At 40.3% G+C, this 144,179-nt stretch overlaps 1 protein-coding gene across 1 annotated transcript; it reads right to left on the reverse strand.

Moving 5' to 3' along the window:
• Window positions 1-11,555: 11,555 nt before the first annotated feature.
• On the reverse strand, window positions 11,556-112,684 carry GABRB2 (gamma-aminobutyric acid type A receptor subunit beta2). Its single transcript, XM_088661742.1, has 11 exons — window positions 112,423-112,684; window positions 112,195-112,286; window positions 111,098-111,165; window positions 78,876-79,096; window positions 65,296-65,378; window positions 34,995-35,132; window positions 32,796-32,948; window positions 29,907-30,151; window positions 23,243-23,353; window positions 17,365-17,415; window positions 11,556-13,234 (listed from the first exon to the last, which is right to left on the reverse strand). Exons 1-11 carry the CDS (start codon window positions 112,497-112,499, stop codon window positions 12,887-12,889), a joined length of 1,587 nt encoding a protein of 528 aa, XP_088517868.1. The 5' UTR covers window positions 112,500-112,684; the 3' UTR covers window positions 11,556-12,886.
• Between the last annotated feature and the right edge of the window lie 31,495 nt (window positions 112,685-144,179).

A 144,179-nucleotide genomic window follows, 5' to 3' on the forward strand; every position in this document is an offset into this window, starting at 1 on the left:
ATTGCTAAATACCCTAGGACTGGATAATTTGAGCACATCATACCAGTATTTCATTGCCTTCACAAGCAGGACCTGAGTGGAACTCCCCCACCTGTGATTTTCTGCAGCTGGTATTCAGAGGCATGCATAATGCTTCTGACATTAGATTCAAAGCACCGTTTATAAAGTGTGTGCTCTACCACTGAGTTTATAGCTCTTAATTATTCTTGCTACATGTTCTGGAGTATTCCACTTTCGGAGCAAAAATATTTTCCATGCTACAAGACACAAATTGTCCTAACAAATTAGTCTCAGGGAGAGGATTACCAAATTGTATAACCATTTCCCCACCACCTCACCAGATTCAATGGTGCTTGAAAACTCCTCTAACCTTTTCAGATTCCACACTTAACATGCAAACACTCCAGATCTTCACAAAAGTCAGCTTAAGGAAACCATTTATTATTTATGAACCTTCAGGTCATGCATGAACTTTCTTGATGTCCAATGGATCTTTTTTGGAGATTTCTTGGTTGTTGTCATATTAAAATTTATTTGGTCTTTCTTAGCGTGTGAGGGAGAGTAAAGATTCAAACATAATTAGGATTCTTTTTTTGAAAAGGAAAATCTTCTTTAAAATCTGTCGCCTCCTCTTCCAGCAGACTCTTGACATTTTCCCTAATGTCCTTCACAATGGTGATATTTACATTGTATGTTTTAGAGATGCATTTGGTTATTCATTCTCAGTCCATGTTTTGAGGTTAGAAACTATACTAAATGCAGTCTGTAACCAAATGCAGAGCGTCACAAATAGAACATTCAGGCCTGGGTGACTGTACAAGAAAACTGAGAGAAGATTTGGGGTTTAATATAAAGTTTGGAGCATGGGAAAAACTATGGAGAGAGCACCTGAAATTTACAGTGTCTTATACATTGAAAGAAAATTATATGAAAATGATGTACTGCTGGTACGTAACCCCCAGTAAATTAGTGAAAATGTACAGGACAAGCTCCAATGTTTGTTGGAGATGTAAGGAGGAGGAGGGCACCATTTGCCATAAGTGGTGGAACTGTAAAGTGATAAAGGAATTCTGGGAAATGATATACAATGAGTTGAAGAAAATGTTTAAAATAATCTTTGTTAAAAAACCCGAAACCCTTTTTTGTTATGAATTGTAGGTGCAGAGATACGGAAGGAACTGAAAAGTCTGTTTATGTACACTACAACAGCTGCAAGGGTGCTACTTGCCCAGAGCTGAAAGGTGCTGAGATACCTATGAGGACAGACTGGCAGATGAAATTATTGGATTATGCAGAGATGGCAAGATTAACTGGGAAAATCAGAAATCAGAAGGATCAAAACTGCAACAGAGAATGAGACAAATATAGATTGTATTTGAAAGACTACTGCAAACACTTGAATTCTTGAACAGGCCAAACCCTACGCCAAAGGATAAAATCAAATATATAATATTATATATATATATATATATATATATATATATATATATATATATGGAGAGAGAGAGAGAAAAGAAAACTGAGAGAAGAAATCCAGTACTGAAGCATCCATTGAGGAATCATTCCGGGGCAAGTTAAGGGTCAGCCAATTGGTATTTCCTCCCCAATAACACTATAATTTAACATGGAATTTCATCCTGTCTTCTAATAACAATATTCAACAGCTTCATGTGCAGCTGGTTTTGAACACCTCAACATTTGGAGGTACTTTAAAGCTTCTAAAGTTCAGATAAATGGATCTTCTAAGTAGGAGTCTAAAAACACGTGGACTTTTTTCTTCTGCATTGGCAAATAGACAATGACAGTGGAACAGGTGATTGCAGCGCAGGGGGAGAGGACTCTGGTAGTGATAATCATCAATTTGGTGCCATGACTGCGGAGAGCTGCAATGGTCCTTGAGAGGAATCAGAATACTTTTTTTCTGAGTTAAGATGCTAAACAAACAAACAAATCCATTACTTTGAAATAATATCATATTGCACAGCATTACAGAAGCAAGGCATCTTCGTTTTACTGTCTGTTTTTATCACCCATTGTGCCACTGTTAAAAAGCAATAGTTTTATAAGCTGTAGGAGCCAATCTGCTGTTGTCTGTCTGTATATTCCTGAAAACTTTACATGGTCTGACAGAGAAAATTGCCCTTTGCATTCACTGTTGGCAGAGGAAACAAGCTGAAAGTATGTCCAGTTCTTATAAAACACTGACAACTGCACAATACACCAAGCAATAAAAAGAATAGATTTTCTATCCTCTGCTTAAAGTGGTAGGAAAAAAGGGAGCTGGAAGAAAAGCGAAAACTTTTTTAAGGGCCATGGAAGCATCAGAGTTAAACTGGGTCACTCTGCAATGCAACGGAGATTTTTTACTTTCTATAAATTTAGTAGCTTTCTTTGGCATTAGGTGCATGCCAGCAGCATTTTCCTGTTATCTCAAGTTCAGAGCAGGTCCATTGAGGTACTAGGAAATTCACTTTGAGCCAGGTATCATAAATTGTAGTAGTCAGAATAGGAACTGTTGTCCATTATAAAAGACATGTTGGTTGATGTTGCACCTAGAGTAATACTGGGGAAATGTTAACCGAATCTGAAATCGGACGGATGCAAGTAGTTTTCCTGCTTGTTTTTCAAATGCATGACTGAGCACTCTCTCCTTAGCTGCATGTTAAAAAAACAAAACAAAACAAAGCTTGCGAATGCAAGGGATTCAAGCATCTTTTTCCTGGAAGGCTAATGAATATTAAGTTCTCTTTCAGGAGCTTCACAGATATGTATTTCCACTGTAAAATCAGGGATTTGTGTGCAGTTAGGAACAAACTTTCCCAAGAGATGTGTCGCTGCCTCTGAAAACAGGAGCCTCAGTCACATTCCTGCCTTCTCTCTTCCCTGTTAACGAGACCTCACCATACTGTGTGCTTTGCCACCCTGCTTCACTTCCTTGGTTGTTACTTGGGGCTGTCCCACATGTTTTTTACTAGCTGTTGTAGAGGGGAGGAGGAGTTGATTTGGGGTTGCTGCTGTGAAATTCATGCCATACATTTAAAGCGCACAGCTTCCCCCATAGAGTCCTGGGAACTGTATTTCCCCCCTCACAGAGCTACAATTTCTAGCATAGGTGCCAACTCCCTGCAGCCCTGGAGCACCCACAAAATTCCCCATGAAGAGGCTGGGCACCCACAAATTTTGGTGCTTGGGCCATACACGCTGCATGGTACCCATGGCCCCGGGCACCCAAGTCATGGGGCCCAAGCTGGTACTCCTGATTCCTAGCATAGTTCCCAGGATTCATGTGGCGAAGTCACAGGCTTTTAATGTGCATTAGATGCGTTTTTAATATATGGTATGGATCTGTATGCTGGCGGCTGCCTGTTTCACCTAGCATTTAGTTCCGCTCTGATGAGAGCTCCAGGAATTGCACCTGGAGAGATCTGATCTGATAATTAAATTCAGACTGCTTACCTCATCTGTCCTGTGCATCAGCTGGTGACTAGATACACAAACGCATGTTTTGACACGACCATACTGCAGCTATTTTGCAGCCTCTGCTTTTAAGTGTGTGCTCCTTTTCATATTGTTTCCTCATTCCCCTTCAGACCCCATCCGATAGCAAAATGGGAATGTGGTGAATGTGCCAGCGTGGTGTACTAGTTTAGGTGTTGGACTAGGACCTGGGAGACCAGGGTTCAAATCCCTGTTCAGGCATGGAGCTCACTGTGTGGCCTTGGGCAGTTCCCTTCTCTCTCTTAGCCTAGCCTACTACACAAGCCTGTGGTGATGATAAAGTGAGAGCAAGAACCATAGATATCATCTTGAGTTCCTTGGAGGAGAGGTGGGATATAAATGCTAAAATAAATTATTATCATTATTAGTATTATTATTAACCCAAATGACTATTAACTCACCAAAAATCTGGAAAAAAATACAGCAATCCTGTTCCAAAGCAGATCGTAACACGAATTTTCATGTGCAAGCTCACTGCTGAATTTTCTTTCTCAAAGGCAAGGTTCAGGTTGGTTTCTATGCTATTTAAAACGCCACAATTTTCCTCTTTGACTGAAACTGTATTTCTTCAGAGCTTCCCATTCAGAATTGTTTCAGAGTCAAGTAGAAGCTCTTTATCTCATGATATCTTGTTTGCAATTCAGCAGGATGCTGGCTTAATTGCAGAAAGTGATGGTGGCTGAATTTACAGCTCACCAGATGGGTTGTGTCAGTTGTTAAAAGCGCAAGATCCCCACCCATCCATGGGAATGTTGTCACAGCTCTCCTACGCTGGATTGGTATTAGTTAAGACCGCTGCTTTGTTTAGCAGTGAATGAAGTTAACTTTTGCAGATGCCAAATGTGTAACAATATGGAGGACGACATAGGTTGTGTGGTTTCAGCTCCCTTAGGAAAGCTGGAATTTATATGAAGGTACCCTGTTTCTCATATTTTAAGACATACCCATAAAATAAGCCATAGCAGGATTTTTAAGCATTCAAGGAATATAAGCCATACCCCGAAAATAAGACATAGTGATAGGCGCAGCAGCAATGCCGGCCGCGGCAGGAGGAGGAGGAAAAAATTAAGACATCCCTCGAAAATAAGCCATAGTGTGTTTTTTTGAGGAAAAAATAAATATAAGACATGTCTTATAATATGAGAAACACGGTACTTGGAAAAATCTGCAACACTGAGGCAAGGTGCAAAACAAAGGTTAAAGGAATAGCCTGTATTTCCAGTACAATTTGCAGAAGGTGGCTTCTTGTAACGGACAAGCCAGTTTATACCTGGTGCTGGACTTGCCACACTAGACACCCTCTTCCCTTTTAAAATGTGTTGTTTTTATTTTGATTATGTATTTTGTGGTTTTGTATTCTGATTTTATTCTGTGAACCACCTTGAGACCTGTGGGTGTAGGGTGGTATATAAATCCAATAAATAAATAAAATAATATAATAGAAAAATAAAAATTAAATCATGTGCACAAGTGGAAGCATGGAATTTGAAAACATAGCACTGTAGGAAGCCCTGCATGACCATTTGTGGGAAGACCATTTGCCTTCCACTCATGGTTTTTTCTGTTAACTCCCTGAGCTTTTTCTGCATTGTTTTTCTTCTCCTGCTTTCTAGATTTAATGCTCGCGTTTTCTTTGTTAGCATGAAAGTCAAAACCTGCTCAGATATTGCAAATGGGCTATAAGTTAATATGGTATTTAACCTTTTAAATGTGCTTATCCTTCTCTCTCTCTCTCTCTTTTGTCTACCACTAAGTCATTTCACAGTTGAGTTGCAGTAGTCAGCAAATGAACTCATTCACAATATCCACCTGGATATCACTGAAATAAAACCAGCTATGAATACCAACCAGCTATTTCTTCTTCTGCTTTCGTAAAACCTTCTATATTGGGGTGGTGCACAGGGATGTAAGATTTAGGCTGGGTTCTCTGCATGGCATTGTGACTCTTGTCTATTTCCCAACCACTCCCCATGCTTGTCGAGACAGTAAGCTCTTCTGTGCAATGCCTTCTTTCATTGTAAGTGCTCTCATATTTGCACAGATGACATTACGTAAATATTATACACAAAAGTGTACATAAAAATCCACCTCTCGGATCCCCACTTTTGTATGCTAACAGTGCAATCCTACACATTTCTGTTCAGAAGTAAGTCTTGCTGAGTGCAATAGGACTTAACTTTCAAGTAGGTATAGCTTTGCAGCCTGAAAAACTAAAACCAAAGCAGGGCTGTGCATTAGAAGGTGGCTTAGTGTCCAGGGGCTCTCATTGAATTCTATGCAGCAAAACAAATAGGCTGTAAATGGCAACAATATTGAGAGATAAATTGGGTTCATTGGGTACAAATTTAGCTCACAGTCCAATAAAATTATTGGGAACACATCCTTTAATTTTTTTAGTCCTTTAATTTTGCTTCCAGGGCGTTTTGAGATGCATTTTCAAAAAACATGGAAGGTGCTGCGCCGAACAGCCAGAAACTATTTTTTAAAAAAGAAAAGAAAATTAATGCAGCCCTTGGATCACCTTGCAAAATTGGAGGTAGTTGACCAGTGTTCTGGAAAGGTTTTATTGCAGAAGTCTAATCCATCCTCATCCATGCACTGGTGTGGACGGTGCAAACCAGGGATACTGGCTCCAAATTGTGGTGCAGACATAATTCTCTCCCACTGTTCATGGCCCCTTTTTTGCATAGAGAAGGAGAAATGAACTTGCTTGGAAAAAGTATGGTATTGTTCCCACTGATAATAGTATAAGGTCAGTGGCAAAGAAAGCAAGAGAGATTGAGAGTGAATCAAATACTGTAATGAAATCCAAGCTTCAATTGTGCCCCAATTTAAGCTGTAATAAATTCACGAATTGGAGACTATCCTCAAGGTTGCATATAGAGGAAATCCAGCAAGAGAAATGTATGCAATTTGGCCTTTTACATACAGTATAGTCATATTGCCACCACAGGGGAGATTACTTTTATTGTAAACCACCTTGGAAGTAAATTAAAAAATTAAAAAACTGTCTAGTAGCACCTTAGAGACCAACTAAGTTTGTTCTGGGTATAAGCTTTCGTGTGCATGCACACTTCTTCAGATACAAAGTTGATCTATTCTATTCTATCTGAAGAAGTGCGCATGCACATGAAAGTTTATATCCAGAATAAACTTAGTTGGTCTCTAATTTTTTGGATTTAATTTTTTTTAATCTCAACCGTGTCAGACCAACACTGCTACCTACCTGCACCTTGGAAATATTTTATATTGAAAGGCGAGGTATGAGTCAATAATAAAAGCAAATATTCTTTTACATTTTCTTTATTTATATTTTTTAGTTTAAGAATTACACACTAGCCAACATTATTATATATTTACATGCTGAAACTGGCTGTAGTAAGTTTAGATTCAAGAAAATATCTCTTATGTGCTACTCAATTTACAATCATCATTTGACTACCTCCATGATCCCAGAGGTTAGCAGTCCTTTTGAGAAAAACATGAAAATCTGATGCAATGATATCCACTAGTATTTTGCATTTTCTAGCCATTGGAAAATGTGCATTATGTGCATATTAGAAAGGCTACAAGGTCATTAGTAAGGCTGATGATTACTACATTATGAAGTAAATAGTACTAAGTAAAAAAAGAGAGAGAGATAAAGAAGAACGGTGCAAAGACAGTACTAACAGAACCATTTAAACACCCATGCAAATTAAAATGTGAAAACTCAAAACATAGTCAACTTGATAGAATTTTTGGATGTTTTAAATGCCCGTGTTAACTAACTCAAACTGTACAATGAACCTTATATATATTTTCGGGTGAAATTTTCTATAAATGGCATTAACAATGAAAACATATAAAATGCTGATAAACTTGAATTAGATAACTTTTAGAGATGTTTGAAGCAGTAAGAAAATAATTTAAACTAACTCCCCAACTAATATTGAACTGTAGCTAAGGTTGCCACCATTTCAAAATAATAGTAATAACAAATTCATCGTCAGAGCACTTATAGAAATAATTTGAAACATAAGGTATGCGTTGTATATAACCTGCAAAGATAATGAATTCCTATGTATCAATGGATAGAGATGCTATCTGTATAAGCTAAAATACGGTAGTGATTAATTAACATTCCATTTATTCCTCAAAAATTCAGACAAATGTGCATTTTGTTAAACTTTACCTTTGGTGTTAAGCAGTGTCTTGATAGTGTTCCCTTTAAATAAATTTCTAAAATAAGGATTCTTTGGTATGGGGGGGCTGGAGTAGGGCTAGGTTGGTAAGGAAGAGACTACTATACACTGACAAATATGTCTTTCTGAAGACATTTACCTTCATGAAACAATGTCTAGAGGCCTGACCTTCATTTATACTCAAGGGGAATGACGCAATGAGCATGTGGGGTTCTGAGCATGTGGAACTCTAAATGTGCACGACTCTGCTTTGGTGTTTGGTAAGGAGGCACCAGGCCCATGGTAAACTCATTGGTAGGGGACAACCACACAGGCACCAAGCCCACGTACTATAGCATGCACTGTCAATTTGCATTGCACATTGTGCAGACCGCTCGCCTTTTAATTCTCCCATAACTGGAAACATGAGCTTTGTCATGATGGCAAAAAGCCACTATGTTCTAAATGGTAGAGAATTTTTAAAGGAGGTCAGGTCTACTCTCTCTACCCATAGGTATGCTCAGTCAACTACATGACCTCATGTTGCCTGGGGTCTACTTTATAGCATGCTGCACCAGCCCTGTTCTCTCAAGAGCATAGCTTTAGTGCAAGTGAACATCAAAGCACGTCTTTCTGTTGTTGTGTCTACAAAATTCCGCTACGGATCTCCAATCTTAGAAGGAGCACTGCGCCAGCAGTTACTGCCCAGTCTCTTTAGGGTTGGAGAAAGCTGAAATATCAATCACTCTGTATGTGCAGGTATTTACGAGATGCTAATGCAAATAGGGCATGCGCACATGTACATCAGAGCGACTGGATGGGGTGTTAACTGAAAACTCTCCGTCGCTTGATTTCTCTCCTCATTGTGTCAATGATCCAGTTAATGGTCTGTGCATTGACTATTATAAAGTTGCACTCCCCACAGATTTGGGTGTTAAAATTCTTTTCTGGAATCCAAGTCTTATGCAAAAGGGTGTTTAAATTATTCTGCTAGAGAACTGCAAATATTGTACTTGGTTTTTTTTTATAAAAAAAATCACTGAACAATTACTGTTTCTATTGACTGCTCATTTACAGCTTATTTAAATATTTACATGATTTTAGGACACTAACCTAAACCATAAATAGAATCAGCTTTTTGCCTTACATTAAGTACAAATTAGAAGTTAAAAATGTTAAGAAATCTGATAATATTTACACATGTTCGGTTTTAATTATGATTGCTCACTTTGTATGTTCTATGTACAGATAGCAAAATGTGATGACCACTACTTTAAAAGTATTGTACCCTGGCCTTCCTTTTTTTCCATATAAATATGTCATATTTTTTCCTTCCTTCTAGGTATTAGGACTTTTTTTTTTTGAAAGTTACTAGTGGACAATGTTTTCATTTTAAAAAAAGAGAAGAAACAGGCAAGCAATGTGAGAGCTAGTCTACTTTGAGATGCTAGGAGGTACAGTACTATCATAATGTCAAACTGTGAAATGCTTCGTAAGAATTATATGCATTGATCTGCTGATATAGAAATGCCCAGTTACCCTGTATAGTAAGATTTTAATTACATTAATAATTTGCTTTCTCAAAAAAAATATTCACATATCATTTGAATATAGAAAGAAAACTGTTATATTAGCTTATTCCTTTAAAACACCTATGTAAGAGTCTAGCCCAAATCCAGACAACCACAAGAGCTACAGGAGGGAGGATGCCTGCCTGCATATCAAACAGAAAGAAAGAAAGAAAGAAAGAAAGAAAGAAAGAAAGAAAGAAAGAAAGAAAGAAAAAGATAGGGCTCAGCAGCACCGTCTTAGTCTCAGCCCGGATCATCCACCAGGAAGGCAAGAGCAGGCAGTGCTTGCTTTTGACTCAGTGAGCCCTCTTCTCCTTTCCCCATAACTGACTGGCAGTATAAGCATCTCTCCCCCTTCCGTACAGATCATCTCTTAAGTGGGGGACAAGAGCATCAAGACAGAGTCCGTGTGGCCTTTTGCTTACTCCTCATTCCTGTTTCCTTCTCACTGTGCGGATGTGATATAACGGGAGAAACCACAACCCCACAACTCTGCTGGGGTTACAAACAGTTTGAAAGATCTTGGAATTTCACCTCCCCGCCCCCCAAATTCCTTCCGGCAACCTTCCTGCACCTCAATAAAGCAGATCTGTGGGCAGAAAACCCATTTCCATGTGGGTCACTCTCACTGGATTAGGGATGCCTATGTGCATATATCACGTATATTACACGCGCACACAGAGAGGAATATATATACACATATTGGCATACATGTCTATATATCCGTTGTTTGCTTGGATAATGTTTAGTGTTTTGTTTCCTTTGCTTAAATTAACTTTGCTAACTATTAAATTGGAACACAGTTTCAGGTTTGCTTCTTTTTTAAAAACAACAAGAACATTATTTCAGTTGCACTGTTAATGTACATATTACCTTAACTTAAATGGGATTTGTTCCCCAGATATATCTATACTGTATATCTATCTATATATGCACTTGCTCTCATGTTCTCTATGCATTGTGCTTTTGTATCTGGCAGATTCTAAGTCCCATCCCACCCCCGTATTAGAATATAAAAATTCTCAGATGTTTCCTTCAGTGCTATTATTCAAGACTTTTGTTTCCCCCTGGGGATGATAACAGAAAATGTTCAGAATGACATTGCTTGGTTCTTTCTTCCCAGTCATTAAAACTGCAATAATATAGAAACATAACATTCCTTAGGCAAACACAAATATGCTGCATGATTCTTTTAGTTTGGAAAATGCATATTAGACTTACTAGCAGTCATATACAGAACTTATTTACAGAGCATTGATTGCAAAGATATTGTTAAAACTGTGCCGTATTATATAGTGATTTTGCCATAAATTTCACAAAGATGAAGAGAAAACACCTTAATTGCTGGCTAGTATGCATCCTGAAACCTGAAAAGATGGAGTGATTATTATGTGGAAATATAGACCAAACAAAACTGTGAGAGAGTATATTTTAGTTCAATTCAAAGGTAACCACGTATTTAAGTTTGCTTTATGCAACGGTATCATGGCCCCCCACTTTTTAAAAGCTCAATCTAGTCTGTACACCTGTACACAGTATTTTAGAATTAATTAGTTCAGAAACATGGTAGCCTGTCTATTCCTGGAAGCATCTTTTCCTTAATAACAAAAAGGACCTCATGGAGGCGATTGTTTACTTTCTTTGTTATCCCCGTGGGTAGAATTTCATCCTCTCATTGGCAAGGTCAGATAATATTATGGCTTGTACTATAAACTTCCAGATATCTTAAAGTGCAGTACTAGGAGCTGATTTTGTAGTTTTTATTATAGCTGACCTGTTGAACCAATGTGAGAAAAAAAGGGTATTTTCTTTGAAGGCCTATAAATCCCGTGCATTAATTACAAGGCCAATATTTTTCACACTCCTTAAACTTCATTTCTAATAATAATAATAATAATAATAATAATAATAATAATAGGCGTTTGTACAAAGAGAATGAAAATCAGAATAAACCATGAATACAGCATAGCTCAGCTGTCACAAAAGATGTCCTAAGCAAGGGTTGTTTAAAACATGGCCAGTCCAGTTGTGGATGACATCAAAAGGCAGATGATGCCTGGACTTGTGAAGTGCACTCAGCCCCAATGCACATGGAAAAACATGAGTCACGTGATCAGTATTTTTTACAAATACACCGTGATGTTCAAAATTCTCAACAATCAGGTATGAACACTGGGTGCTCAGGTACCCCAATTTTAAAATTCTTTACAGAGGAATCGCTCAAACACTCATAGTGCTACTAAAAAGTCATGTGGAGAAGATACACCAATAAATAAATAAATAAACTCTGCAGAACTGACTGGAAGATTCAACAATACTTAGTGGATTTAACTTTTTGCTTTTATTTTGTCCCATATAATATATGGGACCATATACTAGTATGAATTACTTGCGGAAAAACGGGGACATTTCTATAGTTCATGATTTTGAGAAAAATAATTCAGCCTCTTCCACCAGAAGACGCTCGAAAATCCAGCTATTTAAAATAAATATTTTCCCCCAGTACTCCCTTTAAGTATTGCTTCTAAAAAAAGAAACACTTCTCAAACTGAATGCAATGGAACTGGGTGAGGAAAACAACCCAACTCTTATAAGTTTATAAGCTGTCTTTCTTTTAAAATATATATTGTCTAAACAGCGGACATGATTCTATTCCCTCTATTTGATGTGGAAATGAGATACAAATCAAAGCAGCATCTGAGAATCCATAAGAGAGGTTTATACTAACAAGCAAACTGACACCAATAATTTGTACAGTCTTTACCTGTCCCTTACATTTGAAAACATTTGCCACTGTTTTCTCTCTCCCACAGGGAAGGACAGAGCACCGAGAGAAAGCCACCTATGAAGTCACTTGCTGGCCCACTTACATTTGGCACTTTACACGTAGAATGCTTCTAGACATTATGCTTAATGGCACACTGTAGCACATAGTTGGGAATCTCTCAAACTCTAAGGGTCATTTTCACACAGCATGGTAACCACTGTGCTGCATTAACTCTTTGCGATTTATCTTTCAAGTGAAATGCTTTCAAGTTTCATGCAAACTCCTCACTCACTCACCCAAAACTTCCCTTCTCTACATCAGTAACATCATCTATTTGGGAAACCTCTGATACTCATCCGCATGGTATGACGGTAGGCACTACTTAATTTCAAGTTCATGCATTTGACAGGTAACGCAGGAAGATGGTTTGGATTGCAACTATAACACTTCTCTCCATCCAGGTAATGTTGTGTATGTTCCAGATGTGAAGAGAGGCATGAGAGAGTATCTCATGAAATACATTGCTCTTTGAACTCAGACCTATTTTCTTGCTTCCTCTTTCTGTGCTTAAACTTATGAGTGCTAAAAGGAGGGTGGAAACAACAGAATGAGGAAGTTTCAAATTCTGCCTCCAAATATCAAATGCTATTATATATTTAAAGGTCATGTTGTATACATTTGTACTGTAACTTAAATATTCCACAATTTTGCAAAGAAAACCCAAACGTTACAAAAAAGATTATAGAGTGGGCCAGCAACTAAGGTGTTTTAAAATAACTTTTTTGTCCTGAATAGGTTTTTTTGTTTCCCCTAAGTCCCACATTTGGCTGTACAACCGATTTTGAAGAGAAATCCAGTTCTTGATAGCTGTGTGGCTTTATTTTGTTTTAGTTCACATAGTAAAGCCAATAGACAATATTGAAGAAGGAGAAAACAACAGGGAAGAATATGCGTGACCATCGATCTATGGCATTTACATCAGTCAAGTCAGGGATGTTAATTTTCAACTGAGAAGCACGTCTCCTTAGCCGGCTTTTCTTTTGTGCCACGTGCCGTTCCAGCGCATTGCGGCCAAAGCTGTGTCTTGGTAAGCCAGCCTTCCGGTACTGAATACTTGAGGTATCATAGGCCAGCATAGTGCTTCTGGGGTCCCCAAGGCCTATAACAGCTTCAGAGGCAGCCATCTCATTTTTTATTTCAAGCGTGCTCAACAAAATGTTTTCATGTGGATCCATCTGGAAAACACAAGAGGTTGTCTTAGAGTGTGTAACAAAATGTCAGACTCAGCCAATCATCAAGCAGGCGAGACCCAAGAAGTCCAACTCAATGTTGGGCTACGGAAGTATGCAACTTAAAGCGGCATACATACATTTACTTGTGGGTCCTGTATTTTGAAAGCACAGGCAAATACATTGTATGGCACTGTTTGTAGCCACATGTTTGTCTGGCAGATATCTCAGAAACTTGCGGCACTGCCACTATGCGTTTGCATGAAGTGCTGCACTTTGCTGGCCCAAAAGTTCTGTTCTGACAAGACTTCTCAGCATTTACAATTAGAATGAGCTCAAAAGAATGACGCAGCAATGAGATACACCAGGTATACACTTCATCACAGGCCTTCTGGCTGGATACAGTGTTAAATCCGTTGGGACAATTTTGGAACTCTCATATCACTCCAGTTCAAAATGCATATTTTGATATAAAGATTAGATTCTGTGATCAGAAAGAAAGCTGATGAGCTGTTTTACACCTGCGCTAGGACCTCTTTCAAGCTGCAATGCCCAGGAAAAGGGTGTTCAGTTCATCATGGAACATCTCATCAGAACAGAAGGCTGGCCACGGCATTAGGCTGTACTTCAGAGGCAAGTCTAACCAGGCATTCATTTCAGAGTATAATCACATTAAATCTCAACACTGGTTTTGGAGTGTTATTAGTAACTTTTTAAAAAGTGAGATTATATAGTATACTGTAATAAAAAATGTTAATGCCATGTTGTTTCTGGCATTAACTGTACAAAAGGAAAGTGACAAGAGCTCTCTGTTACTCTGAGGATAGCCTTTCACTATCTGTAATTTTTTCCTCAGAAAAGTTGCCACTTTGCTTGACAGGAGATAAGTACCAATCCTTAATTTTAATAGCTGTTATAAACCATATAAATTTAAATTGATGCTGAATATTATGTTGACACATTTTATAGCAATTCAGTAAATTCTTTACATTTCCATTTGAAAATATTTTGAACCTGCGGGTAAAGGGCAGAACATAAATCGTGTGTGTGTGTGTGTGTGTGTGTGTGTGTGTGTAAAATCTCTGCAAGTTTTCTTGAGATCTGAATAGATAAAGTGATGTGTTTTATTGGGCTGACTTCCAATGGTGGACAGATTCCATTTTCATTACATGAACATATGTATAAATAGCTCAGAATAAACTGCATTTTTAAACTCTTTCACTCTAGCAATTCCTTACATGATTGTGAACTCAAATGTGTCTACAGGATTCTCGCCCCATTTCCCAGGTCCTCACTCACTTTCATTTTGGCAATAGTTCCACTTCAAAAGTGCAGGGCCACTGTTAATTTCTACTGCTAGAGGGCTTGGAGAATTTAAATTCTCGTTTGACGGTATGTATGAATGATTTTTTTCTATGGGGAATATCTATGGCAAGGGTTTCCTCAAACTTTGTTTCTTATAAAATCGTCCCTTCATTTTTTATTCTTCCAAGCATAAGCTAAGGTAAAATGAAGGCAGCTAGATAAGTTTAGGTGGGATATAATACACACAAACAATGATATTCTGAAACTGCTAAAGAGAGACACACATTTAAAGTAGTCTTCCATGACTGTCACTTGCTAGATCAGGAGCTGTGGATGGGCATAAATCAAATGCGCATCCGAGTTTGGATGCTGTATGTCAACACCGCTTTACTTTCAATGTCCATTTATTGATAAGAAATAAATAAATAATATTGCCAGCACGTAAATTTTTATTCACATGCATTTAGGGAGGAGGCTATACTTTCAACCCCCCCCCCCACTGTTGCCTGTTCTTCCTGCAATAATTGTCTGTGCTGCATGCTGTTTGCTGCAGAAAAATTCACACAGCTACTTGAGTATACAGGTTATGTGTGATAGGCACACTACAGGTGAGTACGTGCTCACACATTTGCATTTGTCTGGTAACAACTACAGACAACAGGGACAATATGGATGTACACATGAGCAATGAGTGGTTTGAACACTGCAGCCAAAGCTTTACATCTATATAGAAGGTTTATAGATTATCAGTGAGGATTTATTATTATTATTATTATTATTATTATTATTATTATTATTATTATTATTATTAGATTTAACTGATTTAACTCATTAAACATTTATCATGATGTTATATTGAAAAGTTGTTTTAAATCAAGTATTCTGAAGTAAGCTGAGTACGCTAAATTTGAAGTTGTGCTGCTAAACCCATGTGGGACTTCGCTTCTTAATTTATCAACATTTAGGTTTCAACAGAACAAGGTGTAATTTAGTCAAAGTGATCCAATTTTGCTTTCCTATCAAAATCATCAGTTGGGTATTGTTTGAAACCCCACATAATTTCATTCTGAATACTGTAATTGAAAATCTGTTCTACTGTCACAAAATATGCCTGTTGCATAAGATATGTCTGATCTGGAAGACATTTACGGTGTAGCCTGTAACAAAAGTAACTTAATTCTGATCAGAATGCCTGGAGTAGGTTCTCTACCACTTTCCATCGAAACAAACAGCACATTATTTCTGCAGTCCCATAACAAACATTGTATAAGCATAGCCATTTCATTTTACAAGACATTATTACTACTCCGTCATTGAATTTTGAAGTCAGCCAGCCAATCCCAAACAGGAGTAAACAAGCAGGGGTGAATATTCCGCCCCCACCCTCCAGTGAATGATTGCATATTTCAACATGTATTTCGTGGCATCAAGCTTTATTAAAGAATTCACCATTTCGCAAACAGTAAATTCTTTATAAAGTTTTTAAAAAGATCATTTTAAAGTGAAGGAAGTTAGTCTTGTGACACAAAAACTGCGAAACAAATACGGCATTTTCAATTACATCCAAGGTTAAAGAACAGGAGCACTGGTTAATCTGAACAGCTATACTGGGGGTGGTGGGTAAGTTGGATGGGGTGAGTCACACAAGCAGGGTAGCAAAGCTATTTTAAAGTTTCATTTTCCATTTCCAGTCAGAGTCCAGACCTCAGAAGTTAAGCCAGTCTTCAGCCTTCTACACACTTCAGGTAAAATGGAACTGTCCACTTGGCCAGAGATAAATTTGCTTGAATGTAAAATAGGGGTTGGTGTATTCTGACAAGGTAACTTTACAGAATATTGAGGGTATGAAACACCGAGGGAAAAAAAGTGCCTGGTAATAAATATAAATCAAATTCTCAAATGGCCAGCTTTGGAGTCTTCTATGGCTGCTGCGGAGATGCCATTAACAGTTGCTGCAATGTGAATAACTTGTCACACACCCAAAGAATTTAGGAGAAAAACAGCATATAAGCAATTTAGTATTACTCTTTTTTTTTTGTCAGATATTTTTCTGCTGTTATCAGACACTTGCCTGATAACACCACAGTTTGAGAAGGCTGGAGGTCTCTATACCTTTTCCAAAGAGACATTGGAAATTACTACATAGCTGTAAATTAGTAATGGATGAACCTCCCAATTGATTTATTGTATAGCAGTTAGAAAGTGATTGCACATGTCTTCAGCTTTTCCTTGTTGGAAATTGGTCTACCTTTCATTTCCGAAACAGGGAAATGCACAAGGTTACAATAAAGGATAAAAGGATGAAAAGCAAATTGACCTGATTTTTGGATCTGAAGTGAATTTTTAGGAAGGCAACTGAGAGCACCATTGCAGGTTCACCCATCCCTAATGAAAATGTATGCTTATAACTATATAGAAGCTTACAATACAACAGTGAAACACATTAATTCTGCAGGGCGCCTTTTATCCAGATGGATCCCAAAGCGCTTTACAGATTTTTAGAAAGCGACATCACTTCACCAACAAGTGCAATTACCTCTCAGGCGAAATGGGTTTGGCTATCTAACATCGCCAAACAACGCACTGTATTTTAGTACAGGAAATGAAGAATGCTGTAGCCAATTAAAACTATGCAGTGGGTGGGTGAGTGGTGGGAATGGTTCAGAAGGTAGAAGACAACTTAGAATACAACCAAAACTTGGACAGGATCCTGGCATTAAGATGCCAGTTCTTGCAAAAAGTGCCGTGGGATCTTTAATTGACCACTAATGGTCCAAGATCTCACTAGTAAGTCTCTAAGGATAGAATCATTAGAAAACAATAAAATATACCTTTGTTGAATACATTTCTGGACAATGATATGTGCCAATTATTCTTCTGTCCTGTAAGTTAATAAAATCAAGACCGGTTTCCATAGAGAAAAGGCAGCTGTTAGCTTTCATTAAAAATTAATGTACTATAGGCTATTATCATAAACGATGCACTTTAATTAAAAGCACAGGGCAATCTGAGCCAACAATCAGCAAAAGTATATCCTTGGTTTAGAGGTGCTGTTGTTGTCTTGGCCCTGACATTGTAGACAACACAAATTTGTAATGGAAATGTACAGCCCCCGCACACACAAAAACCTGGTCATTTTTGACCAAGAAAGGAACAATGACATGTAAACATTAGTCAGGAGAGAGGGGAAAAACATGTGGATTTGAAAGGTGGTGGGGGAAGGAAGTCTGGATGCTGATGTGGTTCTTCAGCCACATAACGGGATTCTTGATAGGGCAAGACAGACTTTATGTATAAAAAAATAATAATCCACGGGGCAGGGAAAATAGGTAAACATGTGAAAGCGGGACAAGTAACAAAAATAGAAGATGAATGGTGCAAAATATTTATTTGAACATAATAATCATGGAGGTATCAAACAATCACTTTAAATGATAACATGATTAAGTGATGAAAATAGAATTCGCTGTTGGGCCTAAAATCAGCTTGCAAAATGTAGACCACAGAGCATGGCACATTGCAGACCCTCACAGCTCAAATAGCAGATAGACCTACATGGCAGGTGATTCCCAATATCTAGAAACTCCAAAATGATGGCTCTCTATAGGTGTTGACTCTTTAATACCAGCAGCACACTACGTAATCTAACAAATTATTTAGGTATAAAATAATTATACCTATATAATAAAGTGACAGTTTTAATTTAGTGGTTACATTGGTAGCTTTCTTGCTTTTTTAAAAAAACAGCTTTATTCTTGAGGTACTTCTGTAGTGCACATTTATTATTTACTATCAAACATGCATCAAACTGACACAGTAAAGCATTTCAGCCCTTCAGTTCCATTGCCTGCAAGCAACTCACTTTTAAAACATGGAAAAACAAAGCTGTCAATACGGTCATACTTTTTATTATTATCTATGATTCTGAAATCAAATGGAACAAAGAAAATAATGTGTGAGAGAACTAATGCAACATTGTCAAAATTGGCCCAATTATTGGGTGGATTGTCTTATCCATTCAGCATTTCACCCCTAACAAAGCCCTTCAGTAAAAGATCTGACTGATCATTTCAAATCAGCATGTCTTCCTTACTGTCCTCTGCTCTACTCTTCTTTTCCATGTCTGCCCTTCCCCTTTCTCAATTTAATTAAGACTACTCCTTCTGTCAAAACCTTCTGCTTTCTTTTCCATGCTACCTTCTCAATTCATTTTCTTTACCTGTGCTTTATAGTCTTATTCTAAACCTACTGCACTAGGCCGTTTAGCCTGTGATTTGCCTGTGCTCGACATGGATTGCTCAGTCAATGGCAGTCAAGAGAACCTTAGGATCAAAGCAGTTCAGTCAAGGGCAGCAAACGACTCTTTAGTTTGCTTTCCTTGTTGTTCTACAACAGCCAGTCCTTCCAGCTACTCTACAGCTATCACAACAATATAGATTATTGGGCCTCTCATCTTGTGCCCTTGCCTCATTTTAAGATTAATTAATTTTCTGAGAAATTGTTTCATAGTTGATGTACAATTTACTATATAATTTTAACAACATCTGAAATAAAACTGACTGAAATTAGATCTGCATTCACAAATGTGCACCAATAGCTAAAGGTAAAGGGACCCCTGACCATTTGGTCCAGTCATGACCGACTCATCTCGCATTATTGGCCGAGGGAGCTGGCATACAGCTTCCAGGTCATGTGGCCAGCATGACAAAGCTGCTTCTGGCGAACCAGAGCAGCACACGGAAACACCGTTTACCTTCCCGCTGTAGTGGTACCTATTCATATACTTGCACTTTGACATGCTTTCAAACTGCTAGGTGGGCAGGCGCTGGGACTGAGCAACGGGAGCTCACCCCATCGTGGGGATTCGAACTGCCAACCTTCTGATCGGCAAGCCCTAGGCTCTGTGGTTTAACCCACAGCGCCACCTGCACACCCAATAGATGTGTGTAATTGAAACCCACTATTTGCCCAAATGATACCACTGCTTTTGTTGAAGCATTATGCAGTTGTACTTTTCTATACTGTCTGAACTGCTACATTTAAACAATCTATTTGTGATAGCTGTATCGGAATGTATTCTCTATAAAAAGATCTTGAACAACAGCAACAACAAAAAAGTAGTTTCTGAGAATTTTTCTGTCATGGCGAGAGCTAATTATTTAGCTCTCTGAAAGAATTGGAAGGCAGGCTTTCAGATTATGTAAGATAACTGATGTATCTTAAACTAGCAGAAGCTGGATACACACTGTCCTTGTGCAAATTAAAGATGGCATTCTGAGATTGCTGCTATGGACAGAGAGCTTTACACAGCTGACTTGACCTTTTTTCTGATGTCACCAGGAATAGCACTACAGACTGTATGGAGAAGCTACCTTGTGACCTTTTCTGTAAGAGGCCACAGGCAAAGTCTGCTGCCACCACTGCCTCACATTCCCTTCAAAGCAAATTCTTACATAATGCTAATGGAGAGATGGAAAACAATGGCGTGTTCACTGCTGGTTTATAGAAAATTCTTACACAACAGCAATGCATAGTTATAAGTAGTTGCTTTTGGGCACTTTCTTTAAGAAAAATACAAATTCAATGTGGAAAATATGGATCAAAGTAGTCATTTATTGAAGACTGCTTTAATTTTGGCAACTCTCTAAACCTGCAAAGTATGCAGTATTGATTTTGACCACATTCTAAACCAGAGCTGGCTAACCGATAGCCCTGCAGATATTGTTGGACAACAATGGCCATTATCCCTGACGGTTGGCCATGTTTGTTGAAGCTGATAGGAGCTGGAGTCTAACAGCATCTGGAGGGTTACAGGTTCTCCATCCCTGTTTTGAACTGTAGCTGAACCATAAATATTTACATGGTGGAAAGTCATGTATACTTAAGCATATCAAAGCTTCACGGTATCCTAAACAGTAGGAATAACTCAAGATAAAGGCAAACACTTAGCAGGATTCAACTAATGAGTGCTGCAGCAGGAACTCTGTGCAAGGACTTCCTCTAGCACAATGGGGTCCCCCCCCTCCAAATGGAATTGGTTCTGGAGGGGTTTACTTTCCCAATACTCAATTTTTAAAGGCACTGGGATGTCAAAGGAAATGGAATTTCCTTTACGAATTCCCCATCCCTGTCATTCAGTTTGCCACCTGCCACTGATATAGCACCATCATACAAATACATCTGCACTTGTTGCACATTTTCATTGACATATTTGTGGAAACTGTAATGAGTAGACCAGCTCTAGGCTACAATTATTTCAAATTCATTTGAATTTTTTGTTGTCATCGTGGGAGTGCAAAAGGGATGCAAACTTTATAGGTAGCTGGAGATTTAGTACTGAGCAGAAGTGGTTCTATCTCCTTTGTTGGCAGGAAATAGGTAGCCTTTATACTGCAATTCTCTTTCTACTTTCTCGTGGACCTATGAACTACTGAATAACACTGACAGCTGAAATGGGAGGCAAGAGCAACACACAAAAAAGTCTCCCACCATGTTCTTCAATCCTACCTTCACTAGTAAACTAAAACACAGTGCTGGCTAAAACCCCTCAGGCTTGCTCTTTCTTAATTATGCCCCTCTCCCACCTCTTATTCTGGTTAGAGAAATTTAACAAAATGACCTGGAACTGGTTGCCGGAGATGGAGACACTTTTCAAACAACATAGAAATACAAAAGGAGAACACATAATACTAAATAAAAACAGAAACAAACTGATAACCCGCCCCCCACCCCACAAAAACATTTAAAAGGACATATACAGTGGTACCTCGGTTTACGAACTTAATCCGTTCTGGAACTTTCTTAAACTGAAACTGTTCTGAAACCAAGGCGTGCTTTCCCTAATGAGGCCTCCCGCTGCCGGTGCCCTTCCACCATTTGGATTCCGTTCTTAGACTGAGGTAAAGTTCGCAAACCGGGAGACTACTTCTGGTTTTGTGGAGTTCGTAAACCGAATTGTTCGTAAAGAGGACTGTTCTTAAACTGAGGTACCACTGTAATGTTAATCATCCAAAGGCCTGGTTAAAGAGAAACTGGCACCTAGCACCTAAAGATATGTAATGAAGGCACCAGGTCAGCCTTAGTTGGTTGTTTCTTGGTGTTGGTCAAGGAACAGGCTTCCAAGTTTCCAAGCATGCTGTCCGTAGATATGTGACATAATACAGAGACTACTGAGCCAAAGTTTATCCTTATATGCAGAGTACTCTTAAACCACAGCCAACATGTCCACATAATATACCTCATCTAAAAGTGCAGATGCTGGCCACATCAATTCAGACTACATTTTGAAGAGAGGTTTGCCTCATAGAATCAATAATGGAAGTTTTATTAACATATATTGAAATGATTTCATTGTCAAAGGAAGTGATTTCTATATGAATGTTTCTACAAAATAGCAGATCCTATTTGTGTATTATTGGACAATGGTATTAAAAGTTTAGGCAAAAAAAAGAAGAGTTTATAAGTGAATAGACTAGAAAAACAAATAAATCTCAGGCAGTAAACTAAAAAAGAAGTTTGCTAGTAGCAAAGGCCGTCGAACTTTTTCAACTTTGGCAACCAGAAAGATCATGTGCAAATCTGTACAATTCTGTAAAAGAATTGAATGCTGGCGCAGAATTCTAGGCTCCCTTCTTCTACTAAATACTGCTTAGTAAAACTCCTTCATTCTCACGTAAATACTGTTGCTTACTAGGCTGTTATAAATTACTACTGCTGTTATTATTGTAGCATCTTCATACAAGATTATAAGAGCATGCAAGGTGCATCAAACAGGTTAGAGCAGTAGCAAGAGAGAAGAGATCCCCAAAGAGGAAACAAGGGAAGCTCAGAATGTTAAATCTCAGATAGGCATAAGTCCCAAAGAAGCTATCCAGAAAAAAATGGCAATGGTAAGAAGTTATTGATAAATGATTTACATACTCTGCATGGAAAATGAAGAGAAAAAATATTGCTCACTGAAGGAAACAGAGTTGCACAATACCTGGAACAAAGCAAATCCAAGATGGTATGATATCCAAGCAGTGTGATAGCAGTTTTATGGATTAAGATTTCAAGTTGGCTTTAAGTGTGAATGTGTCTTTTTTTTTTTAGCTAATAAGCCACAAATGGAAGAACAAAGGTCAACCTCAGAATATTGGGAAATAGATTACACAAAACAAGTAACTGCTTACACACACATATATACACACATACACAGAGAGTCTCATACAAATCAAAGACAAACTGAAACACATCCCAAAAGAAACTTTTCAACTTTCAGGCACTCCTCAATGAATCTGTGAAAAACTAATGAAGGCGCAAATAATCTAGAAGGAGCCACAGTTCCCACTAAAATTAGGAATAAGTTAAAATCGTGACTCCATACTAGAACCTTAGCAGTCAACTCCGTAATAATAAAACAAATGGAGTATGTGGTATATTCACAAAGGGCTAGATCAACATGGTTTTAAGCTAAACCCACTGAATTAATTCATAAATTGTCATTGCAACACAGATTATTTATATAAAAATTCTTTTGTTGCTTTTCTACTATAAAAGAATTCAAAGTGACTTACAATGTAATGGATGATGAGAAAACAGTGGATATTTTATCTGGGTTTTAGTAAAGCATTTCATACAGCACTATACAATATCTTATGGTTAGAAAGCCAACATAAGATGTCTTGGACAATTAGTACAATCAAATGGATCAAAAACTGGCTATCTAACCGTATTAAGAGAGTAATCGTAACTGGCAGTCCATCTAGATGGGGAGAGATTTCCAGTGGGATCCAGGGATCGCAATTCGGTCCCATTTTGTTTTATATCTTTATAAAAGATCTGGAAGACAAAGTAGAGAATATGCTAAATAAGTCTTTTGGCTTCTACTAATTAGGGAATGGTGAGCAGAGCTAGAACTAACATAGTAGTTGCAAAATAACTCTAAATACTTCTTTGAAATTGGATGATAGATTTACAGACCATATTCTAAATTAAATGTGAGACAGAAGATAACAGAACACAGGGAGCTTCACAGAAGAAAACAATAGTAGGCTTTGCTAGTCATGCCTTTGTCAAATATCCAAAATGATTTAAGCCTTTTGGACTCAAATGCATCATATATATCTTAAAAAGCCAAAGACATTGTCACATGGAATGGCAGAAGAGGAAACGATCTCACGTGGAGGTAAATTAAAAGAGCTAAGAGGATAGAGAGCTTGATGAAAGTAAAGAGAATAAGGAATAACATGACAGTCAACTGCAGGAGATTCAGTCAGAAGTAGAGGTGTAAGTGCAATTAAAGCCATTAAAACCATTTGATCTGACAAAACAAGCATTATGGTAGTCACTATCTTCCCAGGCTGAATGTGCAGTGTCAGCACTGAACAAATTAGACATTTAGAACATAACAAAAAAGGAATTCATGAAAAATCAATGGAAGAGGGGCTTCAATGGAGCTGAAGCAGCTTTGGACCAAGATTTAATGTGTAAAATATAATATAATTGATCTATGAATGCATGCTTTCTTGGTAAATGGCTGTGAAATCACCACATGGGCAAACCCTTATGTTTCTTTTGCTAGCAAAACTGAATTAAAGGAAGAATTGAGATGCAGAGTCGAATACATAGACACAAAGCTCACATACTTATAGCATGGATACCCAAAAAAGAAAAAAAAAGGAGATACTTGGTAAAAACAGAATGTGAATATGAAACAGAACAAACAGATTTCACAGTGTATTTGATTCATGGGCAAACCTTTGAGCCCTAAACTCCACCCTGGAATGCTAAAAACCTGACAATGGCACTTGGGTAAACATCAAGCAGCTGCATTCAGGACAATAGACAAAAGGTAGAAAGGTGCATGTCTGAGGGTTGTCAATTACTAGGACAGGAGCAACAGGACACAATCTATTAGATTTTGCTCCTGTGCTGGCAATCATTATGTTGAGTAGATTGCTTTCTGTTTTTTGTCCAGAGCTGGAACTTTAGGGACTGACTGTGGTTATAAAAATTAAATAACAAAAATATTTTGGAGACACTGTTGAGAGGATCCACAGCATCAATTCAGATAGGCTTATCTGGAATGACATTAGGCCAAAACTTGACTGACTTAGCAATCTATTCTGTGTCGCGCTAAGGGCTTCTTGTCTGCCTGTGCATTTTAAAGGGCTTATGTTTGTATTTGGTCTGCTTTTTTTTAGCAATTGTCTTTTAGATTTTATCAGTTTAATGGGTTATAATTTACTTCTGGTATTTTTTTGGTGTTATTGTTACACAGCACCCTGGGTTTCATTGGTATGGAAGGTGAATTAGAAACACTAACAATAAAGTAATCAATAAAACCTGAGACTGATACCCTTCTTTATAATTTTTAAGAGCTCGAGAACACCCCTTTGGCATGCACAGTTCATTTCCTCTCCTATTTGATTTCCTCTTCCTTTTCCTTTGTCCATAGCTCCCATGCCAACCATGGTTACACTTGAAATTGATATTTGAAACCATAAATCAGGCATTCCAGCTGCACCCCCATCCTTATCGTTGTTGCCCTATTTGTGATGGCAGTGGTGAAGTCTCCTGTACTCATGGAGGCTTCTGAGCATTTTGAAAACCAACAAAACGAGGGTTCCAAAACATGAAGGAACCTCCACAGATACAGGTCTCCCTGACCTGTGGCAGACAGCCACTGAGGAACATTTAGAGCAGTGTTTCTCAACCAGTGTGCCTCCAGATGTTTTGGGACTACAACTCCCATCATTCCTGACCACTGGTCTTGCTAGGTAGGGATGATGGGAGTTGTAGTCCCAAAACATCTGGAGGCACACTGGTTGGGAAACACTGATTTAGAGGACGATGAGGAGGAGGATGAACAGGCAGAACTAGTATTGCTTGTGGACATTGCTCCCTCCTCACATGTTGACCTAAGCCTTAGTGCTGTTTACAGTACTGAAAAGAGAAGGGTTGGGAAAATTCAAGCCAGATGGAGGAGATAGATTAGGTGGGCCCTTCAGGATTTCGGGAAATTTTTACTTGCACAAAGCTACACACAAAGGATGTTGAAAGAATAAATGAAGCTATGCTGCTGTTGTTTCCAAGAAGGGTTTTCTGAAGAGTGAGAATTGTGACCTCTTAAAAAATAAGCAATGTTGCAGGTTACCTTTTATGAAACATCAGACAACTATAGTAGCACCACAAAACCTGATACAGTGGTGCCTCGCTAGATGAATTTAATTCGTTCCATGGGTCTTTTCTTATAACGAAAAATTCGTCTAGCGAATCCCATAGGAATACATTGAATTTTTTTTTGCCCATAGGAACGCATTAATTGAATTTCAATGCATTCCTATGGGAAACCGCGATTTGCTAGATGAATTTTTTGTAAAATGAATTTGTCTAGTGAGGCAACCTCCGCTAGAAAAAACCTTTCGTTGAGCGGAAATTTCGTTAAGCAGGGCATTGGTTAAGCGAGGCACCACTGTCCTTTGATTTTAAAAAAAATCACAGCAGTTTTGTCGTGCCCACTGGAGGAAAACTTGGTTGAGCCTAAAATCTTGGAGATAAAGTTCTGAACCCCTTTTCCTTTGGCACCTGAAACTTCACACTGACTTCCATGGGCCTCTGGAAGCAGTGACAAGAAGGCATCGATGTTAAAAGATCCTTAGTGGATCCCAGTTTGCCTGCAGGCTCAATTCAAAATATTGGTCTTGGTCATTAAAGCCCTAAGCCTTATACCTGGATATTTCAAAGTTCCACCTTTTACAATGGTAACTAAACAACTGGTCCAGATCTTCCCTAGAAGCCCTCCTCTGAGTGCCCCTGCAAGGGGCCAATGAAGAGATGGCCTTCTCTGTCACAGCACTCAAATTGTGGAACTACTGCCCTACGTATGCTCATTTCGCACCGTCCATGTTTCATTTTGTGTCCCGGGTGGTCTGTTCTGTGCTCATGAACCTTGACAGCCCTATTCTCTTTTTATACACCATCTCCTGTTATTATTTATTCATGCTTCTATCTTCATTGGATATCTTGTTGTACTATAATTCACCCCAAGTCTAATTTACAAAAGGTAGAAATATATTAAATAAGCAAGTAAGTAGTATCCATTAGCCACAGTCTAAAAGGAGACCCCTAGGCACAGAGAAAGGAACCATATATGGAAATGGAGTTCCCCTCCCTCTTCTCTGGAAAGCTGATACATATAGAGTATCATTGAGAAAACCTTCGTATAGATCAAGCCTTTGCATGAAAATGTAATATTTGAAATGGTTCTATGGGTGAATGGCTTCCACATTTCCCCAAATAAAACTTGAAATTATAATTTTGGCAGCAAATATTTAATATCCAAAAATTAATCATTTTTTGCCAATCATTTTTATTGATTTTCCAATTTTAACCCAATTACACAAATTAATTCCAAATTAATACAATTTTGTTTAAGAGGTTTCCCACACTCCGTTCTTGATGCGTCCTTATGATCTAATATTACTGCATTTCATATTCTTATTTACTTCTAGCACAATCCATATTACAAATTATCACATAGTCAACACCTGCACTCTTGATTATTTCTATTCATTTTATTATATTATTTAACTTTTAAAAAACTTCAAGTGAGGAACACTTAGCTTTTCTTTTCTTTTTCAAGCTGCATGCGCCAAAAATAAATTCTTAACCCACCTTTTATTCACTGGTTTCCTTTGCAAGCACCCCCCTTCAGGCATTCTTGGCATGTTTTATTATTTGAAATGTTGAAAAAAAGATTTTAAACACAGACATGTACATGCCAATACAGTTTTTGTGTGTGTATGTGTTATATAAACTGTTTTTGAGCACCACTATGAAAAGATAATATAAGGCTACTGTGATGGTTGTTTCCTGTTTTTATGCAGTGTACCTATGTTTATTTGCAACTAAAAGTCAAGCAAAATTACCATAGTACCATTATTGTAACAAGCTGCAGGTAGGGAACAGGGAAATGAAGAGTTGTATCCACAAAGTACCTCCCACCCACAATAATTTCTGCTTGCATAACAGACCCCTCCCTTCCTCTTCTCTCCCTGTGCTCCTCTTTCCCAATCTGCTTGGGAGAGTTGAGGGAAATCCCAAAACAGATTTGGAAGCATGCACTGGGAGAGAAGAGGGAGGGGATATTCCACTCCATGAGGGGAAGTCTTTGCATAAAGGGGAAAAAAACAACAGCTAGAAACAAACCAAAACGTCTAGCCCAGAACTGTGTGAATCCAACAGTTATTATCTTTTTCTCCCTCAGTTTTCACATTTGAGAAAATACGACATGGAATTTGGATTTTTTAAAAAAATGTATATATACACAATTTCCCATGAAATATTTCAAGTTTTCCATTTATACAATTTTATAAATAAATCCATGCCATATTTGCTGAAATGATGCTTTTGCTGACATAAAAATGTAAGTATACATATATTTATTCTGTATTTTCTGTCAAGTTTATACCCCCTTTTGGATCTCTTATAGAGTATCACACAACTTTCAAGCACGTCGTAGTTTAGCCATCATTTTGGATTGTTCCTCTGAGGAACAGCTGGAAAACTCATGAATTTTTTAAAGTCTTCAAACCTTGTGCCTGACAGATGACAGCAAAGCCTAGAGTGAATACAATCCATCTTGTAAATCAAGCTTCAGAAAGAGGAAAATGCCACTGAGTGACAGTGTCTCTAAAGCCCAAGGCATTCAAGGGCTTTCCAGATGATTTTGGGTTTTTGTTTTGTTTTTGCATAATAAATAAGTGTACAGCTGTGAATTGGTTGCTCAGGCAGTGGAATTTGCTACCAAGGAGTGTGGTGGAGTCTCCTTCTTTGGAGGTCTTTAAGCAAAGGCTTGACAGGCATATGTCAAGAATGTTTTGATGGTGTTTCCTGCTTGGCAGGGGGTGGGACTGGATGGCCCTTGTAGGGCCGTCTCAAGCATGTCAGGTGCCCTGGCGCCATGGTGCGGAGATCGCTCTGGCGTCCCTGCGCCACCCAACCTACCCCTAGAGCCGGCCCTGGGCCCTTGTGGTCTCTTTCAACTCTATGATTTCATGATTCTATGATTCAATGATCCAGGCATTTATGGATCTTCTTCCAATGTAGGAATATTGCATTTTTTACCACTGCACAACACCATGTTAAATGGGAAAAAGTTATTTCCTCCAGCTGCTACGCTCTTGTGTTAGATTTTAACAAGCTAGAGAATTCATGCTATGTAGAACCATGAGGGTCTGTTTAGAAGAATGATCAGCGACACTTTCTAGAAAGAATTTGCAAGACCAGTTATTATAAGCTTGTGACACTTTTGATGTGTTTAATGCTTTTAGTAGTGCTGTGCATCTTATTAGACTGTTTTACTATTAAAATGCCATTTTATTGTGGCATTTATTAAATGTTTATTACTATTGTATTTTACCGACAACTGCCCACTATACAAAACAACAACAGCAAATAAATATTTGCTGGGGGTGAGGGTGGGATGCAAGCACATTAAAATTTCAAACAGAAAAAAGTGAATACTAAAAAAGTTGTCTAAACATTAATGCCCCCACCATCTCATGAAACTTTTGCATTGCTTTGATTTTTTTTTTAAAAAAGGTATCACAGACATGGACTATTTGTTTATTTTGGGTGGATATAAAATCTTTTCTAAAGATCCACTAATGGATGTGGAGAAGTCTGTTTTAGCAGATTTCCCTTCTCCTCTTCAGCCCCTGGAAAATATGTTCAGGGGGTGGGGTGTGTGTATGTGTGTGTGTGTGTGTGTGTGTGTGTGTGTGTGTGTGTGTGTAGAACAGTGTGGAAAGTGTCGTGGGCAACTGTAAAGGTAGCAGGCAAAAACTGCCCCTTCTGTGAGCAAAGGCCTCCTCTAGATCATATACCCTTCTATAAAAGCACTTCTTCAGTCTATCTACTGCATCCCTGTATGTCTTTGAACATTGTGTGTTTATGTCCAGAGCACAGACACACAAACCCTAATTTATTTTTTCCATGGCATATGGGATATCTTATTCCTTCCATCATGCTACATCTTCATCCATTATGTAAAGTTGGAAGTATCATATTATGAACATTGGCTTGGGGCATAGCTGCCAAGTTATCCCTTTTTTAAAGGGATTTTCCCTTATGCTGAATAGGCTTCCTCGCGAGAAAAGGGAAAACTTGGCAGCTATGGCTTGGGGTTAGGTTCAAGCTTATTTAGTAAGACTATAAAGTGTTTTGTTTTGCTTTTTTGCTTTGCTTAGTGTTTTTTTTATAAAAAAAATCATCTGGAAAGGCTGTATGGTGAAAGCCAAGATGGCCCATAAAAAAGCTCTGTTTGAAAGAAAATGAATTGTCTAATGCTGTAACTGTAAGAGGCTAATCATGTTCCATTGGAACTTACCTTATTGACATCCATTCGTAATTTCTCATTGTTAGCACTGGCAGCTTTTTCGGCTGCTTTCTTCTGGCGTTGTGGTCCCCTGCCAAAGAAGATGTAGTTGACTAATGCATACTCCAGTAGGGCCATGAACACGAAGACAAAGCATCCCATCAGATACATGTCAATGGCTTTCACGTAGGGGATTTTGGGCAGAGTTTCTCGGAGATGAGTGTTGATGGTTGTCATTGTCAGCACCGTGGTGATTCCTGGGGGGAAGCATGAAAAAAATTCAAAATAGTATGTGTGTATAGATATAGATATTGGGGGGGGGAGTTCACTCTAGAGAAGCACTAGAAGAAATATTTTCCATATTTGGTGATGCTTATTAATGAACAAAAAAAACACATTGAATTTTATGAATTCTCAAAGTCAACACCATGGAAATATTTCCATCTGTGTATCACACAGGACATAAAGTGCACCTTTTTCTTCAGTGTCCTGGTTTTACTTAATATTTTCTTACATGTTGTCTTCTGGTTTGAATTCTCAGAAAAATCCTTCTTGAAGACCTTGGGTATATGTTAGCTTGAATCAAGGGAACAGTAGAGAATGCATTCAACCTTCTTTAGGTAATGTTTCTTCTTAAGAAACTTGAAGAGGCTTAAGTTTAAATTTGCATTAGAGTTGGATCCTTACCTGGGATGCAAGGTTCAGCAAACTCAAAAGGCTTGCTAATGTAAACTAATTTTAAAAGAAAAAAATTCCTTCAGTAGCACCTTAAAGACCAACTAAGTTTTTATTTTGGTATGAGCTTTCGTGTGCATGCACACTTCTTCAGATACGAACACGAAAGCTCATACCAAAATAAAAACTTAGTTGGTCTTTAAGGTGCTACTGAAGGAATTTTTTTATTTTACTTCGATCCAGACCAACACGGCTACCTACCTGTAATTTTAAAAGGCCAGCTATATTAGTTTGTAGCAGCAAAGCAACATTTGTTGTAGCTGCTCATTTATTGGATTACTGAGCCAGGAGGTTAAAAAGATTTGTTTGCACTATCAGTTTTGTTGGAATGGCAAAGCAAAAACTCTTTGAACCTCTGATTTGTGTATAACTGTTGGGTGAATGAATCACAAGTTGAAAGAAAACAAACAAACAAACAAACCATGGCAAGGCCAGTGTCTCATGAGCTGTTCCTATTCTGCCTTCGGACACAATCTAGAGTCATCATTCACAGGCCCACATAAAAGCAAAGTGACTTGTCAAATTTTCTGTCAGGGACAAGAGGGTTTGAACTAGGAATTGTGGGGTCTAGGTCTGGGACCTAAGCTGAACTGTAGACTGTGCATGTTCTCAGGCTTCAGAGCTTTCCTCAGGCACAAAAGGACTGTGCAGCATCAAGCCCTGTGACCTGTGAAGCCTGATACAAATACTAGAAGCCATGGCTTTTACTGCTGTATGGTCAGAGATGTAGAACTTATTTGCAACTCTTCAAGCCCAGACCTGGGGTTGGGTACAGTTCCACTCAGCTCTGGACAGCCTTGGCAAATCTCAAGACAAGTCAACAAGGGCATGTGACTGAAGGCGGTGGAATTCCTTGTCTGTATTGCCTGGAGTTGTTACCCCAATGTAGTGAGAGGCAATAATACGGTGTAAAGAAGTCCATGGTAACAGGTATTATCAGGATTAAGCTTGGTAAACTATTTTACTTATGGAATTTGAAATGCCCATTAAGAGAAGAAGCCATACTCCTGTAAAGTAGAATCCTGTTTCAACCTTACCCAAATTTTACCTAAGAAGACAATACTACATGTTGAGATAGGAGTGTAGTAAAAGATACAAAGTGACACCATTGGTTCATTAGCTTGATACTTCTCTATAACAATGGGCATACATAGAGGCTTTCCAGAGTTCAGGCAGGATCTTTCCCAGCCCTGTGAAACAAGAACCTAGAGACTGAACCTAGAGTCTTCTGCATGCAAAATATGATTTCTGTCCAGCTTTGAACTCTCCCCATGGTCTGAGGAATTACCAGCAAGGTAAGACTATTTTCTAATTTTTAGATTAAATATAATGCAAGAAAAGTAGCTAAGGTTTCAAACTCTATGGTCCCTGAAAAGGTGACCCAAGCCATACAGTTTTTTGGATCTCCCTCTCTCAGAGGAAGACCTGAATTTGTAAGCCTCTCTGTGAGGCAATGGAGATGTCTGCAGCTAGTGCTCCTCCAACCAAATTAGAAAGGGGTGGAAAAAACCTGTGCCCCACACTTTCCACATGAACTGGCAGGGCGTGGGTTCTTCTAATTTTATTTGTCCCCCTTTCCCACCTCATATAGGTTTGCTCCACTAAGTAAACAGTGCTGATATAAATTGCAATGATTTTAAGCTAATTCGGAGAAGAAATTGTTTTAGCTGGGTTATGATGACTCAAATTCTGAATCTTAAATGTAAGCTTAATAGGCAGTAGTACACAACAATGCTGAACACCAGCACAAAACATCACACTCCGTCTGGCTGAGCTGAAGCACTTGTATTTACTTCGATTTACTCACTTTAAAATTATCTCTAAACATTTCATCCAAACTGGTTCAAAAGAAAGCTTTTCAGTGCTTAAATATAGGTAAACCTGACCAGCCTCCAAAATTAGTACAGGAAGCACATTCAACGGGCAAGAGCCAAGGTAACATTAGTGCAAGAAGAGCAGGCTAGCTTTGTGGTGTGATGGGTATCACAAGTGGAAGTAGTGTAACAGCACAAAAAGTAAATGATAAAGTTAAGCTGTGCAACAATTCCACCATTCTAAGCCACCCATTGGATTGGGCTGTTATGTCATGTCAGGGATGGAGCTTCTGTTTTGGATGGCTGAAACAACAAGATAGCACTCTGTATAAGATGAGCAAAAAGTGCTTACCTAAAGCCACTCTGGCAGCTGAAGCATCATAATTGATCCAGAATGAAACCCAGGAGAGAATAGTGATCAGAATGGAAGGCATATAGGTCTGAAGTATGAAGTAGCCAATGTTTCTCTTGAGTTTGAAACTGAGCGACAGCCTTGGATAGGAACCTAGAAGAGAATTTATGTTTAGAAGGTCAAGTTTCAGTTCTGTAGCCCTGCAAACAAATTGTTAACATTTGCAACCCGCAGGCTTTTTTTGTAATTCAACACCCATAAGGCAAAAATAAAATTTCTTATTAAACGAACAAAATGCCAGTTTCTTTAATCTGTGCCTAAACAAAGATGCCTAAGGTTCACTGCCCCTTTGCTAACAGGTGTGCATACTCCGAAACAATAAAGCTGTGCAGTAGCTCAGCACCCACTACTGCATTTTGACCTTTGCATGTTCTACCTTGCTATGGTCACTTTGAAATCACTTGAAGTGCTGGGCTCAGAAACTGGTTCATACACTTATAGCTACAAAATTCAGGTAAGCAGAGTTGTATTCATGCAATACTAGCTGTCATATCAATCAAACATAACAAGTTGTCATGTTGGGTATTTATGGCATGATTCTGCTCCTTCATCATTATCTTCCTGGCAGGTGATGCCAGAACATGAAAAAACTCAAAATAGCCCCTGTGTCTCCAAATAAACAAACAGAGGAAAAGACCGGGCTGGGAAAAGGGAAATGAAAGGGGATGAGAAGTAAAAACACCAGAAATGGAGCAATATTTAAAACTGTTTAGGCTCTGAGGTTTGCTGAGGCCTCCCACACAAACCACCTGTGAGAGGAGCAAAATTCTGATCATTATACTTTCAAACCACTGATCTCTGCTCCCAAGAAAAATCCAACTGGGACAACTGTCCTGCACAAATCCATGAAATGCAAAAGTGGTATCTGCAATCAGACTTGATTAGCAGTCTGGAAAGTTACATCTTGTTCTGTTGAGGATTAATTAAAAATAAAAACAAAAACCAGCCCCACTGAACTAGGATTGGAGGTGCACATCCTGTTTCACTATCTGAGGAGAAACGGGAATGTACTGCCCCCACTGAAGCCTTGCTTATCGGGGTTGCACAATGGCTTCCGGCAAGATCTAGCAAGAGTTGTATGAAATCCTGCTGGAAGCTGCTACTGCTTCTCCTCACTTCCATAGTGGTGGTGGCAGGGGCGCCACCCCATGGGATTCCACCATCCAAGGCAGCTGCCTCAGTCCACCTCATGGGCAGGTTGGCCCTGAAAAGGGTAGTAGTAGTAGTAGTAGTAATAATAATAATAATAATAATAATTTATTATTTGTACCCCCCCCCCCCCAATCTGGCTAGGTTTCCCTAGCCACTCTGGGCGGCTTCCAACAAAGATTAAAAATACATTAAAATGTCACACATTAAAAACTTCCCTAAACAGGGCTGCCTTCAGATGTCTTCTAAATGTCAGGTAGTTGTTTATCTCTTTGACATCTGATGGGAGGGCGTTCCACAGGGTGGGCGCCACCACCGAGAAGGCCCTCTGCCTGGTTCCCTGTAGCTTTGCTTCTCGCAGTGAGAGAACTGCCAGAAGGCCCTCGGCAAATTATTATTCCATGGGGTGTCATCTGGCATAAGAAAAGGGCCTCCATATATTTTAATAATGAAAGTGTATGGCAGGCATAGGCAAACTCGGCCCTCCAGATGTTTTGGGACTACAACTCCCATCATCCCTGGCAACTGGTCCTGCTGGCTAGGGATGATGGGAGTTGTAGTCCCAAAACATCTGGAGGGCCGAGTTTGCCTATGCCTGGTGTAGGCAGCTTTGAGAGTGGCTGCAGAAAACAGAAAATAGTTTAAGGTTGATACCCCTTAAAAAAACCAACCCCCCCACATTGGCTAAATACAAAAGTCTTTATTATATGTACACCATAGTCCTATGCATGTTTGTTTATGTCCTGTGTTCAATGGGACTAAATTCTAGGAAGGCAGTCAGTCAGTCATAGGACAGCAGGTTTAGTGCACCTGACACAGCACAGTGATTTTAATAAAGAATAAATTGTATTGGTTTGCCTATTCAGTGCTCATTTGTTTCTTCTTTATATTATCCATGCAGTTAGTCATTATGTACTATCCAAAACAATGGATGGAATTCCTTTCAGCAAGCAGATAGATGCATTTTCTTTGTGGCATCCCTTCACAAACCTGTCGAGAAAACAACTCTCTTGGTGATAAGTTCATAGTCCACAATGGAGAATTGTGGCAGTTCAATCTTTCGCACTCCTGTAACTGCATTATCACCCCCACGCCAGTAAAATTCAATATCATCTGTTGTGTAGCCATCTGTAAATAAAAAAAGGAGGAAAGCTTTAGGACATGGTATACTTGCAGTATCACATCTGCTGCAATAATAATCTAGCCATTTTACTTCGGTTTATTCTTATTTGAGATAAATATTTACAAAGTTCAAATTCACTGAGCACTTCTGCTATGCATACCGGTATTCTGTACATTTCAACTGGCCAACCCAAGGTGGTCATTTTATATCAATTTACCTGAACTTTAGGGACTCAGTAAGCCTGGAGCAGGAACTGTCCTCTGTAAAGCACCACACACACTGATGCTGCTTAATAATTTTATTTATTTGATTAACAATTACATTTACTGTATATCCCAACTTCTAAGGAGCTCAGGGTGGCATACATGGTTCTCCCCCACCCTCACAACAACCTTGTGAGGTAGGTCAGGCTGAGAGATGTTGACTGGTCCAAGGTCACCAACTGAGCTTCACAGCTAAGCAAGGCTTTGAACTCAGTTCTCTAAGGTCCTAACCTGACATTTTACACCACACAATACATACACAATTTTGGCAACTGGTCCACAGTTCATATAATTGGTCAAACCATTATTTCCCTCTCCCCCAGCTGCACGATCCCTGTTGAATTGGCAGGTTTGTGCTGCAGGTTTGTCAGCCATAATGTAAAAACAAAAAACATTATTATTATTATTATTATTATTATTATTATTATTATTATTATTATTATTATTATTTAAAAAAACCCTTAAAAGTTAAAACTCCTTTTTTCAAACAAGTATCACATTTCTGCCAATGTGCTTAGAAAGAATGTCAGGGAGTAATCATGGAAAGTGAGGAAGATTTATGGCGGGGCTGCAAATGAGCTATTTCCTCTCATTCCTCTGAGGCTGGCTTGCTTCTTCAAGCCTGCCTTTCCAGTACTTACAGCATGTGCTAAGGCTAAGCAGACTTTTCTGAGTCAGAGCTCAAGACTGCTGGGTGTGTGACTACCAGGAACACCACACCAGCTCAACGATCATGCTAAACTGCCTCTCACCATTACTGGACTGCATCCCTCTGCAGACAAAGTGCTGGAATGTGCAGCTTGTTGATTACACCAGCAAAGAAACTGCGGGACTGATGCAGGAAATGACAAGCGGCAATTGAGAGAAAAATCAAAGGCTTGGCAGAGGAGTATCAACGTGATCCTCCAGTTTTAGATATACAGATCTGACTCCAATTCCTCTTATCTGATTCATGAGTTCTATAGCCTGCAGATCCAACAGGGGTCTATTTAGCTATTTAGGGATGCTATTTAGCTAAAAATGAAGAATTCAAATTAGTTATGCTCAAATGCAGTTTAAGTTCCACTGCAATCCCATGAATAAACTTGGGAAATAATCAAAGGCATATTGATTTCTCAGAAATAGACTCTTCAGATTCATAGTAAGCAAGCAAATAAAACAGACTAGAGACAGAGCCCCCCTTCTTCCCCCCACTGCACTCCCAAAATCTGCCCTGAAGGTTCCACCAACCCTGCCCCCCATAGATTTTGAAAATGTGTGGGGAGATGCAGGGAAGAGGAGGGCAGGGGGAGGAAATGAAGGCGAATTCTTGTTGTGTGAGTGGAATCTCGCACACAGATAGCTTTGGATACAGTGCTAATAACTATTTACAGGCCCTTCTGAGTCATTTACAGCACAATCCTTTCCATGTCTGCTCAGAGGTAAACCCCACTGAATCCAGTAAACTTAATCTCTGGTGAACGGGTAAAGAACTGCAACCTTAATTGCTTTTACTTCTTCCCTCATTGCTACCACAGACTTAATTCTATACCGAAGCCTGAGAAATATTTCATAGTTCAAAAATTTATGTTTTCATGCTCTTAAGGAGCTATTAGCATCTCTGGAAACATTTTTCATTTTTCAAAAAAAGAGAGAGTTATTTTGTTAGCATGAAATATGGAGCTTAAATCAAGGGCAAACATGATGATGTCCTTGAACTTTATTTCCACTATTGTTCCTTGTTGCCTGCAGCATTCACTCTTTGCTTTCGCTGGAAAAAGCGGACACCAACATGTTGTTTCCTACTGAGTTAACCATATGATTGCTTCTAAAAGGCAGCTGGAAGCACTGATTAGTGACCTCATCCTTTCATTCTGTTTCCATCAAAGGTGAGCACAGACCACATGTATAATATTTCTTTATGTTTCCTGTTTAAAATCTCCAAACAATTTTTGTTAGCATCCTGCAGAGCTCCTTGACTATATCTCTAATACAGTGGTACCTTGGTTTACAACCACAATTGGTTCCAGAAGTCTGTACTTAAACTGAAGCGTACTTAACGTGAAACGAACTTTCCCATTGAAAGTAATGGGCAGTGAATTCATCTGTTCCAGATGGGTCCGCAGTGTTCGTAAACAGAGGCGTTCACAAATGGAGGCGGTTGTAAACCGAGGTATGACTGTATATATTTGTGTAACATTGTCATCATGGTGTCATCATGGGGAGAGGAAGAAAGGTGATTTGTTGAGGAAGCAGAGGTGATGTGTGAGGCAGAGCACAAGAGGAAGGAAGAAGGCAGGGGCTTCAAAACACACCACAGGCATCAACATGCTGCTAAAAGGAAGGTGAAAACAAGGTGCATTGAAATTCCAACTTCAAGACTTCAAAGCATGATGTCAGTTGTTGAATTTGCACTGCAAGGCAGATCCTGGTAAGGATCTGGCCCACAGAACCAAAACAGTTCCCCACTTCTGGCCTAAGGTGGGGAGGAGGAAAGTGCGAGAGGTGCAAGTGGGAGCAGGGGGGTTTGCAAGAGGAGAAAGCATGGGCACAAGTGCTGTAAGTTATAGAAGAACATACAGAAAAAATGCATCAAATACAAATATAATCCTAAATACATTCAGTGAAAATGGATTCAATCTGAGGAAATGTTTGAATGAAGATTGAGTTGGAAATTCAATGTCCAATTTATTTCATTAGGCCATACATAAACACATCCACACAACTACAGTAGTTTTATCAAGGCATCAGTTTTCTCTTATCAATAATGAACTGGATTTCCCCATTGCTACCCAACAGAGGTCTGAATAAGAACTGTTTCAATACATAGGCTGCAGAATTTTCATCTGAACAAAATTCAGTGAATGAATCATTCATTTCTTAAGGATTAACTGGGTCATTATATTTAATCCTTCCCTAAACTGGTGGACATGTGTTCCGCTTGACTGTAACATTTTCACTGGATTTGTGTCACATTATGTTTACTTGCTTCTTAAAAGACTGAAAAACTAATGTGCTGTAGAAAACCAACTCTATTGCATTTTAAGATCCATTACCTGATTTTTCTGTACTTTAAGATACACAAATATATATACTGTTTTAATGTACTTGCTGAGAACAGTAAGGAAGCATCACCACCACCAGGGACAAGTACCTAACTCCTAGTGCGTGTGTGATCCAATTGTATGAAGGAGATAAATACAAGAGTTCTAGCCTAAAATTAGACACAGCCCAATAATTGGTGATGGTGTCATGATTAGACCTCTGATTCTTCCAATATTTCTTGGAACATGCGGATTCCCAAATTCCAATATATCCCTGAGAAAGCATCTACAAAGGATATTTAATAAGACTTATTTCTGAAACATTCACATCTCAGGGCAGCACTTACAGTCACGAGAAATTGACACTAAATTTATTTAGGAATGTTTTGTCACAGGACCAGGCCCTCTGTGAGAGAAGGACACCCTCAAATTCTCTCTAATGTTAATCTGGGTTAGATTTAGGTATGTCTTTACTAGGCTCTGCTCTTTTGCAGTATCATTGTACCTATGAATATAAGTCCCTCAGCTGTGGCAATCTGGTAAATGTGGCCTGCACCACATGGAAAATATAATCTCTGAGAAACAATAAAAAAGCATACACTTGTAAACCAAAAATGGTCAAAATTTGCAAAATTAATTCAATACAGTGGTACCTCGGGTTACGACCATGATCCGTTCCGGGATGCAGTTCGTAACCCAAAATGGTCGTAACCTGAAGCACCATTTTGTGCATGCACAAAGCGCGGTTTTCGCATGCGCAGACCGCACGCGCCGCTTCTCTGCATGCGCAGACCACTCACGCGGCAAAAATACTTCCAGGTTTATGGAGTTTGTAACCCGAATTGGTCATAACCCGAGGGGTTCGTAACCCGAGGTACGACTATATACTGAATAACAGATTTTGATGCGAAAACTCAAAATTTAGAAACATTGTTTCTGTTCAAGCGCTTAAGAAATCATTAGTATGGAAAGGTGGGGTTGGAAACCCTTAATTTTTGTGATGTAGACCCTTTCCCCTGACTGCTACAGTTCTTAGCAAGGTGGAATGGGATCATGGCTTAGTTACAATTGGCAAGAGTCATGTGGTGGGATTTCTGGATTTCTTTAAGGGCACCCTAACCATTTCACCATAATCCACCCCACCCCCAAACCCCCAGTTTAACAAATTGGATTAGACCAGGCATAGGCAAACTCGGCCCTCCAGATGTCTTGGGACTTCAACTTCCATCATCTCTGACCACTGGTCCTGTTAGCTAGGGATGATGGGAGTTGTAGTCCCAAAACATTTGGAGGGCTAAGTTTGCTTATGCTTGGATTAGAAAAATTAATGGAGGCTATAAGTGGTACTAGTCTTGATAGCCATATGCTGCTTCCAGGATCAGATGCACCCAGCCTTTGAACACAGTTGCTGGTCAATGGGGACTAACAGCAAGAGACTACTATTCCCACATGCCCTTGCTGTGAGCTCCTAATAAGCATCTGGTTAGCCACTGTGAGAAAGGTGTTGGGCTACACTGGCCTTTAATCTTATCCAGCAGGGCTCGTCATGTATTCTTATGATTCGACAAAGTACACATACTTCTGTACTTCCTGGGATTATCTGGTGTTTTGGAACAGAAAGATTTGATATTTATATATTACTTATTTTTCTGAAAGGCTTATCACTGACACCTGAACATTCCCACAAATATACCACAAAAGCTAAATGCCATCACTCAAGTGAAAAATTCACACAAAATCTAAAATGCAGACACCAGTTGTTTGTGAAATGTTACAGAACAGATTGTAGACATACCGAAACCTGCAGCCTGCCATTGCATCTCTCTTTCACTAAAAAGTGAAGAGAATGCAATTTATTGCAAATTCTATGCATCATTCATAAAAGTGCCCCATATTTTCTTGTTTGCTTCAGTTGTAATTGGTTCTTAAAACTGTAGGTTGGGCTGACCAAGCTATTCTTCCTGGGCTTATAGTTTGTTCCCCCTGTTTCACACCTGGACATAATAATTCATTCTTCTGTACAATACTGAATAACCTATGCTATCTGTAACCTATGCTATTTCACAAATCCAAAGAAAACAACATAATCTCCATGACCCAGATCAAGCTACTACAACAAGAGAATTTTAGCAATGTCTGCAGCACCTGCAGCATTCCTCAAAACACAAAACACCATTTGAAATTCCCTTTTCATCGTTCCGATAACACCATTACTTGCTGTAGCAGAGCAACAAAGCTATGTAGTCCCTGATCCAAATGTCTACCCAAGGATGTTTTCCATCCCCGCTCAGTATCAGATGCTAGGGCATACTATGTGAATGCAGAAATGGTCAATCAAAGGTGCTTATTTTCCCATACAAAAGTTCCTCAAGTGCTGTTGTACTCAGTCAAACTTGGACACACTACTTTATAGTCTCTGCAGGTCCTTTAACAATTTTGACTTTTGCCCTGAAGGAAATTGAAATCCAAAATAAGAGATCAAATAAAAAAAACAATTTGGCAACAAAAAAGAGGGTGGGGGAGAGAAGTGGCATTATTTATAAAAGATTATGGTTATGAACAATCTTAGCAGTGCCATTTTTGGCACTGAAAAGACAACAAAAATGTATGTGCCTGGATGTGCCAGGAACCCCAAAATTTTCATTCTAGCTTTCAGTACAAAATTAAAAGATTAATGAAACATAACTAGTGAAATGAGACACAACAATACCTTCTAAGTCAAGCTTTCCGCACAAGCACACTAATATGTAACATCTAACCCTTATCCCCACATTTCACTTGCTTGGCAGGCTAATGTGGTAGTGAATTAGAACCATGAATAGAAGAAGTGAATAACATCTGGCAACTCCAATAATGCTGGCAGTGAAATTGCATTAGTGCTCTACTTTGCTTAATTATTCCACAGTTGTATCACAAATATAAGTTGCAAGGAATAAATCATAATTCCCAAACACAATGCCCACAATGTAAACTTACCAATTTCCTTTGTTGAAAGGGAAATGTACAATGTGCCTATGGGGAATTTCCACTCTGTTCACCAAACACTGTATTCTCACAACTTGGGTTTTGGCACATGTGCCCTAACATGAGTGTGTTTCATTAATCTGCACCAGCTTTGGCTGGTATGCCAATTGTTTCCCTTTCCTGGAGAGAGGTCTGCCTTAGCCACAGAAATCTATGTTCTAGTCATGCCCTGGCCTGGGTACTGTAATCTATGGTATTGTGCTCTCTGTTGGGGCTGCATTTGAACTTTCCTTCAGCTAGTTCAAAATACAGCTGCCAGAGTCTTGACAGCTCGACCATGTAATACCACTTGGGTATGGAAGTTGCCAGTCACGAAATTAAAAGACGCCTGCTTCTTGGGAGAAAAGCAATGACAAACTTAGACAGCATCTTAGAAAGCAGAGACATCACCTTGCCAACAAAGGTCCGTATAGTTAAAGCTATGGTTTTCCCAGTAGTGATGTATGGAAGTGAGAGCTGGACCATAAAGAAGGCTGATCACCGAATAATTGATGATTTGAATTCATGCTGGAGGAGACTCTTGAGAGTCCCATGGACTGCAAGAAGATCAAACTTATCCATTCTTAAGGAAATCAGCCCTGAGTGCTCACTGGAAGGACAGATCATGAAGCTGAGAAGAGAAGACTCCATGGAAAAGACCCTGATGTTGGGAAAGATTGAGGGCACAAGGAGAAGGGGATGACAGAGGACGAGATGGTTGGACAGTGTTCTCGAAGCCACCAACATGAGTCTGAGCAAACTGTGGGAGGCAGTGGAAGAGAGGGGTGCCTGGCGTGCTCTGGTCCATGGGGTCACGAAGAGTCAGACACGACTAAACAACAACAACAATGGAAGTTAGCTCATGTAACACCATCATTACACCAAGTGCACTGTTTGTCAATGCATTCCTAAGTACTAGCTTTAATAATTAAAGCTTTTAACAAATTTGGCTTGATATATATCTGAAGGACTGTCTAAAGCGTCCATATCAAATTGACCATAGGTTAAAATCAACAACAGAGCCCTCCTAGTCTGCCCACCAGTTAGTTCAAGGAGGTCCTTTTCTGTGGTGACCTCACAGCTCTTGAACTTCATAACAACTTATTTCTGGAAGGCTACCACACGACAGTGTTTTCAAAAGCCTTTGAAATCTACCTGTTTCAGGTAGTCTTCACATGACAGATATCTCTGAAGGCTTTTAATGAGCTTATAATTGTACTATGAAATTATGTTTTATTAGGTTGCCATATGAGGGGTACTCAGAAAGGTGGCCTATTCATATTTAAAAATAAAAATAAATTTCCATCCGAGTTACGAGTAATTTTCAGGAGATGTAAACAAACTAATTCATTCTGACATTCCATTTTGACCTTTCGGACATAGTAACCTGTTGTATGGTATCTTTAAGCAGCAACATGAAAGGGCACAAGGATTTCTTACTCACGTTCACAAAACTGTTTTCAATACTATACATGGATTTCTTCCTTTAGCAGCTCATCTAAGTCCCAGCATGACAAGAGACAATAGGGCAACAACTCTAGATCCTGTATGGTACCAGCCTATAAAGACCTGCATTTTGCAAGCAGATTCTTCCAAGAGGTTAACCTACTCTTTCAAATTCTCCCAGTGGTAGCCTCTTAATTATGTCAATATGCATATGAGTGTTATATAATCTTGCCTCCTGGGCTAGAAAAGAAGGATATCTGCATGCAAATATTCATTAAAAAGAAGCCAGCAATAATATCGTAATATCTTCACATACATAAAAGGAACTTGGCCTCAAAGCAAAAGATGACACACTACATTTGTATGCAAAGAACAGCACACAGGCTCATTTATGCCTGGGTATGTGAGTCTTGTACCGACAGCAGAATGTATTAATAATAAAACAATGGAATAAACTAGCACAGGAGGGCTTCAGATTTTAGGGGATGATTGGAGAATACTAAGCCATGATCTAAAGAAACCCGGGACTGTTGGAAACTTGATCATATGCTGCTGGAGCTCAGAGGAAGAATATGTGACTACATGCCTAGTCAAGTAAAAAAGTTTAGCAGAGTGTAGTCTGGGGGTGATCCATATTCTAAAGAGTAATCCACAGTGTGGCACATGTACCTTACAGGGTTTATGGAAAATGATTTTTCTTCCTGCCATATCTCAGGCTTTTCTGTGCATAACATAGCAGAGCATAGAAACTCATGTCTGCATAGGGTTGCTCTTTTCTGGATCAGGATGAAGGACTAATAATAATAATAATAATAATAATAATAATAATAATAATAATAATAATTTTTATTTATACCCTAAAATGAACTAGCCAAAGGATAAGAAGCCTCCTCTCAGGGGAGAGCTCAGAGTTGTGAAACTGCATCACAGCAGTAGGGAATCTCAGGCAAATATGCCCCTCCAGGCCTCTCCATCTAGGGTACTTTCCCTAGGCCATGCTCCCCGCCTCAGGTCACACCCCCTCTTCTGAGGCCTTCCCATGCACCTCACTACCTGTGGTCTGAATCCTCCCTAAGTGCTTTTGCCTGGTGAAATATGTCTGTGAACTGACAATATCTATTTCTTGCCTGGATGGAGAGGTCTCTCTGTGTAGAAATCTCTGGCTTGTACATAGTTGCAGTACAGTCCAGTCACATCTGTTCCCTAACCCACTTTTGCCTCTGCCCTCTTCCTTCAGTGGAAGGTTGCTTATAAGCAAATGCAGCTTTTAGGCTAATATAGTAAAGGTTCTCCAACTCTGCTATTTAATCTAATGAGACTCCATTAAATTTTGTCACCTAAGGTCACAAAAAGAAAGAAAAAGGACACAGCCTTAATTTATTTGAGCAGAAGTTTATCTTCCGGTAATTGTTTAAAACTGCATTCAGCTCAGTCCCAAGTCTTCACCGATTTATCTGTACACTGGAAAAATGCCTGCCAGATTGTGGGAATGTACTGTATAAGAAAAGAAGTCCCCAAATACAATTGGCCTGCAACCTCCCTTCCTGCTCTCAAATGAATTTCACCAGTGTTCCTTTTTGTAGCTCCCTCTTCTCTGTTAAATGCTGTATTTGTTTGCTTGCTTCCTCCATACAGAATTTGGGGCTTCCTTGCCCTCTGCTGCCTACTCCACTTTCCCCCTTTCTAGCTATTTGACCCTTCTCTCTTAGGTCTTCTCCCACCACCCTTGTTGGCCCCACCTTCCCCACAACTCTTTTTTTCCTTCTTCCTAGGACACCGGTTTTGCCTAATACATCTCCTCTGATGCAGTCATTTGGAGGTAGTCATTCACAGATGCTCTGATCTGGACGCAGCATGAGCAGAGATGACTTGGCCACTGTCAGGATAAGTTCCAGTTCTTCTGGCACAAGGATGTTGACTCAAATGTGTTTGAACTCTTGACCACTGCTGATCCCAGTTTATAAGAGCTAGCTGGAGGGGAGTGGCTGAATTTTCCCAGGGGGTGGTGAGACAGTGAAGGCACTGACCCAGAGCCTGGAGGTGCTAATGGCCTGGATGAGGGCCAATAAAATGAATTGTGACAAGATGATACTCTATTGGTGGGTTGTTTTAATGTCAAGGTAATGGGTAGATGCCCTGTTTTGGATTGGTGTGAACTCCCTTGAAGAAGTACCCACAGCACCTGCTTCTTCAAGGGAGTATAACTCCTTGAAGATGCCATGGAGGCTGCAGCTAGTGTAGCATGCTACCTATTTTACATGATCTGCACATGATATGACCAATGGTGCAGGGACCAAATACTTGATGAAGTGCCTCTTCTGGTATGTCCCAGCCTGGCCATGGAGATCAGTAGAGGGTACTACCAAAGCAAGGCTAAGGGATAGCAACTTAGCCCGAGGGCCTTCTCTCTGTGGAATTCTCAGCCTCTGGATGCCTGTCGTCATCAAGTATACTCCAATTCTGTTGGATACTGAAAACATGCCTCTTTACCCAGGCCATTGAATCTTATTGAGGTTGCTCTTTAGGATCAGTGAATTTAACAATCTATGGGAATGTTTTATTGTGTTTGCTGTATAAAGGCTTGAGATTATTTATTATGGTTTTGTATTGTTGTCTACCTGTGTATTTTATATTCTTATTCTGAGCTGCTCAGCAATTTTTAAAAATTAAGATTGATATATAAATGGATTTAATAAATAAATGATCTATATGAACTAAATAATGCTGTCATTTGCTTTCCTTCTCAGACATTATTTTGAGCTTAACAGTGCTCACTTTCTAAAATATATTCTCAGAAGAAATGTTTGAACAGCAGTTTTGAACCAGCAAGAGAGCCTTTGGGGCATAATTTGTGCTGTGAAAATGCCACCTGTCTGTGTATTGAAGGCATTTTCCTTCCAGCTCACTGCCTACCTAGAGCATTTGGACACCCTAGTCAGAACTCTCACTCAGCAAATTAAATTATCCTGTCCCAATAATTCCTGAGCTCTTGGATACTATAATAATAAAGTTCTTTTGCTTGTCATAAGGAACATGTGAGCTTCTGTAAAAAAAAATTACCATAATTGTTTGCACTGCTGTTTTTATATTATACCACTTAAAGGTTATTGTTAACATTACTTTCCAAGTGTGGAATATAAGGTTTACTTTCGAAGTTCCAGTTCCAGAAGTATTTAGATATTTCAAGCTAGAAGACAGACTAAGAAAGGAAAGCTAGTGGGTCAGCTTCTGGATTTGTTTTGCTCAGCATGTACAAAATGAGTGGCAGGCCAGATCAAGGTGCAATGAGGTTCTTAAAATGTGTTTATTTATCGAACTGGAGAACTTGCAGCTGGATGCTTACATAGTAATGTGAAGCAGGGGACCCAGATATTAGAATATTATTCTTTTTGTCCACATAGTATGACTCTGTTTTAGATTTACTTGAGGGTGCCTGTCAAAAACCTGTCATATTTATCCAGCTATGGATCAATATACCTTACTATGATTGCTATTAAATAGGATTGTTATTAATGCCTTGGATTCATAAACCAACTGAAACTTTGTCTTTTAGCCTTTCATGATAAACATATTTGCATTTTTGTCTATCAATTCTGGAGATATATTACACCGTCTCTATGCCATTCATCTCCCGTAATTTCAGAAGAGGAAATTATTCCTGGAAAGAGGAAAAAGCATATTGCTAGCATGACAAATAGCCTTTTTGGCAACTTCTAATTTATTACAAGCCTGCCTTCCACTCTACACAAACAGCATGCATGTGTGCATGCATGCACGCACGCACGCACGCAACGCACATGCACGCACGCACGCACATACAAACATGTTTGGATCATTGTTCAGCAACTGAAACCTAGTGCTGATATGCTTAAGGTTTGGGCTTAGGAGGAACAAATGCTGCACTTTGTCAGAACAAGCCAAGCTCCCACCACAGGACTGGAAGTTGAATGCATTATGATTCCATCAGCTAGGCCTTAGGGAATACTCCATGGACATGGGAAGGTATCTAGACACCCAAGAAAGTATCTCTATACACAGTTAAGATCTTTTACATCCCCTGCCACTGAACTCAGCACTGCCTCCTTTAGTTTCTTCCCACCCTTTTCGGCCTTTCTCTGCAGTGCTAAGACCTTCCTATTTAGAGGTCAGACTTTAATTCCTACTGGTGAAAACTACAGAGTTCTCCCCCATTCCATATCCTGAAGACCATAAAGCACACTTTTCATGCATTTATGTATCTGCTGTAAGTTTCAGTATCTCCAATTTTAAATGCCAGGAGCGGTATCAAATTTCTTCATTTAAGTTCAGTACCCTGGTGATGCAATTTCTGATCTTTGTTGGCTCCAATAAACATTTTTTGTGAACCTATTTCCCCTCCGTTCAATGTTTGACCTTCTATTGCAACGTAGACATTCAGTGCCATATTTTACACTATTTTCTCACCTGCTCATTCCCCATTTCTGGTCTGCCATCCTCCGGTGCCCAAAGCAATAACCCAAGACTATCTAACAGCTCTGCAGGGTTCCATTCAGAGAACTGCCAATCCTTGGCAGAGCAGAGCACGTAAGAAAAATTCTCTTTTTGTTTTCACAAATGTGCATTGAAGAAATATGCTATTGCTCAAGGTCTCATCAGCATTTACTTTCATCTTTCCTCACATTCGTACCAAAAATACAACCTCTTTTTATTATCTTAACAAATTAACAAGGCATGGCAGTTCTGCTGCAATCATGTTATATAAACATCTCCCATGAAGATATATCATTAGATTATATTTTAAGCTCCCATATGTCATCAGAATTCATGCTGAAGCAACCTTACAAAGCAATCTTTATGGCAGATTTCTATGGATTAACCAGGTTCCCCTCCCCTCTCCCAACAATTTTCTCTGACATTTTGTTAAAACTTTAATACTCTAAGCATTGACAGTTGACATCCTTTCTGACACTACTTTTACCAAACATCAGCATATGCTACAAAATAGTAAATGATGCCTTGCAGATTTAGGCCTCTTAGCTCGAAATACACAGAAATGTGTTGGTAACTAATGACACCACCAATTAAATAATTAACTCTATTATGCACTATTCAGTTTTCTGGCTTCTTTCAGAAATCACTTAGAAGATCTTCTAGATCTCTTTGCATTGTGTTGTTCTTGCCACCCGCTGCATAAACTTTACAGTGTGCCATAAACATTACAGCCTTTATTAATAGGCAGCATGTATTTAAATAGCCCCTTATGCTCCTGCTGCTGGTGATATACATGAAACACGGCCTCTGATGTAACTGGAGCTTATGCTGGGAAGGTGAGGGAGTGTAGAAGGGATCTTAATGGCCATTTGCAGACTTACCACCTTTTAGCCTAGAGCTGCCAACGTACATAGATAGGGGCAAATCATAAGCATCACCATTATGGGCCAGGGAAACTGGTAATTAACAGTTGCATCACACAAGCATCTCTGGATTGGTTTCCTATAATACATGTTTCTTATACCGCATATATATATCAATATATCTATATCTATATCTATATCTATATCTATATAATATTTGAAGAAGAAAAATGCTTCTCAGTGCTTTGAGATGGGATAGGCTTTGTTTCGAATGAAATTGGTTCACATTTCTATGGGAGACTGAGGTGCAGAGGGATTTTGTTTAGAGGAAGGAGGGAGATAAGAAAAGGGGGGGAAGGCTTCATTGAATCTGCTTTGAGTTAATTGAATACTAGTGACTGAAACTATCAGCAGATGGAGCTGCTGCCTTACTTAACCCATTTTAAAGAACACACCAAGGAGCAATTTCCACCCATTATAAATAGCAGTTTCAAAGGAGTGATTTTGTCAGGAACCCAACAAAGGAGGAAAGGGTTATATTCCTCCTCCTCACCTTCTGCAATAACCCAAATGCTCAACAGACTCACTCCCCCCCTCAACACAATGGCAATGGGCATTTTTTAAAAACATGCATTTAAAGGCAAATATGAATTTAACATCAGATTTAGTTTGGCTCAAACACTGTGTTTAATAATGAGTGTTCTATGTTTTCACATGCTAGAACAGCCAAAAATACTTTTTCTCTCTCCATAATTCTGCTTTTTCAAATGTAATGTGGTATACATTTTCTTGCTGAGGACCATTAGTCCTAGGCTTCTTGCATGAGAAAGCTCCAGGAAAATTCAATGAAGGGCTGTCGAATTCTGCACAAAAAATACAAGGGGGTAAGCATTACTAGAATCATGGTCTTTTTTATGGAGGCATAGTTTGTATGGTGTGTGGCAGGGTGGTGAATCTCCAAGCCATAGGCCTGGCAAAATTCCTAATTTGGCTCATGAGGCAATTTCCCTCAAACCATGGCCACCTGCCTCAAATCTAATGTCATATGTGCCATGAGGTGTGAATAGGGTTGCCAGACTCAATAGAGGACAGGACTTCTGTGCCTTTAATTGCCCTGCTCTCTTTTGAGTCTGGAAACCTTAAAGAGAAACCAGCAGACCCTTTGCTTGGAAATTAAACAAAGGGTCTGCTGGTTTCTCTTTAAGGTTTCCAGACTCAAAAGAGAGCAGGGCAATTAAAGGCACAGAAGTCCTGTCCTCTATTGAGTCTGGCATCCCTAGGTGTGAACTAGGATAGGACAGTTTCAGTTGCACAGATGATCCCTGCAGAAAGGCGGATTGAACTCACCGCCTATCATCTGATGCGGCAGTGAATCCAACACTGTTGTACAACTGGCCTCCCTATGGGGAACTGGGCCATGCAGCTGATTCTTAAAGAAAGCAGCTCTTGTGCTGGAGTTCCCATGCACCCAACAACCAGCTCCCCCCCCCCGGCTGCCTGTATTGAACCCTACTGGAATATTGTACATATGCCAATAAAGGTTTGAGAGTCCGACATCTCAGCATAGCAAGGAAGGCTGTAACCAGGTGCTCTTGCTTATTCAGTCTGCTGTACAGGTGTTAAGCACTGACTCAGAGCTCCAAGGGTCCTGCTCTGCCTTCTTATGATTCTTTATCTTTAAATCAGACTTGGACTGCACAGCATTTCAGAAAACTCATTCCAAAAGAGGACGGCTCCCAAGTCCTTCACATTGGGGACTGTCATCTGTCAAGCAGTACACATGGCTACCATATTGGGGGTAAGATTATGGGATAGCGTGATCAGAACAAGAGACTGAGGAGCGTGGTTCTTGAGTTCTCAGTTGTTCTTTTTGCAAATCTGGGGGCTGGAGGTGCAGTTAGTCAAGAAGAAGTGTGCTAAGACTCCTGAATTCGATTTTACATATGGGGTATATGGTGTATATCCAGATGTAAGTGAGAGAGGGGAGAGACAGATAATACAAAGCATTATCACTACTTTCACAAATCCATACTTTTTAAATGAAAATATTATGTTCATGTGGAACAAACTGTGCCAGATTTTCAGCCTCAGCTGGAATCTCCCTAGTGAGCTTTACTATACCTTCTGGCTAAAAAAGGCTTCCTAAAAATCAGCCAAATCCCTGAAGGGAAATAAAAGGATTTAAACATAAGCAGCTGCCCTATGTTGCTTGACTTACAAAATTTAAAGAAATGTGTTCTTAAGAATCCATGAACTGAAAGCCTAAGGCAAGCCAATGGTCCATTTCAAGAATGGTCAAGTGGACTCTGAAATAAAATAATAAAGCATTCATCCAGCCCACACCTTCTGGCCATTTAACAGCCCAAAATAAAATTAAGCTGAACCAAAGGAGGAGGAGTATAGCTAATTCTATTCCATGGAGCAAATGTGTCACCGAAATGTTGAATATAAAAGTGAAGACAGATATTCTAAAATGTGGTGAAAATGGCTTCAACGTGCATTTGCTGCATTCTGAGGAATTCTGAGGAACGCATCCAAAGTGATATTTAACTTCCTGGTCTTCCCTGCCTGCTTGCTGCCTCAAATTCTGTATGATGTCTAAGATAGACAACAATTTTCTGCTTACTAATTAGAGTGGTACCTCAGGTTAAGTACTTAATTGGTTCTGGAAGTCCGTACTTAACCTGAAGCGTACTTAACCTGAAGTGAACTTCCCCATTGAAAGTAATGGAAAGTGGATTAATCCGTTCCAGACAGGTCCGCAGAGTACTTAAATTGAAAGTACTCAACCTGAAGCGTACTTAACCCAAGGTATGAGTGTAATTGGTTCTGGAAGTCTGTACTTAACCTGAAGCGTACTTAACCTGAAGCGAACTTTCCCATTGAAAGTAATGAAAAGTGGATTAATCCGTTCCAGACGGGTCCGTGGAGTACTTAAATTGAAAATACTCAACCTGAAGCATACTTAACCGAGGTATGACTGTAAATGTCTCCTGATCAACACTTCTACTAAGGAAATATGACACTAAGGTATAGTGCTTGCAAAATGATCTTACATTGGAGGGACAGGGGAAGAACTAATATTGACTTTAGCACAGAGCATGCTTGTCATCTAGTGGTTATATTGACAGGCTAGAACCTTAGAAACCACAGGTTCAAATTCCCACTTGGCCATTAATTTCACTGATTGAAATTTGGCCAGTAACTGCCTCTCAGCCTAACCTACATAACAGAGTTGTGGGGAAATAAATGAGGAGCGGAGAACCATATACACCACCCTGATCTCCTTGCAGAAAAGGGTGGGATATAAATGCAATACATTAAATAACAAACAAAAACATTATAACAGGGGTCTGACAGGCTTAAAGAGAACCAGAGAGAAGGTAAATCTTGCATGCCTTTTTTGAGCCACAGCAGGACCAACCATGTTTATGATGTAAGAAGACTTAAAAAACCTTTGCCAGACAAAGGGGTGGTGGTGACTTATTGCAAGCAGAGATAAAATATGTTTCATCAAGCTATCTAATGGAGTGTTGATTTGTTGACCGGGAGTCTACTGTTTCCACCTCCTACGTCAACATTACCAGCTACTGGGTTTCATAGAAAACAAACCTAAGTATTTGCTTGAATGCATGATTGTCAACATTCATAATGTAATTTATGGAGAACATATTGCTTGCCACATTGTATTTATAAATCCAGCAATCTGTGTTGATGAGGTTCAGGAAAGAGAGTTCTTCGGAGGAGCTGCATCAGTGGTAACAAATGAGGCATTACATTACCTTCTATCACACTATCAGCATCAACAGCTGAGATTTAAGGGGCTTCTGCAGAGGGTTGGAAACGCTTTTTCAATTATGAAATGGATGCAGACCACTTCTGAAGGAAGCTGCAGATTACCTCTGACAGCACTAGTAGTATAATCCAGTTTAAAGCTATACAAACTATCCATGGAAGTAAAGTCCACCAAACTCAATGGATCTAATTTCAAGTAGACATTGCACTGTAAGGGAGAAACTGGGTTTTGCTTTAAAAAACAACAACAGCCATTCAGGGAGGGGGAAAGAGCATGGTGGGGGAATTAAACTCCCTACAAGTTGCAATCTTGATGGATCCCTGCCCCCTCTGCTATTTTCTCTTGAAGGGAAGTTGCCATTGGATTGCAGAAACTGTAAAATTAAGTAATTGTGTTAGAAACTGACATTATATATATATATATATATATATATATATATATATATATATGCGCATATTTGTAACCACAACCGTGGAAGTTTTTCTTTGTCCTTTGTCTTCCTTGTAAGAGTTTTGATTTTAATATTCATTCAATAGCTTCTAACTTCTGGGCATTGTAGCTATGCCGTGTTCAACTTATACACACCGTTCTTGCAAATAAAACTTTAAAAATGTGGAATTGGCAAGACTTCCCCCTTCAATTCTGCAGCAGTCTTGGCAGACTTTCAAAGCAAAATGAGCAAAACATTTTTTAAAAAAATAAATAATGGAAGCCATTCTTTTTGAAATGATGGTATGTTTTCCTTGCCATATAATCATAGAACTGGAAGAAAGAATATCACTGGGAGCACTAATCAGCTCCTCAAGATTACGGGGATTTGAGTTCTGTCTTCTTCCTCCTATGAATAGGATGAGCAACACTATATCATGCATTACCAGCTGAGGATGGACTGTCTGAATGTGAGGCAATTCTCAAAAAATTAAAATACTATTTTGTTTTTTATTCTTGTCATGTTTCAGGATAAATATTCATTTTGAGATAGCCCAGCCTTTCATCCTCCAAAGGACTAGAAGAAGCAGAGCTGTTAATTCACAACAGCAAAAAAGTTAGCAGTCTTCGCCATAGCAATTTGGAAAGACAGTATGTGCCAAGTTTATATTCCCATGATACTGCACCATATGCATTTTGTAATTTCTGAAAGCTTGTAAAGTTTCCTACTGAAATAGTCGTGTTGCAACTTGCATGCCAATATGCTCTAGCAAACTTGCAATGGCATTTTCTCACATCAGTTACCATAGTTTAGGCTGATAGGAAATGACAACTGCATCCCCTAGCATTGCTAAAAGTTAGATGAAGCCTTGGCTGAATTCTCTTAAATGAACTGCTATTGTTGTCAGACATAAACTAACTCATCACTCCATATTTCATAGATCTAAGGCATGGGAAATGAGAATATTCCTAATGGCAGTATGCAGCTACGTTTTCATGATTCATACAGACTTTGAACATGCTGTATTTGCAATACAAACAAAATACTGATTGAAAAGGACAAAAGTGAGTTTGGATGGCACAATGTGTTCATTCTGTGAAAATGTCATTCCAATCTAATAAATATAAGATTCCATGTGGGTTAGTGTTTCATTATATTAATTTAATATCTTCCATCCAATGAAATATTGCCTTCCTTTACACTATCGGGGTCTCTTAACAATCCAGCACTGAGTTGGCTCATGCAGTGCAAATCTCCCACATGTTTGCCACTGGAGAACGTGAGGCCACAACTGGGAGGTGCTCATAGGCTAGTGCTCCCATCCAGGGGCCAACTAAGCAGTTGCAAAGATCTGCGTGATTCTGTCATCTTACAAATTGCAGTAGATGCATGGACAATGCATGTAGGTGCACTGATTAATAGAGAATACCACCTTTGTAAGAGCCTAATTGTGAAATAATAATTAATAATAATAATAATAATAATAATTTATTTATACCCCGCCCATCTGGCTGGGTTTCCCCAGCCACTCTGGGCGGCTTACAACAGAAAATGAAATAAAATAATCTATTAAACATTAAAAGCCTCCCTAAACAGGGCTGCCTTCAGATGTCTTCTAAAAATCTGGTAGCTGTTTTTTTCTTTGACATCTGCAGACTCCCTAACTAAGTAGCTTCTCTGAGCCTTCCTAACATTCTGCTACCTTCATTGATTTTGACACTCCCATTCCAAGGACCAACCAAAGTGGTGCAGCACATGACACCCCCTCTCCAAATTAATAATAATAATAATAATAATAATAATAATAATAATAATAATAATTTTTTATTTATACCCCGCCCATCTGGCTGGGTTTCCCCAGCCACTCTGGGCAGATTACAGCATATATTAAAAAAAAACATAAGACATAAAAAAATGTCCCAATGCAGGGCTGCCCTCAGATGTCTTCTAAAAGCCAGACAGTTGTTTATTTCCTTGACATCTGATGGGAGGGTGTTCCACAGGGCAGGCACCACTACCAAGAAGGCCCTCTGCCCAAGGGTGGTGTACTTCTTTTTCAATTTGAGGTGCCTCTCCGCTCGCTGACAGTAAAAGAGCAATCATTATAGATCTGTAGCTTCTGGTGTGGTGTGGTGTGCCGCCAAGACCTTGCCACGGCCCTGCCCCACTCCATCTAGCACCATTCAGGAAAGCTGCAGAGATTCTGGTGTTGGGAAAAGCAGCTCTGCACCACCATACAAGGCACTACTGTTATGAACTAAATAATTAGCTGCCCATTCAATGCATCTAGAATCAGCTGCCCTCCCACTCTGTTTGACGGTATAGCCAGTGCTACCCATTCTCCTTCCTAGCTCCTCCACCTAGTTACGGTTCTCAAATGTAGAATGAAAATCCTTTTGATAGGGACCGTAAGGACTAAACTAAGCATGACTGGCAAGATCCACCATTAAGATCTCCCAGCAATGTAATCATAATTAAAAAAATAGTAGCTGTAGCACGCCACCAATCAGATTAGCACTGTGGCACTGGAAATATTGTTTACCTGATAAAATTTATGCCCCTGAGCTGCTATTATCTCCACAGAGCAAGTAGTATTCGGGGGTGGGGGACAATTTTATTCACAAAAACATCACCAGCATTGCAGTCCTAAGGCCATTCTCACCACAGCTGCTTTGTACATTGATTTAACCATCTCCTAACCACGAGTTTTGTCTCCCATGTCATTGAAAAAACAAGATTTTTTTTAAAAATGACTACTGGACTAATAGTATAATAACACTTACATTAGGTTAATCCAAACAATCTGTGATCGGATATTAGAGCCACAATGAGAGATGGTAAGAAAAGAATTATTTCTCTGCTCTTAAAATATATTTTTCTCCTGTTGCCCAAAGTAAGAAATTAGCCCATTTATGCAATTCTACTGGATGACAAAGTTACAGAAGTGGGAATTTGGACTGCAGCAATTTTAAGCTGAGCTGGCAGCACTTTCAACAAAAGAAAATACTATGATTAGCAGATTTCATTATTCCCTACAAAAATAGCTGTTCAGTTCCAGCAGGTTTAAAATCTTGTTGCAGCTGTTATAACAACCGGACATCTTCAAAGCCTGAAATTCATCATTTCCCCATGCCAGGAGGTAGGGGATATTTATAGAGTCATTTACAAAGCTAAATTATTGGTTCAGAAGCAATGTGTAATGAATGAGGCAACTCCGTTTTCCTAAAAGATTTTGCAGAAATACCTAGGGTACTCAGCTTCCCTACTTGTCTAGATGCAAAAAGTGTAACAGGAATGAAAATACCTGTTCTAACCTAACATGAACTTGCATGTTTTCTAGAGGGGAGCATCTTTTATGTTGCTTACTGGCCTGGATCATAAAGAATCACATATTTAGTTAAACAAAATGTCATAGACATATTGAATGCAGTGATAGTGCAGTGTTGCTTGTTGAATATGAGACAATGGAATATGAGACAAAGACCCACAAAAAAAGAATCTTTCAGTGCAACTAAGGACAAAAAGATTGACCAGTATTAGTTCTGAAATGCAGCAGAAACTCCAGGCAGTACTTTATTTTTGGAAAAGAACTGGAGAATGCCTCTACCAGCATGCATTCACTCTGGGATAATCCATTTGCCAATAGTGATGCCAAAAAAAAAATCAAACTCCCGATATATTTATTTTGAAATTTTAAAGTATGGATTTACTAACTCTGCTCCTAAACTGGACATAAAGGACAGCCAATGAGTTACTTAGTTAATCTCAGAATTCCAACGAACACAGCTTACACTCATGAAGATTGATGCAATTCTCCAATATATAAAGTTTGCTGTTTGATATTCTATCCAAGGCACACTAATTACACTTCCTCACTTTTTCTTAAAAGCAGATGTCATTTGCTAGATTTTTAGAGCAGATAATGAACAGCAATGAGCATACAATTAACTCTCTCCACGGTTTCACACAGTGAAAAATGAACAGGACTCCACATGCTTCTGTTCTTCAAAATGCAAACATAGGTATTGTTTTGTAAAATGTCTTATAGAGCAGCAAGATAACACATTATATGTCTACTAGCAATAACAGAAATTTGGTATTCATGAGGGTTGCACAGCAGATCTAAAGTATCACATTTTAACAAGAAATCAATACCCCTACTTTCCTGGGAGCAAGCCCCTTTAACCCTACTGGCACTTTCTTCTGAGTAGGCATGTATAGGATTGCACTCAAAAGTAAGACCCAGTGAGCCTACTGAAACTTATTCCCAGGTAAGTGTTATAAGACTGCAGTTTTGTTTTAAATCAAACAAAACAAAAACATCCCAAAAGACAAGGAAGAATAAAACTGAACAGCAGTAACAAAACTTTTTTCCACTGAAGGATGGCTTTTTGTGCTTCATACTGTACTTTGACCTGGAAGCTGTACGCCGGCTGCCTTGGCCAATAAAGTGAGATGAGCAACGCGACCCCAGAGTCGGACACGACTGGACCTAATGGTCAGGGGTCCCTTTACCTTTACCTTTACTGTACTTTTATTTAGATGTTTCTGATTACTCTGTAAGCCACCTTGAATCCTGGTTTAGGAAAAGGCAGGGATATTATACAATCATGGAATCCTAGAATTGGAAGGGACCCAAAGGTCACTTAGTCCAACCCCCTGCAATGCAGGAATCTCAGTTAAAGCAGCCATAACAGATGGCCATCCAACCTCTGCTTATAAACCTCCAAGGAAGGAGAGTCCACAACCTCTGCAAGGGAGACTGTTCTACTGTTGAACAGCTCTCACTGTCAGAAAGATTTTTCTGTATGTTTAGATGGAATTTCCTTTCTTGTAACTTGAAGCCATGTTAGAGCCCTTAAGATATTTGTAAGTGGCTATCACATCTCCTCTCATTCTCCTCTTTTCCAAGCTAAACATACCCAGCTTCTTCACTGCTCCCCATAAGTCTTGGTTTCCAGACCCTTGACCATCTTGGTTGCCCTCCTCTGCACACGTTCCGGCTTGTCAACATCCTTCTTAAATTGGGGTGCCCAGAATTGGACACAATATTCCAGGTGTGGTTCGACACTATTATTACTATTTAATAATAATAATAATAATAATAATAATAATAATAATAATTTATTATTTGTACCCCTAGCTGAGTCTCCCCAAGCAACTCTGGGCAGCTCCCAATCGAATGTTAAAACATTAAATATTAAAAACTTCCCTAAACAGGGCTGCCTTCAGATGTCTTTTAAAAATAGGATAGCTGCTTATTTCCTTGAACCTGATGGAAGGGTGTTCCACAGGGCGGGTGCCACTACTGAGATTATTATTCTATTCTATTCCAATATTATAATAATAATAATAATAATAATAATAATAATAATAATAATAATAATACAATATTATATTATTATATTATATTATATTATATTATATTATATTATATTATATTATATTATATTATATTATATTATTAGTAGTAGTACTTTAGTACATATATGTAAACACAACATATATGCAGACAATGTTATGTAAGTCAGATATATATAAACCCCATTTAAATAACTCTTCGCAATTAATAAGAATCACAATATGCACGTGTTTTGTACTTTGTGATCTGAATCCTAGTACAAACTGCAGTTTGAGAAGCTACTTTCTGAACATGTTAAAATGCTCACATTGTATACAGTCCTTTCATGCCACTGGACCAAGCTAGAATGCACATCGGAGAAACCACAATTTTTTGAAGACATGCCCCTCCTTCTCTTACAGCCTCCCTCAGTATGGAAATGGCAAACATCCTTAGCAGAACCATGGTCCTTCCTCTATATGCATTCTGAGGTGGTGCAGTCTTATGACAGAAGAATTGCGACAACCACCACACGTTTGAAACACCCCTTATTTAAGCTTGTTCAATACCTTGGAAAGGATAGCCAAGGGGCTGCTTTTACTGAACAAGGATATCTATTTCTAGCAGAACAGGAAGTATTCTTCAACACAAGAAAAGCATTTTAAAAACATTTTTCTGCAGTCCCCTTGAGTGTGCAGAAAGCTGTAAAAAGAAGGGATCTGTCAAGAAAACCTTTAAATGAGATTGCATGTAATCTTATGTGTGGTATAAGAAAATGGGGGGATGGGACCTTAGCCTTTGATTCAAAATCTCTTTCATGTTCAGCTGCTAGAGGAAAAGGTACATCCCAGGGCAACTGCCACTCAGAGAAGTTATCTATGGTATGCACATTTGCTCTCTATGTGCCACAAATTAATTTTACTATTCTCAAATTCATCTTTTCAATGAAAGCTATTTGTTTTATTTGAAAATGTATCTCGTCAAAACTATTTAGTGCACTGTTTATTATCATCATTTCTGTGGTTATTATAAACTGTGAAACAAATTAGACTTTTTGTGTGCATATGTGGCCGTGCATTTGCTTCTTCCTTCACAATTGTGAGCAATCAATTCAGGAAGTTCCCATTTTGTCTAAACCGGGAAATTATGCTTGCCAGCATCAGAAAAAGTCAGGATATTGAACACAAGTTTGAAATTAGTTTTCAAATGTGGCATGTGAACATACAGAGTCTACTTTTAGCTATCCTGACCATCACCCATTGAAAGGCTTGCCCTTCATGTATTTGCCTAATTTTGTTTAAAAGGCCAGCACTAAAATCAGTGTACATATATTGTGTAAATATGTGCTTTTAATCGTTCTGAACATATAATCAGTTTCATTGTATAATTAAGGTCTAGCATTACGACAAAAATAGTTTCTATTTATTCGCTATCTATATGGTTGCTAATCTGATAAGTTTCTGCCATGCTTCCTCCTCCCCTAGTTATCTTGTTCCTAAATTAGCCACCCACCCTAAAAAAGCAAACAAACACTAGTTTAGCCTTTTCTCATAGTGAGATACTATCTGGATGATCAGGGGGTCTCTAGTTGGCCTTTTATGTAACTTCTCCAGTGCTGGGATAACCTTTTTTTAGATGAAGCAACTATAACTGTTTATATTAGCAATGAACAAACTCATAACATTAAGTGCAACTTTCTTATTCCTTTTAGTGAATTCTCCATTATGGTTCCTATCTCTCTTTTTTGTGGGGGGTGGATAGACCTCATCTGCTGACTTTAGGTTTTTTTTTAAACAAAAAATCTAGGTCACCTTTCAGCTATTGCTTGAATTTATTCTGTCCTCGTGCCTCTCCGCTTTGTGCTGTGCTCCATCTCATCTAGCTTTAAGTTTTCATATTTAGCTGCTTTCTCCAGCCCAGTTTGTTCCTTTCTTTCAGATTTCAGCTGCTGTTTTGACTTCCTTACTGAAATCCTGTCAACTGACCCCTTGGATTTTGGATTACTTTTCTGGTAAATAATTATGGGCTCCATCATGATTTGCCTTCCTTTAGAGCAGGGACAAAGAACTTGTAGCCCTCTCAGAGCAAACCATACTGGGGCTGGGAATCAGGGTGTGACTAAAATACATGACTATTTACATTTGTTGTGGGAGCAGATGTGCACCCCTGAAAAATACCCTACTGTACCAGGCGAGGAGATGACAAAACTCAAGACTATGCTGAATAACTTCTAAGGAATGACTAATACCAAGATAAACTAAACCTAAACCCCTGAAAAATAACCTAGCGTAACTGATTTTAAAGATTGTGTTGAGACCATTTTTAGTGTGCTGTGCACCCTAAAGTAAAGCATATAATTTATGGTAGAAAGCAAAAATGACCTAATCCCATGTTTCCAGAAGCTAAAAGTGCTTGAAAATGTTAGAACTGTAGTTGAATTTTGTTGTTGTTGTTATGCTGGTTTTTGTTGTTGCTAAAAATACATTGTTATAGCTTCCGAGAATGATCTGCCATTTTTTTAAAAAAACAAACAGCAACACACCCTTACACCTTATCCAGGCTACTTTGGGAGCAGAGTAACTTTGTGAGCAATAGAAGTTGACAGGAGCCAATGAAGCTGACAGGCTTATAACTGTGTATAAGCTGCATGGTGCATGATGTCTTATTCTTTCATGGCCACCTATGGTTTGATAATATATTTCTTTTTAAACGTGACAGAAAAAGAGGGAGAGAATAAAAATTCTACCACTAGTCCAGTTTCAGCAAATGCACAATACAGGTTTAGTCTGTAAAGTTGTGGGGCTGTGTCATGGAAGTTACTCCTACAAGGGTTAATGCCCTTTGAAATGGATGACAAGTCTGAAATGTAGAACTGCCACGGTCCAGAGCTGTCTGTGTGACACCATATCTTAGTACGAACTAGCAAGGTCACCAACAAGTGAAGGCTACTAGCTTGTGTCAGGGTAGTTTGGAAATTATGGAGAAAGAAAACCACACCATGTGAACACGCCCCTTGCAAAAAGAACTGCAGCACAATTTCCTCAATACGCTTTAAAAAGGGCACCCTGCTGTCTCCTTGCCAAGTCTTTACCACAGAGAGATTAAAGGATGCTGAAGATAAACAAATAATATCTGACCAATTTTCCTTGTGATATGCAGTTCCTACGTTTAAATGGTGGGAAGCATTTTTTTAAGAGAAAAACTTCACTTATCACAGCAGGTATTTCTTGACTGCAAACAATCGTCGTATTCCACAAAAGTAGCATGGGGGGGGGGAATAAAAGAATCCTAGGAAATAGAGAACAAGCAAAAATAAGCAAACCATTTAAAACTTTGTGGTAATTCTGAACAATGCAGTAGTGATAACTCACCCAAAGGGGAATTAAAGTTGAGTATCACAATTCTGAAAATTCAAAATATTCCAGAAAAATCTTATTGGCCTTACAAGAAAACAGAAAGACACACACCAATGTGGGTAAGGGGCTTCTGAAAATATGTGTGTCCCTCATGAAGCAATAACATGGTGGCTGTAAAGAATTAATGGTGCTTTGATTAAGTACTATAATGGGGACAAGAGAAAGATGACTCTGAGACAGAACTCTTCATTAAATAGATCACAGCATTGTGACAAAAGGAAGAAGAAATTGACTGTTATCCTCAAAATCATCATCACACCACTGAAATCAATGGTATGAGTGGAACATGATTAGCTGAATGTTTCCAAAATCAGCTTAAATGATTTTCTGGTTGTATCTGTAAGCTACACACCATAGCTTTTACATATGGATGGTGTCATCTGAAAACCAGTATCCAGCAATTCCCGTGTTTCTTTGTTTTATTTATTTATACATTTAATGAGAGAAACCGGTGTTCTGTGAACTGCAGAAAAACATCTGTTTGCCTCTAGCACAGAGGCTCATTTGTTAACACACAGCTAATATTGGAACACAGGAAAAAAAATGTTGGTGGAAAGGGAAAAGTCTGAATTGAGGGATAATGTAGAAATAGATTTTGTCCACTTAATAAAATAAAAAAGGAGGGAAAGGAGGGAAATGCACTACAATTCTATTTTTCTGGGAGAACATGTCCCAAGGGCTCTGCAGACAGGACTGAGTTATATAATATTGAAAAGAAAAGTGGTGAAGGACATAGGGCAAGAGTGCAGAGAAGACTGGGAGCCTGAGGGCATGGGAACCAGGGATATTAAAACAACAACAACATTCATGTAAGCAGGCTTTCCCTCTTCCACTGTCCTCAACCTACTTATACCCCCTCCCAAAAAATTGTTCCTGTGATAGTACAGAGAGGGAAACTAAGATGGAGGAAGCAGTTGGTGTAAACTGGGTTCCCCTTATGTGAAATGAGGAAGAAAATGAAACCAATATATTTGGCAGGAACTGGTGCAAGGCTGCTGTGGAGGAAAGGAAGAAATGATGGATAAGGGCACCCAGGGACTAGGAAGATTGTAGGAGCCCAAGAATTTGCTCAGCAGCAGAACATGTTGGGGAGGGGAGGCGAGGGGAGTTGCCCTGCAGTTTGGGGATGGACAAGGTAGTGGCAAGGTTGAGGGAGCTCTGGGTTGGTGACAGCACCATCCAGCCGCATCCCAGGAAGTGTTATGTCACTGGGAGGCTGATTTGTTGTTCCCTAACGCGGGTGGTGCTGTGGTCTAAACCACAGAGCCTAGGGCTTGCCAATCAGAAGGTTGGTGGTTGAAATCCCCACAATGGGGCGAGTTCCCGTTGCTCAGTCCCTGCTCCTGCCAATCTAGCAGTTTGAAAGCACGTCAAAGTGCAAGTAGATAAATAGGTACCGCTCCGGCAGGAAGGTAAACAGCATTTCCGTGCACTGCTCTGGTTCGCCAGAAGCGGCTTAGTCATGCTGGTCACATGACCTGGAAACTGTACACTGGCTCCCTCGGCCAATAAAACGAGATGAGCGCCGCAACTCCAGAGTCGTTTGCAACTGAACCTAACGGTCAGGGGTCCCTTTAGCTTTTAACATCAGGATACATGAATCAACAAGAGGCAGGCTAAAGATCCTGGCTTGTTAGGAAGCAGTAAGCCATGCTCTGGGTTTGGATGTATTAGAGACATGCAGAATAAATGATGATGTGCAAATTTCATTTCTATATCTAAGCCAGGAATATGACGGATCTGAAAGTAAGGCCAAATGTGCATAAGCACTCTTGCTTTTCCTTAATTTAAACATTTTCCTATGCTGTGGATTCTGATTCCACCTTCAGATTCCCTTGTTTGTTCTAGTATGCCTATATCGTTATAAGCAACTGGCACCAATTTTTATAAACGGCTTGTTCTACACTTACCCAACCAATCCATTCATCCATATACCTACCCATACACTTCTTTCCAGGTGTAACCCTGGAATAAACTACATGAATAATATCCATCTATACTTTCTCTCTAATTGTAGAATTTACTTAATTTCTTTCTTCTGTATTGTAGTACCATTTTTGTACCTTCAAGTGCCGTTTCAGTTGTTTTTCATATATCCTAAATGTGCTTTGCCGAAAGCATTTTGGGGGCTGCCTTATGACCTAATTCACCTACACAGAAAATATTGCACTCCCTTTACACGCATATATTTAGTACCAAACTAAATGAAATGTAAGGCATTCCATCCTGCTGATACTATATAAAAAAGCACAAAGCTGGCAATATGTCTTATAAATTGTGCTAGTACTTTCTCAGACAGATATAAGTGGAAGGAAAATTTGCCTTCCCATAGTATTTTATGTTGCTGTTACTAATTCTGGGTCATTATTGCTGAACTGGAAACAACCGCAGAATATTGAGAAATCCAGGTCACAGGGAGTAATTCAACATCATGCTATTTTGATCGTTCCACCAGCACCAGCATTTCTGCTTACCAGATGGAACAAGCACCCTCTCCTTCTCCCTGCACACTGGTCTGGGGGAATCTTCTGATCCTCCAAAGTGAATTGGGGGAGGAGACCACAGGGAGAGGAGAGAAGAGGGAATTCTTTGGGTTGGCTTCTGGGCCACAGTTTCCACTAATATAATTCAATGGTTTGGTTTTTCTCTGTTTGCTAACAATGCACCATTGCTAGCTATATACCACACACACACATAATTAATCATACATGTATAATCAATAAGCAAAGGCAGCAATTATTAATTATCCTTAAATATTACAAGTAAAATACTAAAATATGCATTGGGTAGGTTAAACATCAAATTTTGGTTTCATGGCAAGATTCAGCATCATTTTGCCAATTAATAATAATAATAATAATGGAGGGACTCATCAATTCAGTGCCACACGGAACCATGACACCACAGCTCATTAACAAACCACGATGGAGTGCTTCGAATGCAGAAGGAAGGGTTGGAATTGAAGCAATAGTGGATGGGCATAAACTGTCAGCTTTGTATTAAGGCCTAAACAACACCCACCCACCCACCTACCTTTAAGGTCATCCAGCACTAGGGATGCTTGAATCTGTCAATTTCAGCATCTCGCAGTTTCTCATTTGTCCAATCAATAGGTGAGATATAAATGTATATTAGGAGAAAGTAGCATATAATGCTGATGAATTTTTATGATATATATATAAAACGTCATCAGCATTATATGCTATTTCCTCCTAATATACACATTTCTGTACTGTATGCAATTTCACCTTATACAAACATTTGCTTTTGTGATTTTCATTAATATATGTGTTCTTATGCCATTTTGTATGTACTGCATGGCTGCAGAATTGCACGACAAAATTTGGAGAAGTGTGAATTTTGAAGGGTGGCCGTGTTTCACTTTGCTTCTTGTTTCGAAAAGTGCAAATTACGCAAGATTACATTTAAATGCAAACTGAAATGGGATCCATCCCAGTTCCTCTCCAGCACCTTATCCTCCTGCATGAGCGCTTCAACAAACACACCTAATCAACTGAATATGTCAACTAACTTGCTGCACACAATATTTACTTATAAAGTTATCATTAATGTTTTATGTTCTTGCGCAGAAAATTCAGAATTTGCAATATAAACACGGGGGGGGGGGAATCAAATATATGAATCAGTACAAAGAGGCAGGAAATAATAATGAAAGTAAATACACATGATAAAGCAATCACGTTTGCGCTGGGAAGCCTAATTACAGTGGTGCATACACCATCTACTTCAATGACCAGTCTAAACCCTTCATTTAAAAAACCTGAAGCAAATAGCAATCCTGTTCAGCAGCAGAAAAGGATAAAGAATTGATAGTAATCCTCATGCTCCTCGCATGAACTCCAAAAGACATTTGAGTGAGACTTTTAAAGCTGAAAATTGTCCATCAAACACACAAAGTAAGTTCCTCTAATCCTTGTGCCACAAATTACTAATCCATCTGGAGAGCTAAATTTGTTTTGTGTGTTTACAAGGATCTAAATGTCATCAGACACACAGACAACTAGGTTAGTAGCATGTGGGTGCAGGGGGAAACATTAAACGTCTGAATCAGTTTGAGTAAGTAGGATTTTCAAAAAGAAAAAGAAGAAGTACTTACAGCTCTCTATCTCCAGTGTGCAGTTTTGTTCATCCAGGGGGTATCTTCGTAGATCCATCATACATGCAGCTGTTGTTGTAATTCTAGGAAAAAAGCACATACAAAAGCTAGTTTTGTGGATTTTGTTCAGTCTACTTGAAATACAGGCAAGGTCCAAGAAAAGTCAAGAAAACAATCCACATTTGCAATAAAACAGTCTATATTTTAGCCTGATTTTAGAACAAGCTGAATGCCATTTATATTGCCTTATGAGGCATTAGTCTTTTTTAGTCATGATTTCACTTCCCGTAGTCATAAACCAGTGGTGGGTGGGCCATAGGCAAAAAGGTATGAAAAAGAAATAGGTTCCAAATGCATGCACACACCCTTCTATTCTTAATCCAGGTAAACAAAAGGCATCATCACAGTTAAATGACACATTCTAGCCTAGCAAAAGCACTTGGGGAGGGAATGCAGTATGGTAAGTCAGAGGTATGGTGTGGATGAGAAATATTCCCTGCTAAGTGCAGATCATTATAGAACATCACCAGAACTGGCCACCATCCCCCCAAAAAACGGTCACACAACATGTGGTTGTGTGAATCACTCTTTAGGCTTACGAATCTCAGATAAATTAAAAACCCAACAAGCAAGTTTTCTGGAACCAGTTCCTCTCATCTTGGGACAAAGAATGAGGGAGTACATTGAGACAGAGCTTTTGGTACAGCACCATCTCAGAAGAGCATGATGTCTCATGTATCCTGGAGTCTGCTGGAAAGAGGCAGAACTGTCCGTGACTAATATTTCTTGCTAGTTCTGCCAGGGAAAGGGAAAGGAATAGTGAGAGTGAGTAACTCTTCTGTGAAACCCATCATGAAGTTGTGTAGCCCTTCAGCGCTGAAACACCACAGCCAACCAAATCTATACAGAAATTACCTTTTGTAATGGCCTTTTTTCTCTCACAGAAGCCATGGCTCTACCACCTTTTATTTCTTTTCTTTTGCTTAATGACTACAGCTTTGGTCTGAGGTTTTGAATGTTAATAGAAAATTCTAATAATTGTATTTTTCTTCACAAACACAGCATTTCCTTACTCACATCTAATAGGGTGTCGGCATCCCACTTCCACACAAAAGAGTATATAAACTTAGGGCAAACATTCTGAGAACTTGTGCACAAAATATGTAGAGTAAGGTAAGTATTTAAAGTTCCTAGCTTCCTACCCACCACACCCAGCAGAAAACAGGTATGCAATGAGAGGGCAGATTTGAATTCCTCATTAGCAATTTTCAGTATAAAAATATTTTCTGCACCTGATTTCATACTTTTATTAAAACCCTTATCAGAAGTCTCCCATGTGCAATGACTAAGCTCTGGTGACTCTCGTGTCTGAAATAGTTACAAAAGCTGTGCACTTGTAGCTCTGCCCAGTGTTCACTTCTGCTTCTTGGAAGCATGCCTGCTTTGTGACAGTTGGAAAGGCTGGCAGCAGACCCAGTTATAATATATGGAAATCTGAGGACAAAAATGCCTTGTGATTAATTTCTCTCCTGCACGGAGAGATCAGCTTTGAAGAAAAATGGTTATGGCTTTTAGCAACAGTATTTTCTTCTTTTCTTTTAATTTGCTGCCTGTTGTAAAATTCAGGATAATTCTGTTTCCAGGTCCCTTGTGGAAAAAATAAAATAAATTCAAAGCTTCCCTTCTACTTGGGCATTAAGATGAAGTGGGGCATTTCAAGAAACCCTGAATTATAGTGACATAATCCCCACTCCCCAACATGTGAACTTTTCAACAGATTTGGGACTTTAAAGTACTTGGTCTAGCTTGTGGGGTAGAAAAAATACTGCCACAATCTGCTATTCTTCTGCTTTGCTTTGTTTTGCTTCTGGATTTTTTTCAATCGAGGTGAATGAAAGCGCTTGTGCCCATGGATGAAATAAAGCATAAAAGGGATGTTGATATGATGTTTCACACCATATCTCTTGGTTCATGGTTTGAGAAGGGAATTACAGTCTGCAAGTTCAGATGCTGACAGCAATCATCAGAATCTTATTGACCATGAGAATCATGTGATACCAGAAATCCAATATACTGTCCTTGCCTGCTCTATGAGCGCCCAAGTGGAGCAGGGCCTATGAGGCACAGTGAGGCGACCACCTCAGGCAGCAGAGCCCACTTGGGGCAACAGATCCAAATGTCAACTTTTCTTTCCCTTTGCCTTGTTCCTGACGTAGATCTTCCCTGATCCCTTCTTCCCTGGCAGGGAGGAGGGGCGTCATTTTGGAATCCGCCTCAGGTGCCAAAATGTCTTTGGCCAGCACTTATGTGGTGTATGTAATACAACATCATTGCACTCTACGTATAGAATCAAACTGGGGAGACCCAAGTTCAAATCTCTACTCAGCCATGATGTTCACTGGGTGAATTTGAGCTAGTCTGTTTATCTCAGCTTACACTATACAATAAGCAGAACCTAGGAAGGGCATTGCTTGTAGCTGACTGTGTCCACCTCTTAAGAACTGTAGGAACTGCAGTTCACCCCTCACACTGCTACGATTCCCAGCACCCTCAACAAACTACAGTTCACAGGATTCTTTGGGGGAAGCTGTGTGCTCTAAATATATGGTGTGTATGCAAACTTCTTCAACTTGTGTCTTGTTTTGTCAGCCTTCTGCATTTTTAATGCTCACATCCACTTTTACTATCTCTTTCTGCTAGATTGTATTGGCTTACATACAACTATTATCGACTTTAATCTCAAGGAAGTAATGGTTAGATGAAATCTTTTTATTCATCCATCAAATTAGATTATTGCTATTTTAAGCACCCTGCCAGCAAATGGTGCTCCTCAGTACAATTTGTTCATAGAATTTATTAAATAAGTTACTTAATTTTTTAAAATAAAAAACCCAGTATCAGAAAGTTTTAAATGTCCTATATATGCTGTAAGCCACCCAGAGTGGCTGGGGAAACCCAGTCAGATGGACGGGTATAAATAATAAACATTATTATTATTATTATTATTATTATTATTATTATTATTATTATTATGGTTGCTTCCAAACTTTCACGGCCCTCTTTTTTTTGTGTGTCTAAAGAAAAAAAATATTAAATTGAAACCAAAAGACATTTTGGCTAATGCAAAAATTGTATGCCATCTGCAGTATGTCCTGCTACATAAATACAGCACAAACCAGCATCTAAGTGGTCACTTCATCATCAGGTTTAAGCTTAAACTCTTCAACCTTTAAGCTAGACAGCTGCAGAATCACAATTTGCAGTCTATGTAGGAGGATTTCTGTGATTCTATGATTCTATAACTCACAGAATGCCACATTTGGCCATAACACAGAGGAAAGCTGAGAAACAGGCACATAATTGAGTTAAGATTACAGTATAGTCTATCGCTTGACTGATTTTAATAACAAATACAGCTATAGTTATGGGGTCATTAGATGTGTCTGGTGTAGGAGTTGATGGCCCTATGTCAAAAAAAGAAAAATGTAGCTAGGCTAGGAGATGGCTCATATGTTTAAAGAAATGGCTGAATAAATCTGAGTGATGTGCATGCTTCTTCTGGTACATAAAGAGCTATGTGAAATCAGGACTAACTGTTTGGGCCAGCTCATCTGCTATTAGTTACCTACCTATGTATCAAATTTATATGCGGCCCTCCTTCCCAAAGGAGCCCAGGGCAACAAACATATCTCTAATAAAAGCACAATGTGTGTGTCTACACACACACACACACACACACACACACACACACACAGCCACATTTTAAAACTGTTTAGAAATCTAAAAAACAATGAAACACAATAAAAACATGTCTGAATAGGCCTGCCAAAAGATCTTTTCAGAAACCTAAAAGAATGTGATGCCTGCAGGAAGTTCCAAAATCACTGAACAACATTTGTAGAAGTGCTAGTTCTGCAGATTGAAGTCATAGAATCATAGAATCATAGAGTTGGAAGAAACCACAAGGGCCATCCAGTCCAACCCCCTGCCAAGCAGGAAACACCATCAAAGCATTCTTGACATATGGCTGTCAATCCTCTGCTTAAAGACCCCCAAAGAAGGAGACACCACCACATTCCTTGGCAGCAAATTCCACTGCCGAAGTGATCAAGTAGACTTAAAGTAAAAAATTCTACAGGAAAAAAACCTGTACAAATTGCATTTTATTGGTTCAAGATCTCATTAAACAGCTGCCACTACATCTCCCTTTAATATTCTTTTAAGTCTGTTTTGATAAGGATAGCACCTTGATGTGGATATCACTTAGTTTACATTCCCCTCCTTAAAGCATCACCACCATTAATTTAATAACATTCTAATTTTACTTTAATTTTCCCCCACTGTTCAATTCAGTACTGAAGTCCATAAAAAAAACTTCTAATGCTTTCAATTGGACTGGAAAGTGCCTCCTCCGTCTGCTATCCATTCCATAGTTCTTTCCATCTTCCTTACCGCTAGGACACTGCACATTGTCCCAGCAATCTTGTAGATGACAGATTTAGATTGTAGTGAAAATCAGATGAACAGATGAATCTTAGAGGAAATTAAATGAGGTAAAACAGGCAAGAAGTGAACAGATGATACAGATGAAATCTCTCACTCCGTTAGCAAATAAATATACAAAAATTGCAAACAGAACATTTAACATAACTAATGCAATTTTGTGGGGCGGAAACCCTTATTTTTTAAGGCAGAGAAAGAAAGATGGTCGAAAAAAATAATGGCATCTTTCTATCGTATTTGTTCATAGTAAAAATAATTGACGAGGAAAGTATTGGGGTCGTAGGGATTTGAACAATATTTGAACAATATTTATGAAAAAATATATATTTCTAAAAAAATTACAATGACTTATACATGTTGACGGGAATGTGCAATTCATTCTGGGACAGACCATCTAAAGGAGAGGCCATAAAATGGGCCACATTAGGAATAATACAAAGCCAATTGGATTTCTTAATTTTAAATAGTTTGGAGAGAAAAGGATGACAGAGGTGGAAAACTGCAGCAGCATCCTGGATACAGTTTCACATTCAAAACAATGTAGCTAATCCAGGGACATCTGCATCAAATCAAGAAGAGGGGCAAACCCTGTGAGAAATAATGCCTGACGGGTTGAGAATGGCAACAGAGATTCTAGGCTGCCAAATCTGAGCCTTGAAGAGCTGGAAAGCCCACAATTCTACTTGGACAGAAAGGGACATGAACACAGACTGGGAAAACAGATAGTGCCCACCTCAGCTCTTACCCAAATAAATTCTAACCCACAGTGCTATTTTCCTAGAAAAAGAGATGATGGACCTCACAATGATTGCCTACTTTGTTCTTTTATAATGGCAATGGTGTCTACCTGAGAGGTGCCAGAACTGAGTTCCAGTGAGTTCTGGTGAAAAAATGTCCTGCTTACCCAAATACTTGCCTCTTACCCAAAGGAATCCTAATGCCTCACTAAAATTATCAACATACACACATACAACTTGAATGGCTACAGGAAAGCACCGCCCTTTAGAGATTGCTCCAAAATGCTGCCACTGGAAGAGGTGGAACTGCGTGGTTCTTGAGTGACTTTTGTACATTAATTGATGTTTGCTGTACTGTGGTTTTTAAGAAAGCACTCCTATAAAATACAGTTTTGTAAACTGAATAAATGCAAGTTTAAAGTGGCAAGCTGAAGTTCCTATCTTTCGTTTTCTTACTTATGCATTGATAAAACTAACTCCAAGATCCAAATACAGAAATGGCTGCTTGCAATATACACGGGGATAGTATATTGAGACACTGGGGAGATAATGATACAATGAAAGAATCCAACAAAAAGATCCTTTTTAAAGGATAGAGCTTATCAAAAGAAGCCTACAGCGCTGACTAAATCCTCTATTTTATGAATTGACTTTGTGAGAGATTGTTCTGTGGCACTGGCTACATGATGTAAGGACTTTCTAAGCCGTGCTAATGTGGCTTCCCAACCTGGAGTGAATGGAGGCTTTAGCTCTTGTTTTTTAAAAAATGGTTATGTGTATGTAGTTAATCTCATTCCCACTTTATTTTATTTAAAAATAAAGTAAGGCTACATAGAACTATTCCTATTTTTCCATGCACACCATTAAGTGTAATTTTGTAATTCAATTATTTATATTTTAATGCTATCCCATTTTGAAATTGCAGAACAATCTGCTTCCAAGAAATCCAAACACCATATAACTGAATAGGAACATTTATAGCTTTTCAGCTGAGTGCACAGCTCATTGAAATTCTAACAATAAAACCCAAAAGGAAACCAAACACTCCACTCTTTTGAAACCTGGCCAGTTCTCCCACCTTCTTGCTTAACTAAAGAAATATGAATGCCTCTCTAAAATTAGAAACATACATACAATTATTTGCCTCTTAACGAAGATGTTTCCTCATACCCCACTCTATCCACAGTGTGCATCTTTCTCTTTTAGCAACCTTAACTTTCCATCCATCCTTCCCCCTTCTACCCTCTTAACTATTTGACTAGCTAATCCTACCAGGTGGCCATGTTTATAGAATTCCATTCCTCATCCAACTTTTTCAATCAAGCTCAAAATTTCCAAAAGATTCCCCCCCCATCCCCTAAGAAAAAGGCCATGTGCAAAATTTTCTCTGAGCCAGCCCATTATTTTTTTGTGGCAGCCACCATTTCCTTCTACATTGCCTCAGAAGAACACTTCATTCTGTCTAACATTTTTACACCTCAAACCGGGACCATGTGTCTTCTGGGACATACTCCCAGGTGAGTCATGTGACCCATACCCCTTGTTCTCACCCCCAAAAGTGTGTGTGTGTGGGGTGTTTGTGGGGAGACCTTGCACAGCTCTGATAAAAGCGCTTATTTGGTGCAAGAGCACAGCATGAGAGACGGCAGCACCCCAAATGGCCTCTGAGATCCTGTGTGTGGGAAAAATATGACATTTTTTCCCTGGGTTGCTTGGGAGGTATGTCACTTTGTGAAGGATGAGATTCATCACTGGAAGCCCTGCACAAAGGCTCCTGCTTGCAGACTGGAGCTTTCCCCCTTCTCCCTGCTTCCAAATTGGCTTGGGGGGGGGGGGGAGTTCAGGACAACTCCCAGACAAACAACGGGGAGGCAGGGGGAGGGGATCATTTTTTTCTAGCTAGCCCTGACAGAGCAATTGCCTGACTGCAATGTTAAGTTCATCCCTAGGTCTGGGAAACTGTGGAGAATACAAAACAGAGGCCAGGCGCCAACACCGAAGCCACTGCAGAAGCAGCTACAGAAAAGAAAAACTCGGGGAAGAATAATAAAGCTGTGCTACTGCCACTGCTCATGATGATTCCCAACCGTGTAAAACTGTTACAGAATTTCTCTTCCCCATGGAAAAATTCAGTCACATTGTCCTCCAATCTCTCAGTCGCAAATACAGGCCAGAACGTCGAGAAACCTTCTGCACAGTTTTACTGTCAACAAACTCCAAAGTGAGACATCACAGCAAAATGAAAGAACTGTCCAGAATAGAATAGAATAATAAAATATAATAAAATAAACCCAAAGACAGGAGCATGAGAGCTGCCAAGTCATGATACAGTGACAGGTATAGTCCCTGCATACACCTGGGGGGCAGAGCCCACAGAAAAGGCTGTTTATTTAAGTCTTTGAGCCACAAATCTTCTGCCACTAAGCTCATATAGTACTAAACCCTCAAGATCATGCCACAATCCAGAATACAAACTTATCTGCCAAGCAGATAATTCAAGTAAGCAAGGTACACTCAGGCTTTTAAGGGTCTGTAAAGCTGCAGCCCCTGCCCTACAACATATTTATTATTTTAGGGCTACTGCTGTTTTTATAGTTTTTATGGATCTGTGTTTTACATTAAAAGTTAATATTTATTATTGTCTTGAGTTTGTATTTAAGCTTGCATTTAAAAAATAATAATTACAAAGGAGGAGTAGGATTTTAAAAAGAAACATTCAAGGAATTAAGAATCTAGAAAACACTGACCTATTTGAGAGATACAAAACAGCAAGGCAATGCATTTACCCTTCCCAATCCTGTCTCTTATGCACACAGGCAGGGTTCATATATCTACTATAACATTAGTATTATTTATTGAATTTATATACCGCCCTATACCCATACAACCACATAATCTCTCTCTCTCTCTCTCTCTCTCTCTCTCTCTCTCTCTCTCTCTCTCCCCTACACCCCCAGCTTAAAAGTACTAACTATTTTCAGTTGTGCTTGTGAGCGTACACTGACTCCAGCAGGCAACACCTTCACTGCCCTTCCACTTGCTGATGCTTGCACAAGCTGCCCACTAAGGCTCTTCATCGCCTGCCCTTCCCTACCGGCTGCCTTTCTTTAGCCACCCTAATGCATGGAGATAATATACTTAAGCGTTTCACAAAGCTGTCCACAAAATACCTCGCCAAAGGCTCCTAAGTAAGCTTAGCAGTCATGGAATAAAAGGAGAGGTTATCTTGTGGAGCAGGAACTAGTTAAACAGCAGGATGCCGAGAGTAGGAATAAAAGGCAAATTCTGTGCTAGGGATCATTAGGAAAGGGACTGAAAGCAAAACTGCCAATGTCACAATGCCATTATACAAATCTGTGGTGCAACCACATTTTGGACTAGTGTGTACGGTTTTGGTCGCCCCCCCCCACACTTCAAAAAGGATATTGCTGAGTTGAAAAAGGTTCAGAAAAAGATCGAGGGGAAGGAGAAACTGCCCTTTGAAGAAACTTGGGGCTTTTTAATTCAGAGAAGAGGCGAGTCAAATGCAACAGGATAGAAGTGTACAAAATTTTGCATGGCATGGTGAAAGTGAAGAGAAGCATTTCTACCTCTCTCAGAGCACAGGAACACAAAGTGCTTGGTGTTTTTGGGTTTGTTTTCCCCCTCTCTTCCTTTGGTCTCAATAGGAGGGGGAACAAGTACTCAAACCTAAGGGGTGGTGTACTTAACCCCCCTCATCCAGGGGTCCATTGGGGCAACCGGATCAAAAGCCTCCCTCAATCTACTCCATTGCACCCTCTCTTCTTCCCCCTGCTGTGCAGAAATGCTAAAGAGTGTTCTCCTTCATGGAGAGCACGTGCTGCGGTTGGGGCTGGCAAAACACCCTCCTCTTGCTGTGAGGGCGGGATCGTTTGGATGGCCACAACTGGGATTGGAGAATTTAGGTTGCTGGGCAGATTTTCATGTTGCCAATTTAGATGGACAGCCTACTGGGTATATATTCTGGGCCTGCAGAGCGAAGGGGGCTTTTATTTGCTGAGAGCTCCGGATCACCCGCCCACCCACCCTTTAGTTAGGCAGTTGTGCTTGACCTTGCTATGCCTCTCATGGGGTCACCTGCTTTGAGGCAGGGGCCTGGTAGGAATTTTTTCCATTTGGCTGATTGGCTGGTGCCACTTGGTTTTCGCCTACTGCGTAGCAATTCGTCACAACTTGTAAGGTTGCTGGCGGTTAGGCATTGGTTAAATAAATTGGTTGGTGGAGTGGTCAGGATTGGTTGTGCTTGACCCTCCAGTGGTTGCTGTAGGGGAAATGGTTGGCTGTGCCTGACCCTACAATGCTGCTGCTGCTGCTGCTGCTGCAGGGAATTCCATTAAAGGAATCCAGGGGCTTGCCATGCTTTTGTCCGTACCCCTACAAGGGGCTAGGGCCACAGAAGAGCCCCTGGGAGCAGCTGGCGGGCGGAAGTCAGTCGTAACCAATGCCTAAGCAACCACTCACATTTTGTATTTAAATAAAGTTGTGGCCAAAATTATGCCAAAAACCAAAACTTAAATTTCTGTGTGAAGTGTGAATTTATTGGGGGGTGTTTTGGGGACCTCTACATGCAAATCAGATTTTCCATAGCTCATAGGAGAAGAATGAGTGTTCATATATTTGCAGTACAATCCCACACGTCTACTCAGAAGTTAGACTGGCTGAGTTCAATGGGGCTGAGACCCAACACAGTACGTACAGGATTGCAACCTTATTCTTTCAAGGTATAGGAAGGCCACAACCTTGAGTGCTAGAAGGCTATGCCTATTACAAGCCCTGAGAACATAAATTGTTTTGCAAACAACAGTTTCTAGTGGCCAGTGCCACAATCAGGCAATTCTGGCATCTAGGATCTATTCTGTTATAATGCTTTTTTTTTTTAAGTGGATGTAGTTCTTTTCCTTCTGGTTTGATTTTTTGACATCTCCCTCTGGCCCTGTAGCATATTTCCCATCTGTTCATACAGATGGCACATTCCAGCAAAGTCAAAGAAACTGGTGTCCCAACATTCCAATATATTATGCTATACTTGTATGGGCATGTTGCAAAATACTGGGGAAAGGAAGCCATTTCAACTTCCTCAGGAAAATGAAAGAATAAATACAAATACAGAAAATTGATCCTCCCAGTTGGCCTTTTGTAACTAACATTAGAACAACAGGACTATCTTGCAAAGGGCCTTCAATTGGTTAGCCTTAAAGCAAAGTGTAAAAAAAGCCTTTTGTGACTTTCATCCATATTGGGAGTCTTCAGACTGCCTCTAAGCTTCAGTTAAACTCCCTGCCAAGGAGAAATCTGCAAGAAGACTTCTCCAGGTTTTGTCTCTTTGTAGACAGAGCTGGTATAGTTGGGCAAATAATTAAAAACACAAGCTGATCTTCCCATTCCAGGCTTGGCACAATCGTAAATATATAATGTGGTCTTTGAGCTTTTAAAATAAAAGGACGTTGGTAGCAGAAGCTTACACAAGGACTTCTGCCAGCCCAAATGGGTTCCCCCCTCGCCCCCCATTGCAATTGACTTATGGGTGTTGTGAGAAGCCCCATAACAGCACAAGGGGGGGAGGAAAGAAAAGTGGGATTGTTGTACCCAGCAAGCTGAAAAACTTCTGCTTTACAGAATAATTGCTATAGCAGTATGTTGAATTCCTCCCAGTATAAATAATAAGAACGGAATTCTAAGCTTGCTTTCTTAGCTGTCAGACCTGCTGTGTTTAATGGGACTTGGAATGCTTCAGACAGGTGTTTCTTGTAGGATGGATGCATGACTTTTTTCTTTTTCTTTTTTTTGTGGTATTCACACAACATTGTTGGTACAAAAATGTCAGCCCGTATTCCACCCCCACACTTACACTTCATAAGAAATAAATTAAGTAAGTTTTTAAACACGAGTCCTGTGGCTAACAACACATTTGCATTATTAAGCCCCCATATGGAAGTACCCTACTTCTCAAGCAACTGTGTTTGCAATTGGAGCCTAAGTGTTATTAGTTTCTCCCAAATATGGAATCCTACCAGGTTGCAATCTAGTTTTAAAGTTGAGTTTCAGGAGACACTAATCGTCACATAAAGTAGCAATCAGTTCTCTAATGTTCTTACATAAAATTAGTCATCCCTCCTCCTTGATCACACATATTTGCCTCCTGCTGCCTTTAAAAAGGTGGGTTAGAAAACAGATTCCTGGTTTTCTTCTTCTTCTTTAATCTCTGTAAGGCAAGCCATAGAATGCCCACAGAAGCTCAGTTTCCAAAAACCCACTAGAACTTCATGGTTGTCAAGTGCTGAATCATCATTTAAAACATGCCATAACATCATGGTAGCAAGAATAAGCTTGCTCTTCTGAAACAGTTCACACCACGGAGAAGTGATCATCTTTCTTTCTTTCTTTTCTCCAAGGGGACAAGTTTTTAGGCAGTGAAGTTTGAGAGTTTAAAATTAGGGTATTTTATGACAGATCTAAGCATTCTGCAGCAAACAACAGTCTGGGAATCCAGGCTGTTGCTTCTCTGCAGTAAAGGATTTTTAGGGGATAAGCAGCATCTGGGTGGAAATGCCAAGCTGTTTCCCATCTTTTCTATGACCCCCTCAATGCCACGTTGTTCCCAGTCAGGGTTCTGAAATGGAAAATAGCAGGTGAGGGGAGGGCTAAGCATTCTACTTCTTGCCATGTCTCCTCTACTAATCTCTATTCCCCACTCCTAACCTGCTTTACAATAGAAAAGAAATAGACATTTGGAGGCAGCCCTGTTTAGGGAAGCTTTTAATGTTTAATAGATTATTTTATTTTAATGTTTTGTTGGAAGCCGCCCAGAGTGGCTGGGGAAACCCAGCCAGATGGGCGGGGTATAAATAATAAATTAAATTTAAAAAATTACCGGTAATTAAAAGCAAAAACTGAGATCTTAGGGCTGATCCTGACTTTTGTTGTTTAGTGGGTCCATTCTTGTTCACCTTTAATTTCCTAGAACCATCTCCAGAAACCTGTGTTTCTTTGTCCACTCTTGGGTAGTGCTTAACCTGATTTTTCTGAGTGTATCTGTCTTGCTCCACCCCCTGTGCATGTCAGGAGTGGACTCAGAGGGGCTCTTCCTAGGAGGAGTGGTTGAAGGTGTTCTAGGCTTTCATGACTCCCTGCTAGCTAGCTCCTCCTCCCATGTTGTTAAGAGGAGTTCTTAGGGGCACTGTGGGCTTCTGAGTTATTGGTCCTTCCTCTTCCCTCTCCCTTCTCTGAAGACACTGGGTCCTTTTACTTTTTAGAGGACCAGTTTTGTGATTATGCAGAGATGTGATAAAATGAGGACAGGGGTAGGAGCTGATTATTTTTTGACAGGGTCATTTGGCAAATGAGGGGGGAATGCAGGCAATAATAACTGGAAGCATGCAGTTCAACCGTTGGGAACTCTAATAAAAAACTGGCAGGGGAGGGGTGCATGGAGTGAAAGGGAGGAGAGGAGACTGACTCACCTCTAGATACAGGAGAAGCAAAGTATAGATGGGCCCTTAGACTTTAAAAACAACACTTGACAGCTCTGAAATATTCTACCACAATTGTAATTGTGATGCCCTGCCAGCGTCATCATCTTTATACTGATGGAAGCTCAGTTGCTACAAATATACTTTATTTTGATGTGGATATAAGCTGTTTGGAAAACTCACTTGCAACGCAAGGTCAAAAATTAAAAGATGATAAGGTGGTGTCTCATGTACAATGTAGATGTCAAAATGAATTCTTACCCTTTGAATGTTTACAATATACTAGTGCAGGAAAACTAGTATTTCAGAAATATGCTGCAGCAGTGCAGCTAAAGTCAAGAAGGTAAGCAGAGCATTTTTTTCAAAGGTTAAGCATGTATCTTTCATACACACATGTAATCAAGCACATATAGAAAAATGTTTTCGGGGGGGGGGGACTCTGCTGTGCTTAAAGTAGCTGACTTTTTCACAAAGGCTAACAGTATATCATGCACTTCTTACAGTCTAGTGTTTCCTTATTAAAAGCTACACAGCTAAGCCTGCTTATCAAGGAATATGTCTGATGGAATTCAGTAAAACTAACTTTCAAGTAAACATGCACAACACTGGGCTGTTCTATCACATATCAACTCTACCAAAGTTGCATCCCAGAAACCTCCCCTTTCTTCTTTCTTTGTTGCATGTGTTTGTATAAAGCTCAGTATCTCTTAAAGTCTCTTAAAATACTTAAGACGGGTGGGCAAGTCCAAAACCACCTGGAACTGAAACTATGGAAGGCTGGAAAATAAAGGAAAAAACAAATCTTAGCTTTAGATATTAAATGATGGCATTTTAAATATTTGATGCTGACCTGAGACCATAGAGAACTGTCCCATCAGGATGTAATCGAATCATTCTGTTCTTCACAGTGACACCATGTACAAATGACTTCTTATCATTCAGGAAGTAGGTATCGGGAACCCAAAGCTGATCTGCTACTCTATTGTCCAGTGTAAGATTTAAAGGTATTACATTATACGAAAGCCTCTTATCCCTCCATGCTTGCTGAAAGTACATTGTCAAGGTATAGTCCTGAAATGATAGAAGAGAGAGGGGAAAATAGGTTGAAAACGGTTTTACCATTTCTTGTGTTACCTGAGATATGCAAAGCAAATCAGGGGTTCTTTCTGCATAACCACCAACATACAGCGAAAAGCTAAAACATCCATGTCTGAAGCACACCTGCCTCCTAAAATAAGAGGTGTACAATGTTTTGAGTTATAGGACTCACCAATGAGTAGCATGATAAAGTCTTCTCTTAATTATTCTACCTTCTCACATTACAGGCAAACATCTGTCAAGTGGCTATCCAATAAGTATCATTTGCTCATTAAAAGATGCTGCATTTAGTATGATCTGCATTACTTGATTAAAATGTGAAAATGTTAGCTTTGGAAATGTACTTTCAGTTCTCTTTTCCCAGATGTCAGTGATAAAATTCCTTTATTTACATAAGCAACTGAAATACTAGTGATCAACTGAGGCATTGTATCATGAAAGCATCTATCCAGCAGTCAGACAAAGGTATTGTGCCCAAGAAAGACTATTTAATAGTTTTCAATAAATTATAAAATAACAGGTTTGTGATGCACCATGTATTTCCTAACACAACTACTTAAGATTCAGTTGGTCAGACAAAACCAAAAACCTGGGCAAATTGTCACGTTCATCTACTGTAGGTCTCATATAGACAGTATAGAACTGCACTGTCAGCCTGAAGAAACTACTAATCTGTGATCTTTGAATGAAGAGCAGTTATAAATTATTATTATTAACAATAACAATAATAGTGTCCTGCTGAAATGAGGTACCTGTAGGGAAGATCTTTCCTGAACTTCTTGGCAGTGTACAAGAACTGCTTGTCAAAGTACTCACGAAGACATACAGTATTGTACAATAGCTGGTACAGGTAACTTCCCCTTCCTGTTCCCCTCTTTCAATTGAAGTTGAAATAATTTTATTCATTCAGACACATAACACCAAGGCAATCCAATTATTCTGGTTGGGGGTGGGCAGGAACAGTTTAGCTTCAGGTTTCATGGTCATTCCCAAACTCCTAACTGAATATATTTCAATGCTCCAGTACAGCATATCTGAGGCCACATGTTATTCTTTGCAGTTCTTCGAAACGTGTATGCAGGACATAATTTCAACCTATGACTGCATGCAGTGATTTACTGCAAATATTTATACCTGTAAACAATCCAAGCACCAAAGCATTCAACTGGCCCTCAGAAATTTAATATCTGAAGTGCAATGTTTGCAGAGTGAACAAACACACTTTTTATATTCTATTATCAGAGACCACTAAAAAAAATTTCACCAGAGTTTCCTTTTGTCACTGGCAGAGGTAAAAAAGGAAGTTGGAAGGAGATGAAGAAGGTGAGATCTCCCTTAGGAATGAATTTGCCGCATAGACTCTTCAGCTTCCCTTTAGCCCAGAGCAGAAGACTCAGGCGTATCCCCATTCATTTCCTTGTGCTCAACTCAAAGGCATATGCAGCTTCAATTGAGTAAATTTCAATAAATCAACACTGCATCTCAGTCTCTCTCTCTGTGTATATATGTGTATTTTTTTTTAAAAAAAACCCCACACACCACTATTTGACTTAGCAATCATTCTCACCTCTTTATCATAAATTACTGTAATTTTTCTTTAGATTGCAGATAAATAGTTGATCAATCCTTCACTAGAAAGTCCAAAATGCACAAACACTGTCCACTGATCTTACAAATTTTCCCTTTAGATAATAAATGGATGATTTTCTGCCATTGATGAGACAACTTCTATAGCGATTTCTACCATTTAAGAGAGTTACACTGCCATCAGTTGTTACATCCCTTCTCTTTCAGGACTGCAAAATACAATTCCAGCTGCTTCTTAATTAACATACCATGTTTTAAAATATGCAAAGCATGATTCTGAAGTGCCATTGCCTACCATGTAGTTATACAAATATCATCAGTTATTAAGAATAATGCTCAAACTATCTGTGAATGAAGTCTGCAGAAGGTAGCACTCCAGAGAAAAAGAGTAGAAAGTATCAAGAATGGAAACACCACATTGATAATCCTAGACACAAACACACCCCATTGATTGTTTACAAACCTTGTACCTTTAGCAGAGAAAGCAAAACCAAAACCCTTCGTAGCTAAATGTAAGAAACTTGAACTCTCTAATTGGGGGGGGGGGGAGAGGCTGGATTCTCTTGGCATACTAACATGTATCTAGCCTTTTGTGTAGATTTGGGCACATATTTCAAATAGTAAATTCCATGTTATATAACATTTAACAGCATAAAATGAGGTTGCTTTTTTAAAAAAATGAAATTTTAATCACAGACACTGTTCCGTTTAAACAATGAAGATATTTATCACTTACTCTTAGTAAATTCACGTTTGCACCAGAAATGCCCTTAATTCAAACAGGAATACTCAGTAAGCTATGTGCTACACAGTACTGATTTAGCCTGCTGCAAGTTTTGGCATGCAAGAAACAATTTCATCTTGCCGATATCCCTAAATTCTTATATGAAATAAACTGAAATATGAAGTCAACAGATTTATAGTCAACCTAGACAAAAGGCTGATTATGGCAACAGATCACTGAAAGAGAAGGAAAATAATGACTGCTGCTACCCACTCACTCTTAACAGGATTACTATTCTAAACCACATTTTATTTTATTTATTGCAATAATTTGTATACGGCTTAACACTTCAGTTTCTAAACAGAGCACAACAGAGATACTGCATAAAATTAATTAATTTAATTTAAATAACCATTATATAGAATACTGATGGGGACATGTCTCCTCAACATCTTATGTATCTTCGGAGACACTCATCATTCCTCCTAACAATGCAAAAATGAGTTACTCAACTGAGAGTTCTTTCACCCAGTTTCAGCACGTCAAAACAGCACAGTCTGGGGAAATGTTGGCAGCAGTTCACCTCAGAACTGCTATTTCCTCTCACAAATGACTTGTCTTGTAATTATAGATAAAGGGTGACAGCCTTTAGTTATTCATCGGCACACAAAAGCATTCTAAACATGTGCAGAGACACTCTCTTTATTATTTAACATGTTTGGCAAGCTCTGGTGCAAATGAGGCACTGGCTAAGGAATAAAGCAGCAATTTAAAATGTCTGGCAGCTGAAGCAATGGCCCAACAATGCATAAAAACCAATTTGGCAGCAACAAGCCACAAGTGTACTTAACGCAGATAAATGAACATCTAAACTGTACACCAGAGAAGGTCTGCTCTGCGATGTGAGAGCATTGCATAAGTGACTTTGCAGACTCCTCGGGAAACTTGGCACAGGCCAATATTTAAAAAGAATGATAGATTGCTAAGTTACTCTCAGATGTGTCTTTGCCAAGCAAAGGAGGCAAGCTGACCTAATTATTATGTATCAGTTATAATATTGTGCCAAGATCATTTCGGGTAACATTTCAACAGACACATCACGGAGGTGTTCAGTTACTTCAGTGAGCTCAAACACCTTTCAAAAATAAAAAGGAAATACTGTATATAGAGGAGTCGATATAAAGGAAAATAAGGCACTTCCTTAAATTCCTTTGGTCATAGCTGTTCTTTACCAAACCCTCTCAAAGCTGTAAACTGCAATCTTAAAAATATTTACTTGGAACTAATCCTACTAAAAAAATCTGTACAACTTATTTCTGCATGAACACAGGTAAGGCTTGTGCTTTTTCTTAGGATTTTTAGCATATGTTTCTATGGAAGCTGAGCCACGTTAAAAGTTGAAAGGATAAGTTGTATCTTTCCAGGGTGTTGTGCCTTTACTCAGTACAGGGTTGAGATATTCGTTCATGAGTTTGCAGCAGTGGTGTCTAACATGTCCCTCATATCCCTTATATCCCCCATCCTGATTTTTTACATTTATATTTTATATTCATGTTTATTTTTAGTGGCATTTTCTGCAGCGTTTTTTAGACTCTCCCCTCCCTTTTTATTTTTGTTAATTAGCACAATTTATTTATATACTGCTTTCCGTCCAAAAACACCTGGCTTGGGCCTTCCATGTTACTCTCCAAATTTATCTTCCTTCCTCGTTACTCCATTTCCCTACCAGTCTCATGGACCCAATAATTGCAGGCCACTCAATGCTGGGAGACCAAACGGTGCAATGGGTTTTGTGGAAGCATTGGCTCTGTGGAAGCAGAATATTTTTTTAAAAAAATATAAAATTATAAAGCTTAAGACCCATAGGGCAGATAGGCACTTAGGCTCCAATCCAAGTACACTTAGTGGGACTTAATCCTGAAAAGATACAAATGCTTGGACTCCTAATTGTATCAATAAAGGTGAAAATATATAGATTCTGCGTCAATATATTGTATCAATATATATTGATATATATTGTATCAATTGTATCAATAAAGGTGAAAATATATAGATTCTGCATCGGTAACAAGCAGTAAAAAGTTACAACAGAAGAGTACTTCTATTTTTATACGCAGTGATTTATGATTTAGTTTGACTGTAAAACTTGGTGCTTTAGAATATGTATAATACAAATGCAAAAGAAAAGTAACAATACCAAACTAAATGTAGGTTGTTGAAAACAGTACACAATGTGTTCTTCTGGAGTTAGAGCTTATAATAAGAACAAATTCATCTTCATCATTATGTGCTGCTAAACATCAACATCAATCAAGAGACAATTCCATAAGGAGGCACATGCGTTCTCTCTCACACACCTGCATCTCCTTCTGCTAAAGGCAGGGCTCTGAACACTGCTAACAAGCATGCTAGTATTTATGAAAAGAAAAAGAAGAAAAGCTGTAAATTGGAAGTAAGAAAAAGGCACTTACATGCCTTTTCTCAAAAAATTTATTTCGCTCCATAAAGCTCATACCATTTTTTAAAAAATATTATCTTTCTGATATTGTCTCATCCCACAAAATGAACAGCTATGTTTGTGAAGATCAAGAGAGAGGATCCTATTCAAAATCTACTAAGTATGGGGAAATGAAAAGGTATTCACTCGGAAAGAATATTTAACTCTGTACCAGGTAAAGCTCCCTCAGGAGTAGGTGCCACAACACAAATATCCGATCTAGGGTCTCCACCCTCATCTCCAACAAGAGGAAAGAGTCAGATGAAGAAGACCCTCTGATAATATTATACTATGTGGGAAGGTTCATTCAGAAAAAGGTGGTCCCTTAGGTATCCTGGTCCCAAACCATCTAAAGGACTACAGTAAAAATTAAGAAGAACATTTTAAATTTTGCTCAGAAGCAGACCAGGATCCAGTGCAGTTGCTTTAAAACTGGTGGAATATGTTACAAATTATTGGTCATGGTCAGCAATCTAGTTGATACATTTTGAACTAAGTGGAGTTTTTATTTAGACATCGGTTCCAAACATTTCAAACATACATTCTTAAGTGTTTCTTTAAATAAGAGTTTATTTTATTTTATTTCTATTGCATTGTTTTCTCTTCAATACGTTTCACTGATTTTGTATGTTTTAAATATAGTTTTCATTCACATTATAAGCTACTTCAAGCTTTGGAGGAGGAACACACAAGTAAGTAAGTAAGTAAGTAAGTAAGTAAGTAAGTAAGTAAGTAAGTAAACAAACAAACATAGACCATTGCTGTCATAAATGGTTGGAGCAGCTTCATAAAGGCAGTTACAGCTGCTAATTTCCTTTTGAGTTGCGTGCAAAAGGGTATGCTATGACAAATGTATAATAGCAAATACCAAGCATTTTTATTTGTATAAATATATATCCATTTTTTAAAGGATTTGGGTTACAATATAACAAGACATCTCTCCTGATTGTCCAGCTAATAAACGGAACTGTCTCACAATCAGTGGGAAGCAAACAAATGACAATTGCAAAGCTGAAGAGAGAGAGAGTGGGGGGCGGGGTGGGCGAGGGATGTTATTTTGAAGCTAGGATGCTCCTCAGAAGCTTCAGCCTTAATAACCAAAAAGCTGTGTGCTGAGGGCTACTTCTCTAGTTACTACTTAAGTCAAATCCAATAAAAGTTAATGGGGGATTGCTGGCCTAAAACAAGTCAGCAATGCAGTGCTGTTGCAAAACAGGGAAATGCTATACGACAAATCTGAGTTCACTGCAATGTAACCCAGATCTACTTTTTTCTGCAGTCCAAGGAAATGTGATAAGCTTGCTAAAACAAACAAAACAGCAGCAGCAGCAGCAGCAACAACAACAACTGTGGCATATAGCCACGTTTTCATAGAATCATAGAACTGTAGAGCTGGAAAGGACCTGGGGGTCATCTTGTCCAAACCCCTGCAATGCAGGAATCTCAACTAAAGCATCCAGGACAGATGGCCATCCAAACCTCAGCTAAAATTAAGTAGAGTCCACCACCTTCCAAGAGAGTCCTTTCCACTGTCAAAGAAGCTCTTACCATCAGAAAGTTCTTCCTGATGTTTAGTTGAAACAAATAACATGCTTTTGAATTGTTGACGGTGAATAATGGTTTCCTATATTTTTCTGTACAGTATTGGTCTTCATCTGGTGGATCAATGTCCTCAATTGGTCATTGCCCTGACCTAAGACATACTTCAGCACCATTGCATTTTATTTGGCTCAGGGTGTATATATATATATGCAAAGAAGATGGGAGGCAAGAGAAAAGCAAGGGAACATTAGAGAGGGAAAATGTTGATCAAGTTTGTTTACAGTCAAGGGTTAGCACAAAACAAGGAGAATGTAAAAATACAGAACAAACAACGATAATAGCTACATTTCACTTCAAAATGAAGAGGACAGCATAGGAAAAGAAAAGGTAGGTATATATGGTTAAAAAGTGGGCTTCTTGTGGCACATTGTACTTAAAGCTGCTTGAATCCTGATCTGCAAAGATTTTAAACTACAACAACTACATTAACCAGAACAGAGCTCAAAAGCAATTTTCATGGCTTTCCAAGTAGTGAATATGCAAAAAAAAAAAAACACCTTAAAAAAACCCTGTATAAAGTCTGAGAAAGTCTCCCCCCACCCTGTACAACAAAAATAGAAGTAGCCATTCCTTCTCCCACAACTAGCAGAGATTCCAAAATGTTGAACACAGATTTTCTTGCTAATCTTAGCCTGCTCTACAAAATGATGGCCTGATTATGCCTAAAGAAGAGCAGTATTCCACTGCTGGCATTACAGAGAAAGCAGTAAAGGCAAAACAGAGGAAATGTTACTTAGGCTTTTTTTTTTTAAAAAAAGGAACTAAATCACCCTTATTCAAAAAGGGCAAATGTATTGAATTCTTCATTATTAGTGCTTAATACTAATTACTAAGAAATATACCAGGCAGACCTTTCAGAATTATTTTCCAATGCAGTATACATATAAAAACATGAGGGAAATTCCCCCCAGTAAATGCATGAATGAATGCATAAAAAATGATGCAGAAGGGAGCTAGGGAACTAGGCAGATCCATCTACTCTTCAGGACAGGAGCCGAGATAAACAGAAGATCTCAGTTAAACCCCACTGCTTGTTGAAGCAAGTTCTTTGCATGGAACTTTCCAAGGTCCTGCATCTCCAGTCAGTCACAACCTGCCTGCCTAAGCTGCTCTCGTGGGCTCCTGTGACATTCCAGGTACTGTTCTTAATTTAATTTATTTTTTGCCTGTGTACACATTGATTCTAAAAACAGTAATCACAGTTCATTTGCTTTTTTCCTGGAAAAAAAATACAGCTTCTCGTAATGTAGCAACACATTTTCCCTTGCAACTAATCCTTCCAGAATCGCAAAAGAACACAGTACCCTGCTCTTTCCCTCCTTATTTAAGAGTGTAACGTCTGGTGCTCTGTGAAGTGAACTAAGGAATCAAACATGTAGAAAATAATTTAAAAACCAACCCTTTCAGAATGGTGTCGATGGTTACCCTGGAGGTCTAGCCTTGTCGATTCCAACCACTCCTCTGGGCCTAATGGGTCTAGCTTTGGCCTGACAGGCCATCTGTCTTTCTGAATCTATTTCTACCTTGTGCACAGGCAGTTCTACTGGCCTGTGCTTGACATTTGGTGCAGAAATGCTGTGGGCCTTTTTACGGCTACATAGAGAGTCTCCCACAACTAATTATTCACACTATATCCATTTCTCAGTGAAAAGGCAGCATCCCCCCTCCCGGTTTTATTGATTATGCCAGTGTGAAAGAAGGAAAGGAGGAGATGTACATGTGAGAGGAAAAGAGCAAAAATCGTTCTCAATTGCTAATGCAAATTCTTCTGTTTAATATGTAGTTTTAGACTTACTTTAACAATTGCAATCCAATACATTTCAATACATCTAAAAATGCTGCAGTGGAATATTGATTATTATTATTTTTGGAATGGTGGCAAGCTGTCTCCTAGCAAGCAATGATCTGGCCTGCATGAAGACTAGATGTGGAAAAGGGAAGAATGGTTTCACACTTAAGATGAGTGTACTGCCATGAATAATATGTGTAATTTGTCGTATTTGTTGACATATTCCCCAAGTGTCTTTTCAAAAGACTATTGCATTTTATCACAAGTTTCTTTTGCAGTAATGTGATGTTGGCTTGCCCAGGGACAGCTCCATTTTGGTCTGAAGTTGCTTGTCAGGGGGCTGGCCAAGACAGGACAGATAAGAGGTTTGGCCCCTGGATCCACTGCAGGATCCAGGGGCCTAGGAAGCTCTGGGCTCAGGTTGGGAGAGCCCGAAGATCCTGGAGAGAGTCTTAGCTGTGGGTGAGTGTTTCTACCCACCCTGTTCCATCTTCCCATCAGTCCCTACAGCATGAGGACTCCACCTCCATTTCTGGAGTTGCCAGAGTCTTGAGTCTGGTTCATTGGTGGCCTATTCCACTGTCAGTTCCATCAACCATATCCATGCCTGCCTCTCCAGGGAACACTGTTGCCCTGCCTGTCCTGTCCACCTGAGGAAGCAGTGACACACCACCAAAAGCTGGTGATTTTGGTTTCATTTTGTTGTTTTCATTTCCTCCCCCCCCCCACTTTAGTAAATTTGCAAAAAGGAAAAGAAAATAATTGCTACCGCCAAGAAAGTAGTGTAACACAAGAAGAGAACTGCTGAAGTATTACTAGGAGTTAAAAATGCCATATAATTGCCAGCCTTATTTTAATATATTATATTTTACACTGAATATCCTCTATTTTTATCTGATGTGAAATCATAATTACATACTGCAAGTCTTTTGGACAGAGAAGAACTCCAAGGGGAAAAAAACCAAAACAATATATATTTGATATTCATTAGCTAAGATGCTCAGAAAATATAACTTTTTGCCAAGTTTAAGTAGTCAACGATAAGAAGCTGCTGATGAGTAACTAATATGGACTAGCACATTCTATTAGTAACCTGTACTGTTATTCCCTTCCAAGCTTTCCAAGCAGGTTGCTATCAGAGTGGGTGGATCATCCATCTGATTTGTAAAGATGCTGTTATGCTTGCATTGCTAATTGCTTTTTCACATACATAGAATATTAAGCTTTTTACTTTCTTCTCCCTTTTCAATGGAGCCAACTGTCCAAATCAAGTGCATCAAGATCCAAAATCTTGACCCCTGCAACTGGATGCGCAAAAGAAAATGAGCCAAATTACCATTTCACGTATTTGGAAAGCTTTGTCCCCAAGCCATACAAGTGTCATTTATTTAAATTGCATGATTTAACAGGTGTGCACATGTGTGTGTGTGCTGCTAGCTGACTTGCCCTGGAAATTCTTTAACATATAAGCTTGTTTAAGATTAACCACAGACTTACAAAAGTATTTTTACTCTCTATGATATGGGTGATATCCAATGATAGTCATAGTCAAATTAGACCTGCTATCAATGAACCTATTCTGAGTATGACTACCATTGGGTATCACTCAATTTCTTAATGACAAGGTATAAAGATAATTCCTGCTAGGATTCAGGATTTTCACAAGGATGATAAATTAGCACAATCTACACTCTATTTTTATTTAAAATATTGATCACTTTCAGTGATAAATCCCTAATGAATTTACAACAGAATAAAACGCATCAGACATAAAACAGCAAAGTATTAAAAGTGAGCAGATAAAATTATCCTTTAGAGGGGATTGCTACCCCATAGAGAGCAAGTAATTGACTACCGCCATCACACCCATAAAAAAGACTCAAGATACAACGTATGTTTCAAAATAGGTTATAAAAGATTAGAGGAACTGCACAAACCAATTAACAAGATCAACCAAATCAAAGTAGTCCAAGCAGGAGTTATCCAATAAGGGGAGAATCTGATTTCCACCCCCCATCTCCTGAGTCATGTTTATAGCCATAATCTGTGACCATGCAGCCAAGGACTGGAAATAAATCGCCCCTCCCTCCCTTGTGACCCTGACATGCACAACAGGGGCTCTGCTGCCCAGTGTTCACCACACCTAAAAGAAACCCCCAGGAATGGAATGGGCTAGCACACAGTTTATTATGAGCTTTGACCTAAAACAAACTGAGTTCTCACAAGGATGTAGTGAGGTAAAAAAATGATTGGGTACATGACTGTGAGTCCTGTCACCTGGAAATGACTGTAATTTACCACCTGCAGCTTAAATACCTCTTAGCATATTTGCTGGCCACAACAAAGTCAATTCCTCAGCAACAGAAATATATTTACAAAAGCATGCAGTCTGGGAAACTGTTGCAAATTTCCTTATTAATTCACCTTTTTTATTATTAATGTATCTAAAAACAAATTGAGATGCATTTCTATCCAGTTAAGCCCAGTCTGATTTTACCTTTCTGGTCCTCTTGCCTTGCCAATCAGTGGGGAAGTTCTCTAAGTTCTCTCTGAATTCTTGCAGACTGTACATCTGTTCACGAACTCATCCATAATTTGTATATCACTTTCTTTTTGTTATTTTAAAAAAAAAACACCAGCGGTTTGAATGAAAACGATAAACCGAAATATCAACTCACCAAAAGGAAAAAAAGAGAAAACAATCTTAATCAATAAACCCTAATGGGCAAAAAGTTTGCAGCAAAAGGAGGTTGACAGCTAGATAAAGATAAACCTAAGAACATTCATATGAAGCAATCTATGAAATTTTTGATTGCACATGCATAATCTTCACAACTGGAGGTGCTGGTGGACTATAGGCTAGCTATTTTGAGTGGAATGCATAGATCACTGTAATATATCATATACAGGATCAGGGTGTTGTCAAAGTTGGAAAAAAAGCAACAATATCCAGGATCTCATCAAGTTTCAAGGTTACTTTACATGGAGGAGGAGTTGACAAATATGCCCGGGAAAGGCCCCTTTTTGGTGAAACTGCAGCCAAATCAGGTTTAAGGAGGAACAGCCAGATATTTTGTTGGTATGGAAGGTTGTACTGCTGCAGAGAAAAGTTGATCTGCATTGAGAAAGGTATTCTGCATCGACTGTGTAACATCTGTATACACCTTTATTCTACAGAAGTGATTCCCCATCACCCCCCTCACAGACCACTTGAAAATTGGTAATGGTCTTGGTGGACCATTTAATGATTTTTCAACCTGTTGTAGCAATTGCAATGCCCTGTGCTAGATGCTGTAAGAATTTTAGCTGTGTTTTTATTACTTCTTTTATTTCTTATATTGTGTTACAACCTGCCTTCCATGAAATTTAAACTGTAGTACAATAAAAAAACTAGACAAAAAAGCAATAAAAATATAATTTGAAATCAATATGAATTTTTAATATTGACATGCCACAGACCACCCAAACAATGCTCGCAGACACAACCATTGGTGATCAATGAACCAAAGCTTGGAAATCCCGATTCTATAGCCTGGCAGTGGTTGTTTTCATCCACCCCTCCACAAACAAGAAGATTACATTTCAATGTGATTTTTCACTAACTGTTACGGACTGTTGCAATGTAGACAGAAGGAGCAAATTTGGTTTCTTTACACAACCCACAGAGTTTAAAAACTACAACTATCCATAACGGAAAGAGAGAGGACACAACAGAAAAGTGGCCTTTTGAAATAGTGGTCCAGAAAAGCGTTCCTCTACAGTGCATCACAATATTCAAAGCATATCAAGACACAGTAATGCCCAGTTTATTACACACTGGTTATTTCAGAACAAGAAAGTATGAATAAGTTTAGCCGAAAGGTCAAATAATACTGCCATTCTGTGTATGTCTACACAGAAGTAAGCCCCACTGAGTTCAATAAGACTCACTCCCAGATTAGTTGATACAGAATTGCCACTTAAATGGAAAACAACAATAATGATGCTTCCAGCCGTTAAAGGCAGTTGCCAAGATTATTTATGCATGTTATTATAGGAAGTTTTCAGAATGTAATTGCATCTCATTTTAGTCTTGTTTTATTCAGATTAGTTCATTTCTTTAACTTCTGGTTCACTTATCAACTGTTTAATTTAGAAAACATCCTGCAGAATATTTTGCAATTCATGGATCCTGCTTTTTCCTTCACCTTTCTGAAGATATTTGAAGTATTAAGGAAATGGAGTGTGGAAATAAATCCTGAAGATTTCCTGTTGTATTTGTTATAAAACGGAATGCCATGCTTCTAAATATCAAGGAGGAAATCATTTCTCATAGATGCAGTCCAAAGGAAATTATCCATTATAGAGCCAGTCTGCATTTCTTTTTATAGCTGCTCTAATTGTTAAACAAGCAAAGTTGTGGAATGCTTCAGTATCCTACTAATTCCATACTGGATTAAAGTTCTTTTAAACTCCACTGATTTTTAATTATGCTGCTGATGAGAGTTCCAAATACTTCCAAAGCTAAGCTCTTCAGATAAATTGCTGCAATTCCAACCACCACCTCTCTTTCCTCTATACCAGACCTCTGGGTCCTCTTTCCTATGCAGTCTTGAGTGCTCTCAAGTCCACTTCCTTAGAAGAGCATATGCAATATAGCATTGGAATCCTTAATAAGAGAAGTAATGTCAACTGGATTATGCATCAACTGGATACCAGTGAATTCAGGCAAAAGAAAAGGGGGCACACTAGCTGTGAACTGCAACAGATGCTATCCAGCATGCCAACACTTGTCCTTCAGTGCCACAAGAGGCCCTGGAGCTGACGATCAAAACCAATTCTGCTGCTTTAATTGTTGAAGACTTATTGAATCTGTTCATCTACAGATGCCCTACTTTCACCCTTCCATCCCTACTAGCTAATCAAGAGGTTGTAAGCAGAGACCGGGTTCACTTTTGCCATCAGTTGGCAAACAACAATCCTGACTCTTCCCAGCAGCTGATGTTCAAACTAGTAAATGTAGCAGTGTGCTACTAATGCTGCCTTCTTCCTGCCATTGTACAAGTGGTGTGATTCAAGAAAATATATCACATACTGTACAGTGGTACCTTGGTTTATGATCACAATTGGTTCCGGAAGTCTGTTCATAAACTGAAGCATTCATAAACTGAAGCGAACTTTCCCATTGAAAGTAATGGAAAGTAAATTAATCCGTTCCAGATGGGTCCGCGGCGTTCGTAAACCGAAAATTCATAAACCGAGGTGTTCATAAACCAAGGTTCCACTGTATATAGATTGTTCTCCTTGCTATTATTTAATGGTTTTCATTAACCAGGGGACCGTCAGCATTCCATATTATCCCAGAGGGGCAGTTGTTCCGGCCTGTTACAACAAATATTTAAAAACATACTGTGGCACTTTGCAGACTAATAGTGTTTTTCTGGACTACTGAAATGTATGCAATACGCACAGCATATTCACAACCATTCACAACAGCATAATTGTCAATAATAATATCTTCCTAAATTTGCTGTGCTAATCTTAATACCTGCAGTGGGAAAGGAAACCTTGGTTCTGGCAGTCTGAAACACATACAATTGCATTCAGTGAGATTTTAGGTCAGAACTTCCATGCTGGGGTCTCGTTTATGTTATGGGGAGGTTGTGTGTGTGGGGTGGGGGGAGAGAATACTGCCTTTTGGTGATATTATTCAGAATTCCTCAGTGCACCAACTGGGCAGAATTTTATGACTTTTGTGTAGTGAACAAAATTTGGAGACTCAGAATGGGAATTCATCTGCTGCCTGTCATCACATCATGTGTCAGCTGCATGATGCCCTGAGCAACATGCATGCCTTTAGCTTGTTCTAATTTTAGTTTTGATTTATTCATCTTCGCTCATTTCTTTTGTTCTTGGGTCACTTCATTCATCTGCAGTGATTGAAAGACAACACAAGTACAAATAAAGGAATGCTTGCGAGCCGTGGTAGCGCAGAACATGATTCTCCACAAACAGTCATTTGTTACAAGGTTGTTTTAATTAGCTTTTAAAGGACAAGGCCAGTTAATAACCTAGAGAATATACTTGTCACAATTCACATTCTCCTCAAGAGGTAAGCAACATAGACAAAGGAAAGCAAAACATAGATAATTCGTCCAACATTTATTTGTGAGAGCACAGAACTGAATATTCCACTGGTTATGCCTTCATAGAAGCATTATAAAAAACTATTAAAATCATAGAGGGATATTTAATAGGCACATGTTGATTTGCGTTGAACTGCTGGGCAAATGGTAGAGGTTAGAAAAATTACCGCATCTTATAGGTATGCTTTCCTCAGCAGTGAATTGTTTTGCCCCCAAACTTTGGAACATAAGCAAATACGTAATAGCACCACTTTAGTTAATTAATCCACATTTATCTTACTAAATTCAAAATGAATTTACATAAGGAAGGTTTCTCTCAACAGCTTCATTTTTGAGCAGAAATCAACAAGCACTAATGCAAGTCTCAGTCTAATGATGTTCATTCCCCACCTGCACTAATTTCAAAAATTTCACTAGATGATTGGCGGAAAAGTCAGCAACCTCATTTTGGATGCAATTTCCTAAACAGTGCTTTTTTAAAATGACCACAACCACCACCACAACAAGCTGAGAGTTGGCGAGAAAATGATTTGGAACTGCTATTTCAAATACTGCTGGATAAACAATGATAAATAAAACCATTTACTGTTTCTATAACATTTAAAATTGTTTAAGGTGATATTATTAAGTTTAACTTCTGTCTGTGGTGGTGGTGAGTATGCACTTTTAGATAATGTTGTATTGGCAAGAAGCCAGGATAGATAGGCAGGCATTAGGGCTCTCAGGTCTGGAATAAGAAGTTGCATCAGATAGGGAAAAACATGGATCACTTCTAGGAAATATGAATGTTTATGGGAAGTGGCAACCTTGCCCCCATGATTGAGATGGCTGGGGCCATGCAACATCAGCAAGCCCTGGGTGCACACATAACATCAGCACACCCTACAGCACACCCCACATGCCATGCTGCCAGGAGTTATGTTTTAACCTGGTCTCGTACTTTCTCACCAAAAATGCCATTAGCAGCAACCAAGTCAAAGGGGACGGCATTCCAAAGTGCAAGGGCAATTGCAGAAAATGTCCATTTTCTGGTAAACACCCTGTGATATTCTGTAGGGTGTGTTGCCACATGTAAAATTTCTGCATTTTATTATCTAAGTGATCTTTCAGATTTGCAAAGAGGCAGGCAATCCTTTGGGTAACCTGGCTCCGGGTTGTTGTTGTTTTTGAAAATCATGTATCTGCTTTGATTTAAATAGGTATTTCCAATTTACTTTATTTTGGGTCTGAGTCTGGTCTCTCTGGTTACCACAGCAGATTCAATGAAGCAAGCTCAATACTGCCAGTTAAAGAACCTATTTTCGCCTGGAATAACAGCAGCTAAAAGAATCTTCCCAGGGCACAGAACAGGAATTAAGCTACTACATGTGGCTGGAACTTTCCTTTTTCAAAAGGAGGATCAGAGTGAAAATTATCAGATGATTTATAACAGATGATCTCCTTGCAAAAATCACAGTGCAGCATTAGCCAAAACATTTTAGGAATATCATTTGTAGAGTCAACGAACCTCTAATATGTAGCATATAAAGCAGCTTTGAACTGGATTGGGGGGCATGATGTACTAATTATTTGGTTACTCACACAGTGGCTTAGATGTAATTGTACAAAGTTTAAGGCATCAAATTGTGTAGCCCAGCTCTCCATAAATCTCAAGTTCCAGAATGTTAGAGTTTGTAGTTGATCTTAAAATCCTTGTTAAAATGGAAACCTAGCTAGCATTAACTGTGCTGAATAGCAGTACTGACACAACACTTGACAATGGTTGAGATTAGCAGATGGAAATTTGGAGGAATCTGTGTTTCAGCACATACAGTGATTCTGTAGCAGTGTAGCCCTATGGTTTCCAATGTGGCACACTTTGATACTAAGCAAGGGCATTGCCCCTCCCAATTTTCATTAAAAAATGACTTTTATTGTTGCTTTCTTGTTTGCAAAGGTTGCTTGTTTTGAGATGGGTTAGGTATTTTTCCTGGGTTTTGTGTGTGAGTTATTTTGTGGTGCTTCTTAGATCTCCAAATATGCCCCAGGCCCAAAATGGTTGGGAACCACTGCTGTAGCCAGAGGCATCAGGTTTCAAAGTAGAATGTGGGGGTTGACTTTATGCACCTGACATCAAGACATTGGGGGAGCCCCCAGGAGATGGTGCCCCTAGCTGTAGCCCATTCCCAACACTTTAACCATGGTAGAACACTTAATTTATTTTTATCAAATTAAATATGTTTGTTAAAAGTGAGCTCTTCCGTGAAAGCAGCAATAGTGTTATTTATTTACCCTGAGATAGAAAGTTTGGCCAAATCATTACAATGAATACCATCAGTAAGAAAAGCACAGCCCTTGCCTATGTTTCTTCATGCAAACTGAATATTAATTCAAAATTAATATTTCATTTTTATGTAATTGGCCATAGCAGAATTTTAAAACATCATATCATAGACAAAATGCCACACTCAAATCAAGAGAGTTTTAAATGGGAATCTGCCACCAAAAACGTTGATCAGAAGCAGTGGCAAACCTTTTCCTTTTCCTTGGAACTCAACACTAACTTATGCCAACCACTGATACTGATGAGGTGGTATTGCCCAGTGCCCACAAGCTGCTGGGTGGCACATCTTTGTTGCACAAAAAAGGTATTCTTGGCTGTTGATGTAGCAATGATTACTGAGGGCATAGGCACAAAATCAAACAACTTTGCATCATGTCCTAGGAATCAATGACACGTGAAACTACAGAAGCCCAAGCCTGCTCTTGCCCCCAGAAAATTGAGCTGCCCAATATATACACTTTCACAACTATGCCCATGTTTTTTGCAACTTTTTTTTGAAGTTTGGAGACAAAAAAATGAACAAAATGCAGGCAGAGTTTGTGTCTCAGCATTTAAGGTAACAGCTTACATTGGGCAACTAGTCAGAATTCAGAATGAACTGGGTAAGACACTAAGTTCAATTTTAGACCGGTTTTCATAAACAGAGGTTTGTGTATCTCTCTGTGTATGTGTGAACTTGCCTTTAAAATAGGTAATAAGCAGGTCAGCAGTGAAGATGGCAATTAAATAAAAACAAATTCAAAGATAGAGCATTACAATTTTAAATTATTCCAAAGGTGCACATAACCATCAGGTTTTCTGAACACGTACAAATATTGCTTATAAATGGGGATAATCCTGTTTGCAGCTAGTTATATAAGCTGAGCATATATATGAGTAATAAGCATGAGCTGTCAAGCCCTTAGCAAGTTAGTTTACTATCTTGCCTTGTGTCTCAAAACATTATCACCAAAGGGCTGGCTTCTGTTGCCCCTATGATGCAAAACAAGAACACTTTAGAAAATATACTTTGTAACTTGCATATTACAAAGCACAACTAATGCAACTGCCTAATTTCAGTATAAATATGGCTTTGCATATTTTTGGATTAAACTGTCCACCCTCCAAAATTGGCTTGTGGGGAGTGTGAGGGTGGGGAATCCCCAGAGCAGCGCATTGAATTCACACACAGTGTGACATTGAATTCTGCCCTATGACTATGCTTTTGTCAGGTTTCACTAAACTTTAAAACTGTTTTTAAAATGTGCTACATAATAAAAGAGTACATAATAAAGTACAGATGTGATACTGCCTAAACCTATTCTGTGATGGTTGTTCGCTCCTCTTCCTCCTCCTTTGTTTGGTAATCAGTCGTAGCTAAGTAGGATTGTCTTCCATGAACAAGGTCTTAACAGTGAGTCTGTAAGACATGGGTCCCCAAACTAAGGACCGGGGGCCGCATGTGGCCCAATCACCTTCTAAGTCCGGCCCATGGAAGTTCCGTGAATCAGCATGTTTTTACATGAGTAGAATGTGTCCTTTTATTTAAAATGCATCTCTGGGTTATTTGTGGGGCATAGGAATTCATTCATATTTTTTCCCAAAATATAGTCCGGCCCCCCACAAGGTCTGAGGGACAGTGGACTGGCCCCCTGCTGAAAAGGTTTGCTGACCCCTGCTGTAAGATTTTGGCCAGCCACAGCTAATAAAGAGATAAAGAGTTGCCTTGATAGAATGGATTGTGGAAACTATCACTTTTTTTAAAAAAAGAGATTGATAATTTTGATATCCCTAAAGTCTGCTGGGATCTCCTCTCTTTCCCATATTTTTTTCGATGAGCTTGTGAAGTTGTTGTGTAAGTTCAATCCCACCCACTTTGAAGACTTCGGCAGGTCTCCCATCAGGTCCACTGGCTTTGTTGTTTTTCATTTGGTTAATAATTGTACACCACTCTCCCAGAGAACCTCAGCAGCTATGGGGGAGTTGTGGTTAAGGGGATGCAGTTAATGTTCTTTCCAATGCAGTGCAATAGCTTATTTATCATTTAGAAGTGTGGTACTGTCTGTTGAGCGTAGGGGGCATATGCCATGATTTATTGGCCCATAGATGGTCTTTGTGGCTTTAAAGAAACTCTGTGCATCGTGAGTGTCGGCTAAGTCCTGGAACTCTTGAGCTTTTTTTAATCCGCCAGCTGTTCTTTAGTTCTCTGGTTCTTCTCTGGTTCTTCTTTGAACCTTAGCCTTAGTGTTAGCATAGGCTTTTTTCATAGTGGCACAGTTTCTATCTCTTTGCCAGATCTGAAAGGCCTTCCTTTTTTGTCAATAATGCATTCAATCTCACTATCATTCTCATCAAACCAGTCCTGGTGTTTATTGGTTTGGTATCCAATAGTTTGTTCACAGGCTGTAAAATGGATGTTTTTAGCTTGGTCCAGTGTTCCTCAGGGAACTCCGAAAGCAGGTGGTCCTTAAGAGTCATTTGGAAGCAATCCAGCTTAATAGGATCTTGAAGGGCTTGAGTGTTCTTTATGCACCCTGGTTTCCTTCCTTGAAGCCTGCATTGAGGTATAATCTTGATAGCCATTGTGGAACGTATTAATCGGTGATCTGTCTAGCAGTTGTCGGCACTCGTCATAGCTCTGGCAAGGAGCACATCATGACTTCTGGTGCCTCCATGATTTATTTATTTTATCAAAAGAGTGTGTTGGTAAATAATCAGGTTGTGCGCTGCTCGAAGCTACGAACATGAGTTTGACCAAACTGCGGGAGGCAGTGGAAGACAGGAGTGCCTGGCGTGCTATGGTCCATGGGGTCACGAAGAGTCGGACACGACTAAACGACTAAACAACAACAACAACAAGTGCGCTGCACATATAGTCAAAAGTAAGATTCTATTCTGGTTGCTGTTGCCAATTCCTTCTTTTCCAATAGTCCCAGGCCACAGTTCAAAATCTTGCCCAACTATTGCATTAAAATGCATTTACCTGCCCACTCATACAGATATTCCCTTTTCAGTCTGGAAGTAATGATAGCACTATGTTTGCAGTGTTTTAAAAAAGAAAAAGAAAAAGTTAACTACAGTGAGCGTTAAACTAAGTTGAAACCATGATCAGAGATTTGGGCAATTTTTAGTAAGAATATTAGTGATGAGATAAATGTTTGCCACAGTTAAAACTAAAGTGGGGAAATAAGTGCACAGGAATAAGTCTGTGAGAAGTTCTGTATTGCCAAACTATGGTTCTGTTACTAGGCAGTGTTTTATCTTCACTAGAGAGTGAAGGGTTATTCACATTTCCATTTACTGTGGCTCCAGTGTGCGCCTATTGCTGTTTGTCTTAAGCTAGGTTCACATGATGTTAGCTACAATCAATCTGCATCCAGTGGCTTTAAGAGGAATATTGCAATTTGATGCACTTTCCCTCAAACCAGCTTCCACCTGATTAAAAAATGCAAGCCGGCATTCCATTGCAATGTGAAATATATATATTATGATGATCAGGCCGCTTTTGTGAATGCACAGATGACGGAACATGCACAGATGAAAGTGTCACTGACCTTAGGGAATGAAATTATGGGGAGAAACCATCCCCGCCCCTGCCCTGATATGAACAGTTGCAGGAGAAATCGACTTGGAGACACAGCGGGGGGTGGGGGTGGGAACAATGACCTTGCAGCATTTCAAGAAACTAATGTGAACTCATAGAATCTGCTTTGCCCTTTCATACTTTTTTCTTATATTTAACAGAGAAAAATCACCAGGAAATAAGAGAACCTTATAATGCTTCCCTGTTTATTCCTAAAAGCATACAGAATGAGCCTTAATGCAGAAAACAGGATAAAGATGAAGGCAGGATCAGTTTCTTCCTACCGATCTGAGCTAGTTACCCCAGGATGCTAACACACTTGCTCTGAGACTCTGTTGGAAGCCGCCCAGAGTGGCTGGGGAAACCCAGCCAGATGGGCGGGGTATAAATAATAAATTATTATTATTATTATTAACACACTTTGTTTCTAAGTGTATGCTTAAATCTATGCAGCAGGGAGTCCTAATGTTGTTTCCTTGGAAAAGCGTCATCAACAGTTTGCTTCTCCACATTCCATGGCTAAGCTTGAAAAAACAAGCATGCTTTACTCCTCCCCCAGCCCTCTTCTTGCTACACTACCCAGATCTAAGTGTGTGGTTTATCTCTCTCCAGAAGAACCATGAACAGTAAACCCAAGAACTAACTTTGGTTATAGCTGCCCAGCTGGATTTAGGTTTGATGAGGTCCTAAGCTACTGAAGGTAATGGGGCCCTTTATATAGCAGGCGGGGCCCATTACTTACCGGTACATCATAGGAGCCTACACAACACAAAACACTGTTGCTGTATGTAGGTTTTTTAATTTGTTTTTTATCTCATAATTTGGAAATATACATCCAGTTTTTTACTTTATTTTTTTTGGGGGGGGCCCAAAGGAATGGGGCCCTAATTTATAGCTTGTTTAGCTTATACATAAATTTGGCAGTGTAGCTGCCTTATATTGTGTCCACCTGGCTCAATATTGTCCACTCTTAACTGCTAGCTGAAATCCCAAGTTTTCAAACATGGGACATTTCTAGCTCTAACTAGAGATGCTGGGGACTGAATCTGGGACCTTCTGCTTGCAAAGCAAGTGCTCCACCACTGAGCTACAGCTCTTCAAATTCTAAGCATGTTTAGTACAAAATTAATCCCACTATGTTAGATAGGGCTTACAATCTTGTAAGTGTGTTTAGGATTGCAGCCATCACCACACTGTTCTTTTATGCTTCTTGAAGCTGGAACACTTGTAGAGAAAATATGTATTATTGTGATGAGGCTGATTATATTTTAAGTGAGAAATCAAAAATCTATTCTGCTGTACTTAAAGAACTTCTGGAAAATGACAATCAATCAGCTGCATTTAAACACAAGGGGATGGAGTTGTTTGCCCTCACATAGCTTTAAGCAACAAAAAATAAAATATCAAAGATTCCAGTTCTTAACGACTATTCTTTATTATTTTTATATAAAAAAATTCAATACATGCAAGTTCTGTTATCATTACGGAAATGTTACCCTATGCTTGTTTCAGATAATTTTTGGTTTCTTTTCTTTTTTAAAAAAAATGAAAGCAATACAGCTAAGAGATAGTTATTCAGTCATTGTACATACAGAATAGATGCCTCATCACCAAAATGTCAAGTGTTGATGCATCATTCTGTTCTCAAAAAGTCAACCCAATTAAAAAGTTAATCAAAATGAAATCCTGCACTTCAGTGCTCTTATGATTATGAGTACCTTATCTAACACATACTCACTTCTGAGTTGATGAAAAAACAGTTTCCCCCCTAAAAAATAATAATTATTAATTTGCTTACTTTGTTCAGCTCTGGAGACTGGACATCATGCTTATTTATTATATTTATTAGTCAACTCATTAAAAAAATCTCTAGGCAACATGCTGATTAAAATAAAATACATGAAAATTCAGCATGAAAACCCTAAGCAACCCTAAATGTTGAAGAAAATAAAATTGAAGAAAATATAGCAAGAAGTACTACGTGCAACTACAAAGAGATTTTATTTCAGCCACATACACTTTCTTTCACTTAGATAGTATGAAAATTTCAGATGTTACATTACATGAAACAGACTGCGACTACCTACTACTATTTCTGTGGAGCAATGGGAGAAACTTCCTCTTGGTGTTATAGTGCCACTAGCCCTAAACCTATTATAGCTGCTCAATGAAAATGAAGGATGCAAAAGGAATCATTGTTACACAATTAAAAAGAAGTTTGCTCTAGTGCTGAAGGGGAGGGGGAGATTAAACCTCTCCTCCCTTCATGCTATTGCCCACAATCATTTATCCCAGCCACCGCCACGTACTTAAATAAAAAGGGGTGGAAGTAACTGCATATCGTAAATAGCACTATCCACACTGGATAACAAACCTGACACATTATAATTACACATTTTAACTTCTTCCCCACTCAAATACTGTGTTGGCTCAAATGTTATACTACTAGGAAGAAGGCACCATTCCATGTCCCAACTTGTATTGTGACTGCAAAGTGTCCTGCCTCCTCTTGGGTCATGCATTACAGATGGGCATGCTGTCCCAAATGCTCCTCGGATTCATTCAGAAATAATCCAGAGTTATTGGTGGGGAGGTGTTGAGGGGGCACTGGATTGGAAAAACTCAGATTATTTTCCAAGGGTTCGGGAAAACACCCACTTGTTTCTACCAATGTGCCAAAACAAAACAAAACCCCTCTCTTCTTTTTATTGACCTATCCAGTGGCTGCAGAAGCAGTAGTGGCTCGTAGTGAGAGAAGGAAGGTTTTTCCTTTCCCATCTCCCTCCTCCGTCTTAGTTGGGTAGCAGTGCAGCATATCAGGAAGATCATGGAAGAAGTGGTTGCAACTGTGTTAACCCTAGGGAGAACTGCTATCTCACTGTCTCCCAGGTTGCGGGTATTTCTAGGATGCTTTTAGGGCTGAGTTTTCCATGCTTTTTTCAAAGATGTAATTTAATTTTTTATTGTGGCATTTGGTATTGTTTTTAGCATATTGTACACCGCTTCAGGTGCTACTTAGAAAGCAGGGAAAGAGGCACAGCAGCAATATTACTGTTAATAGTTTAGTATAGTTTAATGCTAAAGTAAACAGCATGAAATACTTTATACAAGCCAAAATGCAAAGTTTTACAGAAGTAGGTTAGAACGGACCTATGTCTCAAATAAATAATTCATACTTTCAAGCTCCCATAAAACATTTAAAAGGCAATAAAGCTTAAGAGCCAGAGTTTTCAAAATTTCTCAGGCCCCAAAATTGATATTAGTTTTTCAAACAAGCTTAATGCCTAGTTTGTCTCTTTCAACTGAAGTGGACAGCTTTTTCAAAGCACTCAGCACTTCCAGCTCAGATTCTTATTATGAAAGGAGTCTGGCAGAGCAAACATCCAGCTGATAGAAACTCATACAATTTTATATGACCAAAAAACACAGCTGAAATGTAAGAAATGCTTTCTACTCGCTCCAGTGGCAACAAAAGCTATAATTACACATATTCCAAGTCTTCAAGATCTTTTTAATAGTATTTTAAGCTTCTCCATCAATTGATCTCTGTATGACTTATTTCCTAACCATTTTCTCCTTCTCCCATCTGCTTTCTAGTATGCATTTTCTAGCTTAGGAAGCGCTGATCATTGTTTCACATTTAAATATGGCCCGGTTCAAACTAAGCCAAAATATGAAAGAGCCTTTTGCTTTTGCATCCCTTTGCTTCTTTCTTCAGCACATGCCTAAATACCAAGTTTCATCTCAGCTGAGAGATTATGTTGACTAGAATCCTAAACCAGCTTCAACTTGTTCCAAAGTTGGGAACCATGATTTCCCAATAAAGATGAAACAGAAAATAATTCTTCCTTAGAGATTTCCTGGTTTAATCACAGCTCATGCAATGGGGATGGATGCATCAGCAAAAGACTCATTCATGTCTCAGATTATTAAGAAGAAATATGAATGTCCAACAGTCTCTTCAAAGCTCTTGCTTAAACTTAAAAGTTAACTCTTCTCATACAGATAGGGCTTGGTTGATACCAAAGAGGAAACCTTTTCAACAGCTGTGCCTAAGCTCTGGAGAATCCCCTTCCAAAGGAAACCCATCACACCTTCTCCTTATGAGTCTTTTGCTAGTTGGAAAAAACCTTCCCTTTTAGGAAGCATTTGGGCTCTGGACTGCTATCTTAAGCAATTGGTCTCTGGATTTCAGGTTTTTTTTTTGTTAGTCACTTTGACCTCTTCAGAAGAAATGTCAGATAGAAATTATTCACATAAATAAGCCTGACTCCCAGAACACATCTGTCTTTCTAAAATGCCCTTCAGCCATGAGAGTCAACTCTCATTGGGAAGGTTTGCCTGCTCTCTGAGTGTTAAAAGGTATAAAAAAACTCAAACCCATAAATCAAACACACACACACAAAATGAAGACTTAAAAACAACAACACCTATGCTCCTACAGGATATGATCTGGCTCACAGAAACTGGATTATTTGTCAGTATTTCTCTTAGTGGAATTTCCACTCACCAGTTAAAGTATTTCTGAATATTCCAACATTCTGTGACATCACAGCACACAGGGAACAGGTGGGAGAGAGGAGTTTGTAGGTGGCAGGCACCAACTTCCTAGTGAGAGCCAATTTCAAGCCCATTGTAATTTTTAGTAATTTACTCTGGCTTTGTTAAATGTTGGGATTTGCTCACTGTATTTTTCCAGTTTGTTCTGCATTACTCATATAACTACAAACAGCATAATTGTATACATAAAGCACAGGAAACTTATCCGATTCTTCAACCTTAAAGTCATGTCCAACACTCAATCATGCAATTAAAGACCAGTACAATGACCATATAATTAATACTATAATAATTAGTAAAAGCTATTAATGCCAGTGCAGTGTCCACACTACAGTAGTTATTACCAAAGTCCAATACAGTAATTATTACCAATACCAATATTGCTTGTTTCCTGTGTTGTTTTTCCAATGGTTAAGTGCTAATGCAAATATGGTAGAGAGGGCAAAATGTTTAAATAATTTTTTTTTCTACCCACAGTATAACTATTACAATAGGAGCATCAACATCTATGTATACGTTTAATTGCTTCAGCAGCAAATTTAGTTTCCAGAACAGGCACGTTAACTTTGTAGCAGCAACAAATAGCTTGAGAGCTCATTTAAAAGAAACTTGATAGCCTCTAAATTACTACAGAAGGGTTTGTAATGTCATTAATTGCTTAGGTATCCTTATTAAAGTTAGGAAGTGGATCAGTCCTGATAGGCAAATGGTATAGTCCTAGCAAACAACAGACAACCCCCAACATGGCAGTCTTCTTTCCCACTTCTTTCTGGAAACACTGGGGCTCATTTTCTTACAATGGTTCAATCTGGTAATGGGTGACACAGACCCCAAATTCAGAATAAATCTGATCTTTTTATACTCTCTCAGAGAAATAAATGGGCGAATAGACTTTATCAGAGAGGTCTCTGAAATCTTATGTCAAATGCCCAGGGAACTATCCTCCCGACTTATTCATCCATTCCACTCTTTTCTCCAGATCTCTGCTTACCATTTTGCACTTGTTCACATTGAATTGCATTTGCCATTTTATCACCCACTCACTCAGGTTTGGAGAGGTCCTTTCAGAGCTCTTCACAATCTCTTTTTAATGATCCTGAAGAGTTTAGTATCATCTGCAAACTTGGCTACCTCACCACTCACTCCTAACTCTAGATCAGGTTAAGAACCACAAATCCCAATAGTGATCTTTGCTCCACTTCGGAGAACTGTCCATTTATGACTACTCTTTGCTTCCTGAAGATTAGCCTATCCATGAACTACAAGAGGACCTCTCTTCTTACTCTTTGACTGCTGCTAGGTTTGCTAGGAAAACTGTTTCCAAACACAACTGAGGCTTCTGAACATGCCACCAAGACTACTGGGCTAGGTCATTTGAACTCTTCCTGGTTGAATGAATTGAGCCAAATGGATTTAGAAAGTACAGACACACAGCATATAGAAGCACCAAGCATGTTTGGAAGCCTTTGGAGTGTAAACTGGTGTCAACAGTCTTCTGTACTGTCAATTTCTTCCCCACTATTGCAAACTAAGTTTGGGAATGCATAGGAAGAGGCAAACCAGCTGCACACTGCACTAGGGGAAGAAGGTGCTGAAGCAAATGAATTACAAGCTCAGGTGAACTTTGGAGGGAGGATGGATTCCCTATATTTGGGTATCTTAAATACTTGTGTAGTTTAAACATACATACACACACCAGTTCAACTTTGACTATCTTATGTGTGCACTGCAGCTTTTCTGGCCTCTGCAAAGGCTTTAACATGCATGTTGTTTATTCTAGTCTACCCCTTCAGCTCCCTTCATATGACTCCTCAGAAGGAAATGAGGAAGGCCTGATTTGCACTTTGCAGATAGAGACCATTGCAATGGTCTCTAAATTTAGCAATCAGTGAAATCTGTTCATGTGGGAGCCAAGAAGATTCTTCAAAAGCAACCAGCAAACCAATCACAACTTCCTGCTGGATTTGGAAATCCAGTTCTTTCTGCTCCAGAATCCAGTGGGGAGGGGCGCACAGAAATCCCATGGGAATCCATTGTTTGAATTCAAGCATGCAGGTTCATCTCTGAATTATGTTTCCTGCTGAAGTTACTTAGATGATAAAAAGTTCCAAAATATTACAAGAGCCCTCTTCACTTAGCCACAGCTGTGAAATGCACTATGGATAAATGACGCCCACCTGCATAGTTCACAGCAAAGATTATCTATCCTAACATGCATTTCCAGGATAATGCACTTGGCTGAACAAAATTTCTGAGCTAGGCTGTATTATTTGTTATAAAATAGTAACAGTAATATTTTCAATCTCAAGAGAACTGGTGCCATTCAAGATAGAATGATAGACGTAAATTATTGACAACTAGGTACAAAGTCAACTATTCAAATGTATTCTCAGTGGTGTAACTGCTGCCAAAAATCACTTTTCATTGTCAGGATTGCACAAGACATATTTGAACCTTCTCATGTACCCTGTTACCTCACAAGGGAGAGAGGCTTTTTTTAAAAAAAAAGAAAAGAAAAGGGTGGGTTGGGAACAGTGATGTGCATGTGTAGTAGAGTTGGAGCACACTGTCTGCAATGAACTATTTTAAAAAATGGGGAGGGACATGTTTCAAAAGAAGGTGGCGGAGCAAGGGGTGTTCTTCCTGGTGTTCAGCATTTGTTTTATGTTTCCTGTTTTTAATACACTTCTGTATCTTGCACTGGCTTGATATAGAAGGCGTACTAAGCCTTTGAAGTAATAAAGCTGTAAATAAGGTCTTGCAGGAAAAAAATGGCTTGCAGAAATTCATAACTTCAAACTACAAAAATTATTGGAATATGTCCCAATCTGCAGAGGAAATCACATTTTTTCCAGCAATGAAATACTGCTGTTTGAGTGCAGGGAAAATGTGATTTATCATTTTCAACATAAACACACGTGAGGAAAGGCAACTAGATTGTCGGTGCCAGAGTAACAAATGCACATTTTTATTGCTGAACAAAAATAAACTGGCAACAGCCTGACAAATTAATTAATGTAAGTTCTTTAAAAAAACAACAACACTCAACAAGCCTGTTTACTGGAAATGTGTGCTTGCTCTCATATGCCACTCTCATATGTCACTCATATTGTATACTGCAGGCATCCCCAAACTTCAGCCCTCCAGATGTTTTGGACTACAATTCCCATCATCCCTGACCACTGGTCCTGTTAGCTAGGGATCATGGGAGTTGTAAGCCAAAACATCTGGAGGGCTGCAGATTGGGGATGCCTGGTATACTGCCATACATATATGGTGTTTTAGATGGATCTCCACTCTCTTCACTTCTGCATCAACCACTGATCTTGTACATTCTTTACCAATATATCCAGGACTGGAGGGAGGGCAGAGGAGAGGTGTGTGTGTGTGTGTGTGTGTGTGTGTGTGTGTGTGTGTGTCATAATCCTCATATCTTCTCAATATATGGTTTTGCATCAGCATTTATTGACAAATTAAAGGCCAACAATATGTTAGACCAAACATTAGACAAACAATTAGAAAATATTACATGACAACTATGTTCAAAAAACCTGCGCTAAAAATTTCAATCGTTTAATAATATTGGTGTTACTATTGACAATTGAATACTCGTAGCCAACAACCCAAGTCTATGAATGTTTACTCAGGAGTGAATCTCACTGCATCCAATGAGGCCTACTGCAGGCAAGTGTGTGTGTAAGGCTGCAAACATAAAACACTTGCTAGGAAAAAGTGGAGCTCACTTTTGAATTCACATGCTTAGGATCACAATGTAAAATATTCTGTTTTGTAATACATGCCAAGGTTCAGCTGTGCTAGACAGTAATCTGTACAACATTTTGAATATTTTACTTTAGACTTTGGGGGGCGGTGAGAGACCACTAGTTTCAACGAAATGTAAGTGAAGCTCTAAATGAAGCAAAACGCCTTTGAAACTGTCACTCGTGCTTTTCACCAGACAAGCCCAGTATAAAAAGGACACACACACTCAATCTTGTACAACACAAGGCTACTCATATCTACTCAGAAGCATGTCCCATTAATTTCAATGGGGCTTATTCCAAAGTATTGCATTGGATTGTAGGCTTAACTATAGTGAATGACCAGGAGCTGTCCATGGTACCATGAACTTCTCTTCCGTGCAGCCCTTCCCCTCTTTTGCTCAGGTTCTTGTTACCAAATTTAAATAATTGTTAATTGGAACCAGTTGCAATTAGGGTTAATATTAACTAAGGACTGGCCTTAACTAGGATTTGACAGTAGCTTCAAATTCTGGTTAGAGACGAACACCAGTTAGTCTAAACCAGTGTTTCCCAAACTTGGGCCCCAGCTGTTTTTGGACTACAATTCCAATAATCCCTGACAACTAGCTAGGGATGATGTGAGTTGCAGTCCAACTACAGATGGAGACCCAAGTTTGGGAAACACTGGTCTAAACCATAATGTGGGCTCTGATGTAGTCCTTAATTATGGTATAGGCTAAACAGGGTGGGTGGGAATGAGCTTGAGAAGAGAGGTGTTTCTGTAAACCCACAGCATGCTCCTTTTTCTGCAATCATGGGAACGGGTCAAGATTATTTGGTCTGCACCAACCTATAATGACAATATCAATTTATGCACTGCCAAAGTAAGTGACAGCATGGCAACTAAAACCCACACAGAAATAGTAAGGCCTTCTATGACAAGATGTCAGAGAACAAGCTTACAAATTATCAGTGAATTACAACCTGATTTTCAAAAGAATCCAATGCAGGCCTATGCAGAATTAAGCTCCAATGAGTTCAATGGGACTTATTCTCAGGCAAGTGTGTATAGGATTGCAACCTCTTTTTTTTTTTTAGAAAAAAAATCAGATCACATCGCAGGAAAGTGAAGAAACTCTGTGTTGTCCTTGGCACAGGCACCCACCCACCATCTCATGAAATAAGTTTGCTGACAATTTCTTATCATTCATCTGATTAAAAGAAGCCTTATGAGGCCAAATTCAATTTATCCAAACAGGTGTTGTTGTTGTTGTTGTTTTTAAAAGACTATTATCTAAGTAAGACTATGAATATTGTTTTTCACATTATGTCCATTCTTCAACTGGACAGAGACCTTTTCTGATACGAAAGTTTCACCATTCAAACTTCCGGAGGCCACTTAACAGACTGCATTATCTTCTTAACAAAACAGAATAGTTCCAGCCTTCAGATCAGAACAGGTTCTCATTTTAACACCAGTCTTGCAGACCAGGTTTGTAAAGTATGAGAGTCTTGAACAAAATAAATGTTAATATTTCCAAAAAGGCATTAAAACATGGTATGTGTTACCCAGGTTAGTTTTACTAAGTAGTGGGCAGATTTCAAAAACATAACCTGCAATTTCTAGACATATAGACAAACCACTAGGAGCATGCTGGGATATGTTCACGTGACAGTGATCTAAATTCAAAGTTCAGCGTCTCTCACTAGACATATTATATCTTAGGATCACTTTGGAGAAGAAGGAATTGGAATCATGCATGGCCTCAGTGATCAGGTTCAGACATAGTACAACAAAGTCCCTGAACATGAAACATGCAACGATCTAATATTTACACAACCATTTCCCAATACATTAGAAATTGAATTGTTCTTTCAAAGTTGGGAAGATTATGCCTATCACAAAGACACATTAATAACTTCTGAAGGAAAGGCATCACACCCTGACAATGTCACCGAGTGTTAATTCGTGTCATGCTAATGTGCTAATGTGCAATAGAGCCAAATACCCAAAGCAATCATAAAAAAAAATGTAAACACAGTGCATGGGGGGTAGGGGTGGGAATCTGTAATTTAAACCGAACATTTTCTATTTGAACTCTAGGTCTCACTCATTCATGAAACTGAGATGACACAATTTCATGTCATTATAATTTGCCGGGTCATCTCATTAAAGCACAGTCTTCCAAATTTTACAGTGCTAAGCTACTGTGATCCTTTAACAAACACAATGGGTGTCAAGGTGCAAATGAAAACAAAAAGTTCAAAAGAAGTTAACCCTAGTGCTTCTTGTTACTTTCTTCCCTTCATTAGTGATCTGCCACCTGAGCAATGGATATATGATGAGGCTATCTTCTTTTTAAGTGTTTTAGCAACTCTATATTAACTAGTCTTACAGATAACTCAATCACTATGCAAGAAGTTTTGTTTTAATAAAATAAAATAAATAAAAACTTGCCTCAAGTGTAGCATGCTATAATAGGGCAGTCTTCCCAACAAACTTTTCAGTGTGTTCACATGGCTTCTATGACCATTTTTTAAAAACGGAAGACCAAAGATATGCAAGACAAAGTGTGGCCACATTTTATGCGATCCAGGTCCCATTACAACATATGTACACACCCATCTCTTCACCCTCTATACTTTCATTTAATAGTATGACTCTACACATTAGAACTGGCAATAAACTTATATGAACCGTTCATGCAACATTTAAAAACTGCATTCATCAACCTAATTACAACTTTATGTTTGGGTGCACAACATTCATCTCAATCCGCATGCCTCCCAATAATAACTGAAACAATTAAACTGTCCCAAATACATGATGAAAATTTTAAAATATTCTGAACTGTTGTGCAAATCAATGTCAGCAGGGGGCGCTCCTGCATGAAGCAAAAGAAGGCCACTATTGTTCCTCTAAGTCTCTCAGTAGCACTTAACTATATGTCTGAAATGGTCTCTCCTATATACTAAGACTGTCAATAATAATAATAATAACCGTACCAGCTTCTTACACACTAAAAGTCATAGTGTTTAAAAACCTTTTGGATTAAATTTGCAGATATTAATCTGAGGGACAATGTATTATTTCAGTGGCTGTACAAGAGGCCTCCTAAAACTCATTCTGGTAATTCTATGGATTCCCCCAAAATACCATAGGTTACTAGCATTTTTCTTATTCAGAAGTTTCAGATAAAAATAGCCCAAAATCAATAGCTTGAGAAATTATTTCACACTGCTTTCTAATATCTATGTAGAGAAGACGCAAAGCACCCAATTGGGGAGGGGGGAGGGGAGATGGCCTAATTAACTGGAGAGTACTGGTGCACATTGGTGGTAAATGAGAAATAATAAACTGAGCAATAAAGTCAGAACCTGCATTCAAAGTTATTGATTCCACAGACCCTTGTAAAAACCTGGTTAGGGGAAGATGGACTGAAAGATAAATGAAATACTCACCATATTGACTTCTGACACCATGTCTATACTGGCAATATCTATGTTCATGCCAACAGCCACAGGGGGACCTGCAACACAAGATGGTCTGCACTGTGATCTCTCACAATTTAACTCATTCATGCAAGCATTATTCGGACTGAAGAAGGGGTGGGGCACCGGGGCTTCATTTTAGCCACGAGTTTGCCTTGCAGCGCTTCCAGGATCGCTGTCAGCAACGGGTGCTTTATATAACACACACACACACGTGTGTTAATAATAGGGTAAAGTGTCTTTAAGTGGCTGGCCGGAGATACACCCCACTAGACTTGCAGTGTGAGTTTCAACCCAGAGGCTTCTGTTCCTGCTTGCTGCACGGGCTCAGTCCGGTTAGCCGAGCCCTGCAAGCAGGCGAAGCCGAGCGAGAGGGACGCTGACTCGGGATCCAAGGAGGACTTTACGGGGCTCTCGGAACCGCACGCTCCTCGTAGCCCAGTAACAGCAGAGTGCCGTCTGTACTAGCGGCTGCCCGATACCTCCAGAGAGGGTCTGAGGACCTGGTTTAGCAATGCATACACAAGCACAAACGACGCGGAAACCTGCTCCCCAACGCACAGCTCGCGGGGAGCAGAATGACATTTTCATCTCGCTTAGCCGAACATCCTGTACAGTACTCAAAAAATGAGAAATATTTACTGTGGCCACAGGCACAGCGCACCAGGCTTGGTGGCACGGATGCTGGGGAAACTTAGGAGATTTGTATCTCCATAAAGCCAATTAGCCAAGCTTTAATTACGCGTTAATAGGTAATTAACGCACACGAGACCAAGTCCTGTATGTATAGATACACAAACATACAAATACACACACACACACACACACACACACACGAGGAGATTTAAGGGATCACGTCACGGCCGTTCTGGGCTAAGGGAAATTGGGGAACAATTGGCTTAACTTTGGGTCGAGCTTCAGAAAATGGCAACATAGATGCAGAGCAGGAGCAGCGCTCACACCACGCTGAAAACACACACACGCGTGTGCGCGCGCGCACACACACACACTCCGGAGAAGGGACAGCCTGAGCGTGGAGCAGGCTTTTCTACAAAAGATCGAATTACCTCCGAAATCTGGCCTCAGCCGAATGTCGTAGCCTTTCAGCAGTCTATCCACGGTCTCTTTTACCAGGGACATATTGCTGGGATCATTAGCACTAAAGAAAGGGGTAAAAAGATATGAGGAGAGAGCGGTTTTCCCTGTCTCTATCTCGCAAGATGCATTCTGCACCTCCCAGTTATACAGTACAATTCAAAGTGAAGGCGAAAAAGAGAGACCCTTCGGCCACTTACCTCTGCGCACACACCACTGTTATGATTAAGGGCAACGACCAAATTCCAAAGCAACCCTTTTCCCGGACTCTCAGCATCCCTTTAGCTTTTGATATGATTTAGGGCTTCAGTGGAAGAGAAGAAGAGATCCAACTTATTCTAGCCAGTGCAGTAATTCTAATGTGGAGCGCATGCGCACGGCGTACCACAACATCAAAAGGAGCAGTGGTTGCTGCTGGAGATGGAGCAAATTTCCTTGCCAAAAAAAAGAAGGAAAGGAGGAAAGAAAAAAATTAAAGGGGAAGAAGGAAATGCATTATTTTTAAAAAGAGAGTAATCCACAAGAGGATTAAGAGGTTGTTTTTGTTGTCGTTGTTGTCCTTTTAAGTAAAATAACATAGACTTCAACAACCGAGGAAGTTTCAAGAGTTGCAGGTTACAGCAGTTTTGCAACCTAGTTTAAATGGGGAAATGTGCAAAATCGGATTAGGAACGGAAGGGAAAAGAGGTTAAAATGGGAATGCAAGGCGTGCACATGGGGGAGGGGGGAAAAACTAGACTTTATGCTCTTTGGGAATAGCAAATGGTGGGTGAAATCGCGGGGGGGGGAGGGGGCCCGAGTTAGCAATGGGTGGCTGGAAAGGGCTCAGCCTATAGCATTTGGGGGAAGGGGGGATGCGAGATGATGACGAGTTTCTTGGTAGGGGTGAGATGGTTGCCTGAGCTCCTGGAGAGAGAGAGAGAGAGAGAGAGAGAGAGAGAGAGAGAGAGAGGTGGTCTTGGGGGCACAGAAATTAAGAGCGGGGGATCGCTGGATGACGTCGTGGTGGATCCTGCGATGCTCAGGATTCTTTACACCGGAAAAAAGTAAAAAGTAGGATCTACAGAGCCTTAACACCATGCAAAGAGGCTGAGACAAAGGGCCACGTCTTTCTTTTTTCGGTTTTTATTGTATTCTTCTTCTTCCACCTAACGAGATCGAGCATCTATAGAAGGGATGGGGCAATGCGAGAAGGCGATCGTGCCTAAATGCACCACCACCATTCACAGGAAAGGTGGGGTGGGGTGGAGTGGGGGGCTGGAAGAGGGCAAGAGGGGAAGTTACCCGGACGAGAGGTCTAGGCTATCAGTGACCATGCTGCTGCTGCTGCTGCTGCTGCTGCTTCCGCCACCACCGCCGCCGCCGCCGTGGTGCATTTGGCACTCACAGCCTCCTTACCTTCCCTGGTAGGAAATTGCAGAAATGCACCGCTCAGGGCTCGAATCGATGCCCGCGAAGAAAGCGCAGAGGAGCAGCGAGCTGACTTGGGGATGCTTTGAGTGACACTTAAATCCCCAGAAGCTGAGCTAGACCTGAAAGGCTTCCTTGCAAAGATGCCTGCTGCTGCTGCCGCCGCCGCCAGATCCTTTCCTCCTCCACCGCCGCCGCCGCCGCCGCCACCACCTCCTCCTCCTCCTCGTCCTGCAAAAACCCACTTGGAGCCGCCGTGGATCTGTGCTGCTTCATTGAACGGATGCGGGGTGCGGGGCTGAAGTGCTCGCCTTGCCGGGGATAACACGAGAAGCAAGGCGCGCGGGGCGGGGGGGGGGCGGGGAAGGTTGGAATTAGGCAGAAACACTTGGATTCCTCAATTAAGCCACGAAATATCTAATTCGCTACAGGGGAGAGAGAGACGACGGAGGAGAAGCAGCAGCAGCGGCAGAGAGAGGAGAGAAGAACGGGGCGGAAGGGGGGGGGGCGTTCCACGCCGCGGGAGGCGGAGGGGGGCGGCGGCGGCGGCGGCGGCGGCAGAGAGAGGTGAACTGTGCTTGTGTAGGAGACGCCGAAAGCCTCGGGTAGCTCCTCAATAAACGTTTAGTCATTCCGCACACACAGACCGCGGCAGGCGGGTTTCCAACCCCGGCCTCCTCCTCTTCCACCACCACCTCCCCGCCTTTTGCCTGCTGGCTGCCTATGCTCGGCTTTTCGGGAAAGGCTAGAAGCCATTCTCCCGCACTGGGCCGTTCCCAGCCCGAAACTGCCATTACAAGCACACAACACACGCGCACACACAAGCTGGGGAGGGGAGCTAAGGTCGCTTCAGACATAATAACAAGGCGCTTCTCGGCTGCCCGGAATGAACAAAGCGGGGCCGTTTTCCTCAGGGAAGGCCTGCCCCGTTTCAGGAGCCCAGGCTTGGGTGGAAGGGGCGGGAAGCTGTCACGTTTTCAATTTTCTCACGAGGAAGCCTATTCAGCATAAAGGAATTGGGGGGACGTGGCGGGAAGAGCGGCGGCTGCGGCGGCAGCAGCCTGGCTCTCTGGATTGAGCACGTCTAGCTGCACTGCCTTGCCTAGCGCGTGTCAACCGCAGAGGCATCCTGAGGAGACGGGCTACCGCAGCGCTCAACGGTAGGGGAGGCGGCTCCCTCTCTCAGCTGAGGCGCTTCACCTGAGGCGCTGGGCTGCTCCAGAGCGGAGGCCGCAGGCGGGAAGAAGCGGCCTGGCGTGGCGCAACGCAACGGAGTCCTTCCCGCTCACAGCTGCTGAATGCCAAGGCGGCGGGTGGAAAGGGGGGCGCAAAATGTCCGCGTGAGGGAGGAGAACTCCCCGCGTTTCTGCATAGCGGGGTGTGTGTGAGAGGTGCCCCCAGGCGTAAGGAGCGTAGGCAGCGAGGAACGTGGTGGGAGCTCAGGTGGGAGAACCGCAGCCCCTGCAGAGCAAAGAGAGAGACTCGGCGACTTCCACACCGGGAAGCACATTTTTTACTTCAGGTCCTGTCCTAGAGGGTACGGGGAACCCGCTTTAAACTGAGGCTTTTTTTATTTGGACTCCTCAGCCGCTTCTTATAGTGGCGCAAGTGTCGAGCGGGAAGGCAGGGAGTCCGGGGTCTCTCCTGCGCAGTCAGTCCGTCACACACGCGCCCAATGCAGTAGCGCCAACTCTATTGGCAGCGGCGCTCTAGAGTCTGCGAATGGCTTCGGGCGGCAGACCGGAGATTAAAACTCCCTTTACTTGGAAGATAGTCCCATTGCGATCCAAACAAAACAAAACAAAACAGCAGTTGGAATGGCCTTAATGGGAATCATCGAATTGGAGGATCATGGCCAAACTTGGCCCTCCAGCTGTTTTGGAATTACAACTCCCATCATCCCTAGCTAGCAGGACCAGTGGTCAGGGATGATGGGAATTGTAGTCCCAAAACAGCTGGAGGGCCAAGTTTGGCCATCACTAGTCCAACCCTCGGCAATGTAGGAATCTTTTGCCCAGTGTGAGGCTTGACCCCACAAACCCTGAGATTAAGAGCCTCGTGCTCTAATGATGTGGCATCATTTGAATGTATGGGGAATTGTGGGCAATAGATAAGCATGTGCTCATCTTGAGGGGGTTGCTGGCTCACAGCACCCTGAATTCACCGTCGCCCCCAAACAGCATTGAGGGACCTTCCACTGGCCGCCGCCAAGCCACTTTGACTCTCTCTTTCAGTTGCCAGCGTTCAAGGGAGCTCCGTTTCCCCATCCCACACTAGTCAGCTTCCATTTGGTATCCTAACCGCAGGAGTGATGAGAAACATTCAAAATCCCTTGAATCCTTTACCGGCCAGGTTATTTCTAACAGCAAGAAGCAGGAGCTGGCCTAAGTTGGAACAGACTAAATCCATGTGACCTAGTTGCCACTCTGCAGAACTATGGATTTCTGAAGCTGCAAGAGATACTGCTGGAAAGGGAAGTGATATGTGTAAAGGGAGTTGTTGCTCTGCCAAGATGGCAGGAATGGGGAATCCGAGTTAAAGGGTCATGCAACAAGAGGTCCAGGCTAAAGTTGGTGTGCCACAACAGTGGAAACAGCATCCAGGAGCACGAAAAGCTGAGTGGTGAAAAGAGGAAAAGATGAACAGGGAGGAAATAGCCCTGGGACACCTATCTTCAGGCAGGGAGGAGGCTAGGGGAAAAAGCATACAGTATGTGCATACTGAACCGGCTGGCAACAACAATTAAGAATATTGTTCTGGATTCCCTGGCTATTGGACAAGCAGCCATGGGAGACAGCAACCTGAACAGATTCCTGATGCAAGTTTTCCTGGGTATAATTTTGAACTTTACAAATTGACTCTGAGGCTACATCCTTCTTTTTTCTTTTTGGTTATGGATACTCTCTATAGATACCTCATCCTCTGTAAGGAGGAGCTCCCAAATTAATAACTCTTTGCATACCTCAAAAATGGCTTCAAAGTTTACTCCTGTGAAGTTTGAGCTATGCACATGACTGAATCTTCTGCCATTATATTTCCCACAGGATCCATTTTAGACTTGAAACTCATCTGAACTCCTGCCTTGGGGAGGCTGTGAGGAGATCCTTAACTCCCTGAATCTGACCAAAGGCTATATGAGAAGTGCTAAGGAAGGAGCTGGGATGTGGTTGGGGAGCAGAGTCATCCTCTTCCCCAGCCTTCCAGAAGCCTGGGGTTCTGCTGACAGAAATGCATGCCTCCCCACTGAATATGGGGTGGGAGAAACTGACAGGAAGTAAACTGTTTCCCTTAGACCTTTTTGAAGGTCAACAATCAGCTGGGGGCAGAATCCGCTGGGTATGGCACAAACTTTATTTCATACTGGGAGCACCTTGGCTGTACTAGAAGCTATCCTTCGGTCGAGATGTTTACATGCTTTCCGACTGAGTACCCAGTTTAGGGGCAGCCAGGGTTGAATAACTTGGATGCCTGACAGCCTCCTTAGCAGAATGTTCAAATGACAGAGATGAGTAATTCAGTCTCCTCTGTTCCCCTTCCTGCCCCCCGTCTTGTTGCTCAGCTGGGAGGTTTGCTTACAACCATGTATTTTGTTTGTGGACACATCCAGGAGTTGTATAAACAGCAGCAAGCATGATACATTGTTTATGCCACTGAAGTTGATCCACAGGATCAAGGTACCTGCCAAACATCGGCACTTTTTAAACCACCTTGAGTAACATCTACCCAGTGCTACCTGCTATACAATTACATTCATTTTGATATAGTTTCCATAAAATGCAGTTGGTGGGTGGAAATTGTTCAGCAGCAATTGCTTTCAGGTTTGAATTTTAACCTCTTTTCCTGGCTCCTTAGTTGTCATCTTTGGAATAGTTGATTTTAAAAAATGTGCAACAGCAATTCATTACTGACTCTTATGAATTTATTTTCCTCTGTTCTATTTGCAATGCAATCTTCTTTCATTTTCTGTGGTAAGATCTGCCCACCTTCTTGTGTTGAGTGGGAGCCACTTCTAAAAACTGATGCCTCCTTCCCACTGTCAAATGTGACCTTTGCTTTTGTTCCTGTCAATTTCACCTCTACTGAAGTTTCCTCAACAGCCTTATTTGCTATTAAGCTGTTCAAGAATCGAGTTGGCTAAATCAAAGTGCAATATGTTGCAGTACATCTCGGCTCCTTTGCAAGCTAATTGGCAATACTCTTGCCTATTTTGCTCTGATGAACTGAGTCAGTATTGGCCATGTTTGAAAGCTAAGGTTTGGCCAGCTTGTTATTATTGGCTTTTAGTTTATTTTTTAAAGGCCTAAACTCAATTTTAAGAGGCAGCCAATAACCTGCCCATTCCAAAGGAATGTGGTTTCCTATATATAACTGGAAGGTCTGGTTGGGCAAGAGAATTGTCAGATAGAAATTCTACCCTTCATTGAATTTCTGGTTCAACTGTTAGTAAGTTTGTCACCAATCAAAAGTATGTTTCACTCACTTGGGTTCTTGGTGTAATCTATGCCTTCCTCACTTCTCATTGGCTTTTCATGGCCAGTGGTTAGCGAGCATCACTCAGTGTATCCAGTTAAAAATCATACAGTATTTAGCACAACAGGCAGAAAAATCTTATAGCGAATCTTATAGCAGAGATATGAAGGGCACAAAAAAGACAAAAGGAAAAGATTGATTCGATTGATAGAAAAAGTATGCAATCGAATAAGGTAATATAAATCAGTATATAGGAGAGGCTGCAAGTCACAAGTGGTGAAGGGGTGTGTGGGGAACAAGAGGGTTAATTCTTGATGTTGTTTTAATGTTGTCTTACTTTAAGTTATTTTCGTTATTTCATTATTTAACATTATTATTTAATATGATTCAATCATTTATTATTGGTTATATTATAATTTGAGTTTAGCTTTCTGCAATATGTTTGGAGACTTTGTTACTTTAAAATTTTCAGTTATGTTACATTGTTTATGTTGTTTACGTATGTGTTTTTCCCCCTTTTCCTTTTCTCCTTTATGTATGTTTTTAATGAAATCAATAAAATTTATTTTAATTAAAAAAAGGCAGAAAAATCTTTACATGGTCTGTAATGATCCTCAGCAATTTTCATGTGGCCTACGTGGGGTTGGGTGGGGGGGTGGGGAAAGGAGCACTGCTTTATTGCCATGAAAGTTATTTGTTTGTCTTCTATTTGTTGGTTTCAATTATTATGTATTATGGTATATTTTTAACCTTGTTTTGCTAGCAACCTCATGAGCAAGTATTTATTGATAACTAGAATGATCTGTTCAATAAATCATTACCATCTTAGCTCTATATGCAGTGAGAAGAAGAAAGGGGGGCAAGATAAGAAGGTCTTCTGATCATATCTAGACTGTACTGCATATGGGGCTGTGGGGCCTCTGACATCATTTGGCTCAGTTAGTGTGGTGGTACTTATTATTGAGCATTCCAATAGTTTTTCAAAAGCTATCACAATGTTTATAAGTTGAGATTCTGTCAAAGACAGGAAGGTTGCCCATTTGGCTGTGAAGTCTTGGCATAACAGTTTCAATATAAAATGATTCTTCGTCCCCCTCAATAGCATAGCAACTTCCCTTAAATATTACTTCTAAGTAAAAATGCATAGTGTTGCACCACATACTGTATATACAATCCTTACTCTGCAAGCCCAGTAATCTGTCCTATACTGAAACTAATTTGTATCTTCCCCCCTTTTGTATCTTGTAATTTTTATCTTCCCACCCCCCCTTTTTTTTAACTGCTTCCAAAGGCTGCCTGATACTTCAGGGAAATGTATTAATAATAATATTGTTTCATTGGTTTTAGTGAGAGTAAGGACTTTATGTAGCTAAATACTACTAGAGCATCTCTACTATTTTTGTAATTATATACTGCTGTGTCCCTCACGTACCCCAGGATGACATGTTTTTATACAGAAAGACCTGGAATTAAACAAAAGGGTCTGGTGCTGTCATGTCTACTTTGGTTCTTACGGAATAAATTCAAATTGTGACCTGAACCCTTCTAAAACTAGTCTCAGTTGCTGCACTCGTGTGTTACTTGAGAATAAGCTAATGGATTTTATTGACATTTGGTGTGCTGGTGAGGTGCACAGAGCCTTCAGTGAGCAGGATTGTAAATTAATGCCAATTCAGGTGGATGGTTGATAGAATGAGAGGATGTGAGTGCTGTACAGACATGGAGAAGTATCAAAATTAGATAAAGGTGCTTTAGTGAAATAAGAAGGGGGGAATAATGGCAATATCTGGCTGACTATAGAATTGCAACTTCACATTACTTTGAAGTAATAATTTTTCGTTGTTTCTATGAACACCTTGATTGGCTACAAGAGTAGATAGCACATGCCTAATGGGCTGCATTATGTCCCATGTTTGGGTTTTTTTTTGGGGGGGGGGGAGACATTTCGAATATATATACAGTTTCATATTGGATCCAAGTTTTTATTAACAGTCTAAAGGTAAAAACAGCCATCTTGTAACACCTTAGAGGTTCACACGTTTGTTATGGCATAACCTTTTGTGTCCAGAGAGTTAGAACAGTAGTTTAGCTGAATACACAGATTTATACAGTATTAGTGCATTTTAAAAGACTGTGTGATGGTTTGTTTTTCTTTGTTTTTTAAAAAAGCTTGTTTGGAAATTCATGCATATCTGTAAAATATGCTATTCTGTTGCATTGCTGGTAAGTTAACGAACTTGCTGCAGATGTAATACATGTCACAAACTTTCCAATTGTAGTGAGAACCCATCCATTGACCTGTCAGAGCTAAATAGCATATTTGCCTCAATAAGACAGCAATGCACAAAAGTCCATTCAAAGCATGTGTTATAAATTCAGTGCACTTTAAAGACTGCTCGTATGAGTGTGTACAACGAATGCACAATTTCTGTATTTGATAAAGAAATATATTGCTTGTGATCAGCATTGGAGGAAGCCACTCGGGCGCCTGGGGTGGTGCGCCCAGGGGTGGGGCACACCGTCGGGCCTCTAGCGTCTGCCTGTCTCCTTTCATTCAGCCACCCTACAGCTGGGGCAGGAGGCAGTGGGCAGACCATTTGGGCAGCACGGAGCCTGTGTGTGCTCAAGCCACCACTTCTCTCCCAGGAGAGACGTGTGGCTCTGGCGCGCTGCAGGCCCAGCGATGAGTGTCGCCCAGCATTTTGTCTCCCCCCTCCCCAGTGGTGACACCCGGGGCGGCTCGCATACACTGCACCCCCTTCCTCTGCCCCTGCTTGTGATTATGATAGGTTAATGGGATATATTTCTGTTGCTGTTCTACAGTTTAAACAGGTGTATGCAAATCTGAACTTATCTCTGTAGATCATAGCATGAGCATAAGATTGACATAGGGGCATACAGTAAGGTTAAGGGTTAACACATACTCATAGACAAGTGTGTGCTATAACTCCAGCGAAAGCTCCTAAACCTCTCAGCAGGGTGTATATGAACATACCCGAATGCTTTCCGCACTTGTTACACAATTGTAACAACAGCTCATTAAAAATCAAAGAACATTGTTGTTCCCACTCCCACCTTTAAGGAAAGAGACTGACCTGTATTTCCATCTTGTCTTATAGTGAACTTCTGGTACTTTAATTCCCTAGAGAGTTTTTTCTGGTCCCTGACATTCAGCATGAGAGTCTGAGTCACACTCACAATCTAGCACTGAGCTCTGATTATTCTTTTTTAGATGTTCTTATAAATCAAGAAACATTTCCTTTATTCAGTTCTGTGTTTCTCCGTCTATTGCTTACTGTTCCTACCCCCCCCCCCACTTCAGCAATCCTCTGCTTCTTAGGCTTTTGTCTCTTGTTCTCCTATTTCCTTTGGCCTCTTTCCATTCAGCTTGCTAGCCCTCTGCTTCCTCCATATTTTGTCCAGCACCCTTGTTTCCATTTGCTTGGTAGGAGCATAGCCTTATATTTAAACAGACCATTGGTTGATCTTGGCTGATTTGTCAATTTCTTTTTTTACTTCACCATGTTTTGGAGGTGGGAGGATTATGGGAATCCGGCAGAAGATGCATTGGTTGATACAAATTGCAAGTCAGATGCTGAGTGATGCATAATAGCAAAGATGGATATGATTTTAAATGTCGAGCAGGCTCCCAAATGAAAGTACCTGTCTATCCCAATAGTTCAGAGATTTTCACTGAAATCTCTCACATGGTGCTTCATCCTTCATTTTTCAGAGGAATAAACAAGCAATGTTAACCTGTCAGCTCCAATTGTCACTTTTATTTTATTTTCCTTGCAACCCCCTCCCTTCATCTAGGATTTTATGTACATTAGTATTCTGTTGCCTTCTTACACTGCATGCCTGCTTACTGGGCTTCTTACGTATTTACCAGACATGTGGTTTCCTATGTGCAGTGGTAAACTCTCACAAAATCCTGAGATTTGAATCCGACTGCATGAAGAAGAGATTACGATGTGTTAATATCTGAACCAATGCATAATCTTCTCAAGAGGTGGGATGGATATCACTCAAGTGGAGCCAGGAGTGTTAATAAAGTGCTTGACAAACAGGGACTACAAGTCAGTAAACCTGAAAGCCTTAATCAATTAATGGGTTTGATTAGTAGCTTAATTCAGTAATCACTGATTTAAAACGTAGGTGTTTAATTGGATTTTCATCAGGACTGTTTTGGGTGACAGGGTTTTGGTGCTGTGAAAACAAGAAGGGAATATTATTTTGGATATGAAGGGCTCAGGAGAAAAGAAGAAAATGCAGTAACTTTGAAGAATGTTTGTTTTTTAAATGAAGGAGCAGTTCATCCATGTGCACCAACCTTTTTAAGCAAACAGCATTGTGGAAATTAAGCCACTGGGCAGTAAACACCTGCATTATCAAAAGAATGCAGCAAAAGTTTGTTTCCAAAGGCAACAGTATTTACTTTTTCATTCATCTCTTCTTTCTTCTGGCATTTTAAAATAAATACTAGGTTTAATCTAACATCTATCTAACATCTATCTATCTATCTATCTATCTATCTATCATTGTTTTAAAGAAGAGCACAATCTACAATGACCTTTTCACTTTTGTTTCACTTTTGTTTAAAGGTCATATTTGTCCTTAAGCAGAATGCAATTTACTTGGTCACAGCAGAGATGAAATATGGTACTTAAGAGTGTGTAGGTCTGGTTTTGAGCCATGAGACACTAAAAAGAAACCCCACAAAGCAAATGCAGTGGTACCTCTACTTACAAATGTAATGCATTCCGAACGCACATTCGTAAGTCGAAAAAAATGTAAGTCGAAGCAACCCTATCTAAAAATTCGTAAGTAGAAAAAATCCTATCTAAACCGCATCCAAGATGGCGGACGGAGCTCCATTCGTAAGTAGAAACATTCGTAAGTAGAGGTACCACTGTACCTAAGTAGCAATATATTTACATGCTTTATATCTATCTATCTAGTCCCTGAAGTAAGACTGGCTTTCATTGAATCAATGGATGAATTAAATTATTTAGGAAGGGCTATACTTTTTTAACACCCTGTATGGAATAGACAGAGCCCGTCTCTCTATATGACGCTAGTCACTTGCTGATATCTTAGGGTGAGGCCTTGCTCAAAATTCCATCACAAAAGGAAAAGAATCAGGCAGGCATTTAGTACAGGACCTTCTCTAAGGTGGCTTCAACTTTAGGGAACCTTAACTATTGAGAACAGTTTTAGGTCAATTCAGCAGATTCAATAAACATATGTCTTTAAGCTAGTATTTAATTGGGTCTTGTAAGGGTGACTCCCTACAGGGAGCCAGCCCCCATCATCCTGACGTCCACCTTGTCAAGTACAGAGAGCACCAGTGGTTCCGAAGCAGCCAGAGGGGGAGGAAGAGACTCGGAGGGGGAGAGATATCAGAGTGAGGAACAATGGGAAAGCTTGGGGGCAGAGAGATGCAGACAGGGGCTCAGGGATGTTGGAGAGCCAGGTCACCTACCGCTCAGGGAGGAAACTGAAAGGACACCGTTCCTTCCTGCGCAAGAAGTAAGGAGAGCGCTGAGACGCCGGTCAAGGGGGAGGCGTTTTGGGGTGCCCCGACTACTTTTCTGGTGTAGGAACAGATGTACGCAATCGCCGGATTCTGATTTGGGATGAGAGGTCATGTTCTTAAGCTGTCCCTACACTGTAAATAAAGAGCACAATAAACGTCTTTGAAGACAAACTGGACTCAAACGGAGTTACTCTAGAGTAGCCATGACGACCCTCTGACAGGTCTGTATAATGTATACCAGAGGTGAGGAACATGTGACCTCCAAATGTTATTGGACTCTAGCTCCCATCGGCCTCAATCTGCATGGCCAATAGCCAGGCATAATGGGAGCTGCAGTCCGTGACATCTGGAATGCCACATATTCCCCTTCCCCAATGTATTTTGTGATTTTTAATCAACATCTCCATTATTAGCTCAGGTGCCTCCTCTACCATGTCATACAGGTGACATATTGTTATCAATTTGGATTACCTCCATCACCAGAGGCAATATGCTTCTGGGCAACAGATTTGGGAAAGTGCTATTTAACTTATGTCTTCCTTGTGGGCTTCCTGCAGTTACCTAGTTGGCCATGGTGGGAACAGAATACTGGCCCAGTTGGGACTTTGGTCTGATCCAGCAGGGCTTTTCTTTCCCCCTAACATTCTTAAGTTCAGATGTGCATCAGCAGTATTTTGAGAAATCTGCGATTTTAATTGAAATGCGTGTGCATGTGTGCGTGTGCATGCATGCACACATGCACATAAATAAATTAGTGGTCTGCTGAACAAATTGTTCACCACCAGTGAAAAGAGACAATAATATTTGTTGGTATGGTAATGTACCAAATATAGACTAGCTGATGTCAAATAGGGACATAATTTGGAGAGACAATTTTGAGTACAGTAAACAAAAGCTCCTTGGAACTGTTCATTCTGAAGCACAGAAGAGGAAAGGCTACTCTTGACTTTGCCCAGAGTAACATACAGGAATTGATTCAGAAAGGAAGAGTGGTTGAGCCACAATAGATGGGGCAAAATATAATTCAATTTGACATTTTCTGTGCAATCGTACTTAGAGGTAGTATTGTGACACTGAACTTTAATAGTGTGAGGGGCTTTTTTTTAAGGAAAAAAAAGCCGAATTTTTTAAAAGTGAGAAAGCCCCTGTCTGTAGAATCATAGAATTGTAGAATTGGACCCTGAGAATCATTCTGTCCAACCCCCTGCAATGCAGAAATATGCAGCTGTCCCAGATAGGGATTGAACCTGCAGCCTTGGCATTATCAGCACTGTCCTCTAACCACCTGAGCTATCCAGTAGCACAGAATAAGAATCCATAGAGAGCAACATGGAGGTAGTTGGCAAATATCTGAAGTTTTAGTTAAGAACCATGTAAGGCCCATTTGAGTATCAGGTCCAAGGGCTCTCCCATCTGTTTAAGAATCTTTACAGAAGATGCTAATGATTGAATCTGTGACCTTATGGATGCACAGCATGTGCTCTGTGATGGAGCTGTCCTAACCAAGTTGCACAGATCTAAATATTGAAAAATGCTTAAAATAGTAAACAGCAAAGGCAAATAAAAGCAGCAAGGAAACAAACTGTGGCTGCACAGTTAGACATGTTGCCCAAAATTCCCCATTCGTGACAGGAAATCTTGCCCAAATAGGTTAAAAGATAATCAAACAGTAGCTTGGAACTTAAAAAGAAGAGTAAATCTGAATACACAAAGAGTTCAACATGAGCTTGTGATTCCGAATGCTCTGACTCATTTTACAGGGCGGTTTTATATCTCGGAAGCAAGTCTACTTTGAGTTAAATGGGGCTAATGTACAAATAAGTAGGTATATAGTTGCAGTGGAAGCAATTTTATTGTAAGTGGGAAAATAAGTGTGGAAATGTTAATCAGCGAATGCATCCATTTTTTAGTCATCCTCCTAGATGTGTGTCCTCCTGGCGGCTGAGAGCTGCAAGCAAAGAGGAAGCCATTGTCCACTGTGCAATACTCCCTACTTTTCATACCATACGCGTTCTAAATTTACTCCTCTGTGTCATTGGCTTCATTGTTTATAATCCAAAACCCCACAAGGTAGCCTGCTGACATGTCTGTTCTGGTGCAGACACGTCAGCAGTTTTAATAAAAGCCTCGGAGCTCAAAATAGGTAAACCCAACAGGTGCTGGATATGTATGATACTGGGGTGTTGCAATCTGTTGTATACTTTTTAATTTGTTGCATTCTTTTGACAGCTACCCAGAGACCCTTTAAATTTGTTTTGTTTCGTTATGGGGCAGCCAATAAATAATACAGATATAATTTCCAAGGGAAGTGAACCTTGACTATCTTAGGCAATTGCTTATATAGATCTGGATCCTAAGATAGGTTTACCTAAGCACGGGCATCCCCAAACTGTGGCCCTCCAGATGTTTTGGCCTACAACTCCCATGATCCTTAGCTAACAGGACCAGTGGTCGGGGAAGATGGGAATTGTGGTCCAAAACATATGGAGGGCCGAGGTTTGGGGATGCCTGCCTAAGCACATTCACAAAATAAAGGTTCCTTGCCTCCTCCTTTCCAGTGCAACCACTTACATCCCTTGGAAGCCTTCTGAAGTCACTGGGGAGGAGGGTACTCATGGAAACTGTGGGCTGGGGTGCAGGGAGTTCCTAGCGTAAAGAAGGGACGGGAAAATGTCCTTGCACGAACCTCCTAAAGTTAACTTATCTCCGGATCCAAGCCTTTATATGGCATTGCCTCAGACAGTCATTAAGAAGCCCCCATTTAAGCAAAGGTCAGATCCATCCAACTTCCTCTTTCAGCTTGTGGGCCTCATTAATGAAATTGTTGAACAGAAGGAGCAACTGAAAGAGCCAATAAACCAAAGGAAAGGTTTGGAGGATGAACAAAATATATACCAATGCATGTTACAAGGAACTGGTCTTGTTTGCCCCAGAGTGGACAGATAAGTGATCATATAACTAGGATTCGCAAGATAAAATGAACAAAAGAACATATGCTGTGTGGAGCGAGAGGTTGTATATAATTACATCTGCTGCAGCCCTTAGGAGGACTACCTCTTTCAGGCCTCAGCATGTCAGGAAGAGAGGGATATGGGTGGCACTGTGGTCTAAACCACTGAGCCTCTTTGGCCTTGCTGATCAGGTGCGCTCTGGCTTCTGTCACCGTCTTCCATGTGCCAGTAGCAGTTTAGTCCTGCTGGCCACATGAACCCAGAAAGCTGCCTGTGGAGAAACGCCGGCTCCCTCGGCCTGAAAAGTGAGATGAGCGCTGCACCCCATAGTCACCTTTGGGGTCTTTTATCCCCCCCTTTTTTACCTATGTCAGAAAGACATGGAAGAAGGGAGGAGAAGGGCAAGCCTCAATTATTTCCTCTTTCCTTGTTCCTGCTGCTGCTCCAAACACCACTGCTTGCCAAGGAGCTTTTGGGGAGAGTTTGTGGGGACAGGGAAGAGCTGATAGGGGCAAGCTGGGAATTCTTCTTTGGCTCAGTTTTTTTAATAAAAAATCCAACATGTAGAAAAAGTCTAGGGTTTTAAAAGCTTACCTTTCATATGAAGGGTACCTTGAGCTCTCAAAGTTTATATCTAAACCCCTGGAGAACTTTCCTGACACAACTTTCTATCTACACAAACTATGATGTCCTGGCATGTCCTGGCATGCTATGTCATGTAGCACAGGAGAAATTTCCACATTGGTGCTAATGATTTTCCATGACTACATCTTGCATGACCATCTCATTTATTTTTATTTTTTTTCTACACTACACTTTGGGGTTGATAAAGTAGACAGTGAAATTAATCCCACCCCAGGAGACCTGGGAGAGTATAGAAATCTTGGCTCTGAGTCATGGAATAGGGAAGTATAATCTATATTGTTGGTATATAGCTTATTGAGGTTCACTACTTTTAAAGAGGGACCCAGGTGGTGCTGTGGTTAAACCACTGAGCCTAGGGCTTGCTGATCAGAAGGTCGGTGGTTCGAATCCCTGTGACGGGGTGAGCTCCCGTTGCTTGGTCCCAGCTCCTGCCAACCTAGCAGTTCAAAAGCACGTCAAAATGCAAGTAGATAAATAGGAACCGCTACAGCGGGAAGGTAAACGGCGTTTCCATGTGCTGCTCTGGTTTGCCAGAAGCGGCTTTGTCATGCTGGCCACATGACCTGGAAGCTATACGCCGGCTCCCTTGGCCAATAATGCGAGATGAGCGCGCAACCCCACAGTCGGTCACGACTGGACCTAATGGTCAGGGGTCCCTTTATCTTTTACCTTTACTTTTAAAGAAAAGGTGATATGTCTGTCCCAAAAGCAGGGAGCAAGAATAACCCAAGCATCATGTGATTTTAAGATGCATTCCAATATATTATAGATGTACTTGCAATGCTTCAAATAATAGTGTCAAATGTTTCTTCCTACCATTTATAGACTTCTTTCATGCAAATATATACTCAAAATGGGATTTAGCATACTGAAACAGGGCACAAGTTAAACTAGCAGGAAAAAGGGGGCCGCAACAACCCTTTGTTCTGGGGCAAACAAGTATAACATCTGAAAAATCTGAAGAAGTTCAATTTCCTTGTCTCTGAGGAAGGTGAAACACACTGGACATTTCATATTTCTTAGTTTCTAATAGCATAGCTACATGCTCTGTTAACATAAAGGATTGTCTACTGTAATATGTTATATGTGGGGCTGTTTTTGAAAACTGCTCAGAAATGTCATTTATTTCAATATGCTTTCTCCAGGCTGTTCAGGAATTGGTCTGGGGGAACAGTGAAAGGACATTTCTGGCTATTGATCCATTTTCTGAGCAAAGTGTTGGTGCTCACCTTCAGAGGCAAGAAACCTATAGTTCTCCAGAAGCTGGACACTAATTTCCATCAGCCTCAGCCAGCATGGACAGTGGTTGGAGCTGATGGGAGTTGTAGTCCTGTTCCTGGTTACCCAATCCTGCTTTCAAGCCCTATACAAAATAAAGCCCATGTACCTGAGTTCATCTTCAAAGGTTTTCCTCCGGATGTCCCCTCACTGGAGATAGGGGAGGTGATGATCACAGAAAAAGAGCCTTCTCAGTGGTAACAACCCATTTGTCAAATGCTCTGTTCGCAAGAAGCCTACTTGGTGCCAATATTGAAATCAGTTTGGAGAACCGGACCAAAGAATGTAATCATTGTGCCTTTTTTGCTGATAATGTGATGAAGGAAGGCAGTTATTCTGCAATGAAGAGGAGACCAGTGCTTGAATCAGCAGCTTCAGTTATCTTGTGGCATCACCATTGTGTAGCTGATTGCAGTCAAGGAACTTCAATTGCGTCATCAAAGAACTTCATTCACTTTGAATTTTTTGAATTATTGTTTTTTGCATAACTCTTGAGACAGATCCTTCTGTCGTGCAACAAAGACTTCTGAAAAATAAGAGGATTTCTTTGTTCTAGAAAACTTTAGATAATTTCCCCATAAGTGCTGTTAGGGGAGCTCCAAAAAGGCCAATTTCTGAACCTTTGACTCTTTACTTCCTGTCATATGTATATAAGGTAAAGGGTAAAGGGACCCCTGACCATTAGGTCCAGTCATGACCAATTCTGGAGTTGCGGTGCTCATCTCACATTATTGGCCGAGGGAGCCGGCATACAGCTTCCAGATCATGTGGCCAGCATGTCAAAGCCACTTCTGGCGAACCAGAGCAGCACATGGAAACGCCATTTACCTTCCCGCTGTAGCCGTATTTATTTATCTACTTGCACTTTGACGTGCTTTTGAACTGCTAGGTTGGCAGGAGCTGGGACCAAGCAACGGGAGCTCACCCCGTCACAGGGATTCGAACCGCCGACCTTCTGATCAGCAAGCCCTAGGCTCTGTGGTTTAACCCACAGTGCCACCTGCGTCAGATATTAAATGCAATATCTGAATTTATGTATGTATATACACTACATAAATTCAGATATTGCATTTAAAACAAACAAACAAACCTGGTTGATGAGGAAGGCTTTGCAACATAAAAATTACTTTGTTTTGGTGTGTGTGTGTGTGTGTGTGTGTGTGTGTGTGTGTGTGTGTGTGTAATTTTAGTGGTTAACTGAATCCTTATATAAACGTGTGCTCTGTAAAGTCTATATTTGAATATTTGATTAACTGCTAGCTACAGCCAGAATTTTATACATAACATCCAAAATTTAAGTCCAGTGATAGGCTGCTTGCTACATGACGTGGAGCAGACAAGCTTTCTAATCTAATGTTTCGAAGAGTTTTAGTGGGCTGACATTTTCCTCATGGTTACAGTAGCAGCTTTATGCCACCTGCAGATACATCTTTTAGAAATGTCCCTCTGATCACTGATTGTGTGTGTGTACTGCTCTCCGAAGTGGAAGGTAGTGTCAGTGCCAGAAACAAATCAAGGAGGGGAAGAAAATAAATGATGGCCTGGCTTCTCAAGATAGGATGGGGAAAGTCCTTATCTGAAATGTGGAGAGCTGCTGCCAGTCAGTGCAGAACAGAGGCAGCCATCTGGTCTCCCTTCCCCTCTAGTTGTTGGAGTAGAACTCCCATCATCCCTGACCATAGGCCAGCAACATGTGGAAATAAAATCAGCATTCTGAATATTTGCTATCATTTCACTGTCTCCTTCCTTTGGCTTAGCTCTCAGTATTCATTTTCTGTGTTTCTCATTTTCTGGGTGACTTGCTCATCTCATCCACCAATTGTTTCTTGCTGTTGCATCAGCTTCTGTTCCTCAGATTAAAAGGCTTGTAGGAAGCGTAGTTATCTGACAAAAGAAATGAACTAGTGCAGGATGGAAGTATATTTTTGGCTGGATGTGTGGAAAGTGCCATACTCCTATCAAAGTCACATCCTTGCTAACAAGGACACACACAAAATGTTGTAAGTTGGGAGGGGGAGTCTGTCTGGATGATGCCATGAGACCCTTCCAGTTTTTGGGATCCTGTATCTGTGTATACGAGAGAGCTGGGGAGACAGACATCTCTGCTCTGTGCTGGGCTTTTGGAGTACTAATGCTCTGATCCCCTCCAACATAGGCTCAGGTTGTAAATAAAAACATATATCCTAAAGACACCAGAGACTCTACTGACCTTCATTTCAAGGAAACTGAACCCTGGGTCAGTGATGGTACTCCTGGCCATTGGAGTGGCATGTAACAATGTATAGTCAGCGAAACGAGTTATTGAAAAAAATAGGAGACCTGACCCATTCTAAACAACAGAAACAATGGACTGAATACCCAGTAATACGGAGGCTTATGACACAATTCACAATCAAGGCAATAAATTCCACATGGAGGCTTCATGAATAGAAAAGGCTCTCTGCTGCTGAAGTTACCCAGTGATGGAGGGCAGAGGATCTGAGCAACAGGATCACAATGGAGGAGGCAGAGCCAGCAAACACAATGCTGGCTTCTCTTCGAACAATACTAATTGTGTAGTTGGTAAACCTCTGGACAGGCCTTAGAATAATTCCTGAAACGAATCCTGAAATTTGAGCATCCACAGTTTGCCACTGTTTCCAGTTCCTCCATTTGCATTTTCCCTTTCCTCTGACTTAGCAAAACACAGATGGAAATTGCTCCATTTGCATTAAGATTTCTTTCGTGTGGTGCTTTACTGATGTGCATGTGCGCATGTGTGCACTGATGAAACACCGCAAAAAAGCAGTCTTGATCTGATGGTTCAATCACATTAGCATTTATTTTCTTGTGGCCTATTATCAATGCATGCACATCAGTAAAACATGGCACAAATAGAATCCCGATGCAGTTATACCCAATCACATCAAGAGGGATTTCTTCCAATGTTGATCAATGTATGCATCCATATTGGTAAGGAGGAAGAGCGATATGACTAAAGGAACTGAAGACTGCAACAAGCTGCACGCTTCAACACTGTGTAGAATATTCAGAAATACAAAAATGAAAGATTTGCAATGCATCAACTCCGGTTCAGAAAAGGGACTTTGGAATGTCTAGATCTGCAGCAAAATCTGAATGTAGAGAATTTTGGAAGCATCCTTCCATCCATCTGTCTCCTCATATTCAAATAAGGAATATTTAGGAGATGTAAAGATTTCTATATTCTGCCTGCAGGAAACAAGACAGGATATGAGAGTATGACTGCCCAGCCTAAGGAGTTAAAAATGTATAGAGGAAACACAGAGAACAGCACAAAAGAAGTATATCGTCATTATGTTTCTGATTTTATATCTATATCTATCCATAGATAGATATATCTATAGATAGATATATATGCGCTTGATGGATCTATTCTACCATGTAATTTATTTCAAAACAGCAGAATTTTAAAATGCGGATCGTTTAGAGCAACTTACTTTGTGCAACCTATGAAATGTTTGCCACTCAAGACTGCCCACGACTTTAATCATCAATCTGGGAATACAACCAATCAAATTCCAGCTGCCAGTAGTTTCCTAGGTAACCGGTAAAGATACTGACATAGATTGCGCACAGTGAACGAAATGAAATATATATAACACCTGTCTATCAATTTAACTATCTATCTATTGATCTACACACACAGTATATTTTGAAAAGGTTAAAAGGTATTGATAAAAACAAATACAGAATTGAATGACATGTTTAACTGTGGCACAGTAATGTGTGTGTGTGTGTGTGTGTGTGTGTGTGTGTGTGTGTGTGTTTATGTGATTGCTATGTAGGATGGGTGGCACCCACAATGGTTTATCTGGTTTCTAAATGTGCCCAAGAACCCAAAAAGGTTGGTGACCCCACCTTCGCCCTTTGTTCCTCATCCCCTAAATAATAATTGCAGCCTAAATACAGGGAAGCTGTACTTGGCCATATTATTCTTCCCCTGTTACTGTTGCCTTTTTCTTTCCCTCCCCTTTTCTTGAAATGTGGACTGCAAGCTGCATAGGAAAGAGACCTGTCATTTTGTTCTTTTTACTTTGGAAACTGTCATACACCTGGATATATAAATATTTATTGCCCCTACTTACTATTTTATTGTGCCTGGTTTCACTTATGAGCCACCAATAGCAAAAGAAAAAGAAAAAAACCCCAGAGAGGACATATTTACCCTCTAAGTTATGCAAGCGAAAGGAACAGCTACATCTTCCTGTTCCTTCAAAGCCTCCTGACAAATTAGCTTTTGTTATTCGAGTGATTAACTAATAGCTCTGGAGTGGATTATTTATGTTTCCATGCAATTTTAGAAAATGGCATTGTAGACTTATATTAGCGCCACAGTTTAAATGCCATTGGTACGCTGAAGGAAGGTCCATTAAGCTACTCACAAGGACAAAAGGGGGCACCTATTCTTATTTTACACCATACACCTATATATTCCTGGCATTGTTATTCTGAAAGCACACAACCCCATGGATGCAATGTTTTTGAATACCCAAATGGGGACCAGTTCAGATGTTAAATAGTTTTCGTAACATGCAAGCACTTTGAGAAATTCAACATTCTCAATCACTTGTTGGCAAAGTGTCAAGCACCACGCAGGTTGGTTTGCTTTAAATCGATTCAATTTATACTGGTGATATAAATCAACAAGCATGTCTCCATGGCACCTAACACACACACACACACACACACACACACACACACACACACACACACGGGGTATGCAACCAATCGGTGCTGGACCGGAATAACAAAACAAATCAGGGTGAGTATTACGGTATCTCCATATACTGAAGGTGGTAGTGCTGGCTTTGTTGGCGAGAGTGACTTATGACAGCCATGTGATGTAATACAACCCCTTGTCCAATATTATTTTAATACTGCTGTCTGGGGCTGAGAGAGATCGTCTCACAACAGCCCTGTAATATAGCCCAGATATGCTTTATTTATACACACATGTCTGGATGAAAGAGATTATCTGGATCTTTTCAGGATGGCTTCAGGGCTAATTTTGGCACCAAAATTTGGCACCTTGGTCACCATAACTAATAACATTTACTTGCGGAGAGATGGGGAAGTTCTACCATGTTGATTTTCCTCAATCTCTCTACAGAGTTAGACACCATTGGAGCATAGCTGCCAAGTCTCCCATTTTTCGCGGGAAACCCCCAGATTTTAATCCATTCCCTGCTGTTATCCCAAATAGAAAAAAATCCTGGAAATCCCCCAGATTTCCAACCTGCCAGGGAGGCTCCATTTCGGGAGCCGCTCTGCCCATGTCTGGGCACTGGAAATCGGACAGCGCCGGCACCGGAAGTTGCTTCTATGCATGTCCAGACATGCATAGAAGCGACTGCCGCTGCTGATCCCGCATTTTTCAGCAGGAGACTTGGCAGCTATGCATTGGAGTGACTCTCTGGATTTGGAGTAGGGGACAATTGTGCTTCTACTCCTGTCTACAGAGTCACTTCCAGACAGTAGCATTGGGGAGCTTCTGCACTTGTGCTATGGGGCCCTGCAAGTTCCCATCTTGTTAGCACCAATAAGAAACTGCTGGGAGCTGTCATCTGGGGATTTGGAACACAGCTTGCCAATCAGAAGGTCGGCGGTTCGAATCCCCATGACGGAGTGAGCTCCCATTGTGGGTTAAACCACAGAGCCATTATTTGTGATTCTAATGATACTAGATATGAACCGGATAGGACTGGGCAGTTGAGTTGGGACAAGAGCCACTTGGGGTTCAATTGCATGTGTGCAGTATGTTAGAGCAGGGACTCAGGTGGCGCTGTGGGTTAAACCACAGAGCCTAGGGCTTGCTGATCAGAAGGTCGGCGGTTTGAATCCCTGCGACTGGGTGAGCTCCTGTTGCTCGGTCCCAGCTCCTGCCAACCTAGCAGTCCGAAAGCACATCAAAGTGCAAGTAAATAAATAGGGACCACTACAGTGGGAAGGTAAACGGCATTTCCATGTCCTGCTCTGGTTCGCCAGAAGCGGCTTTGTCATGCTGGCCACATGACCCGGAAGCTGTATGCCGGCTCCCTCGGCCAATAACGCGAGATGAGCGCCGCAACACCAGAGTCAGTCACGACTGGACCTAATGGCCAGGGGTCCCATTACCTTTACCATCAATATGTGGGTGACATCCCCCCCCCTCTCTCTCATCTGAATCAGGAGAGGTGGTGCACTTGGTAGACCAGTGCCTGGAGGCAGTGATGGCCTCAATGAGCACCACTAAACTGGAACTGATTCCATTCCTCCATGCCTGTTCACTTCTGATATGAGAGGCGGGCTGAGGAAGAACAGTTTATAGTAGCAGAGCAAGATAAGGCAGGGAAGGAGGGTGAGCTTTGCTCCCCCTCTCTAATGCACTCATTTTAGTAGTGCTAACACCCCCCTCAAATTCCCTGCTTTTTAAATGTATATACACACATATATGCACATATCTGGTTTGGTTCTTAGGCACCCTGCTTACTCCTCTTAGGTGAAGGTTTGGAGATCATTGGTACAGCACACACTTTATATGCAAAAGGTTTCAGGTTTAGTTCAAGGCCTCCCCAGGTAAGGCTGGGAAATGCTGATTTCTCAAACCCTGGAGAACCACTGCTGGTCAAGACTGAGCTAAGCAGACCAAAGGGAGCTTTCTATGTACTAGAGGACTATGTTGCTTTAGAGCTCTTGTTTGCACGGTAGACTGATGACCAGGTGGAGGGTAAGTAATGCAGAACATGGGTGTGGGAGAAAACTGGCCATAAGTTTTTATTGACTACACCAAGGTAAGTGGGGTTGGCATGGCATTGAGTCAGGACTGGCTAACCCTTAAGACTCCCAAGCTGAAGCCTGATACACCACCCCAGAATGCCCACTGGGGAATGCCAAAAGGAGACAGAGTAATGCATGCCATGTGGCTGTCATTCCACTGGTAACCGGAGACGAGGGGTGCCAAGCCTGGCCCACCCTGAGCTCGGCTGGAAGTTGGAATGCCTCCTCGAGACCCCCTATGAGGGTTCTCCTCATCCTACCCAGTGCCATTTCCACCAGTGAAGTAGAATATGCCCCGCAATCATCTGCTATCCACATGGGAAAAGGAAAAACAGAAAAAAAAACACAACCCTCTTATCCGAAGGCCAATCGTGGTTGAGTGTAAAAATGTATTTCTACCTCTAGAATTAGTGGTCACTTGAAGCCTCAGTGGAAGACTCTAAAAGCAAGGGAAGGAGGGATAGGGAAGGCCACTAACATGAGAAAGAAGCTGCTTCTACAGGTAACAAACCCTTTAAAAGGGGCTGCTGTCACACCTTTCCTCAAGATCTCACCAGGAGGAAGTCCCTCATTTCATGGTGGCAGCTGCAGCACCCCAGTCTTAATCCCTCGTCAGGCCAATTTCCCATAATTCAGCCTGCATATCTCTTGCTATTGAGGAGATGAAACTACAGAGACATTAGCCAATGAGTTCTTACTCCAAGATTTAAGAGCACAAAGAAATGTCTATGAAACTCCCTTGGTCATTTTTGATCACTGCAGCTAGGAGACTTGCTCTTTATGGCTTCAGAGCATCTTTACTGGATGCTACATCGGTGGGCCCTGGAATTCAAAACCTAAACATTTCACATTGGCTCCATGACACTCATTGTTCTGCCTCAATGCTGCAGGGCCCCCTCTGACCGCTGATCCAGTGACTGTCAGAGGCTGCAACTCCTAAACATGCATCAGGGCTTCTGAGGTTTTAAAGGGCTTTGTGGTCCTGAGACCAGAAAAACAAAGTAATGTGCAAGCAGATCCACACTGTTGCATCAAAGCAGAGAAAATGACCTGATGGCATCAGTTGGGGCTCTGAAAGGAGAGCAATAGTTTTGGCAATGTCCATAGCTCCTTCTCACACTTGGGACTTTAGTTATTTATGTAACATCTATGTAAATATCTAAATAAAAGGAGACTTGGGTACCAAGGTTGCATTCCAATAGTCAGCCTAGGAACTAAGTCTAATTGAAACTCAGTAGGACTTCTGAGTAAACATACACAGAATTTTGCTGTAAGAAAACTCATAAATTCAGTTTTGATTCTAGTAATTTACCCAAGATTATGTGACAGAAGAATGAGCTATCTGTTTATATAGCTGTGTAGGGAGACCATAATTTTAGTCTATCACAGAGACAAAGCAAGTAAGCATCAGAAACAGTACAGTTGGGTTTTTAATTCACTATATGCCCAGTTAATTTAAAACTGGTTTAAATTCAAGTATCTGTCTTGAGATTGTTGATTAGATGTAGTGTTACCACAAAACTGTTTCCTAGATATTGTTTACTTTAAATAAGATGTTTTAAAAATAATAATTTAAAAGAGTATTTTGGACAGAAGAATCTCTTTAAAAGCTACTTGTTCTTGAATCTCTTATTTTTGCAATACTTAGGTCAGCCGTTCAGACTGCAGGGGGGAGTAGTGGAGGGGAAGAGACGTATTTATAAAGAATTTGTATGAGAACAGATTGACCCAAATGTAAGTTACTAAAATAGATTATATTAGCTAGAATGAAGCACATTGCATGCATGCAATCAGCATGAGCTTTGTGAAGATGTCAGATCCTGTATATATATTCTGGAACATATGCCTAGGTTAATTCAAGGTAAACCTTCTCCTCAAGGAAATAAAGATCTTTTACAAATACATGTGACGTAGAACAACATCCTCATAAAATTAAAAAATGCCCGTGAGTACTAGTAGACATTCCAAGCCTTCTCTATTTAATTTTTACCTGCGCAGAGTAGGCAAAACAAGTGATCTATTTTTAGACCAGTCTTCTGAGTAATTAATCATTGGGGTTAACAGAGTGATAACCAGTACAGTCAATTTTCTCCTTTAGACCTGTAGGTCTGAGCATCTAAGGGGGTGGGGGTGGGGTCCAAAAGAGAGATGCACACTGCCTTTTCTGTCTGGAGGTGAGATAGCTGCAAAGGCAAGTGCTAAAACAAGAGCACAGGTTCTGTGTGCTTTTAGACATTACTTATAATAGGCACTGACAGAGGAAATGCAAGTGACTCATGCTTCTTGTGTAATGTGCTGAGCAGCAAGCTGCACATCCCCCCCTCCCCACTGTGGAGAGAGACATGGGCTCCACATGCACCCAGAACCCATGCATCTCACAACATAATCAAGCCAGCCACCCTCCATTTGTCCATACGGGCATATCCCAAACATTCTGATTTCAACGTTCTCCTTTTGAATTTGTTGTAGTCAGGCCTGCTTTAAATATTATACAGAGTAGGGCCAAAGCTAATCTGACACACCTGCTCTGGCTCAACTGTATGGAAGTTTACCAAGGTGAAGGATGCTCCCAATTTTCAGCACTGGGCTTTCTTAACCATCATTTCCAATACTCCCCAAAGAAGCCCATTTCCTTAACACTGTGGCACCCGCCCTGTGGAATGCCCTCCCATCAGATGTCAAAGAGAAAAACAACTACCAGACTTTTAGAAGACATCTGAAGACAGCCCTGTTTAGGGAAGCTTTTAATGTTTAATAGATTATGGTATTTTAATATTCTGCTGTAAGCTGCCCAGAGTGGCTGGGGAAACCCAGCCAGATGGGCGGGGTATAAATAAATTATTATTATTATTATTATTATTATTATTAATTATTATTATTATTATTATTATTAACCCATCACTAGGAGTGGTGGACATGGTCTAGGCCAGGCATAGGTAACCTTGGCTCTCCAGATGTTTTGGAACTACAACTCCCATCATCCCTGACCACTGGCCCTGTTAGCTAGGGATCATGGATGGGAGTTGTAGTTCCAAAACATCTGGAGAGCCAAAGTTGCCTATGCCTGGTCTAGGCTATAAGAAAACTTAGCATGCTGGCAAGCATGAACAGGGTGGGGGTAAGAATGCCACATGCAACATAATGCATGCAATGTTGTGAGCTGGACAGATTTGTACCACTTTAGGCTGGAGGTGGATGTCATTGAATGTTCTTATAGAATCATAGAATTGTAGAGTTGGAAGGGACCCAAAGGTCATGTGCAATGTACTAACCCTATTGGGGTGTAGGTTAGTAGAAGAGCATCTGCTTTGCATGCAGAAGGTCCCAGGTTCAATCCCCTGGTATCTCCAGATAGGGTTGGAAGAGACCCCAATCTGAAATCACAGTGAGCTGCTGCCAGCCAGTGTAGATAACACTGAGTAAAGTGACCATTTTCCATATCTGGGCTCAGATACAAATGCATGGTCCAAACTGGCTAGTGGTCAGGTTCCAGAGTGGCAGACTGGGCTCTAAAGGGCCAGAGATGGATAATGTGGTCAGATGGGATGGAAGTCAGGCTCTTCAGCTGTGGCCCATTTTAGTTCCATAGGTCATCCAATACCTTCTGGGTTGACTGACTGCAGTTTCTCTTCCTACCACTGTAGGGGGTGCTGTGGTGCAGCAAGAATATGGCCACCTTCCTGGGAGGGGGGAGGGGAGAGAGAGCAAGGCATCTGGGCCTTGCAGCCAATTTCCTGGCTTGAGTACACTGGCACCTTCCATCAATGCAAAAAACTGAATGTCAAGGGAAAGGGTTCTCCCTGACATGCCAGTTTTCCTGTGTGAATGGATTTATTTATTATATAGAGGAGCACTTTGTCACCTGAAATCTGAAGCAACAGAGCCCACCCCACAAGTTTACCAGCTCAGACATTTGCACCCAATTGCTGTGTGTATATATAATTAATATTTATTACTTTAGAATGCTGGCTGCCTCAAATGCTTGTATATATGTGGCTGTTTCAGCACTAGGGTTGTGGACAACACCAATAGGTAAAGGTAAAGGGACATCTGACCATTAGGTCCAGTCGTGACCGACTCTGGGGTTGCGCGCTCATCTCGCATTATTGGCCGAGGGAGCCGGCGTATAGCTTCCAGGTCATGTGGCCAGCATGACAAAGCCGCTTCTGGCAAACCAGAGCAGCACATGGAAACGCCGTTTACCTTCCCGCTGTAGTGGTTCCTATTTATCTACTTGCATTTTGACGTGCTTTCGAACTGCGACTTTAGAATGCTGGCTGCCTCAAATGCTTGTATATATGTGGCTGTTTCAGCACTAGGGTTGTGGACAGCACCAATAGGGAAGAGTCAAAATTAAAAGGAAGGGGCCTTGCTGCTTCTGGTCTTGGCTCCTAATCCTTGAGCTTGTTATATCCCACCTTTTTCACCAAACGGCTCACCAAAGAGGTACACAGTTCTCTCCCCCATCATTTAACCCCCACAGCAACCCTGTGAAGTAGGTTATGCTGAGAGGCAGTGATTGGCCCAAGGTCACCCAGTGAGCTCCTCGGCTAAGTGGAGACTCGAACCCTGGTCTCCCAAGGTCCAGCACTCTAACCACTACACCACACTGGCTGGACAGAAGAGCCAAGACACACAGACAGCTCTCTAAAGCACCACTGTTTCCTATACCACCACTTCTAACATACTAAAAAGGTAAAGGGACCCCTGACCATTAGGTCCAGTCGTGACCGACTCTGGGGTTGCATGCTCATCTCCCATTATTGGCTGAGGGAGCCGGCGTACAGCTTCCAGGTCATGTGGCCAGCATGACAAAGCCACTTCTGGAGAACCAGAGCAGCACACGAAAATGCCGTTTACCCTCCCACTGTAGCAGTCTCTATTTATCTACTTGCACTTTGATGTGCTTTCGAACTGCTAGGTTGGCAGGAGCTGGGACCAAGCAAAGGGAGCTCACCCCATTGCAGGGATTCAAACAGCCGACCTTCTGATCAGCAAGCCCTAGGCTCTGTGGTTTAACCCACAGCGCCACCCGAGTCCCTGCTCTAACATACTGCACACATGCAATTGAACCCTAAGTGGCCCTTGTCCCAACTCAACTGCCCAGTCCTATCTGGTTCATATCTAGTATCATTAGAATCACAAATAATTGTATCAAATGGAGCCTTGGGTAAGGGCCATAGCTCAGAGGTAGAGCATCTTGTTTGCATGGTCACAGGTTTAATCCCTGGTATCTCCAGGTAGGGCATGGCAGGGGGCGGGGAGGGGCACACTGTTGGAAATCCTGAACAGCCTATCAGTCACTATAGAGAATAGTTAGCTAGAAGGACCAAAGGTACAAGACTTCCTATGGTATCTTCAGAAAAGTTTCCCAGTTGCTGCTCAGGTTTTCATTATAACTCTTAACATTGTGCTTGCTGTCTGATACCCTCCCTTCATTTTCTGCACCTCGCAGGCTGAGGCTCAAGCATGATTCCAAGTCTTGTCATGTGCTGTGAGTTGCTTAGTTCCTTAATTAAGGGTGCTGCTCTCTCTGATGGAACATTTCAGAAGCCAGTTAGCATTTGTACTCTTCCAAGTCTTGCTCTAAAGCTGCTGCTTTTTAATGAGAACTTTTGCTGTGGTCCACATAACTCCAAATGGCATCCAGCCATTATGCTCAGGATCTGACAGGTGGCCTTTTCCATTCAGCTTTCCATTTAGGTCAGAAATCAAACCTTATCCTGGCAAGCAGGCTCAGGGTGGATTAGAGAAGATGGCTGTGCTATCCAGCAATAATAAGGAATTTACCTTTCTATGGCACTAATATACCACATTCATTTAAAGTTAGACCCTACTACATGGACAATTTGAAGTGACTGCATTGCAGAGGCCAGTCACTAGTGGTAAAACACCAGGCAAGGGATCACATAAGTTGGCTTTCCCAGCACTATTAATTTGCATTAATTTGCAGTTACGGGACTGCCAACATTCAGCAAATACCGTAGTTCTGTCTCCATCTGCAGCACTCAAGCAACCTTGATCTTGCCTCATTGTGCAAATACTGGTAGCTCTGTCAACCGATAGATTAGATTGGGTACATGGTAAGATTTTGGTCTTTGATTTAGTTGGTGATTATTCCTATAGCACACCAGATTAAACATGGATTTGCCAACCAGTATGACTACAGCAAGCATAATTTACATGTAAGTCATAGCAGGTACTTACAATCTCTATTTTGTTTTGCACACATTTGGCAATAAAAGCACATTACATAAAATAAAAATAATATGGGATATGCCAGAGGCCCAAACTAACAATGCTTTATGTGACAGATCTTACGGTAGATACTGCAGAATAAAGGTGGTGAATGCCGGCACAAATATCTGCTCAGTCAGTCATAACACAAGATGGAAATCTTTTAAACATATATGTGCAAAATGCCATCACAGTAACTCAGCCAATTGGCAGCAGATGCACCACTGCCACAAGTGCAATATAAATAGAGTAGATTGGTGGGGCAAAGATTAAGGAGAAGACAAGATTCTTCAGAATGATGTAAGAGAAAACAGAAGAAAACAAATTGAAAATATCTGGGCTGAGCCATTCAACAACATTGCAAAAGCGGTTTTCAAGCAGAGATTTTAAGAAAAAGTAGCTTGATGGGTAGGATATGTTCCCAATAATAGGAACAGAATATTACAAGGCATGATTCAAAATAAGAATATTTGTTTTGTTTCCTATTTCCTACTTTCCCTGAGAAAGTTCTGTTCTGCCAAGGACAGGGTTCTTTCTGGATCTGGAGCCAATAAGCACACCAGTGGGTGAAGAAAAAGCAATGCTTTATTTGTGTAAGGTCAACAAATAACAGCAGGCATACAAAACACAAATTACAGCATACCAGACAGGAGTTGCACACAATCTCCCCTTCAGCTGCCAGGAACCCCAAGTAGAGCAGCGAGAGAGACCCCGGCCAACAGTCTCATAGCATCAGGTACCTCGCTCTGCAAAGAAGCTCACTGAGCCCCTTCGCCCTACAGCTTTTATAGCCAACTTTGATGTAATTGAGTGCATCTGGTTAGCAGGCATCACCCATGCTCTGCCCAGGACACCGGGTGCAACTAATGCAGAGCAGCTGAGAGTCTTCAACCCCACTCACTGCAACTGGGTATCCTCCAGTGTGGTGTAGTGGTTAAGAGCGGTAGACTCGTAATCTGGGGAACCGGGTTCGTGTCTCCACTCCTCCACATGCAGCTGCTGGGTGACCTTGGGCTAGTAACACTTCTTTGAAGTCTCTCAGCCCCACCTACCTCACAGGGTTTTTGTTGTGGGGGAGGAGGGGAAAGGAGATTGTTAGCTGCTTTGAGACTCCTTCGGGTAGTGATAAAGCGGGATATCAAATCCAAACTACTACTCCTCTTCTTCTTCTTCTTCTTCTTCCCCACTAGCCAATCAGTACTTCGAACAGAGGAGACCCAGGGAACTCCTGACACAGGTGTGTGAAAAACAAATTATACTATCATAAATCAGCAAACCTTAAACTGGGGTTGCAAAAGGGAAAAAGACACGTCACCTAACTCCTCGAAATTACAATGGTCTTTCGCATTTCCTCTACAAGCTCTATAGCTTTAAGGTGTTTTGTTCTGTATTGGTTACAACCATAGAGTAGGTAGTGAACAAACTGGACCAGTCAGGCAATGCAAGCTACAAGAAATAACAACAGTACAAATTCAACAGTAAGCACCCTTTAACTTCCAATAACTTTTCTTCCAACCAGTATAAAAAATTGAACTGCTTTCTCTTATTGGCCCGATCATGGACCAAAAGCCATCCTAATTTTTAGTCTTTCCACAGGCAGGAAGGTATAATTAGTTTTATTATTATTATTATTATTATTATTATTATTATTATTATTATTATTTATTAATACCCAGCCACTCTGGGTGGCTTACAGCATATATACAACATACTAAAATACCAAACATTAAAAACCTCCTTATACAGATGTCTTCTAAAAGTTATGTAGTTCTTTATCTCCTTGACATCTGAAGGGAGAGTGTTCCACAGAGAGGGTGCTGCCACCAAGAAGGTCTTCTGCCATCTCTCTGCTGGCTCATTTCCTCCTCCAACAGAGCACACTAAGACTTAGGAGAGGAACGCTTTGCATCATAAGTTACTTTATAGAAATGCAATGCCATATCCCTCTTTTTCTTTTCTTCTTTGCAAAACAACTATGGTACTTGTTTGTCCTAATGAAAGGTCTCTGAAGCCTTTAATGTTATCAATGCACCAATGGTCTTGAAAGCCAGAATCATTTCCCCATCCCTTGTCAGCTTCATGTTCTGTCGATCAGGAGGTGGGACAATGCAATTCTATTCAAATGTAAGCCCCATTGTATTTTTTTCTTACTAGACAAGTGTGCGTATGATTGACTCCTGGTGGGATTCACATGTAACGGCTTCAGAGAAGAGAACCTATAGCAAACTTCCAGGAACACAGGCAGAAATTATGACAGGCAGCCAAAGCAAGACCCAGCATGAGAAGCAACAATACTCAAATTGCAGAGGAGCTCAGAGTGAGCCACTTACCACTTGAGTTGGCACCCTTAGCTACTGTCTTTAGAAGGCAATGTGACGGCCATGGCTGACCAAAATGGAAGACAAGGGATGGGACTTGTGGAGTTCATGAAGCCCCTTCCATATTCTGAGCACTGATGCAGCATTAAGATCAAAAACTATGGAGCAGATTTAATGAATTCAGTCTGGTAACCTTAAACTTTGCCTGCCACTGTACTGTGGGAATAAAATATTCATCCAAGCGCTGTTGCTCCTCAGTAGATGCCTAGATTGTAGCTGGATGAGCTATTGAAACCTTGTCACAAACAATTAGGTTTAGCCCCGTCATGCCT

The sequence above is a fragment of the Zootoca vivipara genome, chromosome 2 (assembly GCF_965207765.1).
Source record: "Zootoca vivipara chromosome 2, rZooViv2.hap1.1, whole genome shotgun sequence".
Taxonomy (NCBI): domain Eukaryota; kingdom Metazoa; phylum Chordata; class Lepidosauria; order Squamata; family Lacertidae; genus Zootoca; species Zootoca vivipara.

Coding starts and splice junctions, on each gene's coding strand:
- GABRB2 (XM_088661742.1), bottom strand. CDS start 112,499: ATGCTGAGAGTCCGGGAAAAGGGTTGCTTTGGAATTTGGTCGTTGCCC. Junction 79,097..111,097: donor TGGTGTCAGAAGTCAATATG/GTGAGTATTTCA, acceptor CTATCATTTCAG/GACTATACCTTGACAATGTA. Junction 32,949..34,994: donor GAGAGTTGTTTTCTCGACAG/GTTTGTGAAGGG, acceptor ATTCTCTTCTAG/GTTCCTATCCAAGGCTGTCG.